This window comes from Orussus abietinus, unplaced genomic scaffold, assembly GCF_000612105.2.
Source record: "Orussus abietinus isolate OABI.00-Male unplaced genomic scaffold, Oabi_2.0 scaffold1, whole genome shotgun sequence".
Lineage (NCBI taxonomy): Eukaryota > Metazoa > Arthropoda > Insecta > Hymenoptera > Orussidae > Orussus > Orussus abietinus.
In genome coordinates, this window is record NW_019396017.1 from 754830 (window position 1) to 887038 (window position 132209).

Below are 132209 nucleotides of genomic sequence, written 5' to 3' on the forward strand. Positions count from 1 at the left end.
CGTCACCCCTGCGATTTTCTCCGTCCTTAACTAACCTAACCTCCCCTTTCGCTTTCTTCGTCCCCCCAAGGACGCTCCTTATCCGCCGCGCGGAAAGGAAAGGGATCCCAGGAGTATGCAGAAGCGTTTACCGGGGCAATAAAGTGCGCGGTTTGGCGTAAACGTCGCGGCGGTCCCGGGGGTGCGGAAACGGTTTCGGGGAAGGATGTCGTTCCGTTTCCTGTAACGGGTTAAAAGGGCGTCGTTAGGGGTGTCCACCGAGGGGGGGCAGGGAGCGGGGGAAAAAGAGACACCCTACCTCCCGGTGCACTCGCGAAGAGTAAGCGGGGGCGGGAGGGATCCTCGCGGAAGTTTGGCGCAGTTTCGCCAAGTTCGGCCAAGTCCGGGCAAGTTCGGGCAACTTCGGCGTACATGGGATTTATAGGGGCGGAGGAGGGAGGGGGAGGCCTCGGCAGGGGTCTTGGGCGTCTTCGCGCACTCTCGCCACTCCACGCCCGGTCGGCGAATCGAAGAGGGTGGAGGGCGGCCGGTCTAAAGAGGGCAAACGGGAAACGGGGAAAAAGAGAGCGCCGGCCCGTGGGATACATATTTTATGGGGCAATCACCGCCAACCCTTATCTACGGTTTGTTCAGCTCTCTAACCGCCAGGGGCGCTCGCCTCCCCCCCACCCTGAAAGCGCAGCGAAGATTTGCGCGCTTATTAATGAACGACGCCGCGCTCTGCCCTCGCGACCTGCACCCCTGGACTCACCCTAACCCCACCCCCATAGGGGATTTGGGACCCGGCTTACGGGTCTAGGGATTTATTGGGGTTTAGGGACCTCGTTAGCCGTCATGGCAGCGATCGCCGCGAATTGCCGCGTGAGAGGATTTCATGATGCCCTCTCCAAGGGTGACAACCCCTTCTCTCTTTTGCAGGGGTCCAATGCGCCCGATTTCCGCGAGGTCATTAAAACATTCGAGATATGAAAATTATGGGGAAGCCTGATAACGAGTTTCCCTTTTTGCTCCTCGTCGAACACCCTTTTGTGGACGCTTCGTTGAGTCGCGATCATCCTTCTGAAATTTCTTTTTAATTCTTATTCCACGCGACGCGTCATTAAGCTTGGCCATCATTAGGGGTAGCCGGTGGACGCGATGTATGCACGTAACTCGGCGACCCCGACCTCGCGGATACGGGCCCGTGCTGACGCTTCGTTTTGCGGAAACCCGTCCCCCTTTATTATACGAGAGGGAGCCAAGCGCGAAATTCAGATTCGTTCCACGTGAATCCCCCCGGGGGAAAGAGTGAACGTCGCGTAGGACAGCGGGTAATGTCCGCCGTCGTTGCGGCCGCTATGTGTCGATTTGACGCAGACGCGCCCCGACGTCCCCTACCCGAAACCCCAGGAACCAGGGGTGAGCTCCAATTCGGAGGATTTATCGGAATTCGGCCGGATTCCGGGGGATTTTTCGGCATCGACGGTAGGGTGACCCGCGCTAAAAATCAACTGGCTGGAATCGGCACCTGAAAAATCTCTGCACTCCCTTTATTATTATTATTAATAATTCTTCAGGTGCGTGGGGTTCCCTCCCTCGGTTCCGGGGACGTCCTTCTCCGTTGGGGTGGTTCTTTTGCGTATTAATCAATTCAGGGAGCGGTTCCTCGGTGCATTCGAAATTCGCCAGACCTAATTGAGAATTCCCAAGCGGGCCTCGTACGTGCACTTGCACTCGGTGCAATCCGGGGGTAGCGCAAACACCCTGTGTGTCTGGGGTAGCGAAGCGGGGCGTGACACAGGGGGTGGCTCGTGGTGCGTCTTCCGGGAGGAATTTCGGGAAATAAATCCTCCCCTCGCGAGAACTCGTCCGACGGCATCCCCCGGGAATCGATGCCACTTCCATGCACCCTCTTCCGACGCCCCCTAAGAGACCTTATTAGTCGGGTAATTATTCCCAGAAAAAAACCCTGTGGGTCGCACCCTGGGTTCTTGAGATCTCATTGGGGGAAGAAAGAAATCGAGTTACCCCCGATTTTTATTTTGATGGCGCGAAATTCGATTATAAACGATTTCGCATCCTTGAAAGAAATCCACGCCACTTCCATGCACCCTCTTTTGACGCCTCCTAAGAGATTTTATTATTCAAGTATGTATCCCCAGAATAACCCCATGGGTGGTTGGGACTCGCACCCTGGGTTCTTGAGATCTTAACGGGGGGAGGAAAAAATCGAGTTCCCTCCGATTTTTACTCTTGAGGCCCGAAATTCGATTACAGGCGATTCCGCATCCTTGAAAGAAATCCATGCCACTTCCATGCACCCTCTTCTGCCGCTCCCTAAGAGATTTTATTCTTTGAGTAATTATTTCCAGTGAGATTTCAGGGGGGGTTGCGACTCGCAATCTGAACATTTAAGGTCTTATCAGGTGGATACAAAATTTCAGCCACCCCCGATTTTCATTTTTGAATTTAAGGTCGCGATTATAGACGATCCCACTTTCTCGAGAACGAGGTACCTCGAGGTGCACACTTCCTGCCGTTCGGGCACGGGGTGGTTGTTCACTGGGGAGGAGACCGTACACTTAAGCACCTCCGTCGGTTGCGCTCTCCTCGTGGTTCACGACCGAATCGAATGGGTTTTCTTGCGAAACTTCCCGGAGAAAAGGTTGAGACAATAGCCGGCGCTTCGGGGCGGCCGGAAATTATACGTGCTCGCGGTTCCCTCCGAATGGCGCCTGAATATGTACATACGAAGTAAACGCGCCCTCGTTTAGCTCCTCCTCCGCGTTCTTTTCCCCCGATAAATCGCTATTTCTACGGGACATTTAATGCGAGCATTACCGGCGAGCTAGTCGCGGGGTGGCGGGAGTTGCGCCGTAAGTTTCGGCCCGAGTTAATAATTTAACAGGGCGCACGCGGGTGGGGGCGGCGAGTTCCTCGAGCTAGGAAATTCAGACTCGGCTCACCTCCGATGAGTCCTGACAGAGTCTGCGGAACAATGGGGTGGAAGCTCGCGATCGAGGGGGCGGAAGACCCGAATCTTGCCCGTCTTTTGGAGCCTAACCTCCCTTATCGCCCGGCATCGAAGCCGTGTCTTTAGGGGTGATTCGGGAGGCCCTTAAGGGTGGTTGGCAAGGGTACGCCGGGCAGGTGGTGACCATGTAAAATGCATGAAAGTCGCGTACGCCGTGTGTACCGGGACTAGCGGCTGGTAACTGCTGGTCGGAGGTGGGTCCGGACCGGGGGTGCCTTGAATGCGGGAATTAAAACGCAATTTCCCGCACAAAGGGGACAGTTTATGCCAACCCCCGTCTTCCCTTCCTTTTCTTTTCGCGGCGCCCCCGCCTCCGCCCCCGGCAGCCCTCTAGCGTCTGCTTAATGAAGCTTTCCCGCGAGGGCTTTCTTTTTGTTTACTCGCTCTACCTACGTACCCTCGCACCATCCTGGTGGACCAGCGCACCCCCCGAAGTCGTTGCGAGCCTCTTCTTCCGCGCGCCCCCACCTCATTCCCTCCCCTTGGCCCTCCTCGACCCTCCCTTTGCTCTCCTTTCCCGCCCGTTTGGGGGCGATGCGCCTCCTCACCACTTCGACGCCCGTTATGCCCTTACCCTGAGAGGGATGAAACGCTGCCGGCAGAATTCCGCGGTTACTCCGTAACTCGAAGCGGGGGCGAACTCGAGCCCACGTGGCTGTGGTCCTTCGTGGATAAAAGTCGAATCCCTGCAGTTGCACCCCTATAGTACCGGCAGACATCCTTAATTTCATGGATCTCCTTGATTTCTCTGTATCATTTGCCATCTCAATCCCTGTTTTTTAGAGAACATAAGATATCTCTACCAAGAGAGAGCCCTTTCGAGTAGTGGTTCTGGTCGATGTTCATCCCCCAAGTAGACTACACCCGGACTAGACCATAGGTGGATTACGAAGGAGTGGTCAAGGGGTAAACCTCCCTTTGAGAGAGATTCGATTCGACCTACCCCTTTCGCCAGTACCGTATTTTTCTTTCTACTGCCTTTGAGTCGTAAGTGTCGCAAACTCGGCCCTTTTTCGTCTTCTTCCTTAGGGGTGAGTTTGATGCACCCTGACCGGCTACGTGATACCTCGCAAAGGAACTCGCGTTTCGCACTGTCCCTGCGAGAGGCATGGCTCGCAAATATCGCGAAAAGCACGTCCCCGTGTCTTTAAAAGCGCAAAGAACCTGAATCTTCCGCCGACATAAATTCCTTTATCACGGAGCGTCGGGGCGCGCAGGGGGTGGAGGGTGACGGGGGGTGGGAGGGGAGTCGGTGCTGCTTTTCCCCCTTTCCTGCGTTTTTATCTCCTCTGCCCCGCATCTACGTCTACATCTCTCCTCCACATCTGTCCTTATTAGATTGCGTTTCGTCGCTCCGCTTTTATTATTTCCCGGGGAGATTTTTCGCCACCCCTCTCGCGGGGTCGTTTGCCCCTTTTTTCCCGGCTTCGAAGTGTCGGTTCCTTTCGGACTGGTGACAAGAAATCGGGGTCTCCGCGTAATCAGAGAAAAATGGAGGGAGGACGGGACGTACCTACCGTTATTATTTTACGGATACCTGCACTCGTTATGCGACAGGTGTCGCAAGGTGGGTTAGGTACGTGGAAATCTCGCGGAATTCTGCAGCAAGCCAACGGAAACCCGGATTTCCGTCTTGGCGAGTCATTTCGCAAGGAAACGTTGCTTACAAAAGTTGTTCGCCATGGTCGGCGGAGCGAGTCTTGTTTAAACTCTTTTTCAATTCGAGCGGCCGTTCGGCCGGGAAAGGCGGAAAATTACTCGCACCCCTGCTCGCCCAATTATTTTGATAAACAGTTTGCGTCCGTTTTTTCACTAGGGAGAGGCGGCTTTGTGGACCCGCGAGGGAAGACGCGTTTTTGCCTTCCCTTTTGAAAAAGGGAGGAACCCGACGCGTATGCCGCCCACCTACGTGTGTATTATTCCAATTATGAGGTAGAAGGAAACCAATTACACGGGTGGCTACCGGCCAACGCGGTTGTTTCCTAATCATCTTCCGGTGGGAGCCCGCTTCCGGCTCGCGATAACCGGGACCTGAAGGTTTTAAATTACCACGATTTCTCGCCCCCAGGATCCCGCTAATTACCTCGATGATTAGTGGGGACGCGTTGACACGGCTTATAAATAACTCAACGTGCACCGCCTCTCGACACCCGATCGCTCCGAACGTTTCTCATCGTGGGCGGGAAAGTAAAGAAAAATGAAAAGAAATAGAAAAAAAAAAAGATTTACACATTTTCTCGTCGTCGCGAGAACTTTACGAAATCCCGCGACGGGTCGGAGGGGTGGCGAGAGGGTGGTGCAGACTTTTACTCTTAATTTTCTCCGGCGAAAGTGGAGGTCGATCGCGAGTGAAGGGGTCAGCCTCCCTGGGGGAGTTCCAAGATCCGCAGCACCGACATCGGATCCCTGCCTTACCGGCCCCCGGAAACGCGAGGGCACATATTACGACACGAGCGCCGGCAGATATTACGGCGTATCCGTTACGGCACATTTCCACGGGCACTCATAAATCCTCTCCGGCACCCTCGCAGAGGTACGCCCGATAACCTATTCATTCTCCAACTTCTACCGGCGTCTGGGTAACGACATCTGGCCGCGAATGCAACGATCCACGGAAACCAAGGATGCATCGACTTGCGAGTATTATCAGGCAGTCCGGGAATTTTGCGCCTCGTTTAGGACGACGATTTCGATCGTTTAAAATTTTTCAGTTCTTGCAAGACTGGTATCAACACGTGACCGAGACCAGCACGACTGCAACACGCGTGATAACGATATCTCGTCGCGAATGCAACGATCCGCGGAAACGAACAATGCTTCGATTCGCGAATATTATCAGGGAGTGCGGAACTTTTGCCTTTCATTCAGAATGACAATATCAATCCATTAAAATTCTTCACTTTTTGCATGGCCAAAACTAAGACTGCGGCACGTTTGATAACGATATCTTGCCACGAATGCAACTATCCGCGGACACAAAGGATGCTGTGATTCTCGACTATTATCAGGGAGTTCGGGAATTTTGCGCCTCATTTGGAATGGCAATTTCGACCGTTTGAAATGTTTCTCTCTTTGCAAGACCAAAAACCAAGACCGCAACCCCAAGACCGATTTTACCCATCCCTATTTCCACGGAGAGGTTATTTTTCCAAAATTGTCACGTGCATCCGGAACCCGGAGGGATGTATATGCCAGGGGTGCACGTGTGCCATTTTCTCCCTCCTCGTTTCTTTTTTTCTTTTTTTGCGAATGCGACATTGAGAGGAAACGGGGCTTTCAGATTTTTATAATCGAAGGGAATAGCCGGACGCGGAGAGTGCTTCCTCCTTTCCCCGCAGGTCTTCGGTTTTACGGCGAGCTCGGTGCATCTCGGGACGAGGGGCGAGGAGATGCACCGGGGACGCCACCCCTCGCTGGGCAAAATTTCCGAGCATAGTCCGGGTCTCTATGAGTTCCGGCGCATCCACGACAATGGGCCGGGTGGAACAAGCGGCGCTACAAAATTCCTGGACGGCGCTTCAGGCGCAGATCCGGGAATTTATGCGGCCGGCGCGAGCCAAGGCCGAGAAGAGCATCGCCGGTTTTACGACTTCGTTCTTTCCGCCCTTCCGGATTTGCATGGCCGGAGGAGGGTCCAGGAGAGGCGTCTTCCGGGACCCTAGCCCGGTGCTTATTTCGGACCCTTCTGGAGTCTCGAAATTCGAGGCCTCCCACGGAGAGTGCCAACGACCTTGCCCCAAACGGCGCCGCCACCCTTTCGCAGCCTCCAGCGGTGGCGTCCCGACGTCAGCGCGATAAGATGCGAGCCCGTAAAAAACGCTGAATCGGACGCACTCGAACGGCTCCGTGATCGGAATTCCCGGGGGAAACATCCAGGGGAAGATCGAGGAAAGATTGGTGCCGCTCGTTTTTTGAGCGTCGACTTTAATTTCGACGCCGCCGTCCGGGCTTTGAAATTTCCCCGCCCCCTCGAACTTTCTTCGATGGCAAGCCCTGCCCTTGAAAGCTCGTATTTCTAACGTGCCGTCGAACGACGGGAATTTCGATATCGCCTTAACGACCCTGTCGCCCTTCGCGGGGCGTCAAGGGAGGCCCCGTCAAAAATTCCGAGCGCCAAGGTGCCAGACAGCTCGGTGATCGGAATACCCCGGAAAAAGGGAGGAAAAAAGCTCGCTCGAGGGAGAGGCCGAAAGAGCTTGGAGCTTTCGGCGCCTCCACCCCCTGGGAGGGGGGTAAATTACCGCTCGGCCCACTTTTCGGTGCGTCGGCTCGCATTTCGATATCGGGCGCTTCTTCCTTCCCTCTATCTTCCGCCCGCTGCGGGAAACGCTCGCTCTTCTCTTTAGTTTTGGAAAAGCCCCTTTTAAAAGGAGAATCCTAACCTCGAAAGTTGGAGGGCACGCGTCGAATCGGGGATGATCTCGGTCCGACGTCTTTCCCCGGAACCAATCGCCGCCTCTCGACGTCCGTCGCAGTAGACGTCCCGGAACTTCGACGTCAGCGCGACGCGGTTCCCTCGGAAACGCTGAATAGGGCAACGTCGACGGGACTTTAGAGGGACGAAGGGAAGGGCGCGGTTCCGGCGGCTTTCCTTGGTCTTTCGGATTTTCCCTTTTAACGGTTAAATTTAACGTCGAGGGGAATATTGTAGTCTAAAACGAGGGTCAAACGCGTAAACGGTACGAGTCAAGGGTCGCGGGAGTTCGGAAAGCCGGCCGCAAATGGCGGTCGACGGCGGCCTCTTGGCCGCGTCGCTGGAGCGACGGCCGGACGTGGCACGAACGGGGCTCGGCGCATCAGCCCGATTCGGCGTGTCAGCGCGGTCCCATTAAAAACGCTGAATAGGACACTCGGATGGCTCCGTGATCGAAAATCCGGCTGAAAAAAGCGACGCGAGGGCGCCGGGAGAGGAGCGCGTCGAACTTTCGGCCACCGCGGCCCCGGAGGCGGCAAATTGCCGCTCGGCCCACTTTTCGAGGCGTCGGCTTTAATTTCGATATCGACGCCCGCGCTTCGAAATCTCCTTCGGCTTTTTCCTTTTTCCTTCACCGAGCCTCACTCTCTTTCGCACCCCCGCGCGGTCCCTTCTGCCTCTCGTCCTCTCCCACCCGCGAGCCTGCGACGGCCGCGGCCGTAATTGGACGGTTTTGCTTTATCGCCGGCGGAATTAGCGCTCGACGCGCCGTCGACGAGACCGTCGGGACTATCGGGAAATTCGCCCCGATATGGATTTAACGCCGGCGCCGTGAAAACGACGGACGGTCATCCGCGATAAAAAGCCGGCATTCGGCTCGCCGAGGGCCGTCGCGGCGTGACTCGAGTCGCACCGCTGATTCCACGCCGAATCGGCTCCCGACTCTATTAAACGTTTCCTCGGACAGGAATCGAGGGGTGTATCGTACCCTTTTTGCCGGGATTATTTTTCATCCCAAATCGGGACGACGATCCCGTCTAACGAGGAGAGACCACCGTCTAAAGTCATGGAGTAACGAAGGACGTTTGGCCGCGGCGCGATTAATCCTTTGTACTCAAAATGTAGGATCCTGGGGGATAAGCGTCGGGATGCGGAATTTCTTTCCCGGAGGTTCATCGAAATCGAAGGAGCCGTTCTCCGTGTCTAGGATCCCGTCGCCCGTTCAGCCATAACCGCGAGGATTGCCCGCCGGGAGGGGCGGCCCGGAATACGTCCGGAACAGAAACCGCGCGCGGCATTCCGCACTTCCGCAAGTCCCATCCTGCGGCGTATCTACTCGGCTCCGTCCGAGTTTACCCAGTAAGACTGTGCACTCCGGATTGTAAATTAGAGCCGGCGCAGTAAAGCGCGCGCACACTCGCTCGCCGCCCGGCGAGGCGTCGCGACGCCGGAAAGACCCTCGAGTATCAGCGCAGATTGTTAGCGGACATTCAGAACTTCCCACTCGTGGGTATTGCTCCCCCTTTCGAAGTTTTCCCGACGTTTTTAGCCGTTTCGATGGAAACCGCCCCGGCTTACTCTTCTCGGCCATCGCGCCCCACCCCCGCCCTGGTCACACGGGGATTTCTGACCTCCACCTCCCGCCACCCACTCGACACTTTTCTCTCCGGACTTCTGCCGAGTTCCTCTCTTTTTCGCTTTCCTCCTGGCACGTCTCTCTTCCTCCCCTGGTCTTATCTTCCGAGGCTGGACACCGATACGACAAAGTCCTGCGAGCGCTCGTCTCCATCGGATGTGTCTTGCGACCCTTTTCCTTTTCTCGGACCCCCCCCCCCCCCTCGAATCAAGATTTCCCAATAAAAAAAAGCGACGGAAAGTAAAGCGGACAAATTGGACAAATTAGAAGAAAAAATGGTTACCCTGGGAAATACTCCCTCGGAGACTCCCCGATCTCCAGTCGGGCGCGACTTCCTCGACCGACGTCGTCGGAAGTCCTGCCTTTTTTCTTGCGCGACCGACAGGGTCTTCGGACTCTTTTTCCGGACCTGGCTGAGTGTAATTCCTTACAGTTATTGATATTTAATAAACCACACCGAGCGGCGCTATCGACTTCCGGTGCTGTTCCCCCCCAAGTGCCGGGTCGGAGCTCGAACTCGTTTCAAATTCAATCCGAGCTTCTGCGGTGAACTTCGTCTGGAAAATGGCACTCGATTCGAGATCTCTGCAGCGCGTCTCTGGTTTCCTGTAGTCGATCGATCGGGACTTCCTCGTAAATTCTGTTAAGAATCGAGATTTTTCAGGATTTCCCTTTTTCTTAAGGGGGTTGTGTCACCTAACCTCGACGCAGAGCTGGACTTTATAAATACGATTACCGGAAAATTTGCGGAAATTTCGTGCAAAAAATTCCTCCTGCGCCCTGTTGACTTCGCTAACGAGGATAGGTTGGATTTGAGGGTAAAGTTAGGCGTCCTTGGATTGTTCGGTCTTGCGAATGTAGTACTCGCATAAACCACCGCCTTGGTACGAGTCATTCTCGGCGCACTGCGTGCACCCCGTGCGTCGACTGTCGACTCCGCTAACTTCCTGCATTGGTATTTAAATGACTTTCCGCGTAAGCCCCAAGTGGCAATTTAAATTTGTCCCGCGTCGCTTCCACGGCAATAAAACTCCGGGCGTATATCTTTCAGCGCGAGGAACTGGTCGCGTGGCGAACGCCTTCCGAATTGTCGCGAAACCCTGGAATTGCATCCTTGCGAAGCACCTTGGCGAATAAGTCAAGTCCAACTATTAAATCGATGGAAGTCAATTTATTTTTACTGGAAATTTCATATTCTAAGGCAAGACATTACACATTTCATTGATTTTACTCTGGGTGTATATTTAACAGTGCGACAAAAAGGGCGCGCTTCAAGTGTTTTCTTAATTGTCGCGAAACCCTGGAATTGCATCCTTGCGAAGCACCTCGGAGAATGACTCAGGTGCAACTATTAAATCGATGGAAGTCAATTTATTTTTACTGGAAATTTCATATTCTAAGGCAAGACATTATACATTTGATTGATTTTACTCTGGGTGTATATTTAACAGTGCGACAAAAAGGGCGCGCTTCAAGTGTTTTCTTAATTGTCGCGAAACCCTGGAATTGCATCCTTGCGAAGCACTTTAAACAATAATTCAAGTGCCTCAATTAAATAAATAAGAATCATTTGATTCTTCCTGGACATTACATATTCTGTGGTGAATTTTATCTATTTTAACTGGGGAATTTAGTGGTTGCTGCCGGCGCAGATCGAGACAGATTTCGCAGGGTTCAGAGGCTGAGTGATAACCAGATTATCCACGACAGTGGTCCGATCGCAGCGCAAGCAATCCCGAAGAACTGTTCCCCCGCAACGAGAAATTAATGCCCGGTCCGAAGGCCTTATTTATCTCCCATCTCGAAGACAGAACGCCGAATCTCTTATTTCGCGGTCGGCGACGCTGATGTAGTGGCCGGGCGTACTCGAAAGTCGAAAATCGGGACCTCTCGAGGCTTCCAGGGGGAAATCTCTTCCACCTCCGGTATCGAGATCCGTTCCGTCGGGGTGCATCCCCGAAATTTATGGCCGCCCCTTTAAGCTATCTGGAAACCCGGGGTGCGCCACCGGCGCCCCTCTTCCCTCGATATGCCCGAATTCCTCGATTCCGCCCCGTACGTCTGAAAATAATTCTCTACGCGATTCATCAGTCTCTAATTCAAAACCGAGAAGCCAGGAGTCGAATTGCCTCACCCACCGGGTCGGTACCACCCCGAGAAAGGTCTGACAGAACGCCCGACTCGAAAAAGATTTCCATAAAATGTCCGGGCTACCTCGCTTTATCGTATCCCGCGTACCCTCCCTGGGGATCCCGTCCTTCCTGAAAAATTCCCATCCCGGAGATCGCCCTATCCAGGGCTCTCGAAAGCTCCAGGGGACCCGATCGTCGCTGATCATCGGATTGTTCCACCGCGCGCTCCCTGACAGAGTATCCAACCGAAGGAAGATCGTCACAAGTTTCCCGGGATCCATTGTCCGGCGAGGTTCCTCTGGATTTCTCGAGTCCTCCCGAGGGAGGACCTGGCGAGACCCTCCTGGCCCTTTTCGCCCTTTTAGCTAGAAATCACTTCCTTCCGCAAAACTACCCCAAGCAGGCAGTGGTCGTTCCTGGGGGAGGGTGGAGTGGGGGAAGCTGCGATCGGATGATTGGATTGGCCGGGGAGAGTCCCCTCCCCTCCCCTCCCCACCCTTCCCCGCCACTCGTCGATGGACGAGGAGTGCTCGAGCGCGCGGAACGGCCAGATCGCCGCCGACCGCCGCGGAGGGAGGAGATCCCAATTAGCAGATTAGGTTGCGAGCTCTCTCCGCCTCGTTTATGCATTCCGCCCGATTCCTATTGATCTTTCGACTCTTTCCTCCTTCGTTCGGGTGCGGAATCAACGCCGCGCATCACTCCAATCCGTCGATGAATGGGCACAACGCGGCTCAAAGCCTCGAGAGGAGATCGCCGGTGATCGAGCCCGAGGGGAATAATTAGTTATGTTGGCAGCCACTTTTCATCTGCCCCTTTTCTATGCCGCATCGACTGTACCCTGATAAAAGACGCACTCGTAACTGGGAGCGGCATTGCCGATATAGTCCTGCTATTATTCCTGTAATAATCTCGGTAACGGGAGAAATATTTTCAACTATCGAGCGTGGATCTAACCATCGATCTTTCTTCAGAGAACCACGGTTACATTGCCAAAGAAATTTTGTAACAGCTGCCGAAATAACGTTGCTATTACTTGATCAAATGAGAGGATTATCGGTTTGACGTCGTTAATGGAGGGTATCTATTATTTTACTTGCCCTTGTTTTCTTTTTTATTTCTTCTTTTATTGCGGTCGAATGATTTTTTTACGTGCCGAGAAATTCAGGGGACACAGGAAATGACGAACGGCCGCGGATCCTGGATTTGCAAGACATTCTGTAATGCCGCGCACGCCTCGCGGTTCGCGAATTTATAATTTAACGACGGCGTCGATTCGTCTTCGCATTATCTTTATCGTTTTCGTTGCCGCTTTACGAGCCCGCCATGTGTGGGCGCCTTGAGTAAAACACCCAACCCTTCTCCTGTCTTTCGACGGCGACGCGGCGAAATCGCGGGCTCCAGTCGGGGCGATTTATTTCACGGTATTCGGGGGCATTCTCCGCATCGGTGATAAATTAAGAGAGATCCAATTGTTTCAAGGGGCGAGATCCCCCGGGAAGGGGCGGTTTTGCGGCTCCCTCGGAAGAGCCGGTCCTCGCGGGCCGCTCGCGATCGAATTTGCCGAGTGTTTTCGTTTTTCACCCCGGTTATTTTCTTTCCTTTTGCCAAATTCCCCTCTTTGCCGGCCCCCAATCCCTCGTTCTCTTTAAACCAGGGGAGCTTTTTCACTTCCATTATCCGAAAGAATGGGACCCGGGAAGGAGGAGCTCATCTCCGACGTGGGAAGGCGACCTGGCAGGGAGTTTTCGAAAATTGCATCCGTACAATTGCCTTCTCAAAATGGCGCGTCCAGATTGAATGGATCTGCGGGAAGTATACGAGGTGTTATAAGGTGAAATAAGAAATTATACGGACACGCATCCAGGATATTCCTGGATTACATTCGAGAGTGCACTACGTTAGCGATCGCTGCGACGAATGGCACTAATTTGGCTTGGACTCGGTTGGATTCCTTTTTTTTTTCTCGAAATCCTCGATCTAACCTCATCTCGGGACGCTCTTTCGAACGATTCCTCGGCTCGGGGCGAAAAAGGCGGACTGGATCCCGGGCGAATAAAGACGTTCGCCGGAAGCCGAGGAAGCCGGATGGAGGTATCCGCCTTGCAAATACCGGGGATCGCAAAGCCGCCGACCCCTCCGAGTTCGCGTCGAGAAATGCGCGAGATGGTGGAATTTTCAATATTGTGCCAGCAGATTGCCCACATTAATTGAACGCCGCCGAGGGGTCTCGCGAGACGCGAATGGCTGCCGGGCCCTTCGCGAATCGCCTCGCAATCCGAGGTACTCTTCTTGTTTCCCCGATACACCGTTAAATATCCGATACGGAACTCCTGGGAATGTAGCGAGGAGGGAACCGATCGGCATTCATTTATCTGGACCGAGTAATGGCGCGGTTGGACCTCCTCTTCGGGGTGGAGTCGCGACGCATAATGTGCTTGCGGCGAAACTCGATCGAGTTCTCCAAGAAAATTCTCAAGTATTTCCTCCGCGACTTTGTTAACCGCAGAAGGCTCGCGTATTCGTGTTCCTTTCAGTGGGCCCTCCCCTTTCAGAATCACGGCAATTATCGCAGAATTCCGGTCGACCTTTCATTCCGGTGCGCACGTTCGTTAAATTAGCGCATAAAGCGCCGAGCTCTAGCTTCGCCTCGGTACTCTCTTTATGAGCCAAGACGTATCTCGTTCTCTACTTGGTTTCTTTTTCTCCCTTCAATGAAGTTATGGGATATGTAGGTGTATACTCATTGTTCTTGTGTGTCCTCCCGGGTCTGCCTGTGGACCCGTCAGGAAGACTATCAGACAGACCCTGCCTTAGACGTCGAAAAATCTCTCTTGAGCGGGATGCAAACGAAAAGTAATGTCCGTGATTTAATTGTATAGCGACTATGCGTCGCAGCGCGCTCGGACCGGGTGGGATAGATGGAGCGGGAAGTTAGCTTTCGAACGCGCGGTCGCTCAGTCGTCTCCGACCATCCGGAAAGTAAGGACAGGCTTCTCCGTGAAATGCGGTTTCGTCTCTCGTGCAAGCCGTAACGCAGCGCTCGTTGATAATGACAACGCGGCAGTCCACACTACCTTCCTCGTGACCGGCTTCCTGGCCGTTTCAACGGTGACAACGGTTCCCCAGCCGCCCTACAGCCCTGACGTGGCTCCCCCAGACTTCTTTTTTTTTGTTTCCGCGCTTGAAAACTCCTATGAAAGGACATCATTTCGGGACAGTTGACAACGTCTAAGCGGCTTGCACCAAGACTCTAGAGGGCATTCCGGAGGAGGCCCACCGTGCCGCCTTCGATGCCCGTAAATCTCCCTGGAAGCGATGTATCGACGCAGGAGGAGCCTATTTTCAATACCTTTTAATGCGTTCTACCGATCTGATCTATACATTTTTTTAAATCGACTCCTTTACATTACTTTTTGGACAAACCCTGTATATATGCCATGATCGTCACAAAGTCCTCGTCTCGATTTTCGAGGCGCACGTCTCGCCCGAGACGCGCAGCCGGGATGCACCCCGCGACAAATGCACCATACTGCACCTCGGCGCATACGGATCTACCCTCCCCCAAGTGCACCTGCCGTGTCGGGACAAACGTATGCAAGCACATTCATGGGGACTGGAGTCGCCGTAGCGTGTCCGTCCCCGGGCTTGGAATATTAATTTGCTTTTTGTCTTAATTGTTGTCGGTTGCTGGATGCTGCGAGCGGTCTGCACATTTCGTATGTAAAGATCTCGCAGCTCGTCGGACGAAATCTCGACAGCGATGGATGGAGCATTAAGGTGAAGTGAACCCCCCCTCAAATCAGTCGATTCTAATAAAACACTTTTTTTTAAGGATATCGGATCGAACCGTCTGAAACATTGACACGCGACTTCGATTTCTTTATAATTATTGTACAAAAGTGACAGATGGAGTGTGCCATTTAGTACAACACTCAATATAATTCGACACAGCTGACAATATGAAAACGAAAGTTGGCTACATCGATATTTAACATAGGAAAACCTTTTTTTACCGACGTCGATCAAGTTCCTCGGCGTGTTTCACTTCACCTTAACCATTGGTTATTCCATGTGAGTCTTCCTGTCTTTAACGAGAAAATTCTCAACTTCATGTCGACCGACCTACACTGAGAAAAAGTATCACCTGACTGAGACAAACATGTACATTGAATACCTATACTGCCTGAATCATGTATAACTGCAAGAAACAATTATTCCGTGGCGATGAAAAATCGATACCGATGATTGAAATGTATTTTATTTATTCAATCTGACATCTCATCGGGCGCATTTGATCGCAGGATTTTGTTGTCGTAATGCCATATATTCTTCGGGTTTGACGTAATTCTTTTCTTAGGGGAACGTCTCGAATTCTGGAAAGTCGAGCAGGTGCGCACAAGGGCGGCTTTATTAAAATGATACAGGGAAGGATTTCGGAGTGTTTCTTTTTTTAAGCTCCAGGAATCATCCCCTCACTTGTTCGAGATAGATCACCAAGATGGAGGGGTTAACAAGCGATTCTCGCGTGTACTCGAGAACGCATCTCCGAATCAAGTGCGAGGGAATTTCTTGAAACTTCGTTACTCCCCCGTTGAGGTCGTTCCAGGGATTGAAAGTATACGTTTCCTTTTTACCCTCCAATCGGGGCGAGTCACCATCAAGGGCTCGTCTCGAGGGAACGCGATTACCCATCCCGGAGGATAAAGTCCGCGCCAGGTCGGATTTTGTCCGCGGATTCCGGATCCTGGGGGCCCCGGGATCCTTGGTGGAGGCGCGGCCTCCTCTTTCGCCCTCGCAGCACGCTAAGTCTCGGTAAGATTATTAGTAACTGCGATAACAGGGCCTCTAGTCGGCGAGGCGGAAGCCCCGAAAATCGACGCGGAAGCTCGCCAAGCTTCCGAAGCTTTCCTCCGGCAAAACTTCCATCTCTCCCGGCCGATCTGGCCTGGCGCGGAATAACTGGCGGCAAGCGCGGCCCGCCGATCCAATTAAAGTCAGTAAAGCCTTCCACCTTTCATCATCGGGCCGGCCTCCGCCGGGTATCCGCTCGATAGTGCCGCCAGACTGAAACACCGAAACTCACTTTACTTCCACAACGACGTGCCAATCTCGCGACTTGGCGCCTCGAACTTCGCGGTGGAGATATACAGGCCGAGGCCCAGAAGTCGACCCGCGGAGTGATAAGCGCGAAAGATAACGGCCGATCCTCCTCCATTTGCTCCCGGAGTAGAAATTGATATTACACGAGCCGTTCTGGACACTCTTAACAGGTTTGCCTTATAAGGTCCTGATTGGGATTAAATGGATTTTTTTTTCCTGTGTGAATAAACCGAGGAAGTTTAATTCGGACACGGGAAAAAAGTCTCATTTATGATAATTTCCTCCGAGCTGGGTGTACCGAATCGCTTCAAACTTTACAACGTGAATGCAGAGACTATGAAGAAGGTTCTGACGCCGATGAAAGTTCAGTTTTCAAACACTTACAGACGTTTGTAAATTTGTTAGAAACAATCGAAATTTCACGAAAGTCGGGACCTTCTTTATATCTTCCGTATTCACGTTGTGAAGTTAGAAGTGATTCGGTAGAATCAATTCGGAGAAAAGTTTCATGAGTGGTTGACCTGTCGGATGTCATTTTCACATCCCCATAAGGACGCGCTTAGAAATGCCTCGTACAAAAGGTGTGGATATGTAACCTCGAAAACGTTTCATGAAGAGGAACGTAGAAATGTGCAAGTATCGAGGAGCAACTACAAACAATGGACGAGCCCGGGATAACCGACCATCATTTACAGAGGGTAGAGAATGTCTTTTCGAATCGAAGGTGATTCAAAAGTGGGAAAATCGGGAATCTGCAGAGTAAGGGTGGACGCTAACCTCGGATTCGGTGCATCGTCGAGCGGGTTTCCGGGGAGAAAAGTGGACGCAATCGCGAAGAAAGGGTCGTGGCTCTCCTCGTTAGTCCGGAGCGCGCTCGGCCTTCCGGTGGGCCTCTTCAGGGTCGGCTTCGGGGTCGACTCTGGGCCCGGTGGCGAAGTTTCGCGGTGGGAAACGACGAGCGATCGTTCGGCAACAATGGGAGTCAATCAGCGGAGTGCGTTCACGGGTGAATCGGTTCGATTATCCGCACAGTGCGGGGGTGGAGGCGCCGCGCTAGTCGGCGGGGGTCGCCGGGCGTCGCGACGCCGGAGGAGCCGGAAGGGCTCGGGGCCGTGTGCGGTAACGGGAACGGCGTTACCGTAAATGGGCTCCGATTAAGATGCAAATTTCAGTCCTGGGTGCCGCCCAACGATTTAACCCGGTAACCGGGCTAATGTTAAATAAAATGCAGGCTAGGGGGGCGTCCAGGAGACAGGCTGAAAGCGGCTAATTTTCGTTTGAGAAATTGTTATTAAATTCCGTCCCGGCTCCTCCCCGGCCCCTCTTTACGTGATTCCGTAATAATTCCGAGGATGCGCTACCACAATCCGCGTCCCCTTTATCCCGGTGGGGCGGTTCCAAGGATCCACCCCCGCGACCCGCGTCCTTCGTTTCGCGAGGCGTCCTTGCCGTAACGATCCTTAAGCGAGGTGTCTCCAAGGAATTTTGAGCATCGCCCTTTGAGAAACGCCGACGAGGTATCTCGAAACGACGGCTTCGGGGCGTCGCGTTTCGACTGGAGGACGTCTTCCAATCTTTTTTTTTTCCTTTTGGATCTCCTGAAATCTATCGACGGCGCCGAGACGCGTAATTCCACCCCGGTCTTTGTCATCTCGCGCCGGGGGCGTCGTCCTCCTTTTTACCTGTCTCGCGACTTGGCGACGACCTGGAGTGCATAATCATTTTCAAAATTCCCCCTATGAATGCATTATGAGCGCAATGATCTAATGGATACTGAAAGCTTTCGGAATTTGATTGGATAGCCCGTCCTGTCGCCTCTGATGTCGAAGTTACTTACAGCTAATGTAAGAGTAATTGCTTTATACCTTTAATTTCGCGCAAAGTCTCGCCGTGCGGGCGGCCTCGCTCGAGTTTTCGAATTTTCCAGTTTTCCCAACTTTGAGGGGAAATCCGAAGTCGAAGCTCGATATCGAGGGCGCCATAGGGGGAATCCCTTCTTCGAGAAATTTCTTTTTTTTACTTTGAGGTATTTTAGTCCATCGTAGAGAGTCTGGAGAGGGATTTGGTTGACGAAACGGATGCGATTACAGGGTGCGGTGCCCCCGCACTCGGTCGAGAACGCGTGCGACGAGGTATATACATTCTTGAAGAGCGTCTTGCTGAGCAAGAGGTGGAGAAAAAGGGGAGCGGCCCCGAGCAAAGGCCAGAACAGAAGACGATACATTTCCCCTCGTATTCCGCGAGATTCAGTCCCGGCGAGGAAACCGAGAAGCCTCGGAAAAGTGCAAATAAGATTAGGCGTCGCGGGGTTGCGGAGTCGCCTTTCATCCCCGGAAACAAGAGCGGCACAAGAGCGAGGCGAGACGCCGGGTCGGCGCAGAAGCGATCGAAGGAAACGCGGAAAACCTAAAGAACACCGGGAAACGCAGACGGCAAAGGGCAGGAACGCGCACGTGCATGGAGTCTCGAATTAATCATTATTTTATTAAGAATTCTCGCCGATCCTTTGATCGAATCTTCTGAGGGAAACTCGCGACCCAATTTCCCGGCGGGAAAGCGAACGTTAAACACGGAAATCGGGAATCGCAACGAGGCGCCGATAGCTCGTCCATCGGAATCAGATTTTCCGCTGCTTTCCGCCCTCCGATCGCTGTAGCGGAGCGGGTGGATTTTTCTTCCCCTTCCTTTTTTTTCTCTGTTTAATCCCGGCCGCGCGTACGATCTCCCTGGTATCCATTAGCGCATCTCGCCGCCGCATGCGAACCGGCGAATGCCCAAGGGCTGCACCACCTAAATTTCCGGTAGAAACGGGACTTCCGTTTCCCACGCTCTTCCCGCGTCCGGTGAATCAACTCGCACCTGGCCGAGCGCATAGGAAATTTCCGGAGAAGGCCTTTCGAATTTTTCCTATCGTCAAAAATGAAAAAAAGAAAACAAAAACGCCCGCGGAATCGTTCCGCCACTTTTCAACGTTCATTTCGTTCCTACCCTTCCTCCGGAAATTCCAGATTTCATTATTTGAAACGAAACGTCGACCTCCGTGTTAGCTAAAAAATCATTCTAGTTAAGGCGAAGTGGAACCAAGAAGTCGAGTCGCGAAAGTTGAACCGGCCGAAAAGCGGACGCGCGAGAAGCGCCCCCTTTGGCTCGATTCGCCCCTTCGCGATGTAGAACGCGAAGGCGCATTATCGAGTCCGATAACGAGACGAAAGAACGAGGGGCGCGTGCAGTCTCGTGTAGAGCCGGCCGATTGGAAGTAGAGGGCGGAAAAAATCGGTGCGGCGGTATAATCATTTTTAAGAGGGAAAACAAAAGCCGTGCGCTCGCGGTAATAACAGCGGCGGGCGAGCGCATCGCGTATCGGAAAACGGTAAATATCGCCACGGCAGTCTCGTAGCTCTGTTCCGTGTCATTCATTTTATTCGATAGGGCGAGCTCGGCGGCGCCGGCCCGCTGCCCAGCGGTCGGCGGTGGGTGGCGGTGGGTGGGCGGTGGGTGGCGGCAGGCGGCGCGAGGGATTACGCGACCGCCCCCGATAAATCATACGAATTCATTACGGCGTTGCAAATAAATAGGAAATTAACTGTGCTCGACAGAAACGAGGGGGCGGCTCACGGCTGAGCGATATTTTTCTGCGCGTCACGGCCGGGCCGAAATCGTTAAACGGAATAATCGCCTGAGCGCAAGACCCACTACATTAATTATCGCGGCCGTGTAAATCATCGCATTATTAGCTCCGGCGGACGAGCGTTTGATTTCCTCGGCGCCGGGGCCGCGGGCGGGTTTCCGCCCGCCTGGGTGGGCGGAATTAAATATTTCGGGCATGCCCGCGCGCGGGCCAACGGCGCGTGACGCGCGCGACCTCGCCGCTTAACGCAATTCCCTCGGGATTAACGAGGGCTGACGACTTTCGCGTTATAAATTGTTGCGCCCCTACCTGCGGCGATTGTCGCGCGGAACGGGGCAAGATCCGGCCGCGCGAGCTCTTCTCTTCCGGGCGTTTAGCGAGCGTTTTATAGTTATCGCTTATTGGCTGGGATGCCCGACCGATTGGACGCGTCGAATCGGAACGGTTTATTTGTCCCGGCATTCTCGTTTCGGGTATGCCCGAACGAGCCGATCCCCTCGGTATCGATGCGCCATGTCAAGGCCCGGAGTTACCGACCGTGGGGTCCATCCGGATGCTGTGGACGGCCTGGATGTGCCCGAGCCCTCGATGCCCTGGATGCACCAAATGCCCTGGACGTCCCGAACGGCCTCGATCTACCCGATGAACCGAACTAGTCGTAGGAAAATTCCTGATTCGAAAGCCACCGATTTTTCTTCCTTCCACTGTATCCATTTTAGAATATATTCTAAATCCCCTGGATGCACCAAATTCCCTAGATGCCCCGAACGGCCTCCATCTACCAGATGGACTAGACTAGTCGTAGAAAAATCCCTAATTTAAAAGCCACCGATTTTTCTTCCTTCCATTGTATACCTTTCAGAATATATTCTAAATCTCCTGGATTCACCAAATTCCCTAGTCTCGAATGGCCTCGATCTACCCGATGGACCGAACTAGTCGTAGGAAAATTCCTGATTCAAAAGCCACCGATTTTTCTTCCTTCCACTGTATCCATTTTAGAATATATTCTAAATCCTCTCGATGCACCAGATGCATTGACCATCCTGAATGTCTTTGATCTACCAGATGGGCAAGAGTCATAAAGATTTTGACATTCGAAAATGATCGATTTTTTATTTTTGTTATTTTCACTGCACCTTTTGAATGCATTCTAATTCCGCGTCGTTCTCCGGATATGTCGGAAATGGTGGCCGCGAGGTAGGCGACCAACGAGTTTAAAAAGTATCTCAAATATGTCGGGAGAGGTGCATCTCCCTCCTGGGGGTATACAGGGCAATAAAGATCACAGACTCGTAACTCGGGCACGTCCGAGAGAAAGATGCACCGCGGTAGGGAGATGCGTCGCCAAACGAATCCATCTTTCGCGGGATTCGCGGCACGAACGTCTTTGATGGCGAGAGTGATTCGCTCTCTCCCTTCGTGTTACCGTCTTCTATTGACGCGACCCTTAATCTTTCTCGCCCTTTGCGCTTCCCTTCGGTCCTTCGCGCGTGGACCCCGAGGTGTAAAGAATATCTCGGTGCACTTTGACTCCGAAGTGCAGCGACTGGCACGTACCACCTGGAGAACATGTCCGAAAGTTTCGACTCTGCCTCTGGGGAAGAGGAAGTCCCCGGCTCGACTAATCTCGGAAATGGCTCGCTTGATTTTGGAGTATGGGAGTATGCGAGACTTATTTGCGGTGATTTTTCTCGCCATTGCGATTAACGAGTAGACGAGGGTGCGTGGTGCGTGCACCGCAATCGCAGGGGCAACAATTACACCGGCTCGGGGCGCCTATATCGAAGACCGTTCAAGAAATGTCATGGAGTGAAATTGAAGTGCACTTCCGGGCGGGTCCCGCCGATGCACGAGTGGAAAGAACGAGGGCGTGAAGTGCTTTCGTGCTCGTTGTGCGATCGAGTGGATCGATGCTTGGTAGGTGCGCCAGTTGACGGAAACACGGGTTAAAAGTGCCGATTCCTGCTGGCAAATGACTATTGGCCCGTAAAGGTTAAAACAATGTCTTTGGCAACTCTTACTTTCCCGTTGAAATAACCAGGCATGAGAATTAAGCGCTTTCAATTTTAGAAAAAGTCTCACCCGTCCTAAATTCATTAAAAGCGTTTGATTACGAGAGTACAACGATAGGTTGTATCAAAGTCCTCTGGTCCAGAAGCAGCATTAAATAACAAATAACTCCTAAGCTTGAAACAGCATTTTTGACTACTCTTACCTTTCCCTAAAAAAGAAAAAAAGGAGAGAACACGTGGAAAAATTAATCCTAATTTCATGAAACGCTACGGCACGGAAAAAAAATTATTTGGTTACAGTTAGTATAGGGACATGGTTAAAATACCGGGGAAAGTAAAACCACGTAAATGGTGAAATTTACCATATGGAAGGGTAAATGCAACCGCGAATAGGTACCGTATCATGGCGCTGCGCTTAAAAGGTGTGGGAGTGATCACCATTTGGAATGGTAATATTAATAACATAACAGGTTACAAGTCGCACTGGGCAATGGAAGGTTTATCTGGGAGCTGTAACCACATATTATAGGGAGGTTTTACCCGTTGCAAGGTTATTCCAAACTTGCCTACGCTCATTGCAGAACAATGGTTTGGCCTCGTTAGTTTCGACAGCGCCGCTGGGTGGCAAAACTTTTCGCAGGCGATGCAGACTGCTCGTGTGCATATAAGACCAGTTATTATCCCTTAGGTTTACGTTACAATGACTGTACCCCTTCCCGAAGAAGAGGGAAAAGGGAAGTGATCACCGAGATATCATATTATTAAACATCAGCTGATATATCTTACTACTTAAGGTGACAACATATGAGCACACTGAAAGAAACATTAGTATAGCGTTCGTAATCATAATAATTGAATTCTTTATGTCGGGGGCAAACTATTAAGTGGATATTTACTAAGCACAATGTTTAAACTGGCTCCTTGTAGTTACATCGACTAAATGGTGAAGTAACCCTTACTATGTTCTTCTTTACTGGTTAGCGCAACCTCTTCCTAAGATTGTCCTGGATGCAGCCTTGCAATAGGGTTGCGATTACCACTATTGTGCTTTTCCTAACTAGGATTTCTTTTTTTTCTCTCCGTGTGATTATGAGAGTTTAAGATCGTCGTTGGAATGGAATCGCTTCGTCTAGTTTTCCAAAATTCCCGGTTCGGAGCATCTCGCGTCGGTGGCATGGTCCAGGAGCAGCCTCCGATCGGCGTTCCGGTCTCGTTTCCAATAAGCACGCTCGACTAAGCACCAGTCGAAATTTAACTGACCGTCGGCCTCGACGTCTCCAGGGCTCGCGGAAGAGAAAGAGCCGAGGCCCAGGGTGGAAGTGGAGCCGACGTGCGATCCGCTGCGCCGTCAGCTTTCAATGGATTCGTTCGATTCCGTTCTGGCCGGGCGCCACGTCACAAACCGAAGAAGGAATCTCTGGCCAAACAAACCCCTTGTAGGCATCCGCGCGGAGAACCCCGGAGCCGGGACGAGATATCGAGTGATTGATACACTTGCCAAGCGGAGCTTACGTCCCGCAAGTTTTCTGAAGCCCGGCCAAGAGCTTTGAGGCGCGAGCAATGTGAACGAGACCGACTCGAATACGTCGAGTCCGGTGCACGATGCCAAACCGGAGATAACCTCCTGCGCACTTTACTGCACCAAGGTCTCTTCGAGCGTGAACCGGCCCCGGTGTTTGTCCGGGATCCTCTCCAGGCGTTAATCGCCCCGTCTTTTTCCCGGAGGCGCCACCACCCATTTTCTGGATAGGAGAAAAAAAAATAAGGGTCGAAGGTATATACGATTTTCGGGAAGTGGACTATGACGTCGTGGGGCGGCCCGCTGGGTCATGCACAGAAAAAATGATATCTGCACTTTTAGGACGTTAATCGCCCCGTCTTTTTCCCGGAGGCGCCACTACCCATTTTTTGGATAGGAGAGAAAATAAGGGTGGAAGGTATATACGATTTTCGGGAAGTGGACTATGACGTCGTGGGGCTGCCCGCTGGGTCATGCACGGAAAAAATGATATCTGCACTTTTAGGACGTTAATCGTAACGTCTTTTTCCCGGAGGCGCCACCACCCATTTTCTGGATAGGAGAGAAAATAAGAGTGGGAGGTATATACGATATTCGGAAAGTGGACTATGAAGTCGTGGGGCAGCCCACCGGGTCATGCACGGAAAAAATGATATCTGCACTTTTAGGACAGTATTGCTGATAATGCTTTGCTCTTACTGCGGGAATAATGACGCCAATAACAAAATTGCAATTATATCGAAGCGTAGATGTAACCATTAGTGAATTTTCATTAGAGATAATGCTTGATAATTTAGCAAATGAATACGTTGCAACAGTCGGAAATATATTGTTGCCTCTACTCAGATGAATAATGAAACTATGAATAGAATTCGTGTTACCCCGGTATAAATAATCGTATTTTGTAGTCAATACAATAAAATTGTTACGGACCCATTAAATGTTCACGTTTGTTGCAGTAAGAAAAATTTCTGGTTATGGCTTTGAATTCCTATTCAGCGTACGAGACTAATTCTTATACTCGGGATGAGTCGCAGGGATTACGAGGAATGAGAAATTTGTAAGTGGAAAGGTGGCTTTTGCGTTTTGAAAATTTGCCGTGATGTGATCAGAAAGAGAAAATCCAGAAATCGACATATGACAAAATCGCGTTTATCCATGATCTTATCCATTGAATCCCCTCGTGACCCTCTCTCGCGGGTGGAATTGCGATTACGGAAACGCGAGCAAATTGTTTCGAAACTGCAGCTAGGTGCAGTCGGACATTTAATAATGGAACATGCTTCGGTGACAAATAATATCGCGTAAGCACAGGAAACTCCGTCCGGCAGGAAATACCTTCTCAAAAAAACGGCCGGTAAATTAGGAGACACCCGACGCGGGCAAATTTCGGAATAATCTGTAAACTGGGTTAAAAAGAGAGAAAAAAAAAAGAAATAGGAACGGGTATTCGATCGTTCCCTCGTTTGCTATTCCATCGATCGGTCCATTGTTCGGCGAGACGGAACTCCCGCGGCCGTTTTTATTTCCAAGCGCGAGAAACGCGCGGCTCGAAGAGTACGTCTCGGCGGGGGCACGAAAAGGGGCTTTACAATAGGAAATAGTGTTGTTGCATTCGTTCGTGGCACGCGAAAGCCCCAGGTACCGAACAAACGATTTTACGGAGATTCTGCGACAGGCCGCCCACGAACAAAGGGGCACGTACAAGTAGGTAACGATGGCGAGCGTTCGCGAAATTGTGTAAAATCAAAGCGGAAAGAAATTATGTCGCGAGACATTTCGTTGCCCCGTCTGAAGCAGACGGCGTGGAAATTGCGGAGCTTTTTTTAAAGACCGCCCCCGACGTTCCTATTTATTTCCGCGGAGGTAGGCAAAGCAATTTTTTTTTTTCGAATTTTCCTCGTAATTATGTGCGCCGCGTTTATGTGACATAATCGATTCGCCCGAAACTAATCGTGCGTGGGTCGAGCTCGAAGGAAACGGCCCCTAAAGAGTAAATATCGAGAAGTCTGACGGATAGAAATTTCAATTCTCCCCCTGAGATTTAAGATGATTTGAAAGGCGCTGAGAAATTTAATCGAAGCCGATAAATCAAGATTCATCTATACCCTTTTTTAGTGGTAACATCGTTTTGAATACTCAAGTGAGAACATAAGCTGGCGCGTCCCGTTACCGACATTATTTATATTGAAGTCTTTTACAGTCTACCTTAAGAATTATACAAACTGAAGCGTTCCACATGTCATTTCGGTAAAGTAATGATGAAGGGATTGACGTAAAACTGTCGAAATCCCGGGAATTCATTATTCTAACGACTGCTTAGGTCCAACGTCGCCATCCGTGACGTTTACCTGCAATTCAATTTATGCTCTAATAACACGTGTCAGCCACGAGACAAGCCAGATTCTCTTGCAATTGTTGGTGAAAGTATTTTCCATATTTTCCATCTGACTGTAATATTTCATTTCTATGATATTCTAAATTGTTCGAACTAGGTCCTTGAAACTCTTCAGTTTCGATTCAAACCTCCAAGAAGCGTAAAACATCGAAAACGTGCCCTGACCACGCCAAGTTGGTTCCAGTTCATGATAAATAAATAAATTTTCGATGAAAAATGAAATTTCAAGAGCTTCAGGACCTACTTTAGGCCTCCATATTTACGTGGTAAACTTTCAAACGAATCGGTACAACCCAATTCGCAGAATACTTTCCCCAAACGATTTGACTTCTCAGATATATATAGACTAACTCCTTCATATCATCTGAAATTCTCAAACGCGAATTTCATATTTTACTCGTCGGAAGGCAGGTAAACAAAATCGTGAATAATTTATTTGAAGAAGGAGGCGCTCTCCTTTGCCTTCGTGGTATTCTTTGCCATTTGAGTAGAAGTCCCTTTGGATATTAAATGATATAAAGGGCCTTTGGAATTCATTGGGAGTCGACCAGCCATCTTCGTTAGCGACGGCCTAACGCGGTTACCTCGGCCGACCTGCCGCCGCCATAATTTGAATTACCCCTAAACGTCACCCGCGGGCATTTTGGTATTATATTCGTCCGATGTGCAGCGCAAACGAGGGAATTCCAGGGAAATTAATTAAAACGCCGCGGCGACGTTAGAGCATCGCTTTCCACTTAAAATCATAGCCGAGGGTCCGCATTCCGCGCCACAGAGTCGCAAGATGGCGGCGAGGCCGCGAGGTTTAATCGGGGAACTACAAATATCCCGGCGCGATTCGCAAAAGTGCAGCCCGCAGAGATGCGCCGAAAGTGGGCTAGGAGTACATGCACACAATGGGAATCGTTATTGCTCGGCCCGCAAGAAAGTGTGCAACGAGGTTGCGGGGATTAATTGGAAAGAGCAAACATCCCGGTGGGACTTTTGAAAATGTACCCCGCGTGGAAAGACCGAAACCTGAGAAGTGTCCGAAATACCGAGTTGCACCGAGCCACCGAATTTCCCGAGAAAAGCTCGTAAAATGTACAGAGGAAATAGGTACCAATTGGTCGCGTTATTAATTTAATATCCAAAGATCTTGAATCCAAAATCTCCGAAAAGTGGAGGCTCTCCTTAATTCGACCGAACCTCCATGTCGAATGATAATAACTAACAATCGGTGCAATTCAGATCGATTGATACGGTATTAAATACTGATAGCAACGATATTTTGATGCTCATTACGTGAAAATAGGTACCAATTGGTCGCGTTATTAATTTAATATCCAAAGATCTTGAATCCAAAATCTCCGAAAAGTGGACGCTCTCGTTAATTCGACCGAACCTCCATGTCAACTGATAATAACTAACAATCGGTGCAATTCAGATCGTTTAATACGGTATTAAATATTGATAGCAGCGATATCTTGATGCTCATTACGTGCGCATCAGCTGACCCGCAATATGTATCGGCATTGCACCGGCGAGCTCTCCACGCTTTGAATCCGTTGGACAATCGTTATCTCGTTACACTACGTGTTATTCTGGACACGTACTCGGAATTAATTAATATTAATAACGTCTTTGCGTCCCGCGTCCCAGGTCCCAATTTTGCGGAGCGGGAGGTGCACGTCCCGTGCACAAAATCGTACTCGCTTGGCGTGATCGGATTAAATTCGTGCGGTTTCATTTGTTCCGTCATATTCCGGGACGGCACAAAGCTCGCCAACGAAAACATGACACCAGGATTGGCCGCTACACGGGAACATATTGCCCGTTCAAACAATCCGAAATAACATTAGAATTTTCGAAAGATTGGCCTTCGGGAACGAGCGGACTTTGGAATTTCATTTCTGGCGTCCGGCATATCAGACGAATCTAATTTATTACCTCCAAATTTTCGTCGTGGTCAGGAACCAGATTATCTTATTCGTACTATTAACTTTAGCGAAATTGACAGTTTCGTGTCGACATTCAACGACGACATTCAAATGTTGACTAATGACGCGATATCGCAACAATGCAATCTTCTTCATGCAAATCAATTCTCAAAAATCTTTCAAAAATCTGAAGGACCCGATTCTCAAGCTCGTACTATCAACTTTCGCATGCAAAATTGACAGTTTTATGTCGACATTCAACGACGTCATTCAAATGTTGGCGAATAACGCGACTTTGTAATAATGCGAAATTTTTCATGCAAATCTATTTGTCTGCGAAAAAAATCGAAAGATTCGATTCTCGAGCTTATACGATTACCTTTTGCATGCGAAATTGACAATTTCAAATGTTAACCAATGACACGACTTTTTAACAATGCAAAACTTTTCATGCTAACCTATTGGCATACGAGAAAATCCGTAAAAATCTCAGACGTTGATTCGCGCCGCTCTTTTTTTTTCGCGTTCTCCATTTTTTACTGAACTTCTGACTAGATGGAATCGCGATGGCGGTCGCTCGAGGTAGCCCTCGAGACGTCTTTGTTAATAGCAATTTGTCGAGGCTTGGAGCGGCTCCGAAGATTGACGTTTTGGGTCGTTATTCCCTCTTTTACGAGGGCGCCTCACCCTCGGGCTTCACACGGCGCCGTTGCACGAGTGGCTGGCGTTTATTAATGAGGCACTAATGGCGGTCCCGCGGACGTGTCTCGTATTCCAACGGGCCTCGCTCATCGCGGCTCGTCACTTCGGCTCGCACCCCGGCGCACTTTGCGGCCCGTTTCCCGATTATTTCCCCGAAATTCAGCCCTCCACCAGGGGTCGTCCCGAATCCAGGGAAAAGCCCTAATACCCCCGAAGTAACGAGACGAAATAACACCCACAATCTAAATCCTATTAGCCGTTAGAAAATATTAAATTCCCCATAAAAGTGCGTTAATCTTTCTTCTCGAATATATTCATTAATGGAATGCGGTATATTATGAAACTTTAAAGTCTTTTATAGTTCGAAGGGAATTTCTAAAGATCCGTCAATGGGTCTAGGTTTGGCTTAATATATAAGATTTGCGAGAACATGGAGTCGTTCCCATCCGAAGAAGTACCGAGGAGAATTCCCGATATCAGATAGTAGCAGGGCACAAAATTTCGCAAATGCACCGCGAGCCTATAACATTAGCATAACTTGGCCCGTGGTGGGTAACATTATGCAAACGGCGTCCAATCGCCGATGATAAACTCGGGGGTTCGCGGGCGTTCGTCACCGGGTATGTACTCGAGGCACTAATAACGTTTCCACGCAAAGACGGAGGAAAACAGACATTACGGAAGTGAGGTTTCCCGAAAGCAGTGTTCTGCCGTTATATGACACGGGAAATATCGAAAGTTATCGAACCGTGACTTCCGGGGTTATTTCGGGGACGCCGAAACCGCCGGGAAGAGTTCCCTCGCAAAATGGGCAGTTCTTAAAGGAGGCGATAAAAAGCCGGAAGGGGAATCCCAGGGAGTAGCGATTTTCCAAAGCTCATTTTTGAACGACGAAAGCCGCGCGATAAGCCGGAGAATGAATAGCCGCTTCTGCACTCATGTGCAAATATATATGAGAGTGGGCGGTGGGTGGTGGGTGGTGGGTGGGAAGTCGCAGAGCTTTACGACAGTCGACTTACGGCCCGTAGATTCGTATCGCGCCCGGTTTAGAAAGATATAAATGTTGGTCCCCTGGTAGGTGGATGGAGGTACCTAGGTACGTGCGGCGTGTGGTAACCTACATGCCGCGATGCACCTGCACGCCTTGCACCTGCACACCCCACACCTGTACACGGGCTCCCGTAGCTCGGCGTGAGCTCGGACGTAGGTGGGCGCGAAGATTAAAATTGGCGAGGATACCGTGTATAAACTCTATGAAAGGATATTTCGCCGTACCGCGTATGTGCATGTACGTATTACGAGGGGGGTCGCCAGGGGGGTGTGGGGGGATATACAGAAATATACAGGAATACGGTAATAGTAGCCGAGCGCGGCGCCGCGGCGTTCTCGTTCTGTCCCTATTGTTTGCGCGATTTTCATAGCTCAAAAGCAACGTCAGCTCGCGATATTCCGACTGGTTCAACTACGAACTTCAGGAACGGTAACGGGCAGGCGGCCGGTACTTTGTGTAACCACAATTGAAATATCTCGGTACACTAACGCGTGGCCGACCTTCTCTCTTCCCGAGAGAGAGAGATCTGCCCTTCCGACCCTCCGCGATTTCCACGCGCTCGAGCGGCCATTATTGCAAGTAAAGTCGGTCATCCGCATTATGCGACGATCGGTGCCGTCGGTAATTTTCCCTGCTCCAGGAAAATAAGACACGGACAGGTTCCGCCCCCCGGGATAATTCCTCACCGCGAGGAATGGCGAAAAATCGGCCAAAGAATACGAGGCGCCTCGTATCTCTTTGTGTTCAAATTCCCGGAACGAGATAATAACGTCTGCGATAAAGCGGAGCGGTAATGGATATTTTAAGGCCGTTGATAGCGAAGAGGGGGGCCGTGAACAAGGGAAGAAGCGCCATCGGAAGTAAAAAGGAATCTTCGATTCCATTTGCTAAGTACATTCGAAACGAGGGGGATCGAGCAGGCTTTGGTGGAGGACCGGGAAACAAAGGAGCCTCTGGCGATAATTTATGTCATTCTAAAAGCAGAGTGCACTGCCGCTAATTAAACTCGATGCGATCCTCGTGGCACCTATTTGCAGGTAAATCGGAAACGGCTCATGCACATCTTCTTATCGGCTGGAGGGATTTCAGAGGCGCGTAGTGCCGGCAGCCTCGGGGGAGCAGGAAAGCCGGAAATCTCTCGCAGGGCACGAAGGGGACGAGAGGGATTTCGGGGAGTCGGAGAAAAAATTCCGGATAAATAATTCCACCTCGAGCCGCGCAGTCGAAGAAGATGCGTGGAAGTTGGAGATAACCAAGGAACATGCTGGAGGGGAACTTCGCATTAGGGATTAGAAAGGGGTAGATTTGAAAATTGGTCGTCATAGGATGCACCCTAGTCCATCCAAGGGATGCAACGGATGGCCCTTAACAGAGGGAGACAAAAATCCGGAATTTGACTCCATTCGTTATAGGACTCGCGATGGCTCCGATTCCATTAGGACTCCGGCTCGTCCGGATATTAGAGTTATGTCCGCGTGCAATCGAATGCAGTCGACAGCAAGCAGTCCATCGACGAGTTCGTTACGAGGCCTGCTCCGCAGTTCGTTACCTGCAGAGTGCGTTCCTTTTGTGCCCGAAAATGGCGCGGCGCGTGCGCTTTCGCTTTCTGGTGCAGTCGTTGTCGAAGGTTCCTGATATACGGATCGTGCTCTGTTGACACTCATTGATCACGACATGAATAATGAATGGATACTACGGTTGAATAATGCATGCGTCAACGTCGGGCCGTGTCGAACCGATACTACTGGTGGCCATACGGCTTACGGCTGACCATGCGTGGAGGACTACTACTTGCCGCGATCAGACCTTTTCCTAAGAAAAGGGGAGAATAGGTCCAAATCCGTCAATCTCGGTTAATGAAACTTGATCTAGGAAGCCCCCTTCCCCTCTCCACCTGCTTGGTCAAGTCTCATTAGAAAAAGAATTGCCATAAAAATTGATTTCCCCCCAATGAAGTTGTCTGACCCCGTACAAGTACGACTACTGCATGCAAGTATAAGGTACCAATACCTAAAAGCACGAAATGCTATTCCCCCGTTCGTTTATTTTTTCCCACTCTGGTGACTTTGTCATCTACAGTGTTATCCGACGTTTCCATATCACCCGATCATTTTCGCCCCCGTGGCGGTATTCCTCTTTCCCCCGGTTCCTCCTTTCCCACCCACTCAACCTCGTAGACATGGGCACGAACGTCCGAGGGACCATCTCCGAGAAGGCAATACTTCCAGATCGTCCGTGTGAAAACACGTAAAGGCGTTTCCGAGAACACACGGTCAATGTAGCCGCTTGGCAATGCGTACACCGTGACCACGGTTTCCTCTCTGGAGGAGATCCTTTCCGGGCGACCTCGACCTTACAGTCGCGATTGCTCTTCCTTCCCGCGGAACTGCCTCAGGGCACGGAATCTCTTTGTCCGGGGGAAGAAGGATTTCCACTCGTTACTATTCCGAGACCGCCCTCTCGTGAGTCTCGGAGACTCCCTCGTTTCCGCGGGCTTCCTTTCGTCGGGGATACGCCGGGGACGGAGACGATCTGCCCTCCCGTCCGCCGGAGGGTGTCGGTCGCCCCCAGGTGGCGGCCCGATAACACGACGCGCGATTATCGCTTCCTGTAACCCGGTGAAAAGCTACAAAACCCAACAAACACGGGAAATTATGAGGAAAAAGGGAATCGCGAGCGTTTGCGGACGCTTGATATGAAAATTCGTAAAACGGCTGCCCAGTCGTTCGTTAATCCCCCGGCGGGAGCGCACCTTTATGGGAGAGACGGGCACCTATTTGCGGCTCATTGGAGCCATAATTGGATTCCAGAGGGGCCTCCGAGCGCCCTAGGGAGGGGTTGGCACTTTTGGGAGAGAGCGCCGAGGCGTCGCGACGCCGTCTGGACGGGAAGCGGAGAAAATGGAGCCCGGCAAGGAGGGTTAGCTGCGTTGTCGCAACTTTATCGAATTCCGGGGCTGCGCTAACTCGATCAAGCCCTGCTGCCAGGAATATTTACCGTCGGTCGGCGAAGGCTCCCCGCGATTACGACGCCCTCGCCTAATTCCACCCTCGCGAGGTATCGGCGTCCCGATCAAAGCTTTACCTTCCTCCCCTTCCGGGACACCTCCCGCGAAGGGGAGAATTTTTAAGCCGACCCGCGAGCGATCCTACGAAAAAGTCGCCGCGCAAACGGCGCCTCTTGCACGACGCGGAAAAAGTTAAGTGGAGACAAACACGGGGAGGAAACTTGCTGCAGCTGCAAACCGAATTTCCAGGGGGAGATACTGCAAACATTCGCAGTATTAGACCTCGGCTGCGGCTGCAAATTGTTGTTCCTGGGGAGACTCGGGGAGGGATGCCGATGGGGTGGACCAGAGGGAGACCTTCGATGAGGAGGAATTATTGCGTATAGTCGGTATTTAGTTGTCTATCACCGAGTGAGACCAATTTATGGTAAATACGTCTCGGGGTAGTCGTTATCAGGAAAGTCCAAGGACTGGGTCCCATTATAACGAGCATCCTCGGAAGCGCCGCAGGCTGCGTTTGAGCGGAGCTCAGCTGGCCGCTTCCGGAAAGAGCCTCCCTAATTCTATTTGCCCCCGTAATCCGGCTCAACTGGTGGAAAAGTGACGGTTTGCTTCCCGGTTTCAGGTTCCGTCAACGAGGCTGGTCTCTTTGCCCTGCGCGGCAGGCAGGAGGGTGGACGACGCTCCAGGAGGACGACCACTACCAGCACGACCGCTGCGACGCCGGTGCCGACGCTGACTGCACCCTCGGAGGACGTCGTGCAACCTGCCGCCCTCCTGGCCCCGGATGACGAACCTTGGCCGACGGGCTTCCCGACTTCCACGAACGATCCCTTCCACTTGTCCACGAACTCGCCCAGGCCACCCATCGAAATCGTCGTCAAACCCCATAGCAAGGTCGTTCTACCTTGCGAACTCGATGGGAACTATTCGAAACTCTTGCCAGCGACCAGGTGAGTCAAGGATCCTTTATAAAAATCCCCATCATTTACGATGATCCAGTTTTTTGAAGAACTCAGGCACTTATCCCCTTGAAATTAAAAATGCAAGGAGGAGGCCAAGGCCAAAAATGATAGATGTAATCATTTATCAGGTGACATATCAAGCCCCTGATTAAACTGTCACCCTTGCGGCAAGCAAAGTACATGGGGCACAGCTACAAATTTTTTTAACATTCATATCCCTTCGTCACATTTCCATTTTTCGTGGCATTCAATTTCACGATGTGCAGTCCGTACCTGAGAGTAAACTATGCATTTTGAGAAAGATCTGACTCCAAGTGAGAAATCGATTTTTTTTTATCGGTCTAGACTAATGTGTTCTTTGGGATGACCCTGAAGGGACGTTTTTCAGGAACGTGGGAGGGATTAAAATATTTCTCTTCATTGTTAGAAGTTACAGAGCGAGGCCAGCGACCTGGTTGCACGCCGGGCACTCCGTCGACATGATCACCATAGACACTAGAACGGAGATGAGCGGCACTGGACACAGATACGTCGGCGACTCCACCACAGCCGCCTTGCATATCGACAACGTCCGTTTGGAGGACGACGGAACGTGGGGCTGCAGTCTCGAGGACGACCGCGGACAGCTCGTCTTCGGCAGACCCGTCAAACTCGTCGTGCTGGGTAAGTGTCACAGTCGTTGCATGCATATGGACGAGTGCAACGCCGGTTATGCAGTCCCGAGAAATACTCGACTGCGGACTAAATAATGGCCGCGCCAACTAGGAAGACGTATTCATACGGGAACCGACCAGCCGACGCGGACGTCCGTTACACGTGCAAGTAACGTTTATGGCGTCGGTTTGAACTCGACATTAACCAAAAGTGATTGCCTGACCCGTGCACCCAGGACCGAACTGTCCGGGGCGGCGAAAATGTCCTCTCTGGCGGTAACGAAATGCCACCGGAATTCTGATAACAGTAACATCAAGGACCCCCGAAATATCCGCACGGGAATCTCACGGTACAATCGTACCTCCACACCTGTCGCGTAATTGCAAGTTCCGGCGTGAATTTTCGCGTTTCCATCCTTTCTCGGTACGGCAAAACACCATATTTGGTTGCAGAATGTAGAAGGCAACCAAATTTTGCACATCCGTTTCGTGTAAATTTCACGGTTCCGTCGAAACAGCTCTTACTTATTCGACATTGCGACACTGGAGTGTAGTTTTCATCGAGCACCGTGTTCATCTTTTCTCTCCGGAGCATCTAAGCCTGAATGCCCTGAATTTTGGTTCTCCATTACATGTAGGTGTTACGGTTCCGGCGAAACAGCTCGCAAGGACGGCGTTACTCGTCTCTAGGCCATTTCCATAAATTCCGAGACCAGGATGAATTTGCATAGAAATCTCGGGTCATTACATCTCAACTTGTCCGAGGGAGACAGAGTCAATTTTGGGAGCGGAATCGATGGAGCCTTAATTTCGAGTGGACAAGGTAGGGTGCAACGGAGGGTGCACGGTGCAGGGGAAGCGCGACGCCCGGCACGACGCAGGGTACACGGGTACGACGTCGAAATACAATCCTAATATGGGGGTCTATGCATATTAATCCGTGTCGCGGGCGAGTTATGCGCGGCGATGCATAAATATGCATCGCGTAAACACTTTTCGACGCGCAAGCCGAAACGCAAGCTGAAACGAAGCAATCACCGAGCCGGCGCGTCCTTCGGAGGGCGGCTCGAAGTTGACCCGAACGAAGTTCCCAAGGGGTGAGGGGGATTTATTTTTTCACGCGCGTGCGTCACTCAATGGGACCGCGAACAATTCCGCGGCGGACGAGTTTCGTATTCCGGATGCGGCCCAAAAAGAAGACATCGCCGCCCCGGCGGGCGCTTTGTCTCGCGCGTGTCAATAATGGCAGACATTTGCTCTCTCCTCTCGCGGCCTGCCTGGAAAAATGTATCGCGATGACGCCGCCCCCGCGTTTCCTTTTTGCCAAGTCTAATCCGCCCCTGAAACGTGTCGGGATTAAAACCCTACGTGCAAAAAGTGGCGGCGCCCAGATCGCGGCAAAATGGCGCTCCACGGGAACCTCGTCGCTTCCGACCGCGCTAAAGGACTCTTCGGGATCCTTGAAGTGGCGCCGAAGGGTTTTAATATTCCATCTCCGGTTTCGTCAGATGTCCTGGGGGGGACATAAATCGGGGGTACCTTCACGCGGTCCTTGGATCCTGGCAGCCGCGACAGGACATCCTCGGGACCAGGATATAAACATTCGTTCTCCAAATTCGGTGATCTCGTCCTTCGGCGATATATTCTCGGCTGTGGATTATGGGAACGGATATTCTCGTTCCAGGTTCTAGCTCTTTCCTAACCGCGAGAAACCGGAAGGACTCTTCGGGGTCCTTGAGGTGGTCTTAAAGGATTTTAATATTCCATCTTGACGGGTCCCCGTTTTCGTCCAATGTTCTCGAGGATATAAATCGGAGGTGTCTTCCCTGGTCCCTGGATCCTGGTGGGACATCCTTTGGGCCGGGACGTATACGTTCGTCCTCCAAATCCGGCGATCTCATCCTTCGGCGATATATTTGCGAGCGCGGATATATCGGGGCCGTGCGGATGATGGGAGCGGATTTGCTTAGCGCCCCGACTTGCCAAGACCGGGAAAAAGTTTAGAGTAATGCCCGTTTTATGCGGCATTCCCGCGGAGCCTCCGTGTTTTATTGGACAAATAGGCGGAGGGGCCGAGCCGCGGTCCCGACGGCCAAATAAATTTTCAAAATTCCCCTTCGAGGGCCGCGGGAGTAATCGCGGCCTTTTTCCAAGCTTCCTCCGCGGCTTTGTGCTTCTCTGCCCTGGAATGACGCCTGCAACGCTTCTGCATCGAGGCCTTTCTGCAGCCGGCTTTCGGCGAAAGGAGGCCATTCCGGGTGAAAAGAAAACTTTCCCGGCAACAAAAACTTATCCTGCTGTATAACTGTTAATGCCGTAAAATTAAAGTGCCGGGTTCAACTTACTTCCCTCGAGACCGGGCTTTCTTTCCCGGGAGACTTCCTCCTGACCTATTTCCACGGAAAGCCTTTAATATCGAATGCGTGACTTCGGAAGAAACGCCGCTACTATTTGCCAGGTTAACGCTGTTTACGCCGCAATGGGAGCCCCTGTTACACGATATCCAGGTAATTTCGTTCCCGGATTAAGCTTAAATACTTCTCGGCGTGAACGATCCGATACAAGTTCCCGAGGTAATAAGCTCCCGTTGTGCCGTAATATGTTCTCCATTTGGTATCAGACTCTATCCGCGATATCGTTTCGCGCCAGCACCATGGAAATTGGGGGAAATTCTCGACAAAATCCTTGGAAATTTACTACACTCGAGGATGTAGGTGTAAATCAGCTCGATCATTTTTGACCGCGCAATTTCCAAGTTAGGACTCGCAGGATAATTCCAAGATAATAATCTCCCATTGTACCGTAAAATGTTCTCCATTTGGTATCAGACTCTATCCGCGATATCGTTCACCATGGAAATTGGGGGAGATTTGCGGCAAATCCTTGAAAATTTATCACTCTCGAGGGTATAGGTGTAAAATGGCTCCGTCATTTTTGACCGCTCAATTTCTAAGTTAGGACTCGCAGGATAATTCCAAGATAATAATCTCCCATTGTACCGTAAAATGTTCTCCATTTGGTATCAGACTCTATCCGCGATATAGTTTTGCACCAGCACCATGGAAATTGGGGGAGATTTGCGGCAAATCCTTGAAAATTTATCACTCTCGAGGGTATAGGTGTGAACCGACTCCTATACAATTTCTAGGTTAGAACTTGCGGTATGATCAAATCCATCGTTCGGAACAATCGGTCCGTAAGGCACAGGACATTATCGCGAGTAATGTAAATTAGAGGATCAAAGCCACGTCCTTCCTGCCACGCTGGCAATTATTGACGCGAAACTGGCCTCTGGCCGCTAACTATCTATTGATTAGCCGAGGGCCTTCCGAGTAATTAATGGAGGAGTCGCCGACGAACGGCTACGCGACACTCTCCGGCCGCGGCCCCAAATTAGATTTTGATTCCGCCGATTAAATCCTCCGCCTCGTTAGCGCCTCCACGCTCGTCGCAAACGCGTCTTTAATGGTGCAAGACATTTCGTTCACCTCGAACCAAGGCGAGCTTATCGGGGCCCGTTCGTCGCAAACCTTAAGATGAAGTGAAACCTCGACCCAATCGATTCAAATGACCCTTATTCGTAAGGGTATGTCAACGATCTACCCGAAACTCTAGCACATGAATCGTGAACACTTCAGTACTGCCCTTACATTCTCAAAATCTTTATTTCAGACGAATTCTCTTTATTCAGCCTAGATCGGAATCAAAATTAGCTCGAACTCCCACATTTCGATTATTTCACAGGGAATTGAGCGGGATCGTTCCATTGGAACGACATATTGGTTGATGCCACTAGGCTTTAAATAAATAATATTAATATTAATAATACTGGGAATATCATTCCAGTTCTCAATGCAGCACGACGCAATCGTTGATATGAATGCAACAGATGGCGTATTAATTAAATTTCTATTAACCGACAAGTTTCACTTTACTTTAAAAGTCATACTACGTGCTACTCATTCCCTAATCGGGAAGTTGATACAAAGTGATCGTCAAATCGATCCTGACGTAAACTTCCGATCTAAAACTGCGACTCGGGGATAGTCCATTCGGGTCGAATGATCGCGATCAAATTCCGGGAAGGTGCCATAGTATCGAGCAAAGGGTTAAGAGATGTACGCGAATGGCGGTCCAGGACACTTCTTGGCCTCCACTCGGCATTGGTCGGTGCGAGAAGAGCCTGCCGGATGTCCTGCAGAGGGGCGAAGGACTCGTCGATGGCGGAGGAGCCAGTACCTGCCGGTGCATTCCTGGAGTGGAGTGGTCAGTGAATAACCCCGGCTTCCGGGCATTCGAAGGGCTCCGTTATTCCGGGCGAAGAGCACCTCCTGGTTTTACGACGTTATCCTCCGGAGTGCATTTAGCGGCCGGGGGAGCGGAGACGCCGGGAGGAATCGGTTTATAACCCGGACTTTAGGCCTCTTACTGCGACCTTTTGCCTTTATTGGGGTAAACGCACCGATAAACGGATCACCGGGTTGGTAGCTGTGAGGCAAGAAATCGTCATGGCCTGGTAGCGTCATCGGGGATCATGACGGACAAGTGGAACGTCGAATTTTAATTCTTTTCCTCGGGCAAGTCCTTGAATTCCTGATTTAACCCAGTCTTCGGGGTTTGGAACGCCTTAATCATTACATAAAATCATCATTAACCCTTTCATTAACGCAATCCGCTCCGCCAGACAACAGCCATTGAATGCGACACCGCGCCGAAAGGGTGCACATTGCACGTCGGCAGTCCTCGGTGTTCGAACTTACCTCTTCCACCTGAACAACGCCTCCTTGACTGCCTTTTGTACGTACACTATTCCAACTGTTAAATAACAACTGTTTCGTCGCATTATTCCATTATTAAATTTCCAAATTAAAGTCTAACCTTAAACTTTTAAGAAATTAAAAGTTATCCCAATAGCTGGTCTTCTCGTCTCGTCTCGATGGCCAAACTGTGTTACGTATTTTCAAAATGTACTTTTAGGATGATTAATCCAATACGCGTCAATACGATCTAAAGATATTCTGCAGATATGGCAGAATTTGTTGCCGACTATGGTCGGCGCTCGTAATGAAAAGGTTAATAAACATGACGTCGAATTTAAATTCCTTGAAAATATCGACCTGGTTCTCGCGATCCAGATTTCATATTCAGGATCTCATTCAGTCTACGATTTTTTTTATCATTCGACTAAATAGGTCGTCATCGTTAATAAACATGACGTCGAATTTAAATTCCTTAAATATATCTCGCAGGTTTTTCTCGTCGAATTTGAATACCTTCAAAACATCGCTCGGGTTCTCTCGATCCAGATTTAGTCTTCAAGGTCTCCTTCATTTCACGGTTCTTCGGATCATTCAACAAATAGGTCGTCATCGTTAGGAAACGTGACGCCGAATGTTGTCCTTGATAATATTTCGCAGGTCCTCGCCATCCAGATTTAATCGTCAGGGTCCCTTTCGGTCCACGGTTTCTTGTGACGCCTCAGATCACCGCGTCCGCGATGCAAGTGTTCCCAGGGCAATATAGATTACAGGCAGTGCGGTTTACCTTGCAGTACGTACCCCTTTGTGTCACGTGCGAAACATTCACACCCCAGTTGCCAGTACAATGCCACGTTATACTGCCTTATGAGCCGAGGTGCCACGCCGGGTGAGCCGGGCATTATGCCGAGACGATGTTGGCCGCTGCAGGAGAAAGACCTTACGCCGAGAATCGCTGGTGCGTTCAAGGATTAACGTCCTGCACGCTGCGTCATCCCATAACCAGGACCTCCTACCGCATCATCGAGGTCTAAAATCTAAATCGATCCCAAAAGTCCCTCGCAATGATCGAAACCGACGCGCCACATTGATCCTCAAAGGACTCGTCCTTTGGCGGCGTGACTCGGGACTAGGACACTGCGGAAAAGGGATGAAAGGGGTCGGGATTTCAATGCTTTCTCGATACCGCGTCAAGGCGAAGACAAAGTAGGAATGAAATGAAAATGTATTAAAGCCTGCGGATTAAAGGGAGGGCGCCAGAGAAAGCCAGGAAGCTTTGAGGATGATCCGCCCCGGCGGAATTGGAACGCGCCGGGCGGACTGCGAGTCCTGAAGAGGTCGGTCCTGACGCACTTAGTCCTTATTCCCATCCCTTTCGACGACTTTTTCGATCTCGAGATGCTCTCCAGGAAATTCCGCCTCGAAATCCCGAATCTTCGGCCCGGAGTTCGCGCGAGGGTTGTCAAGTTCTGCAAACCGGTCGAGAAGAGTTTCCCGGAGTGCAGGGCATGCATCCGATGCATCGGGGACGCGTGGTTTAACAAAAGTCGTTTTCAGGACTCGAGCGGAACTTTGAGAAATCGGGAAAATTGAGGGAGGGGCGGAAGGCCGGGGTAAAAAATCGAGCACGAGGAACCACGTCTTCGTTTCTTCATTTCCCATTAATTATCCGATATTGGCACTCGGCTGTCGACCTCGTGGCCCTGTATCGACCACGATGGCCTCTTGCTCCTTCGACTGCACCTCTGCTGACTCCTGCAGCAGCTACCCTTGCAGTTTCTGCTCCCTCTCGCGATTAACGCGCGATCTCGCGAACGATTAGACTGTCATTAATTTCGAGCCACGTCTGAATTACGGACCGCCACGATTTAAGGACCATAATTTGGTACAAAATTCTTGGATAGTACCCAGAAATTTCTTCATGGAAAACAGGACTTCCCATTTTCCATGATTATATATTAGACTGTCATTAATTTCGAGCTTCGCTTGAATTATGGCTCGATGCGATGTATAAGAATGTAGTACGAAATTCATGGATAATATGCAGGAATTTCTTCGTGGAAAACAGGATTTTCCATTTTCCGTGGTCGTGAACTAGACTGTCATTAATTTCGAACTTCGCTTGAATTCCGGCCTGGCGCGATTTAAGGACGAGAATGCAGTACAAAATTCATGGGTAATACGCAAGAATTTCTTCATGAAAAACAGGATTTTCCATTTTCCGTGATTATGAAGATCAGCAGTGCGGTGCATAATCCTCGGCTTCACGCGTCATCCCTATTGACTCCACCACTTGACTGCCGTTTAATTTAAGGAACCGGGATTTGACTTTACGAGCAGCTCGACTCCTGACGAGGTCGTCGGGGTTCTGAAAGTATACGACCTTATTACCCAGGAAGCTCCTACCTTACAGGCGAGCTTAGGACAACGTCCTTTTTATACGGACGACCCTCCGGAGTAAGGAACTCCCTTTCTCACCCCTGATTCGTAACCGCGTCCGACCTAACTCCGCCATTTTTTATTCCCAACGCGATGACTTTAAGGAGCTCGACACGAGTGCCAAAGACGTCCGAATGAAAAGTGCAGTCGAGAAATGACCTAACCATATTTAACTTCAACTCGAAGGAACGTGTAATTCCGGATATTTTAATGGGTAGAAAGGACGTCCTCGAGAAAGAAAAAAGAAAGAATGGCGGAAGTACCGGAGGCAAAATGGAAATCGTCCTCGTTTCCCGCCCGGCTGGTTCTCCAATCTGTAAAAACGTTTTCCCAAAGCAAGCTAAAAGCAAGATTACTCAATCCTGGGTATCTTACTATTCGCGTTATGGGCAATCGAGTGAAAAATGGTCGATCGAGTCTCGGAATAGCAATCGCGCAGGACTGCGTCGAGGGTGGCAGGCTCGACGTCGACGTCGTCGATATCTACTCGGCCGAGATCCATCTCGGTTTATACAGAGGGCAACAAAATTCGGAATGGCTTTGAGGGGGAGCGGCTAGGAAAAAGCGAGTTTCCGGGTGTCTTATATCTCAGGGAATATCATTCCCTCCCCGTTTATCGAAAGGGGTGGCGTCGCGGTCAGGGATCCACGGCGTCGATATTTCGCCCCGAATTTCCGGAAGGGTGGGAAGAGTAATCGGCGAGGAATCACTCGAGGGTGGAGGGCACAAAGTCGCCACATGGTCTCCGTATACTCGAGGACCAACTCCGAAATAACTCGAGGTCTTCGGACCTCTGAGACAGCGAAGAGGAACCGGAAGGCAAGGGGTGGTTGCGGTTGTGGCGGCCCAAGAGGTGGAAGGAGCGGATGAGAATGAGAAGCTGAGACCCGCCAAGGGGGTGGGGACGTCATCGGGACGGGGCTTGATGGAGAATCCTCCATCATCCCTGCAACGTGTGAGCGAAATACGAAACGGCACCGATCCGCGGAGGGAATCCCCATTATTAAGTCCTAGGGAAGATCTCGCGCCCAAACTTCCCCCCGGGAGACCCCATTGTCTCCGATGGGGGTGCAAATTGGCCTCCTCTCTTTTTCCGGACACTCGAGGCACGTCGAACACGCGTGACAGGAGTGACGATGGAGCGACGGAGGAAACGTCGGCGTTAGCGTAACGGGATCGTCATACTTCATCGTTAGCCGAGTTTCCAGGGGTGGTTGGGGGGTGGAAATTTCCCGGAAAAATTTGGGAATTCCCGCGACGTTGCTGAAACGATTCCTTTCTTCCTTTTTTCTACTTTGAGCCCTACTTCGTGCCTTCGTTGTTACGCCACACCCTGGCGAATGTAATCGCGAGACGAGGGTGTGAAGTAACGAACGTCAACCCTGGTCGTTGTCGGACGGGGGTGGTCGCGGTATCGATGACCTCTGGTCCATCGATAGTTGGACCGTACTCGGGATTACGATATAAATCAGACCGGTCCACTGTCAATTTTTCACGGTGTCATCCCGCGTGCTCCATCAATAAGATCACCCTCAAAGAGATTTGCCAGCGGCGAGTCGTAGGGGTGATAAATATGGAGGCCGCGAACACCGGGGATGGATATACGAGCCCCTGAAAAATTGAAGCCGCCGTGTCGGTATTACCACCCATCGACGGGGTGTGCATTCCGAAATCGGGGGCTGGAGGATTCGTTTCGTTTGCTTGGCTGCCACCTCGGGACCGCCGTTCCTTTTTCGCTCGTTATTTCCCCAACCCCCGGACGTACATCGATTTCGGAAGGGTGCATCGGCATGCCTCGCAAGAACCGCGAGATCTTTCCCCTGGCCAACCATTGTTGCAGTCCATCATTTCTAGAATTTCCTTTCTTCCCCCCACGTAACGACGCGCTACAGCTCTCTTCTTTCGATATCTCATAAATTTCACGGAATCAGTGTTCCTGATATTTTTTGTACTTTTCAGTTCGTCAATTCTGATTATTCAGGTTCCTCGGTATCTTCGCACCAATAGCCCCCCCTACTTCCTGGGAAGGGATCATCGAATTACTCCGAAGAGGGTGCCCATTCAAAGCCCTCCCCCTTGGATCTCGTTTGTAAGGTGTAATTTCGATTCCGCACCCTTCTCGAATTTATCCCAGGGGAACCGAAAGTTCCTTTAATCGGGAGATCCGACCTCGGTTTTCGGCCGCTCCGAAAGTCATATTTTCGGTGCGACCACCGCGACGAAGCTGGAGGACTTATTCTCGTCTTGCACGGCCTCGCGCCGTTTCTTTGTGCCCCTCCTGGTCCCGCGTTCCCCGGCGTCCTCTTTTTCTGACGGCGCTCTCCACAATTAGAACTTCCTTCCACTGGTGCTAGGAGCCCTGCTTAAACGAGAAATCCCGTTGGCCCGGCAAAGAAACGTCCCCTTTCGGCCTGGGAAAGAAACTCCCTTTGGTTCCGCTCAAACGACGAAATTATTCCCCGGCCGGGATTGCGCCCTCTTCAGGGTGTTTCTTCGGGTCTTCCGCCATTCCGCGAGGTGTGGGACGAAAATGGAGGAGCGATCTCTCGCGCTTTTTGGTCAAGAGACCTTTTTCGAGGGGAGGGTTTCCGAGTCGAGCCGCCTTCTTCGGCTTCTTCTTCTGGGCGTTTAGTATGCCAGTTGCGCGAGTTGTTACGGCTCGCACCCTTTCCGTTCGACTTAACGACCCGGCCGGAAGTTGGCACGGAAAAATTTAGGACTCCGAGGAGAGTAACGAGGACGCGTAAAGCCCGCGGCCGTGGCTTTGTTCCCCTTGATCCTCGCGAATGGCCGCGCTGTATCAGCATGCAGACCGCGTTTGAATCGGGTCCCGAAAGGACCGGCATCGGTGCCGAGAGTTGTAAAGGAAAGCCATTTCACGCCTCACTTGTCCGACCCCCCTCGATGCGGCATACTCGGTCGTTTCTCGTCTCGTTAGCATCTCATCCATCGCTGCGCTTGCCTAGCCCGAGCCTTCCGACCCGCAAGCCCGAGGCACCTGTGCTTTCCCCAGTTTTCTCCAGCTTTCTCTTCCATTTTCGCGCCCTTTCTCCACCCTCGCCTCGTAAACCTTCACGGAAACCCTTTGATCGCCGCGAGAAGAAAGGAAATTCCCCCAAAAGGAATTTTAATCGAATTTATCGAAAACGTGAGAAACGCCCAATCAAGGAGATATCAAAGTCGGGGAAATTGTTGACGAGGGGCGTAGGTCGACGCCGAGAAGACGCGAATTAAATGACCTCATCCGCGGGTTCCTCGCCGAGTAAAGAAAATTAAAACCCGCCGACGCTCCTCCACTTTTTCTCATTTACTTCGCTTCCTTCGCCTCGTTTCGCTCCTCCTCCCACGCATTGTCACTTTGTCAGCCGCTCGGATGTTTCCCGCCGGCGGAAACGGCAATTTGAGAAATTCGAGGCATCCGACGTGGCTTCCGGGATTCCTTCGGGCTCTTTTTCCCTCCGCGAGCGACTCGGCGAGAAACTCCACCCTGAACTTCGAGACGTATCGACGAGGAGTCGGGATTTAATTTCGCGAGTCCTGCGAATGACGGGATACTTATTATCGAGGGCGCGCTAACGCGAGGTTATCTGGCACTCCTTCGGTAGACAATCTCGACCTGGAGGGGCGAAGATCCCCCCCGGAGAGAATTTGCATTTTAAAAGAATCCCCCCCGCGCTTTTCCGCCCGGCGAGAACAACCCTCTGTGAAAAATTCGAACCTGTCCGGTCAGATATTAAGACACCCCTGCGCGGGCGGCAGGATGTATAGGGAAACCTGGGGAGAACGCCTCTCGGAAGTGCGCTTCACCCCCGGGAGAGCAACGAGAACCCCCTCCGTGAGCGAAAGCCCACTCCGAATTATGTACGAGCCCCTTTGATCGCGTTTACGAGACAAATTCCTTCCCACCATAGAATCCCCGCCAATCACACCCTCGAAAAATTCGAACGATTCCATCAAGTACCACCCTTAGGGTGGAATTTAATTGGGGGGCTCTCAAGAGGGTCGCTTTAATTTTATTCTTCATTTAATTTTTATCATTTAGGGTAGTTATTTAGTGTATCTAGCTACGATATTCTTTTGCAACCCTATCGCCGGGGTTGGAACTAATTTTATTTGTATTTATCTTGCCTTGTCTACACTGTTGAACAAGTATGATAATTTTATAACATTTTTTTTTTGAAGTTTTATTCAGATATGGTATACAAATTGTATAACATACTTTCAAATAAAACGTATAACATGTATATTATAAATTTAGGAAGTATATTTAGTACATGGAGCCTTGTTCTTGGGTTTGTTTGCAGTTCTCCGTCTCCATCTCAATCCGATTTGGAACGATTTTAGGTCGTATCATTTTATGGGGATTTTTGCTTTTATTTTATTCTTTCCAGAAGGGAGTGACGAGACCGCGAGGGGGATGTTTACCCCCTCGTATGTGGGACCGAATGAATATTTAAGATCCTGAAAATTTCCGGAATATACGAGCCGACCATATTTTAGTGGCGGGTTGAAAGCACGCGAGGAGAAGAGCTCGCTGTAAGGGAGGAGATTTTATAGGTCTTTTCTTCAGGCAGAGTTTGCAGCCCGCCACTTCCAGTCACGCGACGCTATTCTTTCCGGGCCGAAACAGTGCACTTCCGTTTCGGAGAGTCGTCGAAAAGTCGTCCGATCCGGAGATTTTTCTACGCGAATTCGAAGATGAACTCTTCGCTGCGACCGAGTTTAGCACTAATTCCGATTTTCTCGAAGTCGTTTATCGGGTGGTTAACGGAAGGAAGGGAACAGGGAACTCGTTAAACGTTCTAAGAAGTTCTCGAGTCGAGACAATTGCAAACTGGGCCGAAATTTATGGAGAATTTGGGGGAAATCACGAGAACACCCTCCCCCTTGAAGGAAGCAATACGTCATCTAGTTGAAGCCGTAACTGGCCGTAAAACAGAAAGAGTAGGTAAAAGTTTAGCCGGCACGACCTCGAAAGAACTTCCCTCTCCGCAAATGTGCTTTGTTCCGAATGTAGATAGAATTTCGGATATATCCCGGCGAAAGACCTCTCCTCGAGGAAAGCAACGCGTCGTCTCGACCTGGTCGTAACTTCTTGAACAGCAACGGGAGTGCTCGAAAGTTTGGTCAGCGCGACTCGCAAATGATTTCTCCATGGAAATGCATTTCGCAACTGCACTCTGCAAACATCCCGCCGCTCCTCCTAAACTCCATCGAACACGACCTAACCTCGAACCCCGGAAAGAAAAGGATATTTTTAAAAATTCATGAGACCAACCTATCAAAATTTTCAACCATTACTGTCGAGCCTACGCCCTATAGAACAGAACCTAACCTCAATTCGCAAAATGAAAGAAAAATCTGCAAAAAAAAATTCCTAAGACCTACGCATCAAAATCTTCAATAATTAATATCCGGTTTATGCCTTACCGAGCACGACTTAACCTCGATTAAAAAAGAAAATCTTGATAAATTCCTAAGACCTAGACGAGTCGAATGTTCAACAATTAATATTTCAGAAGTCTCGTCGGGTAATATAGGGGAGGGTGGAGGGCCATTTCTGTCGGAGGGCACTTCGTTGTCGCGTTATGTCCATAAAAAGGAGCGAAGGACGAGTTCTGGAGTGGGCCAGAATTTGGGGTACCGGAAGAGCACCCTCGAGAGACGTCTTCCCAGGGGAGGAAACGCGTCACTCCGCTCGGGGCCGTAACCTGGTGTAAGGCGGAGGAGTAGGTAAAAGTTGAGTCGGTACGACCTCCGGAAAACTTCGCTTTAGCAATTCATTTGGCCGTTACACCGTTCGAGCGTTCGGCCGTCCTCGCTGTTTGCTCTGTGCACCTGTTGCGCACCGCAAAGGCAACCGAGATATGCTTCCGCTTGCACGAACCGCGAGTTGGGTTTCCTTCGATTGTCCCCCGAGTTCGTAACGCATACTACAGGAAAAAGAAACATAATAACATAGATTAAAAGAAATTACCAATAAAAATGCCTCGACCGAGTCTCCCTTCCAAACCAAAGGACATCACGTGCCGTCCAGATTAAGGAAGGCGTCGATTCGCAGAGAATTAAGCCACTTTATCAGAGGTAATTCTCTCCCCCTTAGGTGTATTTTCGGGCCGAGCCCTCCTATGTCTATGAGAGAGTAATTAATCAGCGGGATTGGTTGACTCCTCGGTCTATATCCCCAAAAGTAAAGACCCGGCTTTGATACGAGAGACCGCCATCCCTCACGGGCGCATTCGATATCCCCCTCACGCGAGGAGGGTGGCGAGCAAATCTCCCTTAGGGTGGAAAAACGGCGATGACGGTAATACGTGGAAAGCGTATCGTCAGCAGCGGGACGATATCGAAGGGGTACTTTACCGTTTACCACTTGACTTTACACCTTACTTACCGATCGAATGAACCCTTGATCACCCCCTAGATACTCCTATAAAAAATGTATACAATTGTTTGTGCAAGCTTCGGAGGATACTCGAAGGCAAGACCCTGCTTAACTCCCTAGCGGGACCTAGGGGACTCCGAAAGTCACTAAGGGTGGGTTTGAAGGGCGTCGAGGTACCTCGACCGGAAGGACGTCACGAAAAATCCCTTCGGGAAGTGTCGACCAGGAGGAAAACGTCTATACTTCTATAAAAAATGTATACAATTGTTTGTGCAGGCTTCGGAGGATACTCAAAAGCAAAACCCTGCTTAATTCCCTAGCGAGGTCTAAGGGGATCTAAAAGTCACTAAGGGTGGGTCTCAAGGGCCTCGAAGTACCTCGACCGGAAGAACGTCACGAAAAATCCCTTCGGGAAGTGTCGACCAGCAGGGAGACGCCTATACTCCTATAAAAAATGTATACAATTGTTTGTGCAGGCTTCGGAGGATACTCGAAGGCAAGACTCTGTTTAATTCCCTAGCGAGGTCCAGGGGGCTGTGGAAGTCACTAAGGGTGGGTTTTAAGGGCCTCGAGGTAGCTCGACCGGAAGAACGTCAAAATCCCTTCGGGAAGTGTCGACCAGGAGGGAAACGCCGGCGATCCTTCCTCCCGGAAACGCCGGAACGGCGCCGATCGAACTCGCTCATGCGTGCCGAGCTTGCAGAGCCCCGTCGCTAAATCTTGTCTATTTATTGGACTCTCCGAGCAATCCGGATGATTATTGGAAGAGACATTGCCCCGGAAGGGCATACGGCGGAATCCTCGCGTGCTTCCACGCCCGATTGGATTGCCGGGGAAGAGCCAGCGAGCTCCCTTCGAGTCGGCGCCGACAGCCCTGCTTACTTCTGTATTTCATCGGGTCCTGGGCTTGATTGCTCCCAGCGTCGTCGGGACACGTAGGAGCCATCTTTTTCGGATATACCATCCATGTCTCGCGACCCTTGGATATTGGACTGCAAGGGATCCTCGCGGTCCTGGACCCCCTGCAGCGCTTGGGGTGGCCGCTTTAGTTGCTACGTTTCGAGTTAAGACATTTTTTCCAAGTCTCCTCCTAAATCTAAAAACTCGAACTCTTCATCGTCGATCGAGTACACCCTTCGGTGTATTTTGTAATTTTATCGCTCTTGCATCAATTCATTAACGTACTTCATTTCGAATTGCATTCGTCCGGCTACAATTGTATTAAAGTTGTATGAAGGGCCCTCACAGTTGTATTAAAAACATGTAGAACGAGTATAAAATGTGACACAAAGTGAATTCTGTAAAATATTTTTTGAAACTACACGTGATGGACACTTTTTTTTTAAATGGATACGCGATGTATTGAGATGGAAGTGCTGCCTAGTGGAAGCTTTCGGAAATTCGCTCAGTTGCAAGGACTCTGGTCGAGGACTGTGCTGGATCGATTGTTGTGCATTTTTTAACTGAAATTTCGGTCAAGTGGTCACGCACATATTTTTTATATTACCCTTATGACGTAACAAAACATGTATCGTGAGAAGTTTTCGAGTTTAAGAGATGCGAGAGGGTGTTTGCAATTTTAAATCTGCACGGGGGGCCGAACGTTCCTCCCCGACAACGTTGATCCCCGCTCCAAGGTGCTGGTGGCCCTTGCACCCCCGCAAGTCCGTGCCGCGCATATTTAGCATTTCGTTTCGAGTGACACGAATTCCAGAAATAGTCCGCAACTCCGGGATCCGCGGAACTGCAATACCAGGAGGTGCTCTACCCGACCAGCGGAGCTTTTCCGCGAATCGCGGTTCGCCGCGCTTACGCGGTTCGCGGCCGCAGCGGAAAGGAGAGCGACGGCAATTTGCATGCACGCATACGCGCAGAACCAACTCGTGTGAAATATTAAGAACTATTCAGGGGCTACTTTGTGCCCGTTGCGTAACTTGGGGGGTGCTTTGAGCGCTTTTCTACCCGCTTGCAGGGGACCACTCACCCCCTTGCGCCCACCGGCCCGGAACGCCTCGGCTATTAATGATAAGCCTCATTGTCATTTGAAAGAGGGCGCGAAGTCTCCCAAATATTTTCGACAATGCGTCAAAGAGATCACCCGGGCTGAAAACATCCCTGCGAATTTAGGGGGACAATGGGAAGATAAGAGGAATCCACCCCGGGGGCAATTTCCCGGTATAATTCCTCGGGCAAAAATCCCGCCCCCGGGCGACAAATCATCCCTGATAAATCCCAGGGTCCCTATTTCACTCGGCGTTCATTTAGGCACGGGATAAAAAATTAAGCCTCGGGAATTCTAGGCAGCCTCCTCGCTCGGCTCTCCGCCGATACGAGAAGAAATCACAGTCCCAGGTGGACAATGATGAGCAATTGTTATCTCCATACCAAGACTTCGGTATCGAGACCGATTTTGCTCGACCCCAAAAGTAGGTACACTCGTGACGATAAATCGTAGCGATGTTTAATTATTATCTGGGTGATTAAATCGATTTCTTCTCCAGGGTTCGCGAATCCACCCCCGAGGGTGAACTCCTTAAAAGTCGAGCGATGCTCGATCGCATTTCCACGAGTCCATTTGCTGGGAACGAGCCTTTTCGCCATGACATTCCCCACGGGATTTGGCGTCGACGACAACCGATCGATGCTCGACTTCCGCTCTGCTCTCGATGGCTCTCGACATCGCGATTTGCAATGTCCATCGAAGGAGTTTTACGCACAGCCCGACGGGTGCCGGCCGCGTCGTAAACGCTTTGCAACGCGTAAAATCCGCAGTTCCACCCGAAGGGATGGAGGATGGCGGTCCTGGATTGACGGAGGGCGATCCGTCACTTCTTTTCCGGGTCCCCTCCGTTTTTGTACTCCCGCATCGCGGGATTTTACAGACTTCGTGCCCCGGTAAACGCCCAGGGAGGAGGCGCGGGGGTGCAGCCCCGTTGGGCGGCGCCACGTGTGCCAAATGCCCCTGGAAAAAGACGAGTTATTCCGGGGTAGGGGTCGGTCGCTTTCGCGTTATGTTTCCGTATTAACACACGCCCCATAAGACCTTCCTCGAATTTTCAGCGCCGATCGTACGTTACGGTTGTCGCCAGATTGCGAGAGATTTCGGCCACCCCTCGGAGCCTCCCAGTATGCCAGGGGGAGTTCGCCCTAACGGCGTTCTCAATATTTTCACGCCATCGTTTTTAACCATTGGATTTAACGCCATTTTTATTCACAATTCATAAATCATACATGATTCTCACAAAGTAGCTGAATTCTTGGTCATATCAAGGCTGTATCCGCTGTAGCGGTGATCTCAGTATCCTCAGTGCATCCTTTTTAACAAATGGATTTAACACCGTTTTTATTCACAATTCATAAATTAGAAATGATTCCCATAAATTGGCTGAATTCTTTATCATCTCAGGAGTGAGCCCGCCCTAAAGGTGTTTCCAATATTCTCAGTGCATCGTTCCTAACGATTGGATTTAACTCCAATTTTTATTCATAATTCAATTATAAATGATTCTCACAAAATAGCTGAATTCTTTATCATCTCAAGGCATGGATCCGCCTTAGCAGTGTTCTCAGTATCTCTAGAGCATCAATTTTAACGATTAAACACCGATTTTTACTCATAATAAATTAATGAGGTATAAATGATTCCCATAAATCAGTTTAATTCTTTATTAAACCTAAGAGAACCTCTTTCTAAAATGTCTTTTAGTCTCAACCCTTTCCAGTAATCCACGCAGCTTTTTTTTTCTCGACAAGAAAGTTTCCTCGAAGGGAGGTGTCTCGCAAGTCACCCTCGATGGCATCGACATTAGTATTTCGGTCCCTCAAGGGGGTGGATAGCGGCGTCCCTCGGCAGGGGGTAACAGGGAGAATTGCGAGCGCAATCCGAGGCTTCTTCGTTTCGGACTCCCGAGGGGAGCTGAGGGGAGTGTGAAGTTTGCGTCGGGCTTTATTGCAGTCCGAAATATGTTTCGCCAGCTCCCACATTGAGGGGACCCTTTCAGGTCCATCACACGTATCTTCCCCGCGGTTGGAATATTCCCCCCGGAAACCGTGAAAATCCTCGAAAAGTTAAATCCCCTCCATAAGCGCGAGCTTCGCGACTACGCGAACCTCTCTGACAGACCCTCCGACGTTTTAGAAAATCCATAAGATCTTTCACAAATCGCCGTTAAAAGGACGTAAATAGATTTAATTAGAAGAAGATGCCCGCCGCGATGTCGGGATGAAATACGCCCTTTCCCTTGGCAGGGGATGAAGTTACGGAAACGCTTTTACGACAACCTTGTCTCATATCTGCTCCTCACAGGCAGAACAGCATAACTCCGCTTTACGGTAAGGTCGGTAAAGGGGTGCGCGGTCACGGGAACGTAGTCCTTACCGCAAAGTGGTGTCACGCTGTTCGGGACTGCGGATACCCTGTAGACTATATTTTCTACGACCTGGTAGATGATTTCTATGATCGTTCGAGAGCTGATAGAAAAATCCGAGGTCATGGGAAATAAATTCAGAGGGGTGGAAGAGGGTGCAACGTTGATGCGCGAAGTTCGCAAAGACAGCGGTCACGGGAACGTAGTCCTTACCGCAAAGTGGAGTCACGCAGTCCGGGACTACGGATATCCTGTGGACTGTATTTTCTACGATCTCGTAGATGATTTCAATGATCGTTCGAGAGCTGATAGAAAAATCCGAGGTCATGGAAAATAAATTCAGAGGGGTGGAAGAGGGTGCACCGTTGATGCGCGAAGTTCGCCAAGACAGCGGCAACTCCGGACGAGCACGACCTCCTGGGACGTGTAACCAGTTAGTGAGTTATTGTCCCGGGGTTTTCGGAGCGCAACGGGGCCCTCCAGGAGGCGGTCCGTGTTCCTTAAGGGGAGGCGGTTTCTCGGGTCGAGGTCGAGCACTTATCCGCGATCGAAGCGGTGTCGGTGAGCCGAAGTGTAGGAGGCCGCGACTTCGACGAAGTTGACCGAGTAATCCGCGAAGCGACGACGTAGCCGCCCCATTGGCCGTGAGAGGTTCTATTTGTCCGTCTCCGGATCAACCGGAAGGATCCATTCTCCTCCAGAGCCCCATTGTTCCTCTAATGAATGGACCAGTAGGTCTTGTTTTACGAAGGAAACTTTCCCAGCCTCCTTGCTCTTAAACAACGCTGATGACCGATTCCCAGCTCGAGCCATTGTCCGCGATTAGCGGACGATTAGCCGCGAGTATTTTGCCCGGGGCATTATCGTACCCCTAGAAGCGAAGGTACATTAACTTCTGTGTACAAATAAGATTTTTAAAAAAGGAGGACCTTAGGTTATAGCTGGACCACATCCGATTGGACCATACCAGACCGTACCAGACCAGATTCGATTGAATCAAATAAATCAGTTCTTATGGTCGTGGCTACCCATTCAGATTCGGACAATGTATAGTCCCATCTATAACTGTTAATATCTCCGTTTCTGGCGGATGCGATCAGATCTAGCCTCATCGGCGTAGCCATAACCCACCGTCGATCGAGTCGAGGCACCCCTGGGTCTTTGAGAGTGGCGGGAACGTAGCCGAGTAAATGGTTGTTAATAAAAAATGCCCATCCGGGAGCGCTTCATCTCTGAATCGACTCGAGACTCGGGGGGTCCCGTGATTTCCCGTCCACGGAAACGCTCCCAGGGGGTCGGCTCGGCGAGATCGAGTCCTCTCGAGTTTCCGCGGTTCCGGTTCACTCCCCCGGGGGCGGCAGCGATTTTTCAATGTTACGGTCCCACAAATTGAAGAAGTCACTACGCTCTTGTTTCAGACGCGCCCCGCGGGACGTATCTGCTGATAGATGGCCGCCGCCTGGATCCCGGAAACCTCTTCGTCCCGGTAAAGGAGGGCTCTGAGCTGACCCTGGAGTGCGCCGCCGAAGGTGGCAACCCACCTCCCATGCTGGCCTGGGGCATGACTTTGTCGCAAGCCACCCTGGACGGGCCCGAACAACCCCCGGACAATCTGACGGTTCTGCCCACCACCACCGGTGGAAGAAGCGGGGCGCACCTGAAGGTCCTCAGGGGCCATCACAACGCCACCATCACCTGCGTCGCCAGGCACGTCACCCTGCCGGTCGCCATGAACGCCAGCATCCTCCTGGACGTCCAATGTGAGTATTCCTTTAATGACCCATCGCGAATTGAACACTACAGGGCGAAGGCGATTGATCGATCTGCACGTCTTGGGGATGACATTTGGTATCATAATTTCGTCCGACCTTTTATTTTTATATCTTAATCTTATAAATTCATGTATCATTTTCAGGGGCAATTAACGTGGGGAGTTTACATGCGTACAGATCTGTTAATATCAATTTTTTTTTCGTGACAATTGGAAAAAAAGGTTGAATAAAAGCTAACTAGAATCGAACGCGCGACGCTCGTGGCTGGTTCGGCTGTATTATAGGTATATTGGATTTACTTAGATGTTTAAGAAATTTCAATTGTTAGTGATTCGAAAATTAGGACCGAGTGCTCTATTTAATTTTACCTCGGGTAAAGCTCATTAAAATCCCGGGCTCGATTGACGCGAGCGTCGTAAGTAACCCTGCGTCGCGGGGTGTCTCTTCGGCCGTGTGTATTATGCGCTGTAGTTTATTTTCTCGGCGCCTCTTTCGCTACTTACTCGGGGCGCGGCAAAGTCCGGAGCTGCTTGGCCGGAGACCGAAGGAGTTTCCGAGCCAGTTTTCGAGGGAAACTCCGCCGGTGCGGGGATTAACTCTTGCAGGAACAAAAACGGCCCCCGGCGAGGCTGGCTCGCGCCCCGGGCAGGGATGCCGTGAGAGGGAGGAACGCCGCTCCTCGAGACCGCGAATATATATCACCCCCGGCGCGTTCTTCTACCCCTGGCCGAGTGTATCGCGGCCCTGCGGATTACCTACGTATTCCCGAGAGGGTGGGTCAGCCCTTCCGACTCGGCTAGGACGTTTTGCCCGCTTAATCCCTTTACACCCTCTCCCTGGTACAGGTGGCGCCCCGGTCTAGCGTAATACTTGGAAACTTCCATGGTTTCCAGGAATTAAGAACCACCCCCGTTCAAGAGAGGGAGGCGAACGCGATTTCCGCGCTTCTTGGTCTTCCCCCCATCCCACCCTCCAAAGAAGGGGTTATATTTTTTCGGCGTTTCGATTCTCGCACCTGTGGAAATTCTGGTTTGAAGTCGAATTCCCGGTGGATAGGAAGTGGGCAAAAAAGATCCCCTGGTCCGTCATCCCGGGATTCATCTCCCACCCTGTGGAGCACACCCTTGCCGCGGATTTCCAGCCGGGGAGTTAGCTCACTCGGGGCCGAGGAACGGTACGTCGTTTTGCGAGTTTAATCCTTTTACAGCCTCCCGCCGAGGAGACGGTTCCGCTGTTAAACCGAGACCGTGAAACCCCCACGGTCCCTGCGAATTAAAAACGTTCCCGACACGGGAGAAGAAAGGAGGAGCGTCCAGCGGAGCGTGGGAAACGCGATCTCCTCCTTCCTCTGGTTCTCCTTTATCTCCCGTCTCTCTTCCGTTCCTTCCTTTGCCTTCCTTAGGCGGACGCCCTCCCAAAGAGCTCGGCACGACCATACATCCTGTCTCAGCGAGTTCTCACCTTCTAATTCTCCTCATTTCCCTGGTTCCGGGCCGAGTTGCCTCTTCCGGGCCGCTCCTTCCGCTGGAGAAATCTATTTCCAGGACCGGATCCACCTCCGACGCCCCGAGGACACGTACCCCCGACGCGGGGGAAACGCCGCGGAATCTCGCGCGAATAATTCCCCGAGTCGTCCCGTTGCCGCGGTGGCTCGCGTTCCCACCCCTGCACGGATCCGAAGGCGTCCGGAAAAATCGCCCTAATTCACCTCATCTTCATGATTACAAGCCGTTTCTTTTCCTACCGTGGAAATACATTTCCTTGGTTCCTGACTCTTCTTTCTACCGGAGAATTCATTTTCACTCGCGGATCCACCTCCGCCGCCCCGAGGACATGTACCCCCGATGCGGGGAAAACGCCGCAGTATTTCTCGGGAAATCTCACGGGAATAATTCCACGCATGCCTTCAGAAAAACGCAACTCCACTCTCGTGCGTGTCGCGCCACTTTTTCCGCAGATCCGATCGCGGGTGGCGAAATCTCCCTAATTCTCCTCATTTCCCTGGTTTTCGGCCGTTCTTTCCGCCGGAGGAATCCATTTCCAGGGTGGAATCCACCCCCGACACCCCGAGGATAGCCGCCTCCGGTGCGAGGGAAACGCCCCGGGATTTCGCGCGAAATCTCATGCGAATAACTCCTCTCGCTGCGGTGGCTCGCCTTCAGCGAATCGCATTTCCCCGCGTGCGAGTCGCACCCCTTTTTCCGCGGATCCATTCGCGTCCCGAAAAGTCGCCGAGCCGAGGGGTAGGCGCGGAGTTGGGGTGCTCGTCTACACCCGAATGCGCAGATTTTCCACCAGGGCGAATGCCAAGAGCCCCGCCGCCGTGCACCCCTCGATGGCCCTTCGGGCTGTACAAGGCGGAGGCGCCACTTCCTGTGGCGGAAGTGGCGCCCCACTTTTATCCCCCATCGGACACAATGCGCACCACCTCCCTAATTGCTGCGACAATTTATCCCCTGGCGTGATTGCCCCCCTCGTTTCCCGAGAAAATATTCAAGATTAAGAATACGGATGGCAGCCGTATCGACACCCCTCTTGGCACCATCAACCTCTGTCTCCCGTAGGAAGCCAAATCCCCTGATCAAACCCCTTTTATGGGACTTCCTCTTTCCACCAAGCGGTGATTAATTCGAGACGGTTAAACACCCCTCGCTTGTCGAGAATCGATGGGTCCTCCACCGAGAAAAAGAATTCATTGAAATTCCAGGTTGGTCTCTTTTGGTCCCCCCTCATTTTGTAGAAGTCATGGCGGGTGTCCGATGTTTGGCGCGGGGTGTTCTCCTCGGGCTAACCCGATGAAAATAATGCAATATCTACGGCTCGTTAGGTCGCTTCTTAGACAAGGTGTAGCGCCTCCTATCAGCAGGTTGTTATTTCCCTGACCTTGTTTCCTCGCATACCTAGTTCGGCATCCGCTCCGCCATAATGGCGGCGCGATCGAGGCGGGGGGTCTCGGCGTTTCTGAATTATTAATAACGCGCGCCTGGAGGAACTCGCGGAATTACGGAGCGTCCGGGGCCAAGCAGCGATCCCATTGTCTGATTTAATTCCAGCTTCGCGCAGTGTTCCGCGGAAAGTTAACTGCAGGCGCACGTGGCGAACGCGCGTGGCGAACGCCCCAGGAAAATGTTGCCGGATGCCGTTATTTCTATGGCTGTCACAGGCAGCGATCGCTAACGACACGGGGCTAACAAGTTATATAATGGCAATGCACGGAATATTATACAACGTTCCCCGGGATACCCGGGGAACAATGGCGCCCGCCTTGGAGAACGGATAAACGATTCGCCGCGTTTATTGGCGTCGTGGAAAATGGACGACGAAAACGGGAGGGGGGAAAAAGAAATTGTAAAGGGGAGAGTCGCGCCCGGTCGATCATCGATTCCGGGTTTTAGAGGAGGCTGGAGGTGGAGGAACGATCCTGGAGCCGGGGTTTTTGAAAACGTCGAAATTGGCGAGAAATTCGCAGGGGATGCGTCCCTCTTCCGGGTAGTCGCCCAGGGTAAGGACGCCTCGACGGGGAGTCCTTTAGGCGGGATTTGGGGCCGCGGATGCTCGTAATTCCCTCGATTCGCCCAGCCCCGCTCGGACGAGTCCCTCGCGGGGGATTCGCGAAAATTAGAAGTTAGGGAAGAGTTCCGGGAGGTGGCGGCCCGGAAGGGCGGAGCCGTCGAGTTAATGGAAACTGCGAGGCCGTGGCGGCCTTAACGCGCGCACGGGACCGTGTAAGTGTCGGCGAGAAGGATTAGCCGGTTGACTGGATATGTGTCTATTCCCGAATGAAAGGGATACCAATAATTACGTTCCCCCGCCCCCGGGGGCCGAATGGCGCAGCCACCTCCGAGGGGTGTTCTCCTTTTTCCGAGGACACCCGATCGATCCTGCCTGCTTCCTTTCCTCCGCCTATTGAGTCCTGCGAAAACCCCCCGAATCCTCGCAGCACTCTTTGACCGCGTCAGGGCATTAATAAATCGGCTACCGGAATTTCGAAGCAGCGCCGATAATTAGGGTAATGGTGCCGTGAAAGATTCAGGGGTGAATTCGGATACGTGGACCGAATTATACAATTATAGCTCTCCCTCGGTGGATAACGATTGGCGTCCAAAGCTCCTGTTGATGACTCCGGAGCATCGGACATTTCGATATTTTATTAACGAGCAGTTTCAGGAACTGGAATTTTTTATCACACCTGTATTCATCGACCTTTTCGTCGACAAATCGCTCGCAACGTTGACCGAGGGCTCCGCAAATCGCGACCCCTTTGTGCAACACGTGAGCTGCGGTCAGCTGATGTACGGCGCGATTATCATCAAATTACCTCATTTTACGTTATTCCCGCGTTTTATCCCCCGAGGGCCGCTGCATTACTCCCTCCACCTGGTGATTTATTCGGGGTGCTAAATTGCTGCCGCTTCTAGTCGCGTTAATTTAATTTTTTTTCTTTTTTTTTTTATTTAGTTTGACTTTCGCGTTTGATTTTTACGATTTTCTGGTGGCGTCATTTTTCATCTCTCTTGAGGGGGCATTGTTCTTCTCGTGTACAAGCCGGTTGTCAATTATGGAGGTGTAAGACGTCGAGATTCGCATCGGGAGCGAGGCGACGCGCGTCACCATAATGGCGTCGTTGATTTCCGCGGCGGCGTCGCTTCCGGTGCGTCTCCTCCGCCGTTTCAAGGTCTCGACTCCGGGTACCGTCTAACCGTGTTCCCGACAACGAGGTCCTCCGGGACTCTAGCCGGCATTCATGTCGCGCCCTGCTCTCAATCAATCAAATTCAGAAGGAAGGCACGACGTACCGGCAGCAAGCCGCAATTTGCGCCAAGACGTCGCGAGGTTTCATCAGGGTCTCCGAAGACGTCGCGGTCCCTCGACGCCTTCCGGTGTTCGCTCTCATCCGGAAATGCAACGAATTGATAAGGACCACGTGATAACTCTTCCTGGTCACGCGACGCGGTGCCCCAATGTTGGCTCTTTCTTGTTTATTCTTCGAGATTAATTTAAAATTCGAACCTGAAGAACGGAAACCTGAATGGTCTTTAGGAAAATGCCGAATGAAAAATCGGGATTTGTGAAAACACCCGTTTCTGGGTGTTTTAAGTTGGTCGGTGCATCTTGCGAACGAAATTTTCCGAAATTAACACTCCCACCTGTTCTTCGGCTCTTCGACCCGGCGACTTCCGGTGCACTCCGGAAATGCTATGTGATAAGGGTCACGCGATAGCGCTTTACGGGCATGATACTCTAATGTTCGCTCTTTGGAGGACTAATTTACGATTCGCACTTGCGAACCAAGGTCCTGAAGGATCTTTCGGAAAATATCAAAGAATCGAGACGCCGATTTTCCGGTTTAAGGGAACGCATCTTGCGAGCATTTGTACCTAGACAATTCTTCAACCCTTTCTTCGGCTCTTCGATTCCCCGGGTCGCCGGTCCTCGGAGACACACGGCAGTCCCAACATCGGCGGACAATGGCAAATGGGAATAATAGGACTCAAATGACGCCCTTCTTCTTTTTACGGGCCGCGTTGCCGCAGCGGCCCCGTCGCGTTTGTCTCTCGACGAGGCATCGACAAAAGCATTGTTGCAGATACATCGCTACCCTCGCCGGGTGGAAAGCCCCAGGAAGAAGAAATTGATTATCGTCGAGCGGTCTCTTGGATGAGGTCATGGAAACGTGTCATTTCGGGGACGACTTGCAAGGGGATCTGAAAGGGTGCGATTCGGTAGTTTGGGGGATGATAACGGTCGCTCTCTGTTGGACCGATCGGGTCAACAGGGTGCCGACAACGGTATCGCTATTTGCAGCCACTGCATATCGGGTGTACCTTTAGAGGTCCTAGGAACATCTAGCGTTAGTCTCCGGAGGAGTTGGTATTTTGATAGCGAGCCATTTCGGTAATTGTACACCCCAAATTTGGGGAAACTTGTAGAGCGGAGCTTGGGGTGCGTCCTGGAAGTCTTGATGGCCTCCAAGGTTAAGAACACCCCCGTCGGGTATGTCGTTTCAAAGCCAACTTCGGTACATTTCCCGGCAGGTATGCCGTTCCGGAAACAACTTCACCCGGGTCCTCTTTCCTGCACCGCTGACAGCTGAGCGAAGCGCGGGTAAATTCCATTGTTATCGTTAACGCCAAGCGCAGGGAGGCTCCGCTTCTTCGCGAAAGTCCGGCGCTGAACGGGCGAGAACTTTTGGGTGATACCGAAGTTTGCCGACTCCCTGATAGCTAAGCCAACCCCGACACAAATTTCCAGCCCACTCGTTCCCGGTGTCCCGGAAAAACATTCCTCACCACCCCGACAATAGCGATAATATTTCCCCACACCCCAAGCCGACCCATCGACAATCGCAACAAGGACCGGAACAACTTTCTCGAAGATAAAACGGTCCAGAATGAAAAAAAAAAAGAAAAAAGAAAAGAAAAGTAGAAAAGCCAAAGAACATAGATTTCTACCCGAAGCTCCCGGAGCAAAATAAAGTTTAGCAAAGGGTATCTACAGTATTTTCAAATTTAATTGTGCACATTGAATATCATAAATAACACATTGATAATATTTCTAGAAAAACTCTTATTCAATATTAACGTAATCATTATAAACTACCTTGTTCATTTACTTCTAATAAAACTTATTAACATATATCATAAGAAATAAATTATTTTATATCCTGTAATAGGATTTGCATAAATTTGAATTGAGTTTAATTCTATATTTAGCAACGTGTTGCTAAAAAATAAAGTTGCCAGCTCGATTTCTTCTTTTCTGGACGTCCGTAAATAATCACAAGGGGCGCATCAACCCTTAAACCGAAACCCTTGAAAAGAGCCATCAGAAAGAACCACCGAAGAGAACCATCACCTAGTTCCACTCGGTGTCCGCCGCCCATTTCTGATGGCAAATCCCGGCGCCAGTGGACCAAATAAAGCCCCCCGCCCTCGGCCATAATCCATCACCGCGAACGAGCGAGTATTTCCGATGCCACCCCCGTTTACAAGAGGGCCGTCCATCGGTGCGTCGGGCGCCCTTCGATAACTACCCCGAACCAGGCACCCCGACCCAGAATTCCGTTGACACCGATCGAGCCGAGATTATCGGAGTCCAGGCAGGGTGCACAATGGGCGATCCGAAGGTTGGCAACCCCCGTCTGGCGCAACCCCCGGAAGTCAGGAGGTCGACGCACGCGGACGCGTAACGTCGGTGCCAGTGAATTTCTATTATCGATGTGCCCGGGGCCGCCTGCGCGCCCGGCCACCCTGGCTCTGCGGGGGGTAGTTGGGGGCAGTCGGGGGGTAGTCGGGGCAGGGGGCACGGGAAGTGTCCCGCGACCCCGCGAGAGGGAAGTAAGACTCGGCGGCATGAGTTTGCCGATCACGTCAGCGCCCGAAACTTAGGAGGGTACGTGCCATTTCTCGGGGGTGTCCGCCCCCGGGACTTGTAATTGATTTACAAGCCTCGCCGCCGGGAGTTTCCGGAGGGCCATCGACGACAGCTTGCTCGTTGCCGCCCCCGCGGCCGTCCCGCCTCGTTAAGATCCGCGGAAGTCGCGCGAGTTGGCGCGAATCGCGCCCCGCAAGTGCAACCACCGACCTGCATGTAAATCGCCGGACCCGGATTGCACCTGGCTAAATATGCGAGCAAACACCCCCGCGGAACTGCGGCTCCTCCGAGGGCAGCCGATGGCTCGAGATGGAGGGCGAATCAACACTCGCGCATAAATCAGGGACTTCACCGCGGGTGTTGATGTTGCCGCCAGGGGGTGGTCTTTTGTCGGGTGTCGGATCTGGATCGGCCATTGCGGTCTGGCTTTGGGGATGAATTGGAAGATCTGGATGTCGTACCCCAACGCACGTGGGGTGGGTGCCTTAAACGCCACCCCCTTGACCGATGTTGTCGCCAGGGGGTGACCTTTTGCCGGGTGTCGGATCTCGATCGGCCGTTGCAGTCTGGCTCTGCCAAATAATTGGAAGACCTGGATATCGTACCCCAACGGACGTGGGATGGGTGCTTTAAACGCCTCCCTTCTGGGCGGGGTTCCTATTCCAGGGTGCATGGCGAAGGGACAAACTCGTGGACTGATCCGATAGGAACGAAACCCCTCGAGTCCGCTGGAGAACGAACAAAGGGAATTCATCGGACGATCCTGGCTTCGGCGGAACCTCTTTGTCCCGCGACACCGACACTGGTCCGGGATCGGGGTGTTTCGATCGCCTTTTCGTGGATCCCCGGCGATGATAAGGGATCCGACCTCGCCCGATTCGTCAGACAGAGGGATTCATCGGAGAGCCGGGATTCCCTGGCGGAGACCTACATGGACACCCGGGAGCGAATGACGCGCAGGGTTGGGGCCACCTCCGGCACCCCTTAAGGACTCGGCTGACCAGACTTGCGGGATTAATTCTGGATAAAGGTGTCCCTGGCGTCGACTTTACGAGGGTCCGAGCTCCGGTTTACGCCCAGGAGTATTTTTTGCCCTCGAGGGCAAACCTGGGCAAACCTCCTTCCCTGACACCCCGGCAAATCGAATTCGCCAACCTTGGATGGAGAGGTACCTCTGCCGCGCGGACAGTCCTGCGAAATGTCAAGAGTCCCTCAGGAAGGACCTCCACCCCTGGTACCGGGTTATTTCCACTTAACCGAAATAGATACGAAGAGCCGCAACTTTGGGGAACGTGGATCGATCACGGCATCCCCCGACATCCCTCGGACCACTTTTGCTCCCCGATCGTTCGGCACAAGATATCCGTTCGACTCTTCCACAGATCCGGCCTGAGAAGGGTTCATCCTGGGAAACTGCATTTTTTTTTGTCCACGCCCGTACAAACCCGAGCAAGGTCTCCGCTCGTAAAATTCCCCCCGCAGGCTCTCGTGTTTCCATATAAAATTCAGCCGATCCATCCTGATCCCATCTCGCGATCCTGCCGTTCCGTCCGGCACGCTGCGAGATACTCAAAGAGGATCCCGGAGCTTTCGGCGTCCCCGCGGGGAGTGTCCGAAGAAAAAGGACCTCGACAAAGGAGCCTTCGTCCCCAGGAGCGGTCCAGCCCGGTCCCGATCTCCTGCAAGGATGTCCAAATTCCCCGGAGTGCTCCAAAGTATTCCTGGCACCCGTGGTGCATGGGGGGTGCTCCTTGGTGATGCATTAAGGCTGCTCCTTGGCGATGCATCAGGGGTGCTCCTTGACGGTGTATCGTAGATACATTCTCAGATACTCCCAAGACTCCGTGGCGATGTTAACGACCATAAATGAGTAGGGTTTAACGCCGTAGAAAATGTTGGGCAGATGTTTCGAGCCCAGGGGGCGGGAAAGGGGATGCAGTGACTCCGTTGTTTGACAGTTAGCCGAGGGCAATGAGGCAACAAACAACGCCCTCCACCCTCCACCCTCGCGAGGGTCTCCGGTTCATACATAGCCCATTTTACCCAGAGTCCTGGACCACCCCAGGGTCGTTCGATCTCGCTCGACTTCTCTCGGCTACCAACCCTGTTCTCCATTCCTCTCTCTCCCTCCACCCCCGGTCCATCGACTTCTTTCCTCCTCGCTCCTCTGTTTGCGCGTCCGCCCCGCGCCCTCTCTTTTCGCTCTCCCTGTTGATTTTTCCACCGGTGGGCAAGTATTTGCCCGCACGTCCGGAATTCCGCTCCTCGCGACAAGAAAACAAAAGCGGCTCGCCTTTAAATCAAGATCAAAATTCGAGGGGCGCGGCGCTCCTATCGGGGAGGGAAATGAAAGTCGGAAGAGGTAGAGGCTGGTGGGTAGAATGGGCGCCAATCAATCGGAAAATTAGGTTACATAAACGTCTCTCTTTGGTTCGGCAGGGGAGACTCCCCCGAGAACAATCCCCGATACCTCGAAACCATTGGATCCTTCCACCCCTCTTGGGCTAATTTTCTCCTTGAATCGGAATGTGACCCGTCCGACCAATCCACCCCTTCGTGAACAGGGTGGATTCGTCCGTCTGGAGCTTTTTTGAAATTTTTTAACAACGCACTGAAACCTACCCTTGATCCATATCCTCGGAGATCTATATCCGAAAGCCAAGGACTCGGATTCTTTTCCGCTTCCTTTGGCGGAATTTCGCTCACGGGATACTCGCGGGCAACTTTTTACGCGCGAGAAAAAGAAGGGTCGAGAGAAATCGCCAAGGAGGCAGAGATTAGAAGAGCTTTGCCTCGACTCGCGAAACGCCTTGTGGCGTGCCCCTTCCAATTTCTTTCTTCGCCCCCTGCGTGACTTCGAACTCCAAGCGTTGACGAGCCGTTCGGAAAAGCTCGCGGGAAAAATTGAGCCGAGGTCGCGCGAGTTAACAAGCTTCCTCCGTTTAGCGGAAACGACTCGCCGAGAAAACGATTTCGTGACGAACTTTGGCAATCTGAAGGAACCCCCCAAAGAATTCCGGGGGTTCCACCCTCGGTGTTATCACCGCCACCTTTAAAATCGATCCCAACCGCTTACTCGCCATTTTCTAATTCGCACGAATATCGACAGAACTTAAGAAATGTATTTATTTTCTACATATAACGAAAAGGGTGAAGAAAAAATATGGAAGTCGGAAGCGTCCAGGACCTTTCGTCTGATTCGACGAAGCGATGAGCGTTAACGACGTCTCCGTTAATGGCAAACGACCCCCTGGGTGGGGGTGCGTTATCGTGACGAAACGGCCAAGGGGACGAGTGCAAATAATAACGCTTCTCCGCCCATCTCTTTATGTCCTTGCGATAAAATTCCGCCCTGGCCCGGAAGGATCGCCCGGGCGGTTAAGCTCGCAGTCTAGTTACTTTCGGCCGCTAGTAATTTCCCCAGACCTCCCTCGTTCGGTCTTCCGCGGTGCCCGAATTTCGCCCCTGCGGATTCGCACCGAGGCGCTGATTAAACTTGCATAATTCTCGCCGCGCGTCCTGCCGGCCGCGGTAAGGAACATCCTGCAAGGATTAACCGCGCGACGATTCCGCCGGGACACTTCTGGCGAGTCCCGAAATTTCCAACCGACTTTATTAGAAAAGAAATCCAACCATAGCTCCTGATCTTTGCCATAAATCAAATGTAGTATTATTTACTAAATTTCGAAAATGATATTATTCCAGAAATTCAGGAACGAGGTCGAAGCCTCTCGCTAATTCTGAAATTTTCATGCGACAGTTTCAAGAGAGGATATTTTTTATCAATGAATTCTGATTTATCGAGGCCCCGTTTTTCGATAAATTTAGGTCATCCTTCCCTAGGGGATGAATTTTCTCCGGAAACTCGGGGACGAGGACGTAGTTTAACGCGGGAAGCTGAATACCTTCGAGTGTATCCACGCAAGCTGGATTTAAGCCCCAGGAAGCCGAAACATTGGATTCGACCAAAATCCAAATCCGCGAAACCATAATCAGAGCTCTGAGCTGGCACATGCGACGCGGAATAGGCGAAGCCCGTTTCAGGTCCTGATGGAGACAATCCTATGATTCCTCAAAGCCCGTGTCCTGGTACCTTTCCATCCCTCGATTACTTGAAATTTTTGATACCCAGGTTATAAGTATTCTAATAGAACGGCTCATCTTGAGTGAATTTCAGGGGATAATTCTAACGGGGCAAAGGGGTTGGACGCGCTAGGGAGAAAAAACGTAATAACGAGCTCAGCTGGTCGTCGACCAAAAGGGTCGTTTACCCCATCCAGTAGTCGGGGATGCGTTTTGGCTGCTGCCAAAATCTAAATCCGCAGGTCATAATCGGACCACGCGGGCTTTCCGTTGGCAAGCACAGGGTGGAGGCAGCGAGGCTTGGCCCGAACGAGGACGTTAATCCCATGATTTCTCAAAGCCAACTCCTCGATGTGCTCGCGCATTTAAAGCCACCGCGAATCGCGACCCCCTCAAGGGGGTGCCTACCCCCGGCAGGCTCTTTCTCGCTCCCTTTGCCGCCTTCCGACCGGTCGGACCTTCCCTCTCGCTCTGTCAATTTGCATTTCAGATTTACGCGGAATTACGGGTCATTAAAAGCCGGAAGGTGCCGGCGCATTTGCCGAGATTTCTCCGGAGGTATCCTCGCGAATTTCTTGTCGCCAACGACGGGAGGCACGCGCTCGCATCTAAATGGCCGATAAAGCTCGCGAGATGGCGACGGCATTCTCGAGTGCCCAAAGTTAACTTCGGAATCGTGCTTCCGTCGTTGGCGAGCGATCGGTGGGTCTTCCGATTAACGCGGATCGTCATGACTTGCCTTCGACCCGACCAGAGAAATCCAACCCTCGATCTTTCCCCCTAAGCGCTCGGACGTGGCTTGGACCCCGAAAGCGATCAAAAAGAAGACGTCAAAAGTATGGCACAATTTTTTTGAGACCGTCTATCTGGTTCAGAGAAGATTGAAATTTGGGTTGCGGAGTTTCCATGGTTTGGGTGCAGGGAAATATCCAACTCCTGCAGCCAAGGATACGTCCTGATGATTGTTAGCTTCTCCCTCGAAAGTTAAACGCAATCCGGGAAGCGGTAACTAAAAATGGAAGTCGTAGAAAATTCCTAACCATTATTTTTCTTGGGGTCTTGGATCTTTTTTGGAACAGGCTGCCATTTCTGTTGCTGGGTTCCTATGGTTTGGGTGCACCGAAATATTCATTCGCTGAAACCAAGGATGCGCCCCAAAGAGGCAGCCCTCGAACGGCTTCGCCGGGAGAACGAGACGGAAGAGAAGCTCGCGAATAATCGGGGTGCAGCCCCCAGAAACTCGGGCGAACATCCGGGAAGAATATTAAGAAGCCCGCGGCAGTGTAATTACGATTTCATTTGCGATTCCCTCGAAAATGGCGCACGGGGATCGTGTTCCGAGCCGCGAAAACTGCATCCCCTTGCAATGACTCGGTGTATCGCCGAGGCGAAAATTCCCACTCGTAGCTGGAAACGTCGCGGCCGACCTCGAAGTCGAAAATGAATTTTTCGACCGAGTGGCTAAAGGCCACCGAGCAATTCCGCACCCCCGCGTAGTCGTCGCCATTCCGTAAATATTAAGGAAGGGCGACGCGACCGCCCCGGAAACGCTCGCTTCCGGATAATGCAAGATCCCTTACAATTTGCCCGACTCGGTTTTTCCAATTCTCAAGGAAAGTACCCTTCTTTATCCTGGAACTCCTTAAAAACTTTACAAACTTCAGAAACTCCAGAAACGGAAAAGAAAATCGAAAATCATCCCCGAGTAAAAAAGGGCACTTAAGGTATCAAGGCAGGATATCGACGTAATAGCGATTTTCCTCTTTTTACGGTAATTTCAGCCGCAATTGTTCCGAGTACGTCCCGGGGAGGGAGAGAGGTTTAGGATCCGATGTCTTTTTAATTTTTCAATCGACGTAAACTTCTTTCGACTCCTCGATTTTTCGCGAAATTCCCTCTCCGGCCTCTCGCAGCGTCCGCGACAAAAATGTCTTTGTCTTAGGGACTCTCTCGGGCGTTTTCCCTCGGGGAGTGCAACTACTCCAGAAAATCCGTGACCTCAGAAAACGTCCACGAGAGGGATGTGGAGGATCAGGTCAGCCGGCTCTAAAGCACAATTGTCCTGGCTGCGGCATTGTAATGTTTATGGTTGCGGGCCGGAGGTAGCATGATGGCGAAACAGGCATGCAACCAAGGGTTGTACCGCGTACCGAGGGTCTTGCAGGCTAGTTTACATGCATCGTCGTTCCACGTGACAGTCGAAATTTGAAATAGCTGCGAAACTGGGAACCACCGTGCCGGCACGCACTTAGGCCCCATAATTTTGTTTAAACTTATAGACCAAGGTGCACGCTCCGTGCCTGCACTTGCACACGGGTCTTACATTCAATTACAGGTACCGAGCTCGTGTCCACCCTGACGAACGCAGTGGCCGAAAGGATCAATTTGTACGGGTTAATTTAACGCCGTGGAGTTAATTTAACGCTCGTTGCGTTAAATTAGCCCAATGCTCCTTCCCCGGGAAGAATTACAGGAAGTAAGCCGCAATTGCCGGTGAAATTGGCACATCGTGCCGACTATGTCGGCGATCACCAGACCGAAAGCCAACCCGATCGCTCTCTAATTCGCCGTCGACTTTGCCGGACTTCGAGAACGATTCCGCCGATCTGGGCCGACGAGATCTTTTTTTGGCAAATTGCGGAAAGGGCGAAATTAGAGAGGGAAAATATAAGAGCGGGGGAGGAGAACATTCGACGGCTGGCCGAGTTTCCTTCCAGGAGAATTTTCTCTCCAGACTTTCTTTCCTGAAGAACGGACGTTTTTCTTCAGGTGGATTATTTCAGGAAATCGGGGGGAAAATCGAGATACCTTCAATGTCGGCCGGTTGGGTTAATTACGATTTTGTGAACCCCATGTAACGACCTAACCTGACTTAATGGGTCGCGCGTCAATTCCCTGATGAATACGCGAAAGTCACCGGTTTTTTGTTCAGGACAGGCCGAGTGTTCGCGGACTTTTTCACTTTCCCCTACGCCTCTCTCATTGTGTACTCGCCGCCGTAATTCCCAGTGTTGCGAGTGGCAGATCGTTAAAGCGACGCGTTGACGATTTTCCTTCCTCCCTGCACTTTGCTGTCCACTTTGTTCACGCCCGAAGGGAGCAATGAGCGCGCCAAGTAGTGGCTGGTAAAAGGGCCAAAGAATTGCATCGGGCGAGGACCTATTTGTTAAACGTGTTTAATTGATTTTAAAGAGGAGAAACAGTCTCTCTGTTACATAAAATCCGTAAGGGAAATTCTTGCCGCCCCGCCATTGTTACGTTATTGCGGCCTGGAGTAAACCTCATCAGCGAAACCAGTCGAGATAATTTCGACACCCTCCGTTGATCTCGACAAAAAATATATTAGTTATTATTCGCGACGTCGTCGGGCTTTACGGTGACGAGATTTTTCGCCCCTAAGGTCAGGAATAAATTCCCGGCGGTTCCCTTTGACATCGACGTAAGCACCCCTTGAAAATGCAAGGAATAGCGGGGGAGGTGTGGGGGCCGACGCGACGTGGCGATGAAAAATTCTTATAAAAGGATTCATAAATATTTAATGCCTCCCAGTCCCCGACGTAAACGTGCAATTAGATGGAATTCGGCGACGTCGCCACTCGTGACCACCGCGCGACTGACTTGTATATATATAATACATATATAGTGAAAAATATACACATAAAACGGACCAAACCTCTATCTCGCTCTATCTCTTGACTTTCATGAGGTTTTAATTGAGCGACTTCTCGTTTCTGGAGCTCCGCGCGAGGTTCGCTCTCACGGTTCAGTGCTTGCATCAACGAGGTACTTTGGTACTTCGGTACTTTTTAAAATTTAAATTACACCTCTCGCGCGAGACGCCTGGTTACTCCTGGCACAGAAGCCGCCTCGATATTTGCGGATTATTTTTGCTTTTTCAATATTTTTCATTGTTATTCTTTCTTTTGTAGTAACGTGGGTGCCTTTGCCTATCCAGCAGTTCCGTTCTCAACTCTCGATTAATTATCCGATGAAACTCTCATCGACCCGAATAGTATATGCATATAATAATGAAGCCCGGACGGTATTAGTTTTAATAACAAAGTTCGCTGGAGAAGAGTGTTGCGTGCGGTTTTGCGTTCGTCCGATATCAGAAATTTCGAGGAGAAATTCCGAAAACAATACCTCCGGTCACTCAATGTACCGAGAGACTGGGCCGGTATTAAAGTCTAGTTTAACCCAGTTGTTCCCGATAATGCAGTTGCACCTTGATGAACACCATAATATACCTGGCGTCCAGGTAAAAGCCATAAGGAAATTTGATGCAGGATGCTTGCACGTGGACTTCAGATTGGAGGTCTCATCGAGTTAATTCTCTCCATAAAATTGTTTAGACCGATTCTAGTGCCTGAGGATTTTTTTAAATTTCTGGAATTAATTTAGGAAATGTTTAACTCTATGAAATTGATGTCCATAAGTGTCAGGGCATAGTGTTTGACTCCTTGAACGAGACCTGAATTTTTTTTGCTACTCGATGGCAGGACGATTGCGATTCGGTCGGCGAGCCTCGACAAAGTTTGTCGTCGGTTGTTACTTGTTAATTTCGGAACCAGTTAAGTTTGGTTTACCGTACTAGGGCAGGTTGGATGTCAAGGAAATCTGTTTGGAGCATACTGGGAACCCAGAATACGATTCCGCAGGGCTAATAGAAACAGTTCCACGAGCGAAGCCTTTAGGGCGTGACCGAGATAATAACTTACTTCATGGAGGAAGATAGCGTGTACCCACGTACGAGTTACGGCTACATAAACGTTATCAATATCATTCGCAAAAGGTTTTCTTTTACGCTCCCTAAGAAAGGATTAATTGTTACCGAGCCGTCGCTTGCCCATAGAGATTTATTCCGGGCGTTAAAGTGCGGACGAAAGCGAGATTACCTCGAGATCGTCAACTTTGTTTCTGAATGCGTGTAACAATGGTGACACTTTGGTCACATTGTCCTCGTGGTGCGACTCGGAGTTCCTCCTTTGCGAGGAACGAGCTACCCTCGTTAAATGTTGCTCGCTGACACTTACCGCGTTTATTTCAATTAAAGGGATTGCATTCAAGCCGCAAAGCGCCGGGAATATTTGTAGAAAGGCTCGCAACTCAAGAGCCTCGAGCAGTATTTGCGCAAGTTACAAAGAATAAGAGAGAACCACTCTGCCGGGCAAGTAGTCCCAGTTGAGTATGGGCAGACAAGGACGAAAGAGTCCAAGGGAAACAGCGCGGCCACTGGTCAGTCGTCGGGTACCCTCCTCGGAAATCAGCATTAATTAATTTATAAAATGACTACTCGTTACCATGAAAAAAAAATCAAAACAAAAATTAACCCTTTGCACTCTAGAGGTGACTCTCGGTCACCACTTTCCTATATGCGAGAAATCGTCTCAAATTGTTGGGAAACCCCAGCAAAAAAGACTTCAAACGCAAAGGATTAACATACAAGTAAGCCGAGCAAGTAGTTCGAGCGAATATGGGCAGACAAAGAACGAAGAAGTGTCGGGCGCGTCACTGGTCAGCCATCGAGTTCCCCCCTCGAAATGACTATTAATCGTGAAAATCCTTTTATAAAATAATAGGAACTGTTAATTCTGACGCAAAAAAAAGAAACCAAACCCCCGGGCGGAAGTAGCAGAGGAACGAGTGAATTTTTTTAAATCTCCGGACGACGTCCCCCTAAGCCACCCCGCGGAATGAGGAAAAAGCACTCCACCGGATGTCTTCCTTTGTCCTCTAATCCGTAATACGACGTATTGTTCCAGCCAACTTGCAACCGAATTACATCCGCAACGAGAGGCAGATTACCGGGCGCGTCCTCGTCCATCGGCTCGAAAAGCCGAAAGCGAAATCGGCGAGGCTTGCGTCGTCCCGCCGGTGGAAAATGGCGGCCGTTTGCAGAGGCGCTTTAAAGTTCTCATTAAGCGATCGAGGTCTGTGGGACACTTCTGCGTCGCACTGTTCGCTTTGTTTGGTTGTTTACGCCGACGCGGAGGGGCGGTCGCTAGTAGGGTAGCTTTCATTAAGCTCGCATTGTCTCAGCGGCGCAGCCATTATAGCCGAGTGAATAACTCGGTGCCATCCCGCGGAGGTCTCCGGGCGCAATTTGACGGAGCGGCCGCAATTTATTTCGCGGCCGCGACATTAACGAGCCGAACGGCGCGCGTCCGCGGCGAAGCGGAGCGTCGGTCCGCCATTTTGCCGGCGGCCGAGCTTTCCGGCGCGAAGCTGCGAGCTTTTAATGAGAGGGAGCGAGACGGACCGAGGGCGGCCACCGCGAAAATCTCGACTGTTCGCGCCATTTAATTCTTACGCGGAACGGCCGCCGTACGGCATTGCGACCCGCCTCTTCTCTCTCTCTCTTTCGGTTCTCCGGCGAGCGGAAGAAGTCGTAATTCATCGCACGATCCACACGCTCGCCCATTTATCTCCCACTTTCTCTTCCTTCGGCGCCTCCTCGCCCCCGGCCCGACAGAAAGGATCGGAAGTCCTTCCTCTGTACGCCCGTTTTTTCCCCCGCCGCTTCCTTCCTACCTTCCTCCTCCGCCCTCTCCCTCGTATTATTAATATTACCGGCAATCGCCCGGGATTATTCCCGGTACTTGGCACTTTGTGCCCCCGGAATGGCGGATTTATTTCTGGGACCGGCTCTCGGCTGTCTTTTCGCGTCGATTCTGCCTTACGGTAACTAGACTTACGACGCTCGTCTTGTGCTTTACGGCCGACGGGCTCTACAGATCTTAGATCGAGCGGTTTATGTCCAAATTAAAGGGACGTTCATGGTCGCCTTCCGATCGCCCATCATCGGGCACCTGTGGATGGCCGATTATTCATTCCAAGACGTTCCCAAGGACGTTCCATTCCACCGGGATGCCGAATTCCGTGGGATAAATCCCGGGGAAGTCGTTTAACGCTCGATCGATCGCCACCCTGATATCGCTCCGATCGATGGGAGGCATCGATACTAATTTTTTAACGTCTGTTTCAGATACTCCGTCGTTCGCGATAACGCGTTTGCCCGGCTTCGGGATCCCGATCGTCGAGGGGATGTCCGTCAGCCTGAAATGCGAGGTGGACAGCAATCCATCGAGCACCCCAATTTGGCAGCGCGGTAAGCAAGCCCTTCCCCAAGTTTTCGCATTTATCGTCGGATATCCGCAATTTGCGAGGATTCACCCGTCGGCCGGCTCAAAACATGTCGCGGATACGAAGCTCTGTTTGGCCGACACGTCCGACGTCCGAAATAGCCGCGCGGCCGGCAACGAGCCGGAAATTGTCAAGTACTCGAACGCTAGAGTAATTCCTGCCGAATTGGCGCGAAACGCGGAAAAACGCGGCGGGGCGCGCGTCCCTGGCAAAATGAAATCCATAAAAGCGCCGTCCCAAGAAGACCGCGACCCGCCATGCCAAATGAAAATCCGCAATCCAGGCGCGAGCGCGGAGGAATATCGAGGAGCATTTTTTCCCCCTCGTGTTCATCTCGTTTGCGGTCTGTTCTGCGAACTTCAAAGGGGCCGCGGGATCTCTTTCCGGGGGAACGTTTGAAACGCCACGTTCCCCTCTTTTTTGGGATATTTTGGATGACACTATACCGCGTATGATACGCGCCGGTGTTTCCGCTGAAACATTCATTTCGAACCCCTCATAGGAGTCATCTTCAAACTCGTTGAAGAGTGAAAAAAATGTCATCAAACTCCTCCATAAAAAACGTCACTTACGGTGCTGCAAATCGGCCGCGCGCGGTTGACACGAATTCCGTGGCATGTCTGGTTGAGTGCCGGCGAAAAAAAAAGGAAAATGTTCGCTGGAGTCATCGTCCCGCGAATTTCGCATAAAGTGCCAGCGATCGAACCGCTTTGCGAGTTCGCGAAATTAGAGCGAAATAATAAAGTCCCATGACAGGTGGCCCGTGAAACCCTGACGAGCGGCCGTGTCGACGCGTTTCCGCGCGACTTCCCCCCGAGTTGCGGCTCGCCCAGGCCGGCTCTTTTGTGGGTTTTAACGATTTCGTCGATTTTGTTTCCACGAGCCCGGGAAATCGCGAAATCGCGTTACGGCTCGCCTCGCGATTCCGTCGACCCTGCCCGTGGGTTAAGTATTTATCCCGCGAAAACGGCAGCTCGGGATCACGCCGTGCCCATAACTCAATGCTGGCCGGGGTTATTCCCGTCAGAGCCACTTCTCGCCCGTAAAAAAGATTTATACACCCCCACGCAAATGGGCCGCGAAGGATGCGCCAGCCTCGCGATTTTCTTCGCCGACGTTCCGCTCCGATTTCCCAGATTTTATTTCACCTTCCCTTTTTCGGAATTTCGCGTCTCCTGGGGATTTACACTTCTTCGGAGCACTCGTACCCTGCTGTAAAAGGGATTCCCGCCAGCACTGGTATCCGTGCTGAGCGGAAAACGAATTTCCGCGTGCGTATTAATGGCCGCGGGTCCCGGAGGTCGGTATCGGCGACAGCGATATCGCACTTCAATATCGCGTGATTTACCTCGCAATTCGCCGTGCACGCGCGTCATTTCGGGGCTCGCTTCGCACTACGCCGTGGATAGTCGTAATTCAATCCGAGCTCGTACGATGGGCGGAAGGAAACCGCCGGTGGAAACGCGTACTCGCGGTCGCGAATTTGCCCCGCGGGCTCCGAAATTCTTCCAGGCCTAAGATATCCGAAATTAATCCGAGCTATTAAGACATCTCGCTGGGTTTTTCGTGCGCATCTTCAGAAATTTCACCAAGGGCCGAAATAAACCGCCGATGGAAACGCATCATCAAATTTAATCTAAATTTTCAAGAGTCTCGAATATGCTCGGATGATCTCCGAAATTCTTGAAAAATTTCCATTCCTAATATTAATTCCAGCAATTGATACGTTTCGTCGAATTTTTCATGAACGTCATTTGAAATACTGCGATGGGCAGAAAAAAACCGCCGATGGAAACGCGTCTTGGAATTTGATTTAGATCATCAAAGATCTTGAATTCTCAGGGACTGTCTCCGAAATTCATCGAGACCTAGGATTTCTATAATTAATTCCATCGATTGAAAAACTTTGCAGAGGTTTTCAGGTACGTTGGTCTCTAAAATTATTCTCAGCATTTCCAAAATGAATTCAAGCGATTAAGACATTTCACGGGGTCGGGCTGCGAGGTCGCGGAACGCTGTACACATATACGTATCCAAAGGAAGTTTCGCCAGTCCTCGATATTTCTCCGCGGTAATTAAATAGTTGCCGCGTACGTGGAAACGCGAATGTTTGGAACGCGTTCAAGTTTCGCCAAGGCGCTCTCAGGATGTGTTTACACTCCGTGAGTACTATCGCGAACAACGGCGGTACCGTTTCGGTCTGAATTTGGCTGCAATCTAAACATCATCTTGTCTCCCGTCGTCGTAGCCGCTCAAATGTCGCGATGGATCTATTCGGGAGGTCTTGCCGAGGACCTCTATACACCTTCGAAGTCCTCGGTACCTCCAGTACCATCGTGTGTCCTCGGTGCCTCGGTACCTCAAAGTCCTCGTAATCGCGATCCCTCATCCGAGGCTCCCCTCCCGGTTTAAAAATAATTTCCCAAAGTGGCCGCAATTACAAAATGGAATGGAATTAAAAGCAATTAAATATCGGGACGCCCGGCCGGAGTTTGAATTCGAGATTCGGAAGCTCGTAATAGATTTCGAGGCCGAGTTCGATTTTAACGATCGCGGCCGCGTCATCCGCCGTGTTAACCCGCCGACAGGAATCCGCCGAAGTATTGCTTTTTCGTTCATCCGGGAACAAAAAGAGAGAGGGAGAGGGGAAAAACAAATAAAAACGAACGTCGAGCCAGAGTAATACGCGGCGCTGGAATCGCGCAATCTCGGCGATCACCGGGACAGGTCGGTCCTCTAATTTCGCCGCCGACGGAAACGGCGGGTCCCCGAAAACGCATCGTCGCGTGTGCCGCGTATTCCTAAACAATGCTCGGGCGTAATTCAAGAAATGCAAATTCATGCCGCGGACTTTAGTGCCTTTTTATATTTGCTCACGTGCGCAGCTGCGGCTCGTAAAGCGGGCTCTCGCGTGCGGCGCGCCTCCATCTTATTTCCCGGCGAAACGTACGGTGGCCCTTATTTATTCTTTTCGCGGGCTAAACGCGGCGGAACGGTCGGTCGTAAAAATCAAAGATAAACAGGAGAAGCCCGGGGAAACCGCGCCGGACATTTTCGGCGGACGAGTCGATCGAATCGGGCGCGCGTTATCGCGGCCTCTGGTAATCGGACGTCGAGGCGCGTCCCCGGAATGCGGCGGTCCCGCCACGGAATCGCCGCTTCGGCGTGCGCGTTACGATCGACCCGGCCGACTTTACGGCCAGCGAAGACGTTCGCGCGAAACGCACGCGGACTCGGCCGCTGGGCGGAAATGGGCGGCTCCGATAAAACACACGGGCGATTTCCGGCGCGGCCGCCGGTCCCCGGGATGCCGGCGTTAACCTAGATTCCCGACTATTTTGCCGGCGCGCAACCCTCGAAATATACACCCGGTGCTTTGCGTAACGGGCTTCGCGAAGCGTTACGCACCCCCGTGCCGCAGGGGGGGGTCGGGATTAACGTTTATTTTCGCGGACGCCGCGGTAAACCTTTCGCGCCCCGACACCCCTGCCAGGTCCCTAGGGGTACGTTCGTTATCGCCGACTTCGAGATTAGAGGGAGGGCACATCTCGCCCCTCGTAAATTTTAACCGGTACTTCGGGCCCTGGTGCCGTGCACATTGCGGCCGTATATGCGCGCCTACGCCTCCGGTTTATGCGGCCCGTCAACGGAGGCGCCGCCCGCGATAGCTCGGTAATGTCCAAAGCCTTATTAACACGACGACTCGATTTCCAGAATCGGCCAATGCCACCCTCCACCCCTCTCCTAACAATCCAATTCCAATACCACGGCGAGCTGAACCCAAAATAAGGAAATTTGAAACTCTAAATAGCGATTTCAAAGTTCCCCACGGGTAGCGTCCACCTTTTCGGATCCAAAATGGCGGCATTCTCCAGTACTCCTCTTAACAAGCTCCCTGCTACGTAACGTAGATACCCGCCTCACGGTAAACCTTTAAACCATTTGAAGTTTTCGCTTTTAAAAAGACACGAAAGGCGATAAGAAATGTAATCGACATCGATATAATAAAATTCATCTATACCCTTTTTGGGGGGAATGCCGTTTTGATTACTCAAGTGGTAACATATGCTGGCGCGTCCCATTACCAACGTTTATATTTATGTTGGTCTTTTACAGTCTGCATTGAGAATTATACGAACTGAAGGGTTCTGTATGTCATTTCGGTAAAGTAATGATAAAAAGATCGATGTAAAACTGCCGAAGTAGTATTTACCACATTTTCCCATCTGACTGTAATATTCCATTTCTACTGTATTCTAAATTGTTCGAGCTAGGTCCTGAAACTCTTCATTTTCGATTCTAAGTCTTCAAGAAGCATAAAACATCGAAAACGTGCCCAAACCACGCTAAGTAGGTTCCAGTCCATGATACGTAAATAAATGTTTGATAAAAAATGAAATTTCATGAGTTTCAGGGCCCACTTTAGGGCTTCCACATTCACGTGGTAAAATTTGAAACGAATCTGTACACCAAATTCTGAAAATACTTTCCCCAACGATTTGATTTCTCAAATATATATACATAGCCTGACTCTTTCATATCCTCTTGACTATCACATTTTCATAAAATATGATAGAAAAATTTGTACAGATGCGTAAATATCAGATTAAGGAGGTTTATCACTACGTGGGGCGTACACGAGTGACACGTCCTAAAAGATTAAAATGAAAGTCGTCGAGATGTGGTCCGGAAAATATAATATCGAAATGTATGCCATGTCCTAAGTTGAAAAGCAGGGTAGGGGAAGAAAAGTCAATTCCTGGGGAGCAAGGACTAGTCGGGTTAATAATCCCAGGCGGGTCCTGTCGGCGGGTTCCGCGAAATCGAAATTGGCGTGCGCGGCTGGATTCGGGCCACCTACCGGTGAAGTGGGACGTCGAAGGCATAATGCAAAGTACGTCAAAGCCCGCGAGGCCCTTTGAATTTCTAAACAAAGCGAGCGGGGTCCGCTTCGAACCGAGCGCACAATGAAAGCGCACCCGTGAAAGGTGCCGCGCGGCGGCGCGACGTTCGCTTCTGTCTTTTTCCCCTTTTCTCCCGCTTTTTTTTCCCCACCCCCGCGCGAAGCTCATTCGGCGTCGGTCGAACTAGATCTTTACGAAGTGCCTTTTAAGTTGAAAGAAAAAGGGTTCCGGGATAATTAATAAATCCCGGAATGGATTTTGGTCCAGGGAACTGGGTCGCGCGATATATCCCGGGGGGGGGGCTCGTGACCAGACGGGGTGCGCGATTTGTTAATAAATTCCGGGATCCTACGGGTACATTGAACCGCGGGAACGGGGCTTCCTGATGCATCCGTGGCTAATCAAAGTAACAAACCCGGGAGATGGCGATCCGCGACTGAATGGTGCGTTAAACCCTCGTTTGACGCAGCGGGATTACGTCTCAATGCGGCAACCTAAGCTGACGCAAAACGCACCCCCAACGAGGCGATTTGGAAGTTCCGAGAACGATCCTCAGTGACCCCCGTCTAAGCCCTTTCGAGTATATTTTAGGAATTGAGACTCCGAGCTTCGAGACGCCGGGTGAAATTTCAAGATGGCCGCGGAAAGTGCCCTAAGAGGGCACAGAGTGGAAACGCGATGGTCGCCCTTTTCTCGGTTATTTTTTTCCCTTTCCCGGGGAACTTCTTCAGGGTCGACGGTAGTGACGGTGAAGACAGTAAAGATAAGTCTTTAGAAAGTGACGGGACAGTTTAGGCCCGTGATTCAATCCTCTGGAGTTATCGCATTAATATACAGAGGGCGGTAAGGGATGAAACGCGCGCGCCTGCCTGGCCTCGTTGATGCCCCGCAGAGGATGTGAATTAATCCCTAATTAGGCGTAACAGTCTCCTCCCTAATAGAATCCGCGAACCTCGGATCTTTGGTGATACGGAGCCCCGGGATTAGCTGTCGGGCTCGAAATGGGGGCGACGAATCCCGTGCCGTCACCTCCACCCTTGGCGTCCGTCTCTCCCTTTGAAGTAGCCGTCCACTTTGCGCCGTGCACCTCCCAGGACCCTCTCAACACCTTTTAAGGCCCGGTGGAAGCGAAAGTGTCCTAGGGCCAATTTAATAAAATTCGGTAAAATGCAGGGGGCCTTGGAAAAACCGGAATTATTCAATATAAACTCAAGACGAATTAACGACGCCTTTGGTTTCCTGTATTTCCTCCACCGGGATTTCCTTTAAAATTGGTCGGAAGGGGAGTTACCGAAATAACGAGCGGTCCCCTGATTAGGGAAGGGTCCTACCGAGGTAATTAGGTCGCTCGCTATTTGCGGGGTGTCCGTTTAAAGCCGTGGAGGTGTTCCTCCCGGGGGATGATGTCGTCCGATCAGATGCTGCCCGGGGGTGGAGTTCTAAATTACTTCCGTCCGTTAATGCTCGCCGATAAACCGGGCAGACGGAGAGATCGCTACCTTTACGAGCAACCTATCCGACCGACCGCGTAATCGACGAGCTCCGATAAACGCCGATTCGTGATGTCTCGGGGCGAGAAGGAAAGAGGGAAGTTTTAATGCAATTTGGAAGTACCGAGTCGCGGGTACCGCCGGGGTATGACTCGGTGCACTCGACTCCTTTGACGCGAGTGATAAAGCGGGAGAGAGAGAGGGCCCTCGTGCCTATCAGCCGATACTTATTATTTCATTATACTGAGTGCCCAGGGCCACCGGGGGGTGGCTCATCTATCTTTTGCAATTACTGCAAATTAGCGCGATGGATGTCTGGATGTCGAGACGTTGCGGGATGGAAGAGCTGTATAAATTCACTTACGGACCTCGAGGGGCCGAAGGGTTAAGCATATTCTTACTTTAACTATTCCACGGAACTTCCGAGTTAAATTGGAAACCATGCCCACGCAAGATTTCCCTCTGAAAGTATTATAGACATTTCTTAGAGTCGTATAAATTATGAAAAATATAAATCCTGATATTAAGCGCGAGTTTCAAATTTGAGGTGATTTTATCTCTTGGAGATCCTGCGGCTCCGGGCTCGGAAAAATTCACACAGGGTCTTTTTGGGGTCTCGGAAATATCCGGAGGAATTTTTCTCGATGCGAGGCATGTATTATATCCTGTTAAATATTAAATTATACGCTCTACCCCGATTGCAGGGGTTCATCGAATGTAAATACCGGGTCGTAGGAAGACCGACAGGGCTAATCCCTATTCATAGGTCCGATCGAGTGATTTCGGATAAATCCTTCGAGCCATCCCGAGATGAGTCGCAATTAAAATACTTTAATATCCTTCGGGACACGTAAGCGTCCACGTAACCCTTCTACGAGCCTCCCCTTCTCAGCTCGTTACGCTCTTATTAAAAATCCCATTCCTCCGAATTTCCGGCGTGGACCGAGCCAATTTCAAAGCGCGACGGAGCCGTTCGCTCAAATAGCGATTCGCCGGCTAGGGGGCGATTTCCAAATGGGAATTGACGGCTGCCGAGAGAAACTTCTTTCGTTCGGCTCAACGGGCCGATTTACTTCCCGCGCCCCTTCTATCTATATAACGATGTACATGACGGTATATCTATACATTCGGGTTCGGAACTGTCGGGAAAAAGTTCGATTGCTTATTAATCAAGAGCTCGTCGAGTCGTAGCTTCTCGCCTCGTAAGTCTTTTCATTACCGAGATCACTCTTAGCTTGGCTTCACCGCCCGTGAATCCGCCATCGCGGGAAGATAAATCGGAGGAACCGGAAATCGAGACTGAATTGCTTTTTTCTTTCTCCGTCTTTTATATGTACCTTCTTTACACCGCTGGGAGTTCAAAAACCCCTGAATAATAACCTCGACGCAAGTAGGAATTAGTCCCGGGGAAATTATGAATTTAAAAAACAATCTACCGGATTTTATTTCACCTGTCTAAAGTTTCTACAATTTTGCGACACCTTAGTGAAAATTCGATGCCACTTGATTTTATTTCTTTCCGCTGGTAAATTACTCGGATTTCACATTCGCGAGAAGGTGTCCACGGTTTTCGGCCAAGTCACGAGCAGCCGCTATTTCATGCACGGTGGAGCGCAAATTGTGCAAGTTTCGTTAAAAAGGGGGGAAAAAATCCTTCCGTGCCCTGGCAGCGCGACGAGCCCCTCTTTAGAAGCTCATAAACATTTCCATGCATTACAAGTAATCCGCAAAAAGGGGTCATTACGGACGGCGGTTTATTTTTAATACCTCCCTCCCTCTGCCCGAACAAAATGGATTACCTCCCCGTCTCTGGGGCATCGAATCGAGTTATACGAACATGCGGACACGTATCGGCGAAAAAAAAGGGGGATCACGGAGGAAGGAATAAATTTCCCGAGCGAAATTTCGACTAATGCCTCGCAACGCATTCCTATCGGTCGATTTTCCCCGTGTTTATCAAACGGTCTGTAATGCCCGTGATATTATGAATTAACAAACCCACGTTTATACAAATTCGGCATTATCATCGGCGTCGGGGGTTCCGCAGGCCTGCCGGAAACGCGGAATTAAATTCAACGCGTTTAACCGGAGACTGGATTACGCGGGCCCGGAAAACGCGTAATCTCTTTGCAGAAGTTTCCGCGAAGCCTTCCACGCCGCATTTGCGGGTCGAAACCGCGTCGCTTTGTTTCCAGCCCTTCAATAAGCCACTGTGGGTAATATTTAAATACGCGCCACCGAGGGATGAATTTCTGACCCTATTGTAGAATTTCCATTCTTCGAGCCGCGGCGGATTTGCATGAATATTAGATGGTAGATTAGGAATTCACCATCGACCGATATCCGCGGATCGGTTGTCACCCATGGGCTGGAACCTGGGTGACATCGATTACTCGGTTATGCCCTCGATGCGATCCGATGCAGCGCTTATGCACCTCGATGCAAGCCCCCTCATCGGGGGAGGAAAAATCGAGTAACGTTTATTAGACGTGCACGATGACGTTAATGAAGGCGCGCGCGATATCGAGCGGAATTCGCCCGGAGAATCGACCTGGGATTTAAATCCGTCTCGTGCGCGCGCACCCCGGGCGACATTAAAATGGAAATTAAAACCCGGTATTAACAAGGGCACTTGATGCATTAAATAATTCCCGCGGTATAGGTGGAATTTTTCCGGGGCTTGGCCGGCCGGCCGGGATTTTCCCAACTCTCTGCAAATCGAGCCAGTTCGATCATTGATTAGCATTGCACGCCCACGCGTATGTTGCAGACAATGGATCGCCGCCGGTGGAGCAGAGCGACGATGGCTGGTTGAATTTCACAAAAATCACCCGGGAGGAGAGCGGCTGGTACAAGTGTTACACCTTGCACATGCTGAACATTTTTACGAGCATCGGATACTTCCTGAACGTACGCTGTGAGTACACGTGTCTACCTTCGGCCGGGTTTTACGCGCTCTCCGCGTCCCCCGCCTTTTCCGCACCCCTCCGTGCCTCGTTAACGCATTCGCGGAGGGAACCTGAGTTTCGACGGAAACGCGCCGCGATTAACCCCGCGGTTAACGCTCGACTTGACGAACCAAGAGCGGAATGACGCCCTCGAGATCGGGCTGATGATCCTGGAATTATCGATAACCATGACACTCGGTGCACTGAGAAAAGACCTCACTGAATCGAAATTGCAGAAATTCTCTGAATAGTACCAAAGGAATGTTTTGTCGATTCAAAGAATAATTATTTCACTCGAGATCGAATTAATCGGGCGCAACGTTCTTCCGGAATTGCGACAACTTATTAGAGCCAAATTATTCTTCGCATTAAAATATATATTTCTTTGGTACTATTCATGGAGACATTTTCTTGCTGTCATGAATTTCTTTCCTCGGGGTAGGGTAAATTCGACTGAGGCGAAAGTAAGACGATAAGTGACATTTTGGCAGGGGGTTTCATTTTTCTATGTTATTTCACAATGTCAACTTGTTAAGGATGCATTAGTGTCGCGTGGATTTTCCCGTTTTTTTTTCAATTTTCGAACAATTTTTACAAACGACTCTTAGGTGTCGGGGGAGATTTGCAATGAGCGAGCAGAGGCCCCGCGATAACGTCGAATTACATCCGGCAAATTTCCGCAGCCACGTTTGCATATTGTACGATCGGCCGGACCGCGGCGAAATGCAATATGGATTCGTAAAGTGCAACCTTATCGGTTCCCCGCAGAGCCAATGAACGTTTGATTAGGTCCGGTACTTCGTTATTCGAAGCACGGTGCAGCGATCGCGATGCACTCCGGCCGCGCAAGTATCTGCAACCTCTGTCGGCCAGTGAAAGCGCAGCTCGTCGTCCTGATGGAAAAGCTTTGAACTTTCGCATTACGGGATATTTTTGCTTCACGGTTTCATCACGGTAATTGTATCCGGGGAGTCGATTATTACTGTCAGCGTGGCTTTTCGAAATACTCGCTCGCTCGTCATTGATACGGTTGTCGGGATCGATTCGACCCTTCGATATCGCCGGCATCATTATCGAAATTTCACCGGCGGAATCCTCAAAAGGTAGGGGAAAGATGTTAATTATGCAACTGCATTACATTAATCACCCCTCTACTGGGCGACTGAAAAAATTTATCGCGATTACGCCATCCGCGTTGCTATTACCGTAGACAATGCCTTACGTCCATATAAATAATTCTTCCCCATGAAATGAAATTCGCAAACAAAATTTCCGAGGTTATCGGCGGATGGGATGCCTCTGAATTTTCAAGATATCAAAGGATCGATAGATTTCTTGTGGCGCTCCAATTTCGGGGAGTCAGCATCCACGTTATTTCATCCCCTTACCAATAACCCACGTCGTCTCCATGAATAATTCCTTCCCACGTCATAAAATTAGCAAGAAATTTCCAAGGTAATCAACGAAAGTGGAGGGAAAAGGGATGCCTACCGGTTTTGGGGAAATCAGGGAATCGACGGATTTCTTGAAGCGTTCCGGTTTCGGGGGCGAAATCAGCATCCGCGTCCGCGCTGCCCGGAACAATGGCGAGACTCCGGCCAGAGGCGGCGCAGCGCGGAATGCCGAAGCGATTCCGATAATCGGAAACCGCAGTCATTTGTCAGGAGCGGAAACCGCGGTGCCAGCCGGAAATTACTCGCACCGCCTCGCGAAAATTTGCGAATTTCCTCCCGACCTCCGGCGCCCCCGGTGCCCTCTGGCGCCAAAATATCCTCTCCTCCTTTCGTCCTCCCTCCGCGTCCTTCCTTTCCCATCCGTCGATCCGCAGGATCCTGGGGGGCGCGGAGGATACGGAGGACAGGAGAGGATACGGGCCGCCGAGCGCCTAATCTCTAAGCAATTTAGATGGCTCCGGCATAAGCCCGGGATCTTCCGAGTGGAGAATTATCGATTACGAGCGGCGCCCCCCGTGTCCTCCAATCTCGCAGGGGTGGTCGCTTAAGCCGCCAGGGGATTCGACGCGACCCTCTCGCGGGGACTCCAGTCTACCCCACTAATTATGGGGAAATAATTTGGAAACTGATATCGACAAGAGGAAACCGATCGTGAAAGCGCCGCTTCAATCGTTCTCATTATTTAGGATGGTAACTCTGGCAACCCGATTATAATATTTTTCATTTCCCCCCTGACGCAGGGGATTGACTTAGTTTCTATCCATGCCTTGCCCATGTGGAGTCACACCGTCGTGTCGATTAATAAATCCCTATTTCCGTCTAAAGTTCTCTCTTAACTCATATTTGACATTTCTTAATTTAATGTCAGGAAAAATTGAATTATGAATAGGACATTCAGATAAGGATGTTAACCTTGAGTAAGTTCAATGCCTGCGTATCTAATAATGGTTTTAAAAAATTCCGGAAAATATATATTAGACTAGATTGGATGTAGATAGTCTTTTTTAGCGACAAAACAAACGCTCTCGAGCGCGCGGTTCGTCTCGTGATAGAAGAGACGCCGTCAAAGTGGAAAGGCTCAGGCTGTAGTCAGGCAGGCGAAGGATATCGACAAAAAGTCCAGACGAAGGTGGGTACATATCGGAGGAGACTTCGTATATCGAGCCCATCGTCTCCTGCTTACAGGGAGATTACAAAGGAGCCCTGTGATAAGCGGCAAGCGTGCCGATTCGTTATCGTCGGCGTCCACGCTTTGATCCCTTTGTTTTGAAACGGGACGAGCCGGCAGATCAGCTCGCTAACTCAAAGAGTTACGTCCCCCTTCCAAGCTTTCGATCTCCCCCTTGGAGGAGTCGAAGCCTCCCTCGGCTACTCCACCACTTGCGAACGGGTCTTTCGATTGCGGCCCGGAAGAGGACGCCGACATCCCGGTGGACGTCGACGCTCTAACCGGAAGACAAACAATCGCCCGGGAATAATTTCGAGGGGGGTTTCGGGAGCGCGGGAGATTCGATGAGCTCCCGGTCCCTCGGGACCTGCCTTCCATCCGGATCGGGAGCACAGGTGATGGATAAAAAGGGTCGCGAATCGCCGCCGGAACTTGTTCCCCGGAAATTTTCACTGGGGGACCGGAACATCGAGATCTATATCTTCCTGCCGAAGATAGGGGGAAAAATCTGAAAACTCGGTGAACTTCGGCTTTCACGTATAAATCCCGGCATTTAATAAATTCTATATCATAGCTCCCGATAATACAAAATATGGGAAAATTCGTTGAAATACGGTGTTCGCGTATAAATCCCGTCGTGTAATAAAATATGGTTTATCATATCCGCGGATACTCCGAAATGGGGGAAAAGTTGTGGAAGTTATGAAAATTGTGAAAATTCTTTGAAGTACGTGTCTCGCGTATAAATCGCGCCTTGTAGTAAATTATTATTTATGATTATCGCAGATGATCCAGATTTGGAGACGGAGGCGGAGGTGCTGAACGGAGAGGCGACGGATTCCAGAAAAATGGAGATCCAGATCGGGGGAGCGGTCACTCTGGAGTGCGACGGGGGATGCTGGGGACATGGACCAGGGATGGATCCCGTGGGAGGACCTGGACCCCTGGCCCTGAGTCGCGTGGTGTACCAGGAAGCCGGAGAGTATCGGTGCGTTGCGCCGGATCGGAAGATGCAGGACACCTGGCGGGCCCAGCTTCCGTACCACATCAAAGTCACAGGTAGATCTCTCAAAAAGTACCTCTTAAACTCCAGGAGAATCGTGATTCGCGAGGGGTCTCCCCCATGCACTTCATTTAGCGTGAGAGCTTTAGGTCATTTCGGGGGCGTTAAAAAATTCCCTCGAAATAATGGAAGGTTCCTTTCTTTTCCTTTTTTTTTTTTACGAGCTGGCGACGAGTTTCCCACCGAAGAAGGGAACGGGGATACAGCGGGAAGGCTTTCCGGCGAAAGATGCGAGAGACGCGAGATCTTAATAAAAGATGTGGGTTCATTCCCGGTGCACTCCACCCCACTTGCCGGCTTCGTTCAACTGCGGCCCGAGGGGTGCATCGGCGCGTGGAGCACGTGCAAACGTAGGTCAGATATTTGCTTAGGAAACGCTCCCGTGTATACGCCCGCCTCATATCCCCCGCAAATTCCCGCGCCAACCTGTACGGGAAGAAAGTGGGAGCCGGAGAGGAGACCTTTTTATTTGATGACAGTCCCGAGAGCGAGGGTGCAGGGGGTCGGTGAATAGGGAAGACGGAGGCCCGGCCAGGGCTAGTCGCGTTGCAGGTGCATCCGCAACGTTGTTCTTCCTCGTCTTCTAGTCTCCCCCACCAACCCAGAGTGAGAAACCTCAAACGGATGTGGCCAGATCGCGATAATTCTCTCTTCCGCGTACGACTTTCTCGCCTACCAGTATCCGGTCTCCTCGTTTCCTTATTTCCTTATTCCTTTATTTCCGTATTTCCGTATTTCCGTATTTTCCTTATTTTCTTATTTCTGCATCTTCCTCTTCTTCTTATTTCCTCGCCATCTCCATCCCAGTCACTCGGAACCGGGACACGGGCCGAGCCTCGTCGTGGACCTCCTCGGCCCTACTTTTTTCTTCTCGCCTTACTTTCCTGTTTTCCCACCTCTTCCCCCCCTCCCCCTCGTTCCGTACTTCCTTACTTTCCTACTTGTCGACTTCCTCGCTTCCTTCCTCACAGTCGGCTCCCAGGCTCGTCCTGGCCATCTCGGTTTCCGCGTTCCCGATCCTCGCCCTCGCTCTCTCTCTCTGCTTCGCTCCCCCGCCTCGGCCGCGAGTGGGACAAGGAGAGCGAGTTTATGATGCGGAATGGGAATTGGTGCGTCGTAAAGCCGGGGCGCGGCTTACGTCGACGACATATTGGATGATTCGAGCGGCGGCGAGCGACGCCGCTCGATGGAACAAAACGGTATTGGGAATCGAGCGAGCCGCATCGCGATTTTAGTGCGCCCGTGTGCGGCCTCCACCCCCGGCGGATCCGCCGCATCCGCCGTTCTTCCCCCGCGTCCCCCGAGCGGGGCTCCCTTTTTACCGCCCTTCAAAGGCTGCGCCCTGGGGCTCCGTGCCCGCCGGTAAACTCACTTTCCGAGGTGAACGCCGGGGAACGATCGGGAACGGACTTGGGGATTCTCTCTGCTCGACGGGGACGACCACCCCCAGAAGACGCTCCACCCCCCTCGCGGAATCCAAAGGGTGAATCCCATTTAGACACCCCTCGACCCGAAATTAAAGGCCCCGAGAGGGAAGGTACGGAGAGGATATCTCCGGATATTCAGCGAAAGGAACTAAGAGATTTAAAAATAATTCACTACATCTCATGTGGTCCAGCGGCCTCTTTCGACCGGAAAGGCAAGAGAATTAAGAGAGAAAATTTCTAGATTTTAGTTAATTAATTTTATCCAGGGGGAATAATTCAGTAGATAATTCAATGAATTCCAGTGCGCCCTTTCGACCGGAAATTAAAGATATTTTTACGAAGATCACGAAATATATAATTAGAAATCAGATCCGGTGGAGCTTGAAAATAATTCAATGTATTATTCCATGTGTACCTGCGCAGTTTCGATGTGAAATTGAACCTTAGCGGAGAGGATTTCTAGATATTTGGATAACAATTTGCATCCGGTGGGATTTAAATGTAATTTGATATGACGTTTGGAACAAGTTTCCGAGGATAAAACAAGAAATGTCGAGAGGGGTGATTTTCGCCTCGGGAAAAGGGACAATTTCTCCCTCGGGGTTGCTTCTCCTCTTGAAGGCTCGGCGAAACAAATCCTGCTTTAGGGATCCGCTTCTTCTCACAAGTTAAGACATAAACCGCGGCGGTTATATAAGGCTATAGGGCTGAAATTGCCTCTACAGATAGTTCGTTTCATAAAATGAGCATCATAAAACCCCCGGGATGTATTGACCGAGGTCGCGCGAGCCACAATGCAAGACACGCGAGGGGGTGAGTCGCATGAAAGTCGAAGGGCCAATATGCCGTAACCTGTGCCACCCCCTGGGGGAAGTGTCCATCCCCCCACGACGCGTCGCGGAGTGCGGACCGATTAATGGAAATTTCGACCCGCTGACCTTAATTAGAGACGATCGATCGCTTCGGTTCTAAGATGGAGTAACGAATGCACCCCTCCGAGTGGGGGTGGCGATAAATCGCTGGGTGAGCAGTCCGGTTTTCGCGTGCCCCCGAAATAATCGCCCCTAATGGCTCTCGTTAAGGGTCGACGTGTTCCTCGCTCGCTGGCCGCTAATTACCTTTTAAATAAATAAATGAGAATTAATCGGCGGATAAATAAAGTATGGAGTAATGCTCGAAATTTCGAGAGGGGGTTGGAGCGTCTCTCGGACGCGCCGGCCTCACTCTTTCCCCCTTTCCCCCGATAATTCTCTCAATAAAGCCGATGTCTCGGGGGCTGAAATTCCCGAGAAAAGTGGTATATTAATTTACTAGATTGCAGGGGAAGCACCGCGCACGGAATTCCGCAGGGAAAACTGCAGCGTATTTGCCCACCGCTCGCGATCCCGATAGAGGTTAAGTAGCCGCCGACTGCTCCGGGGGTGGCTCGGAATCCTCTTTAATTTCGGCATAACGATACCCCGGGCTCGAATTAGCAAGGGTGGTGGACAAAAAAATTCGCCCGCGATTCTTTGAGCAGAGAGTCGATCATTGTTACGGGGCGCAATTGTCACCCGGGGGTGATCGGGACTTTTATATGCAGATATTTCGAAACTGGATCGACTGAAGGGTTTAACAGGATTTCCATGCGGAGCGGAGTGACACTAGAGGGGCTGGTACTTGTGCAAATCCCGCAATTGGGATCCTCTGACTCGGGTAAATCGCGAATTATTCCTTGAACTCGTTTCTGACACGATTTTCGGAGAGCCTGAAAAATGGAAATAGTCCCGGGGAGGTATTCCACGTTTTAAAAATATCCGATTGGTTTTTTTAAATTAAACTCGGTCCGGAAAAATTCTAGGCTACTAGAATTTTTGGGTCAGGCTGCTCGAAATTCTATCGCGGTTCTTGAAAATCTCTCGAATTTACCCGTTTTTCTCGGGCCAAATAAAGCTGTCCGAGTGAAGGAGGAGTTAATATTTAAATCGCAATTATTCTTGCCGAAACGTGGAGCGCAGTCTGAGCTTTAAGCCGGATACGAGGCAACAGAAAATTATCCGAAACTAAATAAGTTAAATTTCAGACATCAATAACTGCAACCTAGTATTCATTAGGCAACCTAACAGTAGAAAATCAAGGTGCCGAGTCGATAGGTCGAAAGAGGGATTCACCCCTTCGGTATCTTCAGGAACGACGTCCGAAGGGCGCTCCCACGGTCCGATGTATCCCCGTTGGAGCCGTCCGCAATCGCACTTTCTGATTTCCAATAACTCACTTGACCCGGACGGAGCAAAGAACCCCTTTGAGAAATGCGGGACTCCGAGTTTTCTGACAGCCCTCGAGGGACGAGCCGAGATTGAAATATGCGAGACACGGTCCCTCCGATCGCGTCGAATCGCCGGTCCCACGCTCGCGAGAAAAACTGGAGCAATCGACGACTCGTATCGAGGAGGCGTCCAATGACGCGCGAAATTGATATCCAGCCCGTTCACATTAAACATCAGCGATTTGTATTTGGTTCCGATCGCGAGCCCGCTCGCTCGGAAAAGCTTCTCTAGACCAGGATTTAAATCCCGGCGCTCTCCGCAGGAAGGTGGGGTTGAGTCTCCCCGCGGAATTTTCAGCCAATTTTCCGGGGTGCCTTAAAAATCCCAATTTATCTCGAAATAGAGTGGAATTTTGAAGAAACGGCCGGCCACTTCTTTACTGGGATTTTGCTGGAAATCCGGAATAATGGCCGGTATTTCGGCGCTAATTGAAAGCCCCTGGTGATGCGTCCCTCCCAGCCTCCTCCCTTCTCATCGAAGGGGTCGCGTAACGCTCCGAAACGTACACCAGAGAAACGGGGAAGTTCAAAGCTGCCGCCCACTAAATTTATTAGATGCTCCCGGATAGGGTAGGGTGTGATCCGCCGGCAAAGTTTCGCGAGTGTGCAGCGTGTTTGCGATAACTCCGCACTAGCGGCTTCTCTCTTCCACCCGCTTCCCGTCCGCGCGCTCCGTCTCTCTCGGCCGCCCCTCGGAGCTAAAACGCCGAAACTGGGAAAGCTCTACCGGGCATAGACATTTTGCGAGGCTTTGCTACGAATCCAGGGTGGCTGCCATTAAGGAAACTTAACTCCCAGCCCGGGAGATCGATATCCTGGAGGAGACGATGGCCGACGGAGTACCTGGAGGAGTACCTGTGCTCGCGAGATGTGGCGCCGATTTACATGCGACATTTATTTTTATCTTTTCCCCGGTCGGTAAAAATCCCGAACACCCTGGAGCGCGAGACCCTGCCCCGTAAAATCCGGTCCACCTGGGCAGTCTGACAATGGGGTACCCGGCGGTAAAGGACACGAGCTTCGCCATAGATTGCGCCAGGGAAGATATATCCGCGCGGTGCGGACGACGGGGAAAATTCCTCACGGTCCCCGATCGCCGGATTCTCCTCTTCTCTGTGCAGGGGAACACGGAACACGGGTTCCTGCACGAGGATATACGCCACACGGCCGCTGTCGGTTTTAAATCTTCCCTGCAGAGCCGATACTGTCGATGGCACGCGCGACCGCGCGCCATTGTGCGATACTTCTCGCATATCTCGCGGCGCTCCTCTTTTCTCTCCGTGCGAAGTCTGCGGGGGTGGTTTCCCTTGACGAACTTACGAGGGGACCCGTCGAGCCGTGAAAATGTCGGATTGACTGGTACCGATGAGACAGAGGACAGATTGCTCCGCGAGCGGCCTCGTGGGATTTTTTATTAACACGAAGATTTAATGCACATAAAAAAAAGGATTAATAAGATCTCGATGAATGTTTTCTGGTTGGGATCCTTCCTAGGATTCCAAGTATCCTGAATTATCTCCGAGGGTGTTTATTTTAATTTTAATATTTACCTTTATTAATGCTTTTAATTTCATTCTCCTTATGTTCTATCGTTTTCGGGTAAATTCACTTAATTATCTCGGAACTCATACCGTCGGGCTTTCTTTTTTTCCCTCCCCGTCCTGCGTTTCCTCCAGCAACGATTCGACTTCGTCAAGTGTCCCTGGAGGGGGATATCTCGTCGAATGCAATTGCTGCACACAGCTCGTTACCTTTGAGGGTAGCGCGCGGAAATACGGCGCACCGGTAACTACCCTCTCGGTACAGAGACCATTGCTGGTCACTAATACCAACGAGGGGTCGTAATGTGCGCGAACGCCCCGCCCCCAGTTTCCAGGGGCATTTGCATCGGCGGTAAAAGTGAAATTACCAAATCAGTCGGCGGGCGCGTAAGGGATTTTATAACAAAGGACTGATTACGCGATCAAAGGCGCGCCACGGCGGACGGGGACCTGGGAATTTTCGAAGAGTTTCCTTTTTCTGAAAAGGAAGCGAAAGGTAAAAAATAGGAAGGGAGGAAAATAAAGGAGAAGAAGGAATTCTCTTTAAAGGCCGTCAAACGAGGCGCGCGAAGACTGTCAGACCCCCCGCCACGATTTTGCTCCTTTTCGCGCCCGCTTTCCGGGTCTCCCTTTTTCTGCCGCGTAGACACCCTTACTCGAGGGGTGGAAGGGGTCGAGAGACGTCGCGAGCACTCGATCTCTCCTTCCCTCTCGGCAATTTTGAGAGATACCGCCCCGCGATTCGATATCCGCGCCTTTTCCGCGTCCCGGTGTCATCCCGCTCGCGCCCTCCCCCGGGAGCGCGGAATTCCGCGATCTGCAACTCCAATTGCCCCCGAAGAACGTTACCTCGAATCGAAAAGTCGTGACGTTAGGATTTCCCAAGAAATGGAAAATTTTTCATCCTTTTTTATTCTTTTCCCTCTCTTTCTCGCTTTTCTAGAGAGGGGTGATTTTCTTGCGCGAATAAATCCGCGCGATTTCTCCGCCGCTTACTAATTTTCCCGGGGACGCCATCGCGGCGCGGAACCATGTCGACTCGCTCGGCTGGACCCTTAAAGCGACATCAAACGAACCGCGACGTGCGGAAATTGTCAGACGTCCGGCGTCCTCCATTTTCTTCCCCTTTCTTCCCCCGTTTCTTTCTCTGCCGGCGACACCTTTATACGCGGCCGAAAGCGGAAAATGTCGCGAGCACTCGATTCCGTCGGCCTTTTCTTCCGTTTCATAAGACCCCGCTCTCGATCCGCGTCCTTTCCGCGCATCCTCCGTCATCGTGGTTAAGGCTCCCCCGGGATTGCGGCCGACCCGCCGCGAAAAGCGCATTTGACCGCGCCCGACAAGATACCTCCTCCCCGTAGTTTTCCCAAAATGGATTTACATGGTATAATTATAATTACCGGTTTAACCGGATAATTAAAGGATCAGCCGCAGTGCGGCCGGAGTCGTTCGGTTTTTATTGCAAATTAATTCCCAGGAAATTTCCTGGTTATTATGCGCATAAATTCCGGGTTATTTCGAAAAATTAACGAGAATAGAGAAAAATAGGGAAAGCTCGGCCTTCGATCGCTGCCCTTTCCGCGCGTCCTCCGTCATAACGGTTACGGAATCCGGGATTACGGCCGACCCACCGCGGAATGCCTGCGGCCCCCGCGTCCGGCCGCGCCCGATACGACTGCTCGGCGTTATTACGCGGATTTACATCCCCGTATAGTTATAGTTAACAGTTTAAGCGCGACGTAAAAAATAATGCGGATCTACCGCACCGCAGCCGGCGTCGCTCGGCGGAGCCAGCGTCGCGTTAACGAGCGCGTGACGCGGTGCACCAGTTAAGCCCATTACCGATAAAATGGCACCCGGCGAAAAACGAAGAGCGAATTAATCGGACTGCATTCTATACGGAAGCCCAGCAGCGGGCGAATCGCGTTTTCCGCAATCGAGATCGAGAAACAAAATGTCGAGTAGGGCAAAAGGGTTCTAAAATGAAAGAATGGAGGAGGGACGCACTTAGTATGTACCTACACTGAGAATAAATAATGGTATACATTGCCACTATACTTGTAAAGTGGTCACCGGCATGATATAAAACTGCAGAAAACGATAATTTTACAAATTGTATTTTCTATTCTACGGTTGGGTATCGTGTCCCTTTCAGAGACTCGCGTCTATTTCACGGGAACATTTTTCTCAGTGCAGGCAACAAACGTGGGTAAGGGTATTATTATCCCGGGGGTTAATGGCGCTCGGGGTGGTCCGCCGCAAAATCGAGAGGCGGCCCCCTTTTGGAGCGGCTCCGGGAGCTTAATTCCATGGCATAATAAAATACCGGCTGATCATCTCCCCCGCGGCATCCGGCACGTCGGATAATTTGCAGGAGATCCGATCGAGCCCCGGGGCCGAGAGGGTGAAGCTTCGTTAATCGTTCTTTGGTTCGCACCGACAAAACCCCAGGAAAATGAATCGCGGACCACCCCGAGGGGTTGGTCGAGGCAGGGGAGGACTCACCATGGTTCATCGCGGGTGCACAATGGGTGCACCAGAAGTGGTGCCTGGGCAGGACCTCCCTATCTGTAGCGACAGGCCAAAGGAGGACTTAATCACCGGACACCCTAGAGAGGGGAACGGATGGGGTCCTCAAAACAGGGCCCGTCACCCCCTCCGCGAAAGCTTTCAGGACCTTCGGGATTAATCCTTTGTCGATCCTGTCGCGTGTTTCTGATCCGCACTTTCTCGGGATCGGTGACCCAGGTCGGAATCCCTATAATTATCGGGAGCTGAATTTTATGGCGAGCTAAAAGACGCGGATTCCAGGATGGGGATGCATTGGTTCCCATGGAGGGAGTAAAGAGAATTCTCGAAGGTCCTGGAGGACTCGTCCGAAAATTGACCATAACTACGCCATGCTCCTGCCAGGGCCAAGCAGGACCTCCCCGTTGCTAGTTACAAGTCAAAGGAGGCTGTAATCATCGGACCTCCCCAGGGAGGAAGCCCTCAAAACCGACACCCTTCAACCCCACCACACCCCATGCAAACGCTCCCATCAGGACGAGATTGCCCCCGTCTTTGTCAATCTTGCCGCGTGTATCCGGTCCGCACTTTCCCCGGGCCAGTGACTAAGGTCACGTTCCTTGTAATTATCAGCCGCCCCGGCCGAACCGCGCGGAAATGGCTTTCTCGGCGCGGCCAAACTCGATTGCGAGCCAGATCCGCCCGGGAACCCAATTCCGCTGCGGGATAAAATATCAACCGATCGTCCCCCTCGAACCCTGCGAGGTAATTTGCAAGACGAGATTCATTCCCTTCACGGATCGAGGGAAAATCGCCGGCGATCCTGGAGGGTTTACCCAGGACTTGGCCGTGATTGTGCCGCGGCCCCATCATGGCGCGACCTCCCCATAACCACCCCTGAATTTAATTGTCTTCCGGCTTCCTTCTGGGCGACTTTGCGTAATAAAATGTCCCTCGATGGGCCACCACGCGAGGAAGGCAATTTGCGAGAGGAGATCGCAGGAAAATTAGGACCTCCCTCCATCAACCACCGGGTGATTCATGAAGGACCTCGCTCGCCGTCTCGACCATGGTCCACCATGCTCCTGTGCCTCCACCCTCTCTCGACAACGACCATAGCGCATCATCGCGGGTCCCCCTATCGGTAGCTGCAGGAAGAAGGGGATGTAATCATCGAACACCCCCGGGGAGGAGGCACGACCAGGACCTTCGAAGCTCCCGACCACCCCTCGACTCCGCTCGACGGGATTACTTCCTTTTTTGTCATCCTTGTCACGTGTATCCGCTCCATACTTTCCTCGGCCCCCCTTCCCTGCACCCCCCGGGGGCCCGGCTTCCCGGCTGGGATCGATACTCGATTAATTTTCCCGAAATTGCACGGATTGCGCTGCCTCGCGCAGGGACGGGGTCGTACGCGAAATGCGGATCGCGATCTCTCCCCGGGGTTAATCCTGCCCGTCTCGATCGGGTCCTTCGTCCTTCGCCTGAGATTATTGCGGATCACGTCCGGCTCGCAAGGGTTAGTCTGGAACTTCTTTCCCCACTTTGGGGCGTAACTTCCTACTGGGGGAGGAGACGACGCCGGACCTCCGAATCCTCGTGCAAGCTGGAATCTCGGGGACAACTTGGGAATATCCTTCCAAGGGTTCGACTCCTGCTCCCTGCCGACCGGCTGAAACTTTAATACGGTCAAACACCCTCGCTGTAGCGTAATTCCCGAAAGCTTACGAGTGGCGAGAAACTGAGAGCTGGACGTGTCCGTAATAGCGATTGCACCCTCGAACGCGACGTGCATCCCTCTCTTCCTTTTTCGGGCATTTTGATGTCCTGTTGGTGGAGTCGGGGGATGAGGGGAGTTTTAGAGGCGATCTTGGAAAGGAAGGATGATACTAAAAGGTCCTTCGATGGGATTAGATACCTTTAGGATTTCTTTTTAATTTTTTTAACGGGGGTAAAGAAACGTGGTGGAACAATGTGTCGGATTTAATCCCACTTGGGCTGACGCTTTCGCGTTCGCCAATTTTTTCCTAATTCCACCTTAACGCTTTCGACCCTCCTACAAGGCGTGTCCGGGGTAAATGGCACTCCATTTCCGGGAACAATTTTTTCGAGCCCCACGCCGGAGGAAGAATTTAAGAAGCCCTTATTTTCAAGTCTCGCGAACTCTCAAGAAGTGCCGTTCTCCGGACGCAAACACTCCATTATGCGGAAACTCCGGGCCACCCTTAACGAAATCCATCCCCACGCCCCACCTTTAGCAGCGACCTAAAGAAAGTCCTGAACCCTTAGAAAGCTCCGGGAGGAAAACACGAAAATAATTCGACACCCATTCCAACTTCGTGTACGCCAACGGACGCGGTGAGAAGGTCCACCCCTGATGAGGTTGCCCAGCTTCGAGTGGGGCGCTCGTTTTCGCGCTTTCGGCCCAATTGCCGAATTCTCGAATTCCCAGATGGCAGATCCAAGACGCGTCCCGAGGGCGTTGAATTATTTTCGCGGCATTAATTTTTCAGACGAGCCCCGTTGGCCCAGCCATGAATTATGAAGGCGCTACAGTCGGGATACAAATTGATTTATGGTCGCTAACCCGCGGCGTGCATACGCGATGTCTCAGCTTCCTTGGACCAGGCCTCCTCTTTCGCGGGATTTTATTAATCCGAGTATCGATCGGCGCCTTGCGAGGGACCAGGAGAAGAAACCTTCGGAGGCCCTCTAAAAAGCCTGGGGAACTTCGCTCGGACGAAAGTAATGACCGGCGATACGACGTCGTCGTTCCCGCTCGGCCCTATCGCTCGGTCGGAGGACGCCGTAAAATCTCCGAGACGTTACGGGATAGGCACTTTTACGACCGATAGCAAGAGTTCGCGTCATCGGGACGATCGGCCGAGGATTTTATCGGGGAGGGGACGCGGCTAAATTCCGCGCGCGCGGAAACGCGACAGCGAGGCCAAGCACTTAGCCGCCTAATGACAAGCGCCGCCATTTGCGGCTGATCCGCGTCCATTTGCCACGTATTTGCCTAATTTATCGAATTTAAACCCCAGAGATGATTTACACATTTTAAACGAAACTTCTTATAACAATACTTAAGATACTATGTGTAATCTGATAATGAAATGGATTAGTTTCGGAAAGCGATACCCTTCTTATATTCCACTTTCTTTTTTTTTTTTCCACTAAATCGCCATTCACATTCATCTTTGAATTTGAATATAAACACAACATGCATATACATCTCCGTTACTTTCTCAGGGAATAAACGATATTTAGAGTGAAATAAAAATAACGATGGCCAAAACAACCGGCAAGTAAAATCGGAATTTTCACATCCGAAATATCTGTTCGTAGGCTCATGGCGGTGAGTAAGTCCCGAAATTTGTCGCAGTTGCGAGTTTCATTGCGTTTCACGGTGTTCACGGTCGGACGCGATTTTTCGCGTTAATTCTCGTTCCCGGGGGATGTAGTCGAGCCGCGGGGCATTTATCACCCCGCGCGGGGGTAATTTTCCGGCATGCCACCTGTCCGGCTTTACACGCAACCCCCGACTCCCTCATTAAAACCGCATAAGGATTAATCCGAGGCCTCGCGAGAAGACCGCGCAAAGTGGCCGGGGACTCGCGAAATCCTTTATCGCGACCCGCGGGGCCGGGGACCCCCCGCAAAGGCGGCGTATCACACGTGGCCGGCACGCGGCGGTACACCAGCTAGAGCGGTATCTCCACGGCGCAGGAATTTCATATCCACGGGGAAACAAGGCGGTTCTCCGCCATACGATAGGGGGTCAGCTCGCGTTTCCGGTTTTATGCAAATTTTAAACATGAGCTCTTTGACGCGCCCGACGCCTCGCGCGGCTCTTCCAAGCCTGCGAGTACAAAGCGGCCGTTTGGTCGCTCGCGAATTTCGCCGATTAAAGCCCTCCTGGAGAGCGGAATGCTAGCCGAACTGGGAATGGCCCTTTGTCGCTGCGGCTAATTATTAATCTCGACCCCGCGGCGAGAAAGTCCGTTTTTCAGAAACTTGGAACTCCCAGAGTGAGGATTTCGTCGGAGTACTTTGGAGTATATTAAGTGCACCTCTTGCGGGTACTCGCACTTATTTTCGAGGGTAGGGAGAAATAGAGGAATTCGGATTTCCGCAAATTTCTTGGATTAATGAATTAACGGAGCACTTTGGAGTATATTAAGTGCACCTCTTGCGGGTACTCGCACTTATTTTCGAGGGTAGGGAGAAATAGAGGACTTCGGATTTCCGTAAATTTCTTGGATTAAAGAATTAACGTCGCGACGATAAATTATTAATATCCACCCCAGGGTGTGAAGGTATACATTTTACGGACTCGACACCCCTTGAATTTGGATTTTGATAAGATAAGAAGGATCGTAAGTGCCCCTCTTAATTGCACTCGGATTAATTCGCGAGTGTGGATTCAAATCCAGATATTTTATTCTCCGAAAAACTCTTGGATCAAACCCCCCCATAGAGTGCGGAATCTTCGTCAATCTCGAAACTGCCAATCGTCGCAGGGATAAATTATTAATTTCCACTCCGCGAGAAATTCAGATTTTACAAAAACCCGCGACACCCGGAATTAGGATTTCGCCGGAGTACTTTTGACGGCTCTAAATGCACTCGCACTTGTTCACCAGTGCATTAACAAATCAAGGAATTCCGCCATCCGCGAGTTTCTCGGATTATGGCCGGGGAAATTCGGGAGTCGGTACCTCGTCGTGCGTCATTCTCGGTGTAATTAATCATTCCCTCGCGTCCCGTCGCGGGGGGTATTTTTGAGCAATAAGCGCGGCAGCGCGGAATTCGGGGCGGCCGCGGCCGGCCGGGCGGATTTTAATATTTGTATCCTCGCCCACCGGGCGTTGTATGCTCGGCCAGTAATGCGCCCCGCGGTTGCAATTGCCACGCGTCAATTCCGGCGATCCATGCATCGTTGCAACGCTTGCCTTCACGGTTCGCCGGTGATTACACCGCGGTCGCGGCCCGTCCAGACGCGCGGCCTAGGCGTCACGCATTATGCGTACGTGAACCTCGTTTCGGGTGCATTAGCCGGCCGCGATGTGTGCCCGTCATTCTCGGATCGCTCGCAAAATGAATTATCGGGGGGGGAGGGGGGGGGGGGAATGGACCCCTTCGTTATTATCTTCGGCCGCAGAGCCTGGGTGGAGGGCCGACCACTGATGGCGAGACGGGGTCGATGTATGATAAAATCGGTCCAAGTGCCGTTTCCAATCTCGTCGTACATAGAATCACGGTCGAATCGGTTATTCCTGTACGAGGACGGAAGGTAACCATGATCTCCATCGAACTCGAAATCCGGGATTTATCAAGTCCAAAAGCAGTAAATTCGAATTTCAAGTGTCGATCGAGACGCTCAGGATCGAATCCGCGTAGTTATTAATGCGCTGGGGGACATGCGATTTATTGGATCCGGACCTGATAAATCCCGGATTGAGGAATACGATGGAGATGTTGTCATTGACAACCGGTCTCGAGTTGGGGTGGGTCCGGTGCTCGCGCGCGGAGCGCGACTCCTCAGTCTGCCCTCGGCGCTCGCCGGGGGAGGAGCTCCCGAGCGCAGGGTGACCCGGGTAACGAGGGAGTGGGGCGCAAAACTTCGAATTAAGGGGAAATTAGTAAAAACATAAATTCCGTCGCGGTCGGGGCTCCCAGGGTCCCGGGGCTCCCGAAGTCGTTCCCGGGGATTCGTTAGCGGCCATTAGTCATATCCCCGAGCACCCGTTGCGCCCTATGCCATTTTCTTCCGGTATTTCAATTCCAGCCCGCCCCGGATCTCGAAACTCTCAGATTACCGTTATCTCCGGTGCCGGCGAAATTTAACGCCGCGGCGATATATCCGACTGGCCGGGTGCCTCGTCTACAACCCCGCGGCCGTATATAACGCGATCCACCCCCGCCGAGTCGCGCACCGGCCGAGTAAAGGGGCGGAAGGCGTCGGAACCGACCCCCGACCTACCCCCCGGCCCGAAATGGACGCGCAACCTCTTTTATACTAAATTCAGGGGTTAACCGCCCCCGCGGCCGGCCCCCTCCCTCACCTGGACGGCCACTGTTCTTGTTCCCTTTGTTCTTGTATTACTTGCGCCCCCCGGCGCTGAAATGTATCGGACGCGGCCATCCACCCCTCGGATTTACGGTTTTTTGGGGATCCTCCGCCCCGGCGTCGGGGATGGAAAATGAACGAGGTCCCACCGGCGTCGCGACGCCGGCGTTCCTACTTTCTACCCTTTACCAGGGGGCATCCCAACGCTGCGAGCATTCGACCCTGAATTCCTAGACTTTCAAATACACTCTGAACTACTTTGATATCCTATATTGTCAAAGTTACGAAGAACTCGCGAATCCCCGAGTAGAGATTTTCATCCTACTTAAGACCTCCAATTGTGGGTCTTACAGTTTTATACGATATACTTTCATATATTTAAGGTCTTACTTTAAATCTTAAAAATGCCAGGTATTTTCAGTTTTTCCATTTGTAGGCTTAAAGTAGGAATATTTCGAATAAATTAGCACGTGAAAGGTTGAACGAAGGACTCGAAATAATGAAACAGGACCAAAAGAGGTTTTACTTGGGTTATGCAGGCTTAAAGGAGGGCTAAAATCTCAATTCGGGTACCAGTGCCTAAGTCCTACCCCTCCAAACTTGGCGATATCTAGAATTCCTCGATTTTCAGCCTGCAGAATTTCGAGAAATTCTAAGGGAGATGGAGGTCGAAAAATATCGTCCTGTTTGCCGTATTCGGGAGGGGGGTTCTGAATTTAACCTTGGCCACGTGCAATCGCATCAAGGTTTGCGCGATACGTGCTCCCAGCTGGCCGAAAGGGTTTAGCGAGGGATGAAAGATCCCCGACCACTGATGCTTACACTGGCGAGGACTCGATGCGCTTTAGATCATTTTCACCCCTTTCACGGGGGATTAAAGCCCGATTCGACGGGGTGGGCTTGGCTGGTTATTATTTGAAAAATCACTGAATCGGCGGAAACCCACCCTCGGATCTGAGGGGGCTTTGGCACCCCTTTTTTCGAGTTATGTGTAAGTATATCCACGCGTATGTGCGTATGTAGAGCCGATTAACCCTGGCATACGCGGGGTATCTTGAAAATCTGCATACGGAGATGGCGTCGGCCCAATTCCGGCCTCTGTGTCAGCAACACCCGAAGCAAACTGCTCTCGAGGTAGCCCAATTCCACCCCTCCAGGACACCTCGCCTCGATAATTTGCGAAGTTTGCCCACCATCCGGTCTCGTTGTCTCCTTAATGAATGGAATAGTATCGGAACAAACTCCTCGGGAGTCGCGACCCTCTCCTCTCGAACACCGACGAACTATTGACTCGGCATTGACCGGTCGAAAACGGACAGGGCCAGTTGCGGCAACTTTTGTCCGGGTCTTAAGGCTAAGTGGAACACGTCGAGGAACTTGATCGACGTCGGTAAAACAGGTCTTTCTAAGTACCTACGTTGCCGACGTTAGATTTTATATCGACAGCCCTGTCGAATTATATTGAGTATTGTAGCAAATGGCATACGTCATCCGTTGTTTTCGTACAATAATTATAAAGAAATCGAAGTAAAACTCCAGAAATTCCCTGGATTCATGGTTTCCGAGCCCCTACTTGACTGCGGAGTGCCACCCTGCGCTATCTGTGATTTCCGGGTCAACTAAATTTTCACTCCGAGACCCCGTATTACCATCGTTTCTTCACAAAAGCGCACAAGACACTTTTTTTACCTTTATCCCGAACAAATGCGAGTTTCTCGATTACCAGAGTGTTCTAAATTGTCGTACAATTGTCCCGACACTTTCGTTTCTAATGTCAGAGCATTCAATATTGGATATCGAACGCAATATGAGAATTCGACGCCACTTTGGTCATGATTAGGACCAAGTTAAAAGATTATTTTGAAAAATCCAAATTTTGAAAGTGTCAGGATAATTCCTAGGTGCTCACGAGTGGTATTGTCAATGTTTCTGACAGTTCTATCCAATACCTTTAAAAAAAAAGAATTGTGATATTCAAGTCGACTGATTTGAAGGAGTTTGACTTCGCCTTAACGACCGCGGATTCGCGTCCTATGGCGAAGAACCGGAGATATCGTAATCGGGATAACGACACGGCCGGGTAATTAGCATTATTTTCTAGGGCACTTGGCCCGACTCACAATCAGAGGAAGCCCGGAATATCTCGAATCTGCCGGACCTGTCGAACGGATGTTTCCGGATTTAACACCGGAACTATCGATCCATCGGAAATCCAATCTCCAGGCCGCCGTGCCCGGCTTCGTGTTTCTTTATTCACAAAGGCGTCGCCGACTCGGACGACATCGATGGAAATAATGAACTCGTCGTCGCTGATGCCGTTCCCATTTCTGCACAGAGGCGGCCGTAATTGCTCCCCGCACCGAGGCCGGCTCGAAAAATGACGGGCACAGAGGAGACTCGCTAAAAGACGAGTCATTTCTTCTTTCATCAGGGATTCTAATTGCAAAGTATAAGAGGGCCATTGTTAAAAGCCGCCAGGCGAGAGTCCTCGCCCTGGCCGGCAATTTCGGGACGGCTCTTCGACGATAGAAAAAGCCTACCTCGAAATCCATTCCACCCATTTGCGGAGGATAATCTTTGCAACGGTTTGCAACTTCTTCTCTCGTTCAAGGAGTGATTACCTTTCTGCAGTACGCGGAATGTCCGCAGGGAACGCATTCGCGCCCGCCGAAGAAGATGCACGAAGACAAGGGAAAGGTGCGAGCAGAAGTGCAAGAACGAGTGCAGGAGGGATAAAAAACCACGTCCGGACAAAATGTCTTCACACTTAGGGATGAACAGTGTCGGGCTTGGTCTCACGGTCTGTTTTTATTTTGCGAAAAATGTAAAAAAACGTAAGACCAAAACCGATTTTACTCTCAATGATGCGTTATATTAATATTCTCTAAAATCGGGGGATCAAGATCAAGGCTTGAGGCGAATGGCAGAATTTCCGCGTGCGTTCCGCAGCCGCAACTTCACGATAAACCTGGACGCAGAGCCCTTCTCGGTTCTCCATAGGGAGAACCAGCAAAGTCAGCACGTGATGCGATCGACGTATTTATCCGCAGGGCTCGCGAAACCCCCTTAAGGGCTGCTTTTATTGCTACCGCCCTCTCTCTCCCTCCCGTGCGGCACAGGATGCTTCTCTCTCCCTCGCGGTCTTTATTCCCCTTACGTGCTCAGCCACGCCTTAGAAAAACTCCCGCATCTCCTTCGAGGAAGGAAACGCGATGGAACGTCATGGGGTGGCGTCGAAGTGGTCTTTAGCGAGACAAAAAATGGACCGAATCTCCCTTTTTTGGGGGAAGTTCATTGCGTGGAGAAAATTGCATTTTGGAGGGGGATGCAGGAAAACGAAGGGGGCCGGTGGATTATCGATGGAGTTCGGATCGATCGGATGGATCGAACCGATGGAGAGTCCTGATGAAGACCTAGGGACCTTGGGGTCCGTGGACAGGGGTTGACTTATTCGTCCAGGAGCTCGGCTTCTTCTCAATGGCCGAGGTACTCGAACTTCGGGCGGATGAAACGATAAGTGTACTCCAGGTTGTCTGGGAAAGCAATTAGCTCATCACTCAGCGGAAGAAGTTGCTCACAGTCGAAGGCGTTCTCCGGGGAAAAGGAGCTGGTATCAGAGAGAGGGAGGATGAATAATCTCCGGGGCCGATGGCAGGAATTACTCGCTGCTTTGGAACGTCGTTAGCGATGTCATTGCCGGGTAAAGGTAACTCGGGGTACATTAATAACTCGACCGAGCATTTCTGCAAGGCTCAGCCGAAGCGCCGTGTTCGGTCAGTCAATGGGCGCGCGTCACTTAACGACAACGTCAGCTTCGCGTGAAACTTTAAAACTTCCGCCGAGGTAACTGACGCTTTCGCCTCGCCCCGGCCCCGATTCTATTAAGAAGTTTATAACCTCCCCGGTGCCGACGTCGCGACTTCCAGGGAAGAAACCCTTCACTCCCTTCGAGCGCGGATCCAGGCGCGCGGAATCGATCGAGTTACAATTAGTCCCGAGTAATCAAAAATTCCCTTTCGAGTGCTCCGCTAGTCTTGCCGGGGAAATATTTGCGAGGAATTTGCGCATCTTCTCGGAGGGACCAAACTCCGATAAAAAGTATTCAACGTCATAAGACATAGCATAAGATATATACCGAGTCATATCTTAAACCTTGAAGTAAAACAATTGGTACTATATTATTCAATTTTTGAAACCACCTTGCGTGGAAGTTAGCTTGATGGTCAGGTTTAAAAACCAGAAGTGACGAAAAATCGTAACGATCTGCAATCCGTGCAGATAAATCGCGTTCTTCTGTAGCGTCCGTTAATCAAATTAGTACGGGCCGATTTTCCCCGGATTCGTTGCAAGGATTTATCATTTTCGTGGGAGGGCAACTCGAATCGCTGATATTGCAAGGGGTTATTAACAGGAAACTTATTAAAAGGAGCACTTTGAAGAGGATACAACTTTCACGTAGGGGACTCCAAATTCGGGGACTTCGAAGACTTCGGTTTCTACTCCCTGTGCCACTTCGCGCGATCGGGACAAGCAATATTTTCCACATCCGGGGGCTAAATCTCGGCCGTATTCCAGAGAAAAACCTGGCTCGGGACTTCCACGCTAATGGCACCCCAGGAAAATACCAATGAAAGGCCCTCGGCATCCAAGCCGACGATAATGGAGCGTCTGCGTATCTCGATAAGAAGTTTATCGCACATTTTCCAACGACTGACGGCAATTACTGCCGCGACGTCGACCCCCGCTGAACGGGCCCTAGGAGGTAACTCCGTGAATGGAGCCGGCAGGCTCATTGTGGAACCTCTGAAAATTTCAAACCGATACCTTCATTGATGCGCTCCTCGATGCGGGGGTTTCCGGAAGGGGGAGGGATTTATTGAAATTCCTCCCGCGGCCTCCAGGAGGAAATTCATTACGTTTCCTCGCCTCCGCCGTTTAGCTGCGGAAAGAAGCTCGAGCCTTCTTTCATGAGCGACGGTGCCGAGGGAGCCATCGAACGCCGCATCGTTTATGTCCCGGATGCTGGATGCCAACTACCCTCTATCGAGTTACGGAGTTCTGGGTCAACCCTGGGTCTCGGGGCGGAATCCGCGTCGAAGGAGCTCCGGTCAAGTTCCACCCTGGGCTCTCGAGTTCCTTTACGATCTCGCCGACCTCCAAGGTCCGTCGCGATGCTGATAAAGTTGCGCGAATTGCCATCGCGATCCTTCCAGAGGCGGGATTCGGATCCCTGGGTTGACGTTACAACCGGGCGACTACTAAGGGACGTTATCGGTCCATCGAACGAGAGGCTCTTGGACGTTACGCGTTATCACCCTCGGCAGGAACGAATTAACGTCGTTGGAATTTACAGCGACCCGCCCATCGGTCGAGGGGACTCGAAATTACTGCGATCGCCACCCCTCGAGTACCCTTCGCATGAAGAAGAGACATTCGCAGGTTTAGAGAAGGACGACCCTGTTGATAAAACCTCGCTCTTACTAATTCTTAATAATTGCAGTGATTGCGGAAATATTTGCAATTTTATCAAACGTTGATGCGGACATGAGAGCAATAACCTTCCGAACGACTTCATTGATGCCACTGTTCGATCAATTTAGCGAGGTACTGTTTGGTGTCACTAGAAGATAATAAGAGAAAAGGTCGATAATCTGAGAAGTGAAGGATAAAAAATATCATTTCTGTTGTCCCAGTAAATTGTATCACCACAAAAATACCGTAGGTGTAAAAAAAACTTACGCCATCCAATTGGAAAACCTACTTTCATTATGTCAAACATGAGTCCATGATAAGTTCTCTTATTTGAGATATAAACATTTGTCAAATCGAAGTGCCGAACTTTGGCGTTAAGTATTCGGTCATCGTTCGCGCATGCTTTTAAATGTATTTGGCGCGAAACTCTACCGAGTTTCCTGATAAGTGAGATGGAGCAAAAATATTTTTGTCGAAAACTTTCGCTCGTTAATTTCTGAGTGATTCGCGTTCCTCCAAGCGGAGAAGATTTTTATTACGACTATGAATTCTTTTTCCAAGTGCGCCCTTCGATTCCGACCAATCGCCGCTCCCTCTGGGGCGCCGTGGCGCCCGTCGTGTATGTACACATCGGGAGAACGCCGTGATCAATCGCCGGCCATTCTTTCGGCCAACTTTCGACGCGTTTGACAGCGATTCGTTCTTCGGAACCCCTGCGTCATCGCGATCCTCCGCACCCGATGCGTCTTCTTTCCGGAGCGCGCGCGGATGTACAGGGTGTTACCGAAATGGCTGGGCAAACTTTGGGGGCGTGTAAACACGGACCCCCAATCCCTCCCCGGGGATGGGACTTTTTCCGAGCATCAAGACTCCTGCCAAATAGTTACAAAGTGTCCCAGGTCGAGTATAGTCGGGGCTCCGGTCGGGACTGTTCGAACTCCTTTGAAAGACCTCAATTGAACCCGCCACGGTTCTCCAAAGACTTCATTTTATATTACACCCCTGTACAGGAATCATACCACCAATTATAAATTTTCCAGCGTCAAGACTCTGTAAGAATCCCTGCCAAAAATGTTGCAAAGTATCCCAGGTCGAATATTGTCGATTACAAATGTCCCAGTCGACGCCGCTCGAACACCCCTAAAACACCCCAATTGAACCCACCACGGTTCTTACTTACACCCCTGTACAGGAATTATACCACCAATTATGAATTTTCCAGCGTCAAGACTCTGCAAGAACCCCTGCCAAATTGTTGCAAAGTATCCCAGGTCGGATATTGTCGATTACAAATGTCCCAGTCGACGCCGCTCGAACACCCCTAAAACACCCCAATTGAACCCACCACGGTTCTCCAAAGACCATTTTATATTACTTACATCCCCGTACAGGAATTATACCACCAATTATGAATTTTCCAGCATCAAGACTCTGCAAGAACCCCTGCCAAATTGTTGCAAAGTATCCCAGGTCGGATATTGTCGATTACAAATGTCCCAGTCGACGCCGCTCGAACACCCCTAAAACACCCCAATTGAACAAGCCACGGTTCTCCAAAGGTTTAATGAGACCGTGAACAATGCGGCCCGATGCACCGCAGTTTGCATACGCGGCCTGCAGTCACTTTTACATCAGAGGCCACCCATCCGTGCCCATTTACTTGCACCCCCGTGCGCGAATTCGGCCGCCAATTGGATTTCGCGGCGCAGAGCCGCATCGACGCTTCGCCGGGTCCAATTGTCTCAAATGACGTGCGCGTAAAAAGTCCACGAGTGGTCGTGCGGCCGATACAGTCGGGCAAATTGATTTTGAGCGCACGATGCGGCGCGTTTTCGAGGGTGAGGCTGGTCTGGTTTCCGTTTCCGGAGGCGGAAAGGCCGCTCCGCCGAAAGTCCGCGGCCGAACAATGCTCCTCGTCCACGCTCGCCGGTAATATCGACAGCTCCATTTATATTCCCGAGAAAATGTCTGGTGGTTGCTCGATGGACCCCGGAAGACAAAGATCGAACGCGAGATCCGGCAGTGGACTCCTTACCAACCTCTCTCCTTTCTACGTATTTCACCTGTACGTAGCTAAAGACGGTTTCAATAAAAATTCCTACCATAAGATAAACAGCAAGAGCCACAGCGGAGATGCATCCTATTCAATTGTAAATATGGCCAAAGACGTAATGATAAATCGTAGATTTTTAATATACGCCGTTAAAAACGAGTTTTTTCCGTAATGTCCATTAGTCAAATCTACACAAATCGAATTCATTTGCGATTTAACAATGTGTGAGTAGCCGTTTTAATGCGTCGTTTTTACTTCCCCAAATGAACCTCCTCCCCGCCGACCCGACCAAGACTGTTCATGATCGTTTTGGATATTTTACAAGGGACTGTCTTCTCGCGTTACATCTAGAGATCGATCGAAATCTGATTTCGACCTATCGAAACGAGTACCTAGACGAGTACCAGCCATAAAACCCGAAGATAGAAGCGGTACCGAGAACGTGCTCTACGCGTCTTCGGGCCGGATACGAGGTGGCTACAGGGGGTGCGTGCGTATCGACTTCCGCGGATCCCGTCAGGCTCGGAAATCGCTTAAATCTGAAATCCCATTGACTGTTTCGAGGCGGTGGATGGAACAGGAGGGATGCTCATATCCTTCGCGGTTGGCACATAACGACGATACCTTGAGATACGCCTCACGCTTCGAACTAATCCCTTTAACGTGGGCCCGGATAGCAAACGCATCGTCGATCGTTTCGAAATTTCCACCTTCATCCATCTCGAAAATCCTGGGAAGGATCGTCACTTTCTTCCTTATATATCGGGACAGAAATGCCCGGGGACCCGGGGGTTGCAATTCCGTATGCATGCGAGCAGCGATTTACCGGGCCGGGATGATTCTCCGCGGGTGGTTTCGAAAATGGCGGAAGAAGAGAGCCGGGACCTCCGCTCCGTAACCGCATTCAAATTGTATCTCTCCCCGAAGATAAGTTCGCTGATATTCAACGTTCCCCTGGATCGTGCCAACCGGACAGCTATTGGCTCCGGACGGACGATCGAACGGAATGTCTGCGTGCGCCCTCCGAGTCCCGCGAAATATGAGGCAAACGAGAGGTACGTTTGCCGATATGCAATCCGGGAGCCGTCTTACGTCGAATCACGTTGCGAGGACCTTAAAACCACCCCCGATCGATCGAGCCTGACTCTGGCTTCTGAAATCCTTCACCCCCGATACTCGAAACTTCCCCTCGAGAAACCCCGCCAAAGCGCAAGACACGAGAAATGGGGAAATTCAGAACCTCGAGAGATATTTAAAATTTATGATAATTCGCTCGATTATTTGTGGATATTTAAATTCGTTGTATATACATGTGAATAGTGGTGCTACCTGTTTCACTTTTAACTTCGTATTCTCTGTCTCCTCCTGGTGTATAGACTTCTCTTGTGAATTTTCTTCGAGAATGGAAGAGATTCGTAAAATGCAGAAATCCATAAATTCCTGCAACCCTTAAAATAGCCGATAAATCGTGTCGGTTACTCGCAAATAACGAGATTCACCGAATTGTAGGCAGATGTTAACATGGTTGCTACCTGTTCCACTTTTACCCTCGCATCCCCTGAATTTCCCTCCAAAACATATAACTCATAAAATATGAATTCCTAAATTTCTGTAGTCCTTAAAATCGCCGATAAATCGTGTCGATTACTCGCAAATAACGAGATTCACTGAATTGTAGGCAGATGTTAACATGGTTGCTACCTGTTCCACTTTTACCCTCGCATCCCCTGAATTTCCCTCCAAAATATATAACTCATAAAATATAGAAATTCCTCAATTTCTGTAGTCCTTAAAATCGCCGATAAATCGTGTCGATTATTCGCAAATAACGAGATTCACTGAATTGTAGGCAGATGTTAACATGGCTGCTACCTGTTTCCCTTTTAACCTGCCCCGCACCTCCTTCGTCTTGCGCTGGTCTATCGGCCTCTCTCGTGATGGATACCGCCATCGTGTCGATCAATTTCCACTCTAATGTCGAGTTATTGGATAAGCACGCCTCCAGGCTCTCACTGTCTCAAATAAATTGATGGCCCTAAGGCAACAGGACGCGAGGATTTCGAGAGGCTCGTTCCCACCGGAAATCCGCCCCTCCCGCCCGCCCCTGCGCATCCCTTGATCTCGTAATGCGAATTCGACTGGGAAGCTTCCGGCTCATCGATCTGCTCGCGTTAATGACTCGACGCAGGTGATACCATCTCGGAATCCTTTTTTCATTCTCAGATAAGAACGCGTCACGGCCACCCAAAAAATTCCACAATGTCAGTCCGAGTCCCCTGCACGAGCTGATATTTTTTTTCTCGTAAGATTTCTCCTCGTTATCGCGAGGAAAAAAAATGTATACCAAGAGGGAGAAAAGTACCAGCAGGGGTGCACGAAACTACTCCTTGCCAGTTAATCAAGGATTTACTGCAGCGCAGCATCCAGCACGTATCTCGCGGCAAGCTGCAGGATGAACTGACCTCGAAATTCGATAAATGTTCGCGTTTTATCGCGCCGCACGCGTTATTGCTATCCGATTGAATCCATCCTCTGTGTTTAGCTATGCTAACAGCATGCCGATACGACTGCGCGATCCATGCCGCAGGGTATGAATCAAATCTAAACCATTTAACAATGCCGTTTTACAACGTCGCGCGTAACAAGAATCGTTAACGCCGATTCAATGTAAACCTGCGGAAACCACCTGCGGTAATAAACGCGCGGCACCCCACCCACCTCCACCCACAACAAGGGGGGAAACATCGTTTTCGCGCGCGATTGTTGCGATAAAAAAAAGGGGGGTATAACAAAAAATTGACCCCGGTACTTGGCATCTCGTCCTTCGTTCCCACGGCAGTTAGCACGTTTCCTCGAGTTTTCACCGCTAAGGAAACGCATTCGGCCCGCACTCGAAGATCCAAAAGGGTCGCTCCTTCGGGCGTCGGGAAACAGCCGGGAAAGTTATTTCGCGTTGCGGGGCAATTGCAAGGACGTCGGCCGAACGACCGAGTCTCCCTAAAACTCCGGCCACGAGTGGCCGGAATTGCTAATCGGTAAAACGCCCCCCCGCGCGGAATTGCCGTAGGAGCCTTTCCGCCGCGCGTTTACGATAATTGTTAGTGCCCCGCCGATATTCCACCAGCCGCGAATCGGAACCCCTTCGGATTCCCACGTGGGAGGCACTCTGTGTGGGATACGCGCACGTATACATGCCCATGGTCGGGGATATTTTCCCGAGGGAATTTCTTCGCGCGCTTAAGGCCGCAGCCGAGCTTGCGAAATTGCAGCCGTGCACTTTGCCTGGCTCCATCCGAGTGCATCCTCGCGGGAGGGGAGCCATCGCGGGCTAATTCCGCGGATTGCGGGCGAACCGATCAAAGCGAGCAAATTGGGAGACCTTCCCTCCTCCATTCGGCAAAGGGGATGAAGTCCCCTTATCCAAGTCGACCTAGATTTGTCCAAAAATCGAGGAATTGGGCAAAAGTATAAAGACCTCCGTGGATTTACTTAATTCTTGGGGATGTTCCTACGGGTATCTCGCCCCGGTCTCGGCGCCTAGGGTAACAGTTTGGCGTGAAATACGCCGGAAGAGGGAAACAGTGTTACCGGGAACACGACATATGCGTCGAAAGTTATATCCGAACGAATGCGTGGATCGGAGGAAACTTGGTTCGTACGTTTGCAGCAGCTCGGTTGAATTTTCTGCCTCGCCTCCCCCGGCTCCTCTCGACGTCTGCCGTACGTTCAACCTTCCTCGAGCGGTATCTCTTCTATCGACGATTTACCGAAAGCGGGTCAGTTAGGGGTGAACTTAAGAAGTTACCTCGCCAGACCCATTCTGGTTGCTCCCGGGAGTCGGCATCGCACTACGTGGATGTTTACCCGGCGAATGCACTCACGGAGGGGCTGTTGAAAAGTTGAGAACGAGATAAACACCGGGCTTTAAAGCTGCAGGGAGAGCTCACTCGTCAGACGCGAACCGCGCCAAGTCACCGGGACTCTTTCCGCGAACGAAGTCACAAGTGCTAATTAAACCTAGTGACGTTTCTTCGAGATTGCAAAAAAACGGAAATTAAGGGAAAATTAGACGTTCAGAAACCAAAAAATCTTCGGGTTGTTAAAGCTGCAGGAAAAATTCACTCACCGCTCGTTCGCCGCGCCAAGTCACCGGGACTCTTTCCGCGAACGAAGTCACAAGTGCTAATTAAACCTAGTGACGTTCCTTCGAAATTGCAGAAAAACGGAAGTTAAAGTAAAATTAGACATTCAAAAACGAAAGAATCATCGGGCTGTTAAAGCTGCAGGAAAAATTCACTCACCGCTCGTTCGCCGCGCCAAGTCACCGGGACTCTTTCCGCGAACGAAGTCACAAGTGCTAATTAAACCTAGTGACGTTCCTTCGAAATTGCAGAAAAACGGAAGTTAAAGTAAAATTAGACATTTAAGAACGAAAGAAACATCGGGTTGTTAAAGCTGCAGGAAAAATTCACTCACCACTCGTCGCCACGCCAAGTCACCGGGACTCTTTACGCGAACGTCGTGCCTGACAATTAACCTAGTGAGATTTCTCCGAAATTGCGGAAAAGCGGTGCCTTGACTTGAGGGACTTTCGTTCCTCTCTCGGGTGTATCCGTAACCGGAAATGAAGGGAAAATTACACGTTTAGGGGCGTAATTGGATCTCGCGGTCCGACTCGCAGTCCGGCAGAGAGGGTGGCGTACGTTTTTATGGACGCATACGAGAGCCCGATTAAAAGCGGCGCTACAAACTGCGAGACGGATTTCCTCCCCGCTCGCGGATTAAAGTATTAACCCAATTTTAGCGCCGGTAAATGGGAGCTCCGCGTCGACGTTAAAAGATTCGCCCCGAGACGAGGAACCTGAGAAAATGCGGCGGGGCAGGGGCGGGTGGGGGGGTAGGAGGAGGCAAGAAAGTAGACGCAGATGCAGCCCCGGTAAATGACAATGCAGGCCGCGGAAAATAGATAGAGAAGACGCCACTTGGCAGCCATTGTCCTTATCACGAAGAGGGCGAGGGGGCGGAAAGGATACGCGTATATATTCGGCATGGCTTCGGAGCGAGAAACCTCGCTAAGGGTAGGTTTCCGACCCAATTACAGAGATAACCCCTGGTTCGTCCTCGCGGGGGGCAAAACTCCCCTATCGGGGTGCACCCCTGGACGATACGTACGGCGCGCGGCGAAAACGCATCGAATCCCCCGGAGGGAAGGGCGCAGAATTGGGATGTCACCCCCCGAGGGAAGGAACTTTTCAGAAAATCGCCCCGCATGGTCGACTCCATTATTTCCGAATGAAAGGATACCTGGTCGTAATATAAATGAAATTCTAAAAAATTGGTTGCATTGCGCCGAACTGCATTGAGGTTGCAGCGTGTCAATATGTCGTTTCTAGGGAGAAGGGTGCAGGATGAAGTTTCACTTCTGAGGAAAGGGACTTTCCGGCAAATTGCCCAAAACGGGCTCCACTATTTCCAGGTGAAATAGTACCTGGAAATGAAGTAAATGTAATTTTGGAAAGTCGCACCGAGTTGCAGCGAGTCGATAAGTCCGGCCGGAAGTCGATAATTTCTAGCACAGGGGGTCAGGGGGAAAAGTGTCCGATCAGCCCTCCGGGCGGTTTCCTTGGCCCGAAATCGTAGGGGGATTAAACGCAATCGGGTGGAAGTTACCATCCTCGGAGATAACCCAGGCGTTTTCCGCGTTCGACGGGGCAATAACTTCCTCCGTAACGCGGCCGCGCGACGTCGCCGACGCCTACGTCTCCGGGGTGCCGTACCCGACGTCCGGAATCTGCAATCTAACGCGGATGCTGCTTAGAGCATTTTAATGAACATTCCGAACAATGGGGAGATAACGGCGAGGTGCCGTTTGTATTGCGAAACAATGGCGCCCGCGGAGCGTTATCACAGGCGGCGACGATTGGGGGATGATGTTATCGGACCTAGGCGTAGGATAGCTTGCAAGAGCACCCTCTGGGGTGTCTTGTTCCGGAATTAAGGGATGGGCGGGCCCGCGACACTTTTCCTGGTGTCGATTCTCTCGTGCAGGTACACACCCGTGAATGCACGCGTATACGCATTTGGCGCGAGACTCGGCCGAGCTCCAACGGCGCGAGTGCGTCGGCGTAAAAGGGGCGAATAAACCGAACGAATGCGCGTCCCCGGTCGGAAATTCAGGCGAGTAAACCAGAACATTTGACGTCTCGTGGTCCCCGTTGTCCCGGAACTGCGCGAGTTCGCGGGGGGCCATTCAGGTCGGTACGTGGCGGCGCACCAAAAAATTTTTCCACCGGCTCCGGCCCGAAAGCCCATCCATTTAGCGAATCGCGCGACACTGTCATTCGCGCCCGTTGCCCGTTCCGATTTGCCGATTGCGAATTAATCGATTAATTAGCGGACCGTCACCGTACGTGCCGGCGCGGCACGTCAGCCCGAGTGCGGGGGTAATTCGTTCCATCGTTCGTCCGCTTCGCCAATTTCACGCACAGATTGGCCCTTACCTCGGAAAGTCGAAAAGAGTCGGCCGAGCTTGCAACTGCGATCCTGGATTTTCTTTTTTCTTCTTTTTTTTTCCCCGGGACATTTTTATAGAATTACATACCGTTTCCCCGGAGGACCCGGCACCTACGTTCAGAGCCAAGACCGCAAACGAGTGTTGCGGCCGCAAGGACGTAACAGGCTCCCGCCATCGCGAAACCGGAACCACATCCAAGATATCCGAGTAATTCCCGAGGAATATTCATGAGTACCCTTTCCCTATTTCCCCTCGCGCCGTCCCTGTCGGCTCGGTTCTCTCGCTGGTCTCTTTCTCTCCCTCTCTGCCCCCTTTTCCGGCGATCTCGCCCCGCGTCTATTCACTCGGCTATGGGTCGAGGTCAGACAACTTGCTTTGCGAAGCAGGAAATCCATGCAGATGGGCGCGGAGGAGGGAAGGGGGATTTCAGGCCGAACTAAGCCCGGTGTCATCCCCTGGTTAATACCACGTCAAACCGCCCTCCACTCTGGCGGAATCCTTTTTCCGCCCCCCTGGTCGGATCTCGAAGCTCGCCCACTCTGACGAACGCGACTTCGAGATCCACCTACGTACTTAGGTAGCTGGTTCCCTCGCCTCGGGACATCTGGGTTCCCGACGACGTCGTAAGGCCCCCCTCTTCCCGGAAATGTTCCCACGGCGAAGGGGTATCGATTGTGCCCGACAAGCTCGAATATCAGGGAACGCCGGCGAGCAATCGCGATGGCATCACCCGAGAGTGCCGAAGTCGCGGGGGTGCGATTCTACGTCGACGTCGACCAAGGTTATTCGGGGATCTCGAATATTAGGAGCCACGATCGGCCGAAAAGCCGGGAAAGCTCCCAAAATAATCTAGTGGAACGGCCCAGGCAATGGTCAAGCGCGGTTCTCCGCAGTGATACGGATCAACGTCGAGATCCACTCGTACACTTCCCTCTGAAGATTATTACAATTTTTCTTACTTGATCATTAATATCAATAATATGTATTATACGCATTCTCTATTAATTTTATATAAGAAACCGGTGAAAAAATCCAGAATACTCTTCAGCTCATCCAGTAGAATGAACCAGGCACTGGTCAGCCGCGATCCCCGCAATAATTCGAATCAACATCAAATTCCACTCATACACTGTCACGTGAAAATTATCTAAATTTTTACTCGTTAATCATTAATATTGATAACACATGTCATACGTATTACCTATGTGATTTAACATAAGTACAAAATGAACATTGTCGAGAATTTCTTTTTCCTCTCTAATTATTGATATCGATACCATGTGTTAAACGTTTTCTGTACTCATTTTACATGAACATGAGGATTAATGAATCAGTACAAATGATGGTGTTGAGAAGGTAAGAGTCGACACCTCCATTGGCAGAGTGTCGAGGAACGAGGTGGAAAGTGGGAAAGTAACTTCACGTCCCGGTGGTTTTCGTTTCCAGGGGGCCCCATGATCCACCCATCGTCGCAGAGCGTGACGGCCAACGAGGGCGAGGTTCTGGACGTGGTGATGGAATTCTGCGCCTCGCCCGCCTACACCAAGGTCCTATGGTTGTCCGAGGAACGCGTCTACGTCCCAGGAGGACCCGCAAGGGACGGCATTCGAGCACTCGCGATAGAAGTGAGTCTCTAACTCATTCATGCGGCCTCGTCGCAATCCCCTCACACGAGAACGCACTCTTCGAGCGCCTCCAACCTCTTACCTACTCTCTGGCTTCCTCCTCTCGGAAGAGTCTGAATTAGTCACGTGGGAGCTCGTTAATCGAGTCCCGCCAGTTTTCCCTAATCGTCGGGTGAGTTCTACAACCCGAGAAAAATTTTTAAAGGGGGATGAAAGTAGCATCCAAGGAGTCAACCGTTCGTGAAACTTTACTCCGAACCCGGTGTACCGAATCGTTTGAAATTTAACAACATGAACGTGGAGGACATAACAAATGTCCCGACACCCATGATCTTTCTTTTATAAAATATTTTTAAAGTATCTGGAAAAAAATGTATAAAAAAGTGAAATTTCATGAGCAGAAACTTAGTCTCCGTATTCACGTTGTACGGTAGACACTCGGTTCGGAGAAGAGTTTCATAAACGAGGTCTCTTTGACGCCACTTTCGTGTCGCCTTAACTGGGAACACTCGTTGCAGAAGGTGGAGGTGTTTAGAGGATAGGGTGGCGATTTAAGGGGGACTCGAAGTCGAGATTCCTGGGGCCGAGGCACTCTTCTGATAGAGATCGGCGATCGGTGGATGGGTAGGACTTAGACTTTTAAATGTAATCCACATTTCCGGGATGGGACGGGAGTCCCCGGTGACGTGCCGGGGTAAGCGGCATCCTCCGGGTGCTCCCGCCAACGACCTACGGGGCGTAAACATGCCGGGAATTTTGCCGAAATTATGCGAGGGAGACACGCGAGCACGGAGAGGCATAGTCGTTCCAATTAAACAAGACACCTATCCGTTGCAGACGAAGCTCACGCGTCTCGAGAGTCCCGTAGGAACAAGGGCGCTTGTTCTTGCGCGTCGCGCTAAACGCTTCGGCTCCCAGCATCTCTGTCGGCTGCACCTCGTTGCAAGATTTCCCCCATTCTCCGGAATTCCCGTAAAATCCTACGATTCCATATCTAAGAACCCCCAACGACTGGGGAGCTAGGAAGAAATTTTCAAATTTCGTCTAAACCAATTTTTTCCCAATTTTGACGAAAAACTTCCTCTGATTATCACGCGATTAAACTTAAGTTCGCCGACTCGCGACAAAATGTGAAATTTCGAAATTCCACCGGAACGAATTTTCCCGAAATTTTATTAATCCATCCGCCGACCGTCGCGTTACCTTTTAAAGATACCAGGAAAAAATCAGCTTTCATTAAAATGTCAGGAAAATCTTGCGATTAATACACGTTCCAGCGTTCGCTAATACGCGGTTTAACATGAGATTCCAGATTCCCCTGAGCAGAATTTTCCTACATTTTTTAATCCACCGACCCCCGTTTAAGGGAGTCAGCCGGAATCCACGTGATCCGGGAACCTCGTTTAATAATTTAACCCTTCACCCGGCGACAGATGTACCCCCGTTAAAACGGTACGTACGTCCGCGGCCGCGTAACATAAAAAGGATCGGCGACGTCGATAAATCCGCCCCTCTCGCGCGTTATTAACGGGGAGCGATTCCGACGCGATGCCTCAAAGTCGTCGGCGGCCCCCGACGTGAACTTCGGTTAATTAAACCGAGGGAATTACGCGTGGCGAGAGATCAAAGCTCGCCGGCCCCGTTTGGCGTCTTTTGAAGCACGACGAGCGGCACGGTCGTTTCATTCCGATATTCTCCTGAATAATATATCGAACGTCGGCCGTGAATGGTCGAGAGGGCGAGGCTGGAAAGGCTGGCAAGAGTCGTGAATAGCGAAAGCGGTGCCACCCGTCGGGGGGTGGCGGCGCGCGGAATCCGCGTTGTCCCGGCCCGAAAGGGGACCCGGGGAGAGGACGTTAAATGGAGCAAGAAACTGCCGGTCCTTTCTTGCCGGTGAAAAACCGACGATGGCAGACGCTAAGGAATCGCCGGCCACGGGGAACCTCCACTTCCGGCGAGCGGCTTCCTAAATCACTTCGCGAGCCCGTAATCTGCACGCCTGATTAGGGTCGATAAGGAGGAGGGTCGCCGAGATTCCCTCGACTCTTCGGGAACGGATTTCGATCCCTCAGAAAAGGAACTCCTGACGCCAGGAGATTCCTCATAATTTTCCAGAAATATATACATGAAGTAGGTGCCGCAAATATCGCCAAGCTAAGCCTTATTATTCTTCAAAGCTGTCGGATTAATTTGAAATGATCCCTCGTTGAACCATGATACACAAATCTATGTTCTAAGAGGTGGAGAAATTAATCGAACCATGGGAATATAAAAACAGTTCTAATTTGTTTCTTTAGTGTTGGCAACCTGATAGTAAATGGAACTGATATTTTTAACGAACTATGGCGTACGTTTCGGTTATCGACAGGGTGTAATTTCATGCCTTGGGGATTGTCGTCACTTAAAAAACAGAAACAAGGTTCGGTACATTTTTAAAGAGAACTTCTCCCTATGTTCTTCTTATTCTTACTAAATCCGTCTTATAATGATGAGGTCGTAATATAAAGAACGTGGGAATGAAGGACGAATCGACCTCATATTTTTTTTACGAGAAATATATTTTTTTAAGAGTCCCGTTCCGAAGCATCGTAAGGAAGTTAGGTTAGGATTGAAGGGACACGTTTTTGCTTCCAGAACGGCGAGACGGAGGCCTGCCACAGGACAATCCTGCACTTCGAGACCGTCCAATGGTCCCACGCCGGAGAGTGGTTGCTCCTGGTTCGTTCCCCGGAAGGCATCGCCGGCTCTTCCGTTTTGCTCAACGTGACGCGAGCTTCCGGCTACAGTCACGCCCACCTTCGGTCGCTAAGTCTGCCGAATCTTTTTCTCTGCCTAACTCTGATTCTCCTGCGCCTCCGTCGTTAGGGCCCTTTTTAGTTCCACTTTCGGGCCAACGAACTAACGAACCCAGAGAACGGAATCGACGACCTAAGAGGGCCAAAAATCTCACCTCCCTTCGCCTATCCTAGACTCGTCCTTAAGAGGATATGAAAGGCGCTAAGAAATTTAATCGACCTCAATAAAATCAAATTCATCTATACCCTTTTTGGTGGTAATGCCGTTTTAAATACTCAAGTGGTAACATAAGCTGGCGCGTCCCATTGCCGACATTTATATTTATATTGCAGTCTTTTGCAGTCTACATTGAGAATTATACGAACTAAAGGGTTCTATATGTCATTTCGGGAAAGTAATGATAAAAAGATCGATGGAAAACTGCCGAAATCCCATGAATTCAAGACTGTTTATATCTTGACGAACCGCGTCGTCATATGTGACAGTTAGATGCAACTTAACTTTTGCTCCAAAAACACGTGTTAGCCGCAGGATAAGCCAGCATTTTGTTGCAATCGTTGGTGAAAGTATTTGCCACATTTTCCCATCTGACTCTGTAATATTCCATTACTACGGTATTCTAAATTGTTCGAGCTAGGTCCTGAAACTCTTCATTTTCGATTCTAAGCCTCTAAGAAGCGTAAAACATCGAAAACGTGCACGGACTACGCCATGTTGGTTCCAGTCCATCGTAGATAAATAAATATTTGATGAAAAATGAAATTTCATGAGTTTCGGGACCTACTTTAGGACCTCCATTTCACGTGGCAAAATTTCAAACGAATCGGTACACCCATTTTGGAGAATACTTCCCCCAACGATTTGACTTCTCAGATATATACAGGCTGAATCTTTCATATCCTCTTAAGGGCGTCGTCCCGGTGTAACCGTATCTGCAAAAAGCACCCCTAAGGCGAGAACAACGAGCCCGCCATTACCGACTCGGTCCGCGACATGACTTCCGCACTTTCCGACACGTCGTGCTCAACCTCTCTGCCTTAATCACCTTTTTCAATTTTTAATATTTTTTCATTCCGACTCGGCTATGAGTTTTGGCACTGGGAAGCGTTTTACTTTGATTTCAACGTCCCCTGGGAGGGTGGGAAAATCGGTGTCGTGTAAATATGGTTTATGAATTTAATCCAGCTTGCAAGCACGTGTCGAAGGTGTGCCGGAAGTTCTCGGGCCCAGAGACGCTTTAAGAGAATAAGAAAATTCGTGCGGGACGCAAAACCGGGGGTCAATGGCGATGTTGAATCGTCGCTCGACACGAGGATTAGTTCAGGGTCGTGAACCTTTCGATTTATCGATTAACGGCAGACAAAGTCACGCGCAAGTCGAAAGACGTGACTAGACTCTCGCCGCTCCGGTATACTCATTCCGAAATCACGGGATTCTGCTGCAAGGTACTCAAGCGATGTACATAACCATGTAGATAATTTGTACGTAACAAAACGCAGAGGCGAGTTCTCGGACATCGAGGAAAAAGAAATGGAAAAGGAGAGATCGTCCGTCTCTCTCCATCTCGCGGAGTCGTTTTTGATTTTAAACCGGCGATCCTCGCGGGAGGAAAACGCTCGTCGGATTGAACAATAAATGAAATGAGGACAAGATTCACGAGGGATCGGACTTTTCCCGGGGCTACTCGGAATACTTGGCGACTAGGTAATGAAAATTAATGAATTGTTGTATATTACTTTAGGCTGATAGGTTTGTAACGTGTATATAGTAACTGTACATGCATAGGCTACCGTACGCTGTATGACGAATTATATAGAATGATACTGTTAAAGATATATTTATTATTTGTTGATATATTTTTCTAAAGTTTTATTTAGCCATAAGTTCTCATTCGCATCCTATCGGTACTACGTTTCAGTGCTCGTTCCGCGATTGCCGAAATTTCCCGCAATTTCTTTTCCATTTTCGAGACGAACGCGCCGAGAGGGACACCGGAAGTCGAGGGTTGCGGGAGAGAAATAATATCTAAAAAATTACCAATCTTATCGCTAAGTGCCCGGAGGCGACTAGGAAACACCGCATAATTATACAGTGAACGTGTGCCAAATATCGCGGAGAGTAAAATTAAATCCCACTTTAGGGAACTTCTGTCAGCGAGAAATCTGCGGAAATTTAAAGGCGTGCCAACGAATTTCGTGGCTTCCGGCGTACAGACGTCAAATTTGAAATTCTCCACCGCTCCGAGTTTCTTTTTCTCCCCAACAAAAATGTGTAAAAAAGAAATGTCAACAGCCTCGACGTCCAGACATCCCGTGTCCCCATCGGCGTGGAAACTAACGACCGGACTAATATTTGCAGCGAGCCGAGTCCTTGCAACTGCACGTCGCGGGGTTGCAACTGCGAGCGGGGAGCATAATGTAGCGTAACACATTCCCAATTATGATTATCGGTATTATTATATATAAAGAGGAAAGGCATTGTAAGGTTACATTTCTAGGCTAGCGACAGCCAGGACCACTTCGTCCTCGTTTCGGCATAACAGCCCAATTTTGACGCGCTAAATTGGAACCCGTAATCACGGCCCAAGAAAACCACAGTTCATGAATGAGTTAGAACGGAAATGCTATTAATAAAGGTAATCGCATTAATCCGACGAAAGATACACCCGGACTAACGCCCATTTATGGGGGAATACTATTAGGCTGGTGCACAAATTCGTACGTTTTTTCTTTAAACTAAATTCTAATACGCCAAACAATTTTTTTTATTCATGTATTATATACCATTTTTTTCTGGACTTATAACATATTAAGTTGTATTTTAAGTTTATGTGCTTTTTAAGGTTGATCAAATATGGAGCCGCAAGTTGAAAGAAATGCTCAGTTCCGACACTTACTTCTATTCGAATTTAATCGAGGTGTTAAAACAATGGACGCTGCGCGAACCATCCAAAATGTTTATGGCGAAGATGCAATTAGTGTTAGATCTGCGCAAAAATGGTTTTCTCGGTTAAATTCGAATAAAAGCAAATGTCGAAAATGAGCATTTCTTTCAACTTTCGGCTCCATATTTGATCGACCTAACGAAGCACATAAATAAACTTAAAACACAACTTAAATACATTATAAGTACAGAAGAAAACGGGCTTTAAAATGGTATATAATACATAACTAAAAATAAAATGTCTGATGATTCAAATTTAATTTAAAAAAAAATCGCTCGAACTTATGCACCAACCCAATCCTGGGTATTGAAAGACGATTGCCGGAGAAATTACGCTCTGGATGAAATCTTGAAAAGCGCGCACGAAGTCTGTACTAATTCGGTCTCGCGATCCGAGGACACCCTTCGTCTTGAAATGATTCATTTCAAACCGCTCAGCCCGGATCAAGCTGGGACCTTTCGCTTATTTATTAATTCATATATCTCTTCCCGGGGGCTCACGTGTCGCATGACCGGTAATTGGATATACTCCTTCGTGCTGCGACCAAATTTTCTAGGGAGAGATCATAAAACTATTAAGCTATAAGAGGTAAGTAAGGTCTTCGCGATCGCAAGCTCTTGTCACGCGAGCCTCAGGGCAACGAGGTTGCCCGGTTGCGTGAGTCGGTTGCCTGTAATCACGCAATTACGTGTTCTCCATCTGAAATCCGAGGGGTGACAAGTCGGGGACGATAAATCGCCTCGAATCTCAAAGTAGGAAATCCGTTTCGAGTCGTTCGATCGGAAAGATTGGCCGTTAAGCGATGGTTATCGGCGCTCACCGGTGATAGCGAAACGAGGATGCTCCTCAAATAAAAAGCGACAATATTCGAGCGTTCACTGTACAGGGTATCCCGGCAGAGATTTCTCTTGGAAGGTCCATTGTCACGTTAATTAACCCACAATGTCATTGAAAAATATACACCGTTCTCGTCGCCCCGTTATCGGGGATAAAACATGTCACCGCAGCGACGAGCGGCCTCTCGTTTCATTGTCTTCTTGAATAAACCTCGTTCGTTCGATTGATTTTAAGATTTCCCAGCCTTCTGTACAGCTGACAGTCATACGGGTACCGTTATGCAGCAACGTTTGTACGAATTAGTAACTACATTGCGAATTAAAGCGGAAAAATCGGCCACTCCGCGATCCCCTTAGAGCACCGATTATCTGTCATTTTCCCACGTGCACTTTCGGTTCATCGGAATAAACGCGAGTGGACTTTCATCGGCGCGATTCCCGAAATTTTCCCCCCGAAATTTGCGAAGAAGAGAAAAAGGAAGATAAAGGGAAAACGACGGAGAGGTCCTTCCTAAGCGTGGCGGAGGAGAGGGAAAGTCAATTTGTACATAGAGAAGCTACGATAATAAACGGAGAGGAGTATTACTACGCCTAAGATCGATTATAAATACTGCTATCGAGGTCATTAATACCTAAACCGGCAATGTCACGATATTGCAAATTTTCTAGGCGCCTCTAGTTGTTCCATAAGTTCGCAGACAAACTGAAACAAAATTCCAAAATGTATACCTTGCAACTAAACGAATCGCCATAATTTATAACTAAACACCTTGATCACTTCTTCCCACCTTTTCCAGGGTTTCATTTGAACGTGCAATTATCCCGGAAAAAAAAGAAAAGAAAAATTCATTACAGTTGAAATTTGTCCGCGAAGTTATGGAACGCCCGACAGGTTCGGGATTTCGCGTAGCTGAAAATCGCGCGGAAGCGTCCCGATTTTGCGGCGGAAATAGAGATTTTTCGGGAGAGGGCTTTCCCGGGGGAGCTCATTGGGTCTTAGATTTCTCGGGAGAATTCCGCTGCGGAATTCGGGCGGCTCCAAAGAGGCCGACTTTTGCGGGGAAACACGCCGACCTCCGAGTCCGCTTTCGGGGGCCGGTCGGGAAATCGAGCTTAGCTGTGAAACCCGCGAGCCTCGGCTCCGGGGGGGGGCGTAACATACGTGGAACAAACTTGTTACAACTCGGCGTTATTGGTTCTTACTTTGGATCCGATCGTAAATTTAACTGTCCGGCGAAGAGGCGGCCGTGCCGGGAATACCGCGATCCCTAACAGCCGCGTAATCGCGTTTCGAGCAGACGTCCGTCTTGTTCTCCGACTGAGCGCGGGAAGAACTTTCTGCCCGCCGACGTCCGGCCGCGATCGAAGCGGGCTCACGAAACGTCGAGATTCCGTAGTGGCTTAACTTTTAAAGCTTTCAAACGGAAGGAAATAAAAAAGAAAACACAGAGAGAGAGACTAATGGGATAACGAAAGTTCGCGACTCGGCCCGATATACGCGGGACCGCCGAGCAAGTCGGCGCGAAAGTATCGAGGGAGCGTTTATGCACTTAAACCGGGAATTTAAATTAACTCGGGCAGGTAATTGAACGGCTTATTTTTCCGCGGGTTCTTTAATCTGTACAGCCTCGACGCGAGAGCAAAACCGGGCCCATCGGAAAGCGGCTTAGAGAGGAAATGTCCGAATTAATATCACCGAGAGATTTTTCATGCTCCGGCATTTTCGTCCGTTTAATCGCTATAAGGATTTCTCTAAATTACTTATTAATTAACCCTAGATAAACCCAACGTAAAATAATTCAAAAGGGTGAAGAGATACCGTCGCATTAATTATTCAACAATCTTACCGAATCTCGACCCGTCGACCCGCTTCCTCCCACGCATCGGCGAACTCGGCCAAACCTTTTACGAGGCTTCGAAAGTGGCTTTTTGCCGCGTGAATGAGCTTTAGTTTTATCACTTTTAGTTCTTCCGTTTTTTTTTAATATCCTTGAATCCCCAGCGGGATCTCGCCCGGACCAATGGGAATCTTCGCGGATCGCATCCTGTCGTTTGATTTTTTACATCGAAAAAATCTCCGATCTGGTCCACATTTGAAGCGTCAAAGTTCGCACCGTTCCTTAAACAAATTCCAAATAATAGACAACGAGGTCGGCAAATTCACCCGGCAAACAGTCCCCTTTGAGCCGCGTTAAACAATTGCGGAGCTCCACCGTTTCATATTGTACATATTAAGAGTCGAACTAGCGTATTTACAAAAAAAAAAAACGGGAAAAAAGAGGCTGTAAAGCGCCGCTCGAAACAGCATTTTCCCCGGTCGTCCATAGGGGAAAAAGCGATGTTTCGGCTGCCTTTCCTCGAGCCTGTATTTACACCACCTCATAGACGTGTACAGCTAGGCAAAATAATATCGTTAGCTAGACTACTCGTATCCCTAATCTGGGAGAGCTGCGTTATATAAAGTTAAGTCCACGTACGGAGTCCGCTGAAATTCGGGGTTTCTTGAGAACACTCTAATTCCAATGTCCACTGGTCCCATCGATTTCGTTGATTCGACTTGCACCCTTCTTCTTCGATCTTACTAACGTTTATCCATCGGGCGTTCGAGCGCCACTTTCGAGTCCCCTTAAAAAGCTGCACGTCGCTGGAAAACGCAAGAGAGAAAAAGAACCGAGAAAAAAAAAAGAATGGGTCCTCAAATTGAAACGCGGCGCACAGAGATAACGTTCGAGAGAGTAAATAGAATGCAACGGGTAGCCATATTTTCGAATAATTTGATAAGCCAGGAAGAAGTAAATGCCGGAGATAGGGCCGCGAAGGAGCCTTTGATCGCTTTAACCTCCCCCCAAATAATCTTTGCTTCTCAGATAAATGTAAATAATATTTTAAACGCACGAATTTCGGACTAACCTCGTCAGATTCGAAACCTTTGGGACTTTTCGAGACCGCCTACGCTGTCCTAATTCCGGCGTCGAGGAGAAACGTGTACGTGCGTCAAAGAAAAGAAAATAAATAAATAAATAAAATGGATACCAGAGCATTGAGCGGGATGCTCAAGATGCGTCGCTTCGCGGTGGTGCAAGGAGAAGTCGCAATAGTAGTATGGTCGGAGAAAATGGAAAAGTATATTTTGAAGCAAAGCGACCTTCTCGTTGAACGACCGCGGCCACGATAAGCGAGCGGCCGTAAATAATCTATGTACTAGGGCACTACGTATCCTCCGACGTACCTACTAATCCTATATACATTATACAGTAAAGATACTAAGTCGCTATGTATGATAACTGCAAGGTGAGGAGGAAAGAGCCGATGTTACTTATGTTACGAGATAGTGTTACACTATGGAGTAAACTGTATACGTCCAAGAAGACGTTCCGAATTGTACACTTGAATTGGCATCAATACCCCTCCTCGAATGATCCCCTCCCCAAAGTTCACCGAAAACCACCGAAAAATCTTTATTTACCCAACCCATAAGACGTTATGTAATTTATTTTCTTGTAAATCTTTAATTCCTTCAAGGTAATTTATTTCGGCGGCAGGTCGACGGGCTGCAGAAGGATGCCACAGATGCAGCTGCATCGGCTGGAAATGGGTTTCAACGCCCTATTTACCTCGTTTGATACATCGAGTTCAAGAATCGAGGGGTATACCACCCTCCATCTTTTCAAACAGTTTCTGCCTTTTCTCATCGCTTGGAGCGCAAAGTCGAATAACGTCTACAGGGCGGGCCGGTAAATTACTCTTAACTTCTCGGAGCGTCCGCGCCCGGCAGAAGGGGTGGTAAAAATTACAGAGTTGTAAGTTTAGAAAGGGGTTTAAACCGCCCCCTTTGCCCGCCGTGACCATAACTCTCGGGCTATCTTCACGGGAACCGTTCCTCGCGAGCCCAGGGGAGTCGCTCGTCATTTATTTATTACTTTCATCCCCAGAGACGCACCTGTCATGGCGCAGGTGCTCCAGACGAGGGTGCAGGTGAAGGGTCGGACCGGATGGTCGAGCCAAGCAGGAAAGACACATGCCACAACTGGGGACAAGTTCTTGCGGAATTCGACGGGGTGTTATCCTTCGACTCCTCCGAAAAACGTATCGAAATATGATAACAGGGATTACACGGCCGAGAGGGAGCGACTTCACCGGTGAAATTAATTATTTCCCCCCCTAAGTTCTGGGCGATAATTATTCAGCTGACGGCGTCCCTAAAATTCTCTGGTCTCAGGAACGGGAACGAGGCTCCGGCGAGCATCGTTTCGCGCGAAATACCATTAAAAATTCTCCCGATTTATGCGCGGAGGAATTAAAGTTTCCCAAGCCGGAGGGCGGAAGGAGCGCGCTTACGTCAATTAATAGTTAAGTTAACTCCGCGATTTATAATTTGTCTCGTCGAACTTCCCGACGACAGGGAGATCCGCGTGATTTACGTCATCCGGGGAGGGGATATTAATATGCGCCGTTAATTACCAGGTCCGATTCTTCCCTGTAATTCCGACGACGAGGCATCGCGAAAGAAATCGTCGGCCATTGTTTCCGGGAAATAACAAGGATCGCGACGTCTCCCGGAGCGTTTCGCCGATCCTCCCGCTACTCAATCAACAAAGGATCGCAACTCGGCAAAGAAAGAGGGGACTCGAACTCTTTGCCCGGCGCGATACAATTCCACGGAGACAAAGTTTCGCCCGTTAAAGTTCACTTGATTTATAGAGGAGAATCGCAGCTATATCGCGCCGGCCTCTGCAGACGAGGAGATAAGTGGGTATAAACTCCCCTAGAAACTTTGATGAATGCCCCTCAAAAGGGTCGTTGATTTATTTATTTGTCTCGTTAAAGTTATCTTTCCAATCAGAACTTGGCTTCCGTAGGACCCGAGTCCTTCCCGCCGACCCAGTTCGGGATTATAAAACGAGACGTCCGGAGACGGACGTCGGGCCGAAGAGGGATTACATTCAACCCCGACCAGGAAGACTCTTGACACGCGTCGGTCGAAAAAGAGCACGCAAAAGCGATCCCCAATTGAATGAAAACGGGGGGGAAAATTCCGAAACTCCGCGCAAAATTTTTATTATACACTAGTATCGAATTCCGCGGGGCTCGGAACTCCCGGAGCTGCCCGAGTTGCGGAACGTTTTTGTCGTACAACATATTGCGAGGCGCAAAATTAATGAACCCGAGGAATATAAAATGACACCGGGGTGCACCTCTTGAATTATGCAACCGTCCCATTAACGCCAAGCTGCGGTTTTATTTCCCGGAACGCTCCTCTACCTCGCGCTTCCTAAATCAATGGCTGACACTATCCAGACATTTAATTAAAATAATTTCCCACGACACCTTAGGTGCAATTTCGGTATTTAAGAGCGCCGGTTAATTTATCGGTCGTTAGAGAAATCCCGAATTTCCGGAAACGCGGTCTCCGTCAAATGATCCGAAGTCAGGGTCTCCTCCCATGGACGAGTCTTAAGGAGCCTTGACACCCAATCCGATTGTTTGAAATCGACCATTTTCTAAAAAAAAACAAAAAAAACATGAAAAGTATAGCCTATCAGACGCTACTTAAATATATAATCGGTAAGGTGAAGTATAAAAGTAAGTCTATTCGGAGGATCGAAAGGAAAGCATTGCACTTTAAACTTTAAACTTGATCCCGCGATTCGATTTGCATTTCTTACCTATTCATCGTTTAGATTTTTACGGTATTGCAAATTTAATGCCAGTCGATTAAGCATCGGTGGTAAAGACTTGGTCAGTACCGAGGCTCCTTAACGCGGAGCGCGGACGTGGACGCGCCGATTGCGCAATGCAAGTGCTCGTTACACGAGGAGAACAATGTGCAACATCAATCAAGGCGAGGCAGATAAGGATGCACCGACACAGGCGGCCCTTAATTTATGCAACTGTGCCGTTCGATTCGCGGCGCCGCGAAACGCGGCATAACTTCTTCGAGGATGCAAACATATGCCGAGGTTGCCGGCGCAGTAGGCCACCAAGGGGATGATTTCGATGTCAACCGGCAAATGCATTCGGGGGGCTGCAAATGCATTCCCCCCGCGACCTAGAAACCGATATCGCATCCAACGAGGGCGTCGCCATTTTTCCAACCACCCCATTTACGTGGCTAGCCAATTTATACATTTCCGTTAATTTTTTTACCGACTCGCCAAGACTTGCATAAGGTGCATCACGATTAATTAGCGACGACAATCACGCGGATGAATTTCCAGGCCAGGAGGCCTAGGTCGTCATCAAACTGGGTTTATGGTTTATCTCTTCGACATTGAAACAATTATACACCGAGCGCGGGTTAACGCTATTCTCGGATCGCTCGATCGTCAATGCCTCTTCTTATCCTGCGTCCTTTACGAAGGTCCTGGCATTATGGCATCATTGTTCTCCAGCCGGCAAGGCTACCTCGGAGGCGATAATATCATGCAGCGTTTCGATCGCGAGATCTCGAAGGCTGATTCGGGTGTCAGCCCGGGCCTACATAATTAATGCGGAACCTTGAATACAAACAACCAAGACTTTGGTAACCAAATCATCCTACGTTAGAAATTTCTATCACAATGTGCCATTGTCTTTATACCAAGAATACGTAATACGCGAGGACGTGCAAAGGACGGGCACCATGTTCCAGGGTGTATGACTTAAAGGGATGCGAAAGTGGCATCCGAGGGATCAATATTCATGAATCATTTTTCTTCGAACTGGATATACAGAATCGCTTCAAACTTTACGATGTGGATATGGAGGCTATAAGGAAGGTACCGATACCCATGAACTTTCATTTATCTTGTTTTCAAAACGAAGTAAAATCAGTCCTCGGGTGGGAGAAAGTCATCTGCAAATCGTTACGAAGATTAGGAGAATGAGGGAATTTTGGACACCTGAGGAGGTGTGTTGTAAGCGAAAAACAGAGTCAAAGATGCTTGCAAGACGAAAACAATCTCGGCCTCGGGTGGGAAAACAAAACTACAGGAATCACCGAAACTTTTTCGATGAATGACAGCTCGAATCTCCACAGCTGCCCGCTTGATGTCGGCTCAGCATTGCCGACTTTGGTTGCAGCTTCTCTCTCGAACACCTAAAAATCACCACTACCACTTTCGAAAAATGGACTCTCTATGAACTGCGGAGCACGTCCGAGGACTCTCCACGGAAGACTGAAAACTCAGGACGAATTAACCCTTTCGGTACGAGCGCTCTGTCCGCCGAGACACTCCCTCTGTACGAGGCGCCGCTCCGAAAATGCACACAGCACGTGCATACAGGTTGTCACATGGATGCCGGATATATCCGGCGCTCGTACACACAGGTCATCAAATTGATGCCGGATATATCCGGCGCTCGTACACACAGGTCATCAGATGGATGCCGGATATATCCGGCGCTCGTACACACAGGTCATCAGATGGATGCCGGATATATCCGGCGGTCGTACCAAAAGGGTTAAGAAAGGACCCGAGCCGTGCCAAGCCTTGTTTTCGGTCGGCAAAAACTCAAACGACGAGACAAATACAAAAATGCTGATAAACAGATAAGGGATGAACAGGTAAGGCGCAGCAGAGAAACAAGACCTAGTTGCAAACGCCATCACATTTTGTACTTCCCCCGTGTTCTTCATCATGACGCTTCTTCGTGTCGGGAATTATGCCTACCCCCTGTCAAAAGAAGTTTCACGTTAAAAAATTAAAATTCCATGGATATCGGGATTTTTCTTATAGCCCCGATCTTCATGTTGTAATGTTTGAAACTGTACGGTACACCCAATTTGGGGGATAGTTTTGTAAACGGGACCTCTTCGACGCCGCTTTCACGTAGCCTTAATCCATAGAGAGGAAGGGAAAGGGTGGGTAAGGATCGCTCCTCGAAATTCGGAGGCACGTATGAAAAGTGACTCCGGATTGTAGTTCGGTGACGCCTCGGAACTGCGATGTCATCCGCCCTCCACTTCAATAAAACTCAATTTTCCCTTCCGTGAATTGACTCGTGATTGGCTCGGAGCGGCAACTTCACCTCGCAATTTCACTCGCTCCGAGAACCCAATTCCCGCTGCTGGTGCGCGCCATTGATACCTCGGTCTAAACTTTCGGTCGCTCAACTTTTACAATTTAATCTTAGCGGGAGAGAGCCAGAGCCCGGGACACTCGTATTATTCTGTTGCCCGATGAAGTTTCCCCGCGCAGGGGCATAAGAAAAAGGAGGAGGTCCCTCGCGAGACACGACGGGGAGACATACTTTTGACTCGCTGTCAAGCCGCCCACCCTCCTGCGAAAAGTAAGCACCGGAGTCCTCGCAAACTGGCCAACATCGCGGTTTAATCCGGTTTACTTTCTCATTTACCTCCCGAAGGGGATTCCGCGCCCTTCCCGGGGGTTCTAACCTCCGAGGGGGTATTTTTGCAGAATTTCCTCCTAATACGACCCCGTATATAAGGAGCGACTGCGACGGTGCATGAGAAATTCCTCCGTGACCAGGGGTCGATGTAATAAACATTTTTACTTTATTCCCCGTAACTCGCCGCGGTCAACATTACCGGGCGACGTCGTTGAGTTAAATTATCCAATTACTGCGGCGAATGTGCCCGCTGTAAAGGATAATATGGCGCGAAGAAAGAACAGCCCGAGACCGTAAACCGGCGTCGTAATTCAATGTTACGCCAGTGTTATTTCTTTTTCCTTCTTTTTCCTTTTTCGGTCTACAAGAAATTTATAAACAAGACGTGGCTCCGAAAGTGGAATACTCGAGATCGAGGAGGACTTCTTCGCCGATAAGTTAATCGAGAGACCTCTAGGGTACGTGGCGTTACGCGGAAATAACGATTTAGCCTACTCCACTGACAATGAGCCCGTATGTTATTGAGCAGACCAGATTCGGAATATTTATGCTAATTGGCCAGCAAGCGTGCTCTCGACGACCGCGATTACGGGAAGTGAATCAGTCGAGTCAGTGTCAAGTCCTGCCGAATCCATCATCGACCGATTCACCTCGAGTCGGCATCCTTGAGCGACATCTTTCACCCGTTCGTCACATGATCGAAACGATTGAGGTTCGCCCAGCCTCTCTAAATTGTTAACAAGAAAAAGATCTCAAGGCTGCCGAATCGATCCTCACAACCTCCTGCCAGGGATGTAACTTTATCATTTCCGGAGATGCGCATCACTAATTAGAGGGCACTACCGATATTAAAGTAATTACGGGATTCTACGGATTCAACTTCGCCCACGGCGCAATTGTCGCTGGGGAGCCTGCAAAGAGAGTGCAGGAAGGTCCGAGAAAAAACGCTTTGCTCTCTAATTAGTATAATTTCCGCCCGGCGAAATTCCGCATTCGCGGCGCCCGCTCGCGTTCTCGGCCAATTTTTCCGCCCTGCTCCCTCGACGTCTATTAACACGTATTGCGGGAACGCAAAGCCGACATTCAACCTCGTGGCTTTAAAAATGCAACGTCTTGATTTTTCGCTGTTTTCGTTAATCGGTAACAATCCAGGTGCGACGAGAAATCAGGGGACAAATGGACGCCTTCGGGTTCCCTTAAAAGAAAAAAAGAATAAAATTAGTGGGAGCGGTCTGACAGGTCTAACACTCTCTGACAATCGGTTTCAAAGTTAGTGGGTCACCACGCCAGTGGTTCAAGTGCATTAAGGCTCGGTTTGACTGCGCGACCTCGAGGTGTCGTTGCCTCCACCTATTACGCCATTCGACTCCATTCACGGACACTTACGGTGTGCTCCAGCATACTAGACCTTGCGGCAATTAACTCCGATAAGGTTATCGCCGGAACTATTTCGGGGATGACAAAGCAAACGAAACCGCGAAGCGGTTCGTTATATAATTTTGTCTGACTTAATTAACGATCGCGACTACTTTTCATTATTAACGCGACGTAGCTTACTTTTGCGTACACAAACCGCCCAAGAAATAATGATTAACTGGCTGCAATTAATTAGCCCCGCGCTAATTTGCCTATTTCGCGATACAGTTCGGCATTAATGCCGATCGCTGATGTAGATACACGCATGACATATGGGGGAGCACAAGGTGAGCAAAAGGGAGTCAAGTTGTCGACAAAGTCGGGAGACAAAGAGTGGGTCAAGTTCAGCCAAACGTAGGGGGGATAACAGCGACTCTCGCTTTCGTATAGTCCTCCTCGTGCGTGCAGGTGCACACGTACGAGTGCGTGCAGATGCATGTGCGAGCACCCACGCCAATCAGGCGTCCGTATATGCAGCGCTCTCGCCGACAGGTGAATTCTTCCTCGTCGTGGCGCGCGAGATCTTGTCGAGCCGTCAATCGGCACCTCGTCAAGTACGCGTTCCACATTCTCCTATCTGGGCGCATCATCTTTCGCGCCGACTATCATATCGCTGACATTGACAGACGTCGACCTCCGCGTAACATTTATTCCAGCAGGTACGAGTGGCGTAATGATCACCTAACCAAGCGCGATATCGATCTGAAATAGAATGAAAGAAAATAATAACTCTACCGAAGAAACTTCCCCTGGAAAGGGGGTAAATCTACCCTCGGTTTTCGAGGTATCCCATATCCTACGTTTACCTGGTGTCCTAAATGCCTCAGGCCGAAAGGATCCGGATGGAAGGCGTCGCGGTGGCTCCC

The 132209-nt window shown here is 50.6% G+C and overlaps 1 protein-coding gene across 1 annotated transcript; it reads left to right on the forward strand.

The window, feature by feature from the left end:
• Positions 1-32430: 32430 nt before the first annotated feature.
• LOC105697865 (hemicentin-2) lies at positions 32431-118025 on the forward strand. Its single transcript, XM_012421597.1, has 9 exons — positions 32431-32449; positions 33163-33490; positions 33930-34165; positions 53522-53863; positions 72318-72440; positions 81640-81786; positions 85226-85498; positions 114842-115020; positions 117655-118025. The coding sequence occupies exons 1-9, from the start codon at positions 32431-32433 to the stop codon at positions 117883-117885; spliced, it is 1878 nt and encodes a 625-aa protein (XP_012277020.1). The 3' UTR covers positions 117886-118025.
• The last annotated feature ends 14184 nt before the right edge of the window (positions 118026-132209 follow it).

Excerpts from the sequence above, each read along its gene's own strand:
- LOC105697865 (XM_012421597.1), top strand. Across the intron at positions 72,441-81,639 it reads CACCCCAATTTGGCAGCGCG|ACAATGGATCGCCGCCGGTG; the intron begins GTAAGCAAGCCC and ends CGTATGTTGCAG. Across the intron at positions 81,787-85,225 it reads ATACTTCCTGAACGTACGCT|ATGATCCAGATTTGGAGACG; the intron begins GTGAGTACACGT and ends TGATTATCGCAG.